This window comes from Dipodomys merriami, unplaced genomic scaffold, assembly GCF_024711535.1.
Source record: "Dipodomys merriami isolate MVZ:Mamm:240054 unplaced genomic scaffold, mDipMer1.0.p SCAF_990, whole genome shotgun sequence".
Classification (NCBI taxonomy): Eukaryota; Metazoa; Chordata; class Mammalia; order Rodentia; family Heteromyidae; genus Dipodomys; species Dipodomys merriami.
In genome coordinates this window covers 92,264-229,743 of record NW_027206613.1, presented here as the reverse complement: position 1 = coordinate 229,743, position 137,480 = coordinate 92,264, and the positions used below count along the sequence as shown (strand labels likewise).

At 49.8% G+C, this 137,480-nt stretch overlaps 4 protein-coding genes and 1 non-coding gene across 10 annotated transcripts; 3 read left to right on the top strand and 2 right to left on the bottom strand.

Moving 5' to 3' along the window:
* The first annotated feature begins 11,009 nt into the window (after positions 1–11,009).
* On the top strand, positions 11,010–18,210 carry LOC138822158 (uroplakin-3a-like). The gene is made up of 6 exons (XM_070014724.1): positions 11,010–11,127; positions 11,691–11,846; positions 12,569–12,848; positions 15,210–15,292; positions 15,937–16,069; positions 17,933–18,210. Exons 1-6 carry the CDS (start codon positions 11,076–11,078, stop codon positions 18,090–18,092), a joined length of 864 nt encoding a protein of 287 aa, XP_069870825.1. The 5' UTR covers positions 11,010–11,075; the 3' UTR covers positions 18,093–18,210.
* A 9,358-nt stretch (positions 18,211–27,568) lies between these two features.
* Positions 27,569–47,704, top strand: LOC138822157 (protein FAM118A). Of its 5 annotated transcripts, none has more exons than XM_070014720.1 (10): positions 27,569–27,676; positions 29,005–29,075; positions 39,225–39,279; positions 39,761–40,013; positions 40,477–40,698; positions 42,400–42,528; positions 43,220–43,505; positions 44,544–44,576; positions 46,345–46,428; positions 46,875–46,980. In XM_070014720.1, exons 2-10 carry the CDS (start codon positions 29,039–29,041, stop codon positions 46,892–46,894), a joined length of 1,119 nt encoding a protein of 372 aa, XP_069870821.1. In that variant the 5' UTR covers positions 27,569–27,676; positions 29,005–29,038; the 3' UTR covers positions 46,895–46,980. The 5 variants fall into 5 exon arrangements, with proteins under 5 accessions (XP_069870821.1, XP_069870819.1, XP_069870824.1 ...); XM_070014718.1 differs by lacking the exon at positions 27,569–27,676 and adding an exon at positions 27,887–28,072; XM_070014719.1 differs by lacking the exon at positions 27,569–27,676 and adding an exon at positions 28,486–28,719.
* Positions 47,705–48,847: 1,143 nt separating this feature from the next.
* LOC138822151 (structural maintenance of chromosomes protein 1B-like) lies at positions 48,848–111,739 on the bottom strand. The gene is made up of 25 exons (XM_070014712.1): positions 111,587–111,739; positions 98,489–98,677; positions 95,796–95,908; positions 95,509–95,712; positions 91,626–91,864; positions 88,688–88,943; positions 87,222–87,362; positions 83,522–83,604; positions 82,604–82,811; positions 79,045–79,230; positions 75,871–76,050; positions 73,658–73,804; positions 70,638–70,775; positions 70,254–70,370; positions 68,797–68,903; positions 67,620–67,761; positions 66,891–67,036; positions 64,124–64,277; positions 60,973–61,071; positions 59,067–59,223; positions 57,699–57,853; positions 56,593–56,744; positions 53,054–53,123; positions 50,732–50,842; positions 48,848–49,461 (listed from the first exon to the last, which is right to left on the bottom strand). Exons 1-25 carry the CDS (start codon positions 111,693–111,695, stop codon positions 49,336–49,338), a joined length of 3,729 nt encoding a protein of 1,242 aa, XP_069870813.1. The 5' UTR covers positions 111,696–111,739; the 3' UTR covers positions 48,848–49,335.
* Positions 50,137–50,242, bottom strand: LOC138822159 (U6 spliceosomal RNA). The gene has a single exon (XR_011370366.1). It is a non-coding gene; the product is annotated as a U6 spliceosomal RNA (small nuclear RNA).
* Positions 111,740–111,834: 95 nt separating the features above from the next.
* Positions 111,835–126,686, top strand: LOC138822155 (RIB43A-like with coiled-coils protein 2). 2 transcript variants are annotated; one of them, XM_070014717.1, is made up of 7 exons: positions 111,835–112,001; positions 113,762–113,843; positions 117,527–117,718; positions 121,044–121,162; positions 123,731–123,958; positions 125,738–125,904; positions 126,554–126,686. In XM_070014717.1, the coding sequence occupies exons 1-7, from the start codon at positions 111,888–111,890 to the stop codon at positions 126,630–126,632; spliced, it is 981 nt and encodes a 326-aa protein (XP_069870818.1). In that variant the 5' UTR covers positions 111,835–111,887; the 3' UTR covers positions 126,633–126,686. The 2 variants fall into 2 exon arrangements, with proteins under 2 accessions (XP_069870818.1, XP_069870817.1); XM_070014716.1 differs by having other exon boundaries at positions 117,527–117,868.
* Positions 126,687–137,480: the final 10,794 nt, after the last annotated feature.

The following is a 137,480-nucleotide window of genomic DNA, read 5'->3' as shown; positions in this document are numbered from 1 at the left end:
CCTCTTTTAGATGTTTTTTTTTGTAAGAGTTTCAAGTTTTTGCCCAGGCCAGCCATAGACAAGATATCTAAACACTCCCCTACTTACGGATGTGTCCTGTGTATCCAGGATGCCAGGTGCATGCTACCACACCCAGCTTTTTGATAGGTTGATACAGGGTCTCACTAAATTTGTGCCTTAAAGTATAACCTCAATCTCTGCTTCCTGACAAGCTGGGGTTACAGAAGTAAGCCACTGCACCCAGCCCTCAAATTTTTGTTTTTAGTGTGTAAAAGATTTAAGTAAACTGGGCACCAGGAAGGCAAAGGAATGGCAAACATATAGAAAGGAACTCAACATCCGCAGTCAGCAGAATGAGCTGGCATCGTGAGATGCCACTACACCCACGCCAGAATGGCCACACCTCAGAATGAGCACACCAAGTGTGGGTGTGTTAGTCAGCTTTCCTGGGGCTGTGACAAAACAAGAGAAGGAAAGGTTTGGGCAGGACACAGCTGGGCATGCCTGCAGTCCTGGCTACTCAGGAAGCAGAGATGAGGAAGTTGGCGGTCAGGCCAGCCCACGCTAAAGAGTTCACAAAACCCCAACTCCACAGAGAAGGCTGGGCGTGACTGCACATAGTTGTTGCTAGCCCAATGCGCTCCCTTCCATAGCTTCGCACGCTCCTTCCCCCTCCACAGCCTGGCACGCTCCCTCCCTAGGCAGCACCAGGCCCACGCAGTAATCACCAGCAGCAAATCACCAGCCTCCAGCCCCCTGACCTTGGGATGGCACTGCTGTGGGCAGCTGCCGCCCTAGAAGGCACAAGAGCCCCTGAGAGTGACCTTCAGGTCTGGGCAGCTGCAGGGCCCTTCTCTACTACTTGGACAGAGCCATCCATCCTAGTCCACCATGATGAAGCCCCTGGCCCACACCTCTACCCCGGGGTCTCCGCCTCCTAGCCCCTCCTAGACCTCAGACAATAGCCAGCGCCGCTTCTCACTTCTCCCTTGTGGAAGGGGTCTGGCTGCCCCTTTCCCAGCAATAAACCTCTCTTTGTTCTCTGTACCTGGATGTCTGCGTGTTTTCTGGCAAAGTCTAATCAACTCTCACACTTGTCATCCTAACTAGGGTGGGAAGCTGAAATAGGAGGACTGTGGTTCAGCCAGAGCAGCAAACCCAACCAGAAAGAACCAGAGCACGGTGCTCTGAGGGTCCCGGTTGGAAGCCTGCTGGATGAGGGAGTCTGTGATGCTAGTCTCTCCAGTGAACCCCCAAAAGCAGACCTCTTCCGAGCCCCCATCTAGCTTAGCTTTTCAGCCTTGATTCAGAGCCAGGCCCAGGCCTGCAGGGTGTCCTCACCTGAACCCCTGCTCCTTCTGGGTTCCCCGCCACCCTGCTCTCGCCCGTGTCTCTAGCACAGTGCCTCCATCACCCCGGCCAGGGGCGCTCCAGCCACCACCCTCCTCGCTCCCTGCCTCAGTTTCCCCGGCCCAGGCAGGCTTGGGGGCACAAGCTGCCTCCCGGCTGGTTCTCCGCTCTGCTCCCGGACCCGGCCGCCTTCCCCGCGCCGGCCACCAGGGGGCGCGCGCAGCACCTGCGCTGGGGTCCCTGCCAGCCCGGCCTCTGCACCCCGCCACCCCGCGCCTCTGCCGGTCCCATCAGGCTCCTGTCTGGTCACTGTCCAGCCGCGGCTGGGAATGGGGCCAGGGGCTCCTCTCTCGGTGAACCTGCTGCTACCTCTGGCTCCAGGAACGAGAGATGCCTGCTCTCAGGACACAAACACCCCTTTCTTTTGTTATTTTATCTCATTTATTACTTTTTCTTTCTGTCTGGTACTGGGGCTTGAACTCAGGGCCTGGGCACTATCCTGGGCGTTATCTATCACTCAAGGCGGGCACGCCACCTCTTGAGCCACACCTCTACTTCCAGGTTTTTTGCTGGTTCATTGGAGATAAGAGCCTCAGGGACTTTCCTACCTGAGCTGGCTTAGAACTGTGATCCTCCGATCAGCCTCCTGAGTAGCTGGGATGACAGGGGGAGCCACCGCGCCCCGCAGTGTGTTCCCCTGAAGTGCGTTATGCAGTCTGTGGGGTAGATCTTGGAAGAACCAACCCCTGCGGAGGGGCAGGGGGCACGCCCACCCTGGGGGGGCTGCATCCAGCGGGCGGGTGTGGAGGACCAGAGCTGCTCATGTTACCAGGCAGGTGCGCTACCATTTGCACCACACCTCCAGCCCCCTTTGGGAGGTTTTTTTTTTGAGGTCCCATGTGGCTGCCATGGCGGGGAATCCACTCTGGGAAGTTCCCAAGGGCTCAGCAGCCCTCGGGCAGAGGCCACAGGCAGGTTTGGGTGACATTGCAAAACCCTGTCCCAGGGAGGAAAGAGCCTGAGCGCTGACATCCAGCCTCCGTCCAGCAGGACAGCCCCGAGGGACAAGGCGGGGCAGAGAAGACGGGGCAGGAGACAGGCAAACCCTGGGTTTAGTGAAGAAAGGCCTTCAGTTCCTTTTCTTTAAGCCTTACACTCCTCATAAGCCACACTGTTTAGTAAAAATGAAAAAAATCATTTCATGAAAAACCTCTGTCTTTGTCTCTGTCTCTCCTCCCTCCCCCCTTCCCTCCCTCCCTCCCTCCCTCCCTCCCCCTCTATCTCCCTCTCCCTCTCTCTCCCTCTCTCTCCCCTCTCTCCACCCCTCTCTCTCTCCCTCTCTCCCTCTCTCTCCCTCTCTCCCTCTCCCTCTCTCTCCCTCTCCCTCTCTCTCTCTCCCTCTCCCTCTCTCTCCCTCTCTCCTTCCCTCCCTCCCTCCCTCCCCCTCTATCTCCCTCTCCCTCTCTCTCCCTCTCTCTCCCTCTTCCTCCCTCTCCCTCTCCCTCTCCCTCTCTCCCTCTCCCTCTCTCTCTCTCTCTCCCTCTCTCTCTCTCCCTCTCTTCCTCTCCCTCTTTCTCCCTCTCTCCCTCTCCCTCTCCCTCTCTCCCTCCCTCCCTCCCTCTCTCCTTTCTCTCTCTCTCTCTCTCTCTCTCTCTCTCTCTCTCTCTCTCTCTCTCTCTCTCTCTCTCTCTCTCTCTCTCTCTCACTCTCTCTGGCCTTGTCCACTTGCCCAAATAATTAGAGAACTCAGGAATGAGCAAAGATAACTTAAAGAATGACACTGATCTTGGGGAAACACACACAAAAGGCAGTGTTGGGAAGGGAGGTGTCTGTGGAGACGAGCGTCCCGAAGGCGTCTGGCAGCGTCCAAGCTTTGCGTGAAGCGCCGTCTAGACACCTGTGTCCTAAGGACCCAAATGTCGTCCGCAGGCCAACCTTGAAATCTGTGGGCCCGACTGATAAAACTGTGTGACAGCATAAGGGACTCAATGTTTAGATGTACCAGAATAAAGATGAACACCCACCCAAGGTCAATGTAAGCCAAACGCATGACCCACTTGTGTGTGTGTGTGTGTGTGTGTGTGTGTGTGTGTGTGTGTGTGTGTGTGTGTGTGTGTGACCACCAGGGCTTGAGCTCAAGACCTAGTGTGCTTTTGCTTGGCTTTTTGCACAAGTCTGGTACTCTGCTGCTTGAGCCACACCTCTCCAGGTTCGGGCTTTCGGGTGGTTAATCAGAGACAAGCTTCTCTCAGGCTTGTCTGTCTGGGCTGGCTTTGAACCTTGATCCTCAGATCCCAGCTTCCTGAGTGACTAGGATGACAGGCATGAGCCGTGGGTCCAGGCTCCTTGCACCTCACCTGTCACCCTGGGTGGGTAGCCGCAGGGGGACTGGACTCCGGCGCCTCCTCCTTCTGTGCACATCCCCAGGGACGGCCAGCTCCAGGAGTCCACGGAGTGGCCGGATTTGCGGATTTGCCTGAGTGATGTCCCATGGGAGCCAAGGTTAAATAAATGGCATGGGAGGGGTGGCGGGGGGGGGCGGCGGGGGCAGTGGGGGGGTGGCGGGGGGCAGCAGGGGCGGTGGGAAGGGTGGCAGGGGGCGGCGGGTGCCATGGGGGGGGCGGCAGGGGCGGTGGGGAGGTGGCGGGGGGGGAGGGCAGGGGGCAGGGGGGGCGGGGGGCGGCGGGGGGGGGGGCGGCAGATTAGTGTCCTGGTTTGAATTCTCTCTGGCTCCATCTCCACCTCATCCTTCCTCTTCCCCACGCAATGAGGGACAGGAGACATCTGTAAATCATAGAGTCCTCACCAGAAAACCAAGTAGGTCACAACCTGAACTTTCCATGAAGGTGTGGTAGCACAGGCCTATAATCCCAGACACTCAGCCCTGGGGGTGGGGGAGGGTAGAAGGATTGCAGCCCTGAGCAACATACTACCAAGACATAAAGAATGGAGGGAGAGAGGGAAAGAGGGAGGGAGGAAGGAGAGAGGGAGGGACGCATGTAGGGAGGGAAGGAGGGAGGAAGGAGGGAGGGAGGAATGCACGGAGGGAAGGAGGGAGGGAGGAGAGAGGGAGGCAGGCAGGCAGGATTTAAGCCAGCCCAGCTGGGTCTCACTGGGGGACCAGGTCGCCTCCCCTCTGGTCTGGATCTTTCCACTCAGACCCTGATGGGGCCCGCAGACCCCGTGTGTGGGACATCCCGTGCAGCCCGCTGGGCAGCGGCCTGGACGGAGGAGATTGGTGTCCAGCGTTGAAAGCAGCTGGAGGCTGGAAGCCAGACTCCCAGGACCTGCCACGCTGGCCTCAACACGCCCCCATCCGGTCCACCCACCCCAGAAACGGCCTTCCGTGGATCACAGCTCACAGAGCCAGGCTCAGGGTGACTTGGGGGGGGGGCGTCACTGTGGCACCGTAACCCCATTTTTCTCCCTAAGGCAGGGGGTGGCTGTGGATCATCTTCTGCAGTTGCTGCAGGACAGAGGGAGGTAGGGGGGGCGGGGGGCTGGGCTGGTTCCAGGCCAGGCTGGTGGGAGTGACCGGACTCCCCGTGCCCCCACGGGACGGCCGTGCTGGGCAGGCAGAGGCTGGAGGCGGGACCGGAGGCGCCCAGACTCCCAGACTCCCAGATAAGGACACACGAATGTCTACGCTGGACTTCATTCCAGACACGCACAAACCAGTTTTGTCTTGCTGCCCCTGCCCCTGGGCCCCGCCCCTCTCCCTTCCCAGGCCCCTTGGCCTGGCGTGCCCCTGATCTGGGAGCCCAGTGCCTGGCATGGAAGGTGGCGGCGGGCAGGGCCAGGAGGCATGGGTGAGGTTCAGGTTGTAAGCCCAGTCACCTGCAGCCGCGTCCACGCAAGCGTGAGTGCGAGCCACGGCTCCTGGAAGGCGGCTCTCGTTCAAGCTCAGCTCAGGAGCTGACTGACACTGTCAGGAGTGGGCACAGCACTGAAATCTGACCATGGGCACCGGCTCGCCTCCCTGGGCGCCAGCCCTTCGCAACACTAAGGGAATGAGGTCCTGCTCCTCTGCGGGCCCTCTACTCCACTGGAAGCCCCTGAGTTCCGACTTCCTGGAGCCTCTGGCCACATGGGGGACCCCGTACCTTGATCTCACACCCAACCCCTCAGCAAAGACCTGTTGGTTCAGCCTTCAAAATCCACCCAAAAGCCCAGCGCTGGAGGCTCACGTCTGTAATCCTAGCCACTCAGGAGGCTGAGATCTGAGGATCAGATGAGTGCTCAAAACCAACCCAGGCAGGAAAGGCCATGAGACTCTTTAACTACCAAAAAGCTGGAAGTGGAGCTGTGGCTCAAGTGGTAGAGCGCCAGCCTTGAGGCATAGAGCTCAGGGACAGCGCCCAGGACTTGAGTTCAAGGCTTAGTGCTGATACACACACACACACACACACACACACACACACACACACACACACACACACACAATTCACCATGAGCCTTCATCCCTGCAGTCCGCCCAGGGATGGCCTGCTCCAGACCACGCCATGGCTCTGTCTACAGTGAACTTGACACCTTGGCAGAGACTTCTGTATTCCTTGTATGCCAATTAAAGTATTCCTTTATCCATTCATGACACAGATGAGCACATGCTCTTTGTGGTAGATGGGTGCCTTGGGGGCAGAAGCCGTCCCTGGCATGATGCCACCCCGGCCTGGCAAGAAGAAAGCCCACCCGCAGAGGGGGCCGGGCAGTGCCCCCGTGAGTCAGATCCGGGGCTCAGTGACTTACAGTCCTGTCAGGATGGCTCAACCCACGGCCCTCGGTCGCGGTGGGGACACTGCCCAGAGGGTGTGCTCTGCAGGAAATGTCAGTGTGGGGTGTGTGTGTGAGAGAGTTGGGGCTGTTTACAATGATGTGGGCATCATAGGCAAGGTGTGTGTACCTTGAAGCTGGAGTTGTGGGTTTCTTTTCTCCCCTGCCCTCCCCTCCCCTCTCCTCTGCCCTCCCCTGCCCTCCCCTCCCCTCTCCTCTGCCCTCCCCTGCCCTCCCCTCCCCTCCCCTCTCCCCTGCCCTCCCCTCCCCTCTCCCCTGCCCTCCCCTCCCCTCTCCTCTCCTGTTTGTTAGTTTCTTTCTTTCTTTCTTTCTTTCTTTCTTTCTTTCTTTCTTTCTTTCTTTCTTTCTTTCTTTCTTTCTTTCTTTCTTTCTTTCTCCTTTGTGTCTCTTTCTTTCCTTTTTTTGTGCGTGCTATCACTAAGGCATGAACTCAAGGTCTCTTGCTCTTGCTTAGTTGTTCTGCTCAAGCCTGGTGCCCTACCACTTGAGCCACAGCTCCAGTTCCAGTGTTTTTGCTATTACATGGAGGTAAGAATCTCTTGGATTTATCTGCCCAAGCTGTTTTGAAGCTCGATCCTCAGATCTCAGCCTCCTGAATAGCTAGGATCACAGGGAAGAGCCACGGCGCTGGCACAGGGGCTATGGGCTCCTTGCTTGGCTTTTGTTCTGCCTCTGAGTGTTTTCAGTGATGGGTCTCAAAGCTTCCAGGGCACCTGCGAGCAGCTCCACCGTGAGAGGATTCCTCACCACGTCGCTGACTTCTAAAGAAAGACTTTTTTTAAATAGAAACTTATGGGGTCAGGCCTCTGTGGTGCTTGAAGAAACATTCCAGGGTCAGGAATTTCCCCCAGTCAGAGGAGGCCCGAGAAGGGCTGAACGCAGCTTAACCTTCCAGCCTTTGACTTCCTGCTCTCCGGGCAGTGCAGGCTCGTTCCATGCAGGCCAGGGTTCAGACAGGAGATCTGATGTCTCCAGTCAGGTGGACGGCTCAAAACCTCGGAAGGTAGCCGGGCGCTGGTGGCTCACGCCTGTAATCCTAGCTACTCAGGAGGCTGAGATCTGAGGATCGCGGTTCAAAGCCAGCCCGGGCAGGAGAGACCGTGAGACTCCTATCTCCAATAAACCACCAGAAAACCGGAAGTGGCGCTGTAACTCAAGTGGTAGAGCGCTCGCCTTGAGCTGAAGAGCTGAGGGACAGCGCCCAGGCCCAGAGTTCAAGCCCCACGGCCGACAAAAAAAAAACAAACCACCTCGGAAGGTGCCTAATCTAAGAGTGAAAACATGTTTTAAAAACCAAAGCCTGTGTGGGATTGATTACAAAGCAGCTTGGCTACGGCAGGAAGCGGCGACGGTAACGAGGGAGCATCCTTTGTTTGAGATGCTGGGGATGGAACCCAGGCCTCCATCTTGCTAGGCCAGTGTTCTGTCAGGAGCCACAGCCCAGCCTGAGGTCCTGACACCGGCCTGCCCCCCCATCCCCCCCCAGTCCTGACACCGGCCTGGCCCGCCCATCCCCCCCCAGTCCTGACACCGGCCTGGCCCGCCCATCCCCCCCCAGTCCTGACACCGGCCTGGTCCCCCCATCCCCCCCCAGTCCTGACACCGGTGGCCTGGCCCCCAAATCCTCCTCCAGCCCTGACACCGGCCTGGCCCCCCCATCCTCCCCCAGCCCTGACACCAGCCTGGCCCCCCATCCCCCCCAGTCCTGACACCGGCCTGGCCCCCCCATCCCCCCCCCAGTCCTGACACCGGCGGCCTGGCCCCCCCATCCTCCTCCAGCCCTGACACCGGCCTGGCCCGCCCATCCCCCCCCAGTCCTGACACCAGCCTGGCCCCCCCATCCCCCCCAGTCCTGACACCGGCCTGGCCCCCCCATCCCCCCAGTCCTGACACCGGCCTGCCCCCCCATCCCCCCCAGTCCTGACACCGGCCTGGTCCCCCCATCCCCCCCCACCCCCCCAGTCCTGACACCGGCCTGCACCCCCCCCCCCAGCACACCGGCCACATACAGTCATGTCTCCTAGATGTCTGTCTCTTGAGGACATGCCAAGCAGGTCCGCCGGCTTTGAAGGGAGTCCTGTTTAGGAAGCCAAGCTTTTGATTTTTTTGAGCTCTTAAAGTTAACACTTCTCCCCCAGCATTCTCTTCATATTTGGGCAAAAGGAGAGATGGGAGGACTTTTTGTTTGTTTTTCTCATAAGAAATAGCAAAAGCCAGCAGGTTTCTGGACCTAGTCTCTCTCACGAGTGATTCTAGTCTGAGGCTAGAGTCCTGATTGCCCGGCTCACCTCTGATAAGGCTCGGCTTTGCCAACAATCATAAAACCAGAAATGTAAGTTCATTAAAACTCTTGGAGGAAAACCCCACCTCTGCTCAGGAGCTCATATTTTGGGGGCATTTTCTGGGCCCAAGATTAACATCTCATCCTCTACTCTGTACATCAGAGCTGCCCAGGGATCAAACTGGGCCCTGTTTTACAGAGGGGAAACTGAGGACCAGAGAGCCCAGAATTCTCCTTCTGACTTTTTTTTTTTTTTGCTCCAGTCGTGGGGTCTGAACTCTGGGCCTGGGCACTGTCCCTCAGCTCTTCAGCTCAAGGCTAGCGCTCTACCACTTGAGCCACAGCACCACTTCCGGCTTTTTTCTTTTTGCTTATGTGGTGCTGAGGAATCGAACCCAGGGCCTCATACATGCAAGGCAAGTGCTGTACCACTGAGCCACCCTCCCAGCCCTCCTCCTGACTTTTTTTAAGTTTTGGGTTGTAGGGTTTGAACTCAGGCCTGGCACTATCCCTAAGCTTCTTTAGCTCAAGGCTAGCAACTCTACCACTCTGGGCCACAGCTCCACTTCTGGTTTTCTGCAGATAAGGGTCTCTCATTGACTTTTCTTCCAGGGCTGGCTTCGAACATGATCTTCAGAGTAGCTAGGATCCTCCTGAGTAGCTAGGATTACAGGCATGAGCCACTGGCGCCCAGCTCCCAACTTTTTTTTTTTTTTTAATAGTGCTGGCAGAGCCTCTTGAATGCTAACCAAGCGCTCTAGTCCTGAGTTTCACACTTAGCCCCAATAAGTCTTAGAAGTTACATGTGTGCCAGGTGTAGCCGCTTGTGCTACAGTTGTAGCTACTGATGGGGATGAACACTTCCTTTCATTCTGGCTCCTTTGGATTTGTCCTATCAGGTCCTCAGGGCCCTGGGGTCAAGTTTACCTGTGCTCTTTGCAACTGTGTGTGGATGTGGTGGAGAGGAGCAAATATTGGCCCTTTTTGTGGTGAAAGGTGTAAAAAAAGTTATTTTTTCCATATGAAATTAATTAAGTAAAAGCTCCAAATCTCCCTTGTTCTACAGTGAGAACCTGGGTCTCAACAACCCCCCGCCCACCGCACGCCAGTTACTCAGAACTGCTGCCATCCCCACTGCCGCCAGTCAGCTTTGGGGGGGGTTGGGGTCTGCCCCTAGGGAGTCAGGCAAACACCATCTGTTCCCTGGGGTAGTTATTTTTATTATTATTTCCTGCAAGTGGCTATGTCAGCCATGGCAGATTTGTTGGGTTTCCCTTTTAGTTTTTGCCCATCTTCATTGACTTATTTCTGTCTTACATGTCAAAAGGATTTAAGGTGTGTCTGAAGATGTGCACAGATCCCGATGCTGGGAAGAGCTACTGAGGACCATCTAGGTCAGCGGAGCACTGCGTCACGTGTGTGTGTGTGTGTGTGTGTGTGTGTGTGTGTGTAACTTAGGGTCTCCTGCTGGATGAGCATGTGTGTGTGCATGTGTGTATGTGTGTGTGCATGTGTGTATAGAACTCAGGGTCTCCTTCCTACCGGATGAGCATGTGTGTGTGCATGTGTGTATGCGTGTGTGCATTTGTGTGCATGGCATGTGTGTATAGAACTCAGGGTCTCTTTCCTACTGAATGAGCATGTGTGTGCGTGTGTGCATGTGTGTGTGTGTGTGTGTGTGCATGCATGTGTGTATAGAACTCAGGGTCTCCTTCCTGCTGGATGAGCATGTGTGTGTGTGCGTGTGTACATGTATGTGTGTGTGTGTGTGCATGTGTGCATGTGGGTGGCTGGAACTCAGGGTCTCCGTCTGCCCTGGGCCGCGCCCCTCCCCCCCTCCGCCTCCCTCCACTCCTCTCCTCCCCCCTCCATCCCCCCCCTCCGCCTCCCTCCACTCCTCTCCTCCCCCCCTCTGCCCCCCCTCCGCCTCCCTCCACTCCTCTCCTCCCCCCTCCGTCCCCCCCTCCGTCCCCCCCTCCGCCTCCCTCCACTCCTCTCCTCCCCCCTCCGTCCCCCCCCTCCGTCCCCCCCTCCGCCTCCCTCCACTCCTCTCCTCCCCCCTCCGTCCCCCCCTCCGCCCCCCCTCCGCCTCCCTCCACTCCTCTCCTCCCCCCCTCCGCCCCCCCTCCGCCTCCCTCCACTCCTCTCCTCCCCCCTCCGTCCCCCCCCTCCGTCCCCCCCTCCGCCCCCCCCTCCGCGCTCTGAGGCCTCGTCCACCCCTGCGAGGCCGGCCAGGCCGGGTCACAGCCCCCGGGGCTCCCGGGGGCCCTGCGGCCGGGGGAGCGCCCCCTCCCCGCACCCCGGCCAGCCCGGGGTCGCCGGGCCCCGGCCCCGCCCGCGCTCAGTGGGCACGCCACCGCCCCCTGCTGTTCCGAGTGGGAACGTTGGTCTCCTCAAGCCGCGCTCAGCCCAGAAGGCGCCTGCGCGGTGGGCGCCGAGGCGGGCGCGGGGAGCACGGGGCGGGACCTGCGGCCGGCCACACGGAGCAGGGGGCGGGGCCTGGGCCCGAGTGGCATGCAAATAGCCCGCGAGAAGGCCGACGATTGGCCGGCGCGGGTAAGGGGCGGGGCCCGCCGAGAGCCCCGGGTGGGCAGGTGCCGGGAGCTGGCTCGCCGGCCGGGCCAGACCGCGCTCCCGCCGATGGTCCCGGGAGATGCCGCTGCTCTGGGCCCTGCTGGCGCTCTGCTGCCTGCGGTGTAGTTCCAGTAAGAGGGGGCGGCGGCCAGGGTGCCCAGGCCGAGCCGCCTGGAGCAGGACCCTCCCGGGAGGCCGTGGCATCGCTGGCCACCCGCGCACCGACCCCTGGGGCCGGGGCCCGGAGGCTGTTGTTGCTATGATTATGATTACTTTTCACGTCCTGTGCCGGTCCTGGGGCTCGAACTCAAGGCCTGGGCGCTGCCCCTGAGCTCTTTTGCTCAAGGCTGGTGCTCTACCATTTGAGCCACAGCGCCACTTCCGACTTTTGGGGTGGTTCGTTGGAGCTCCGAGTCTCACGGACGCCCCTGCCCGGCCGGCTCTGCACGCGACCCTCAGCTCTCAGCCTCCCGAGTCGCTAGGATGACGGGCCTGAGCCCCTGCATCTGGCTCAGATGCTGTCATACCAGCCATAGCCAGCATTTATGAGCTTCCTCTGGTGGGAATGGGGTGGCGAGGAGAAGGCCTGTGTCTAACGATGTGTGTGGGGGGGTGGCCGTGGGCCTGTGTGCGCGTGTGCGTGATAACGTGTGTGTATCGGGGTGCCATGGGTCAGCTCCCCCCCTCCCCTCAGCTGTGAACCTCCAGCCTCAACTGGCCAGTGTGACCTTCGCCACCAACAACCCTACCCTCACCACCGTGGCCTTGGAGAAGCCTCTGTGTGTGTTTGACAGCTTGGAGCCACTCCCCGGGGACTATGAGGTCTACCTCTACGCCATGGCCGACTCAGGTAGGAATGCTTTCTTCTGGAATGGTCTGTGTCCACTGAGAGGAGGCAGGGGGCACGGCGGGTGTGCGCTCACCCTGTAGTGAGCGGAGCACTGCCAACGGGGTGTGTGTGTGTGTGTGTGAAGGGGTGCTGGGGTTCCAGACATCGGGCCTGGCATCTAGGCTAGAGTGGGAAGTAACTGGCAATTGCCAAGCGCTGAGTACTCCGGGGGCCAGGGGCTGGGCACCCAGCAGGAAGCACAGAGTAAGAATGCAAGCTGCGGGTGTGAGGGGCGGGCGTGTGGAGGAATTCTCTAGTGCTCCCAGAGCTGGAGAACAAATCCAGGGCTCTAGAGTCCTCAGGCTCAAGTCCTTCCAGAAGCTTCCAAGATGGTTCAGGATTGGCTGAGGTGAAGCCAAGCATGGGGACCTGCCCCCTCTGGTCCCTCAGCCCTTCACTCGGAGGAAGTGGGGGTTCCAAGGGAAGGAACCCAAGGGCACCCTCTTCTGCCCATTTCCAATCCTTTATTCTTTTGCCTACCTGCGCCCAAATCTGTCGCTTTTTCTGTCATTTCACAGAAAAGTAGTAGGATGAGTTGCCTGGTAGCACCCCACTAGTAAGGAAGAGACCTGGCATGGCTCCAGAGCCCAGAACAGGGCTGAGGCGGAGGGGAGGGCTTGGGGGTGTCTGCTGAGCGACTGTGTGGGCGCCCAGGATCCTGGTCCCCTGCTCTGCCTCCGCAGCCAGCTCCGGCAACGCCTCTGTGCAGGACGACACCAAGGTGCCACTGAGCTCCACGTTTCGGCAAACGCGGGGCGGGAGGACAGGCCCCTACAAAGCTGCGGCCTTTGACCTGACCCCGTGCAGTGACCTGCCCAGTCTGGATGCCATCGGGGATGTGACCCAGGCCTCAGAGATCCTCAGTGCCTATCTGGTCAGGGTGGGCGACAATGGGACCTGTCTGTGGGACCCCAACTTCCGGGGTCTGTGCAACCCACCGCTGTCAGCAGCCACGGCGTACAGGTGGGTGCGGCGCGGGTGTGGAGGGGGCCTGGCCTCGGCCTGGGCCCTGGAAGAGCCGGGGGAGGAGACAGCCAGAGAAACTGTCTTCTCGCAGCTTCGGGGCTGGGACCATCCCAGGGCTCAGGCAGGGCTGGTTTCCTAGGCAACAGTGGTGCCTGGAGCTTGAGCTCAAAGCAGCCCTGCAGTCAGCATCCTGAGATTCGTGATTTTTGGGTCACACTGCTCCTTATAAAGGATGCGCAACTGGAGAAGTCACACACCCGAACCCTCCAGATCTGTTCTTTCTTCAGAGATAAGGTCTCACTACACAGCCAAGGCTAGCCTAGAGCTCCCTATGTAGCCTACACTGGCCTCAAAGTTCCTGTCCTAGCTGAGCAGGCTCACGCCTATAGTCCTGGCTATTCAGGAGGCTGAGATCTGAAGATCAAGGTTCAAAGCCAGCCTATCTCAAATTAACCACCAAAAAAGCTGGAGGTGGAGATGTGGCTCAAAATGGTAGAGCCCTAGTCTTGAGCAATAAAAGCTAAAGGACAGACCCTAGTCCTTGAGTTCAAGTCTCAGGACCGACACTCACACAGTACACACACACACACACACACACACACACGCACACACACACACACAGAGTTCCCATCCTCTTGCCTCAACCCCCTGAGTTCTGGGATCATACCATCATACCTGGTTTATATGTCAGTGTGTGTGTGTGTGTGTGTGTGTGTGTGTGTGTGTGTGTGTGTGTGGTGTGGAAACCCAAGACCAATGTATGCCCTTCCACTGAATTACTTCCCAACCCCCTAGGGTCTTTTAAAATTTTTAAGTCTTAGTAAACTACAAGTTATAGACATCTCAGTCTTCAAACTAACCTTTTTGTTTTTGTGCTAGTACTGGGTTTTATTAGCTCAGGGCCTCAACGTATTACTTAGCATTTTCTTTTTTTTTTTTTAATTTTATTTTATTTTATTTGAGAACATACTGTACAGAGGGGCTACAATTACATGGGCAGGATAATGCGTACATTTCTTACCAAGCATTGCAGCCTCCTCCTTTGTTTACCCTTCACCTCCCTTCCCCGCCTCCCCCCTCCCCCTTACTTAGCATTTTCATTCAAAGCTAGCACTCTACCACTTGAGAGCCAAACCTCCACTTCTGGCTTTTTGGCAGTTAACTAGAGATACGAGTCTCTTGGAGCCAGGTGCTAGTGACTCACGCCTGTAATCCTAGCTACTCAGGAGACTAAGATCTGAGGATTGTGGTTCAAAGTCAGCCTAGGCAAGAAAGTCTGTGAGACTCTGAAGAGCTGAGGGACAGTGTCCAGGCCTTGAGTTCAAGCCCACGACCAGGAAAAAAAAAAAAAAGTCTCTTGGATCTGTCTACTGAAGCTGGCTTCAAACCATGGTTCTCGTCTCAGCCTCCTAAGATGAGCCATTGGCCCATCCATCATTGCAATCTGTTCTTGCAGGAGGTTTTAGGAGCTGTGGCTGATTTTCCTGTCTCACCTACTGCTTTCCTGTTGAACAACACTTGTTTGTTTGTTTTTTTTGGTCAGTCATGGGGCCTGAACTCTGGGCCTGGGCGCTGTCCCTCAGCTCTTCAGCTCAAGGCTAGAGCTCTACCACTTGAACCACAGTGTTACTTCTGGCTTTTTCTGTTTATGTGGTGCTGAGGAATCGAACCCAGGGCCTCATGCATACAAGGCAAGCGCTCTACCACTGAGCCACCTTCCCAGCCCCTGAACAACACTTGTTTGTAGATTCTTGCCCCTAATTGTAGCTTTGACCCGAGACCAGTGGGGCTGGTGATGGCTATGGCTCCCTCGCCACCCCAGGGACCAGGCGTGCGTGGAATAGCGGAAGGCAGAGCTGCCAGGACAGCCTGTGAGTCCACACCCAGAGGTGAGACACGTGTGTCCGTAAGATGAGCAGGGGTCTCCCAGAAGGACCACCTAGAACTGCTGCCCAACCGCGAGGGCTTCCCAGAGGAGGTCCAGCCACGCTGGAGAAGGAGCCAGAGGGTAGAATATGGCCACATCCAGCGTCCTTCTGCTGTCTGGAGGCCACTTAACGGCTGCCTCCTGGAACTCCCCTTTCCTGACCTCTGTGGTCCTTCTGCCCCCTACTGCCTGAGTCAAGGTGGATAGATGGATGCATGAGTACGTGGATGGATGGATGGATTGGTGGATGGATGAATGAGTGGATGGGTGGAGGGATGGATGGATGAATGAATGGATGGATGAGTAGATGGGTGGATGGATGGATTGGTGGATGGATGAATGAGTAGATGGGTGGATGGATGGATGAATGAATGGATGGATGGTTGGATGGATGGATGGGTGGATGGGAGTCTTGTTCTGTCTTCTTCCAGGTTCAAGTATGTCCTGGTCAACATGTCCACAGGCTTGGTAGAGGACCAGACTCTGTGGTCGGATCCCATCTACACCAACAGGCGTAAGTGAGAGCGGTGAGCTCACAGGAGCCCCAGGGGACCCAGGCGGGCCGGGCCAGGCATGGACTAGCTGTTCTTGAGGTTCGGCCACCGGCCCAGGGCGTGCAACGCCTTTTGGAATCGCTTCATTGCCCAGTGCCGGTGGCTCATGCTGCCGTCCCAGCCACTCCGCAGAGCAAGATCCGAGAACTCACAGGCCAAGCCAGCCTAGCAAAAAAGTCCCTCAGACCTTCTATCTAACCACCACAAACCTAGAAGTGGAGCTGTCACTCAAGTGGTAGAGCAAATAAAGGCAAGCAAAAGCAAGTGGCCCTGAGTATGGGCATGCGTGTGCGCGCGCGCATACACATGCACACACACACACACACACACACAGATTCACTTGAATTCTCCGCTCCTGCCTTCCTTCACTGGCCCTGGCTTTGCTTAACTGTTTACAACTTGTAATCATCCATGTCGCAGAAGGCAGGAGCCGGTTTATACCTGAACACTGCCAAAAAGGAAAGAGGCCTGAACACACAGGAGACAGTCCGAGCGAACAAGCCTGAGGGAGAGGAGCTGCGGTTTCACTCCGCGTCTTAGGCAGCCATCTCGGGAGGCGGCGGCAGAGCTGGCTGCGGGGTAACCAGCCCGCCGCCCTCTGCAGCCAGCTCCTGTCTGGGCATCGACACGTGGCCAGGCCGGCGTAGCGGGGGCATGATCGTCATCACGTCCATCCTGGGCTCCCTGCCCTTCTTCCTGCTCGTGGGCTTTGCCGGCGCCATCATCCTCAGCTTCGTGTGAGTGCCGCCCAGCGGGCAGGGCCGGGTACAGGGCTGCGGGGACGGGCGAGCCTGTAGGACAGACTCAGTGTCTGGGTCACTAGGCAGAGCAGGGGTGGGGGCAGGAGCTGGCTCCCCTCGGGGGGTGGATCTGGAGAAAGGAAACTGAGTTGGGGGCCTCGGGCCGTGTCGGTAGGACGGGGCTCAGCTCCCGCCCTGTGGGAAGATGGGCCTTTTGGACCTCGGCTCTTGGGGTGGGGATTCCTCAGTGGCAGAGCGCTTACATCCCACGCAGGAGGCTCTGGGTTTGACGTGAAACATTGTGTGACTTGGGACAGGGCGCCCAGCTGGTCCTCGGCTCCTGGTGCTGGAAAGCAGACAGTACACTCCAAACCTCACAGCGGCCACAGTCCCGGGGACAGTACACTCCAAACCTCACAGCGGTCACGGTCGCAGACAGTACACTCCAAACCTCACAGCGGCCACGGTCGCGGACAGTACACTCTAAACCTCACAGCGGCCACGGTCCCAGGGACAGTACACTCCAAACCTCACAGCGGCCACGGTCACGGACAGTACACTCTAAACCTCACAGCGGCCACGGTCGCAGACAGTACACTCTAAACCTCACAGCGGCCACGGTCCCGGGGACAGTACACTCTAAACCTCACAGCGGCCACGGTCCCGGGGACAGTACACTCTAAACCTCACAGCGGCCACGGTCACGGGGACAGTACACTCTAAACCTCACAGCGGCCACGGTCGCAGACAGTACACTCCAAACCTCACAGTGGCCACGGTCCCGGGGACAGTACACTCTAAACCTCACAGCGGTCACGGTCACGGGGACAGTACACTCCAAACCTCACAGCGGCCACGGTCCCGGGGAGCTTTCTCCATAGAGCCCTCAGCTCCATTTTCCAAGTCTTTTAATGCACCTAGTTGCAGTTCATGTAGGGAAACTGAGGCCGGGTGCCCCCAAAGTCACCGTCTGGAGTCAGAGCCCAGAGCTGGGGCCCAAACCTAGGTCTCCTGGCTCCATGGACCAGGAAAGATGGAGTGGAGCGTGGTGAGAAGGGGGATGGGGGGGAGCCCCAAGGGCTGTGAGGGCTGAGGGGGGCTGTGAGGGCTGAGGGGGGGCTGTGAGGGCTGAGGGGGCCTGGGAGGGCTGAGGGGGGCTGGGAGGGCTGAGCGGGGATGGGAGGGCTGAGGGGGGCTGGGAGGGCTGAGCGGGGATGGGAGGGCTGAGGGGGGCTGTGAGGGCTGAGCGGGGGCTGTGAGGGCTGAGCGGGGGCTGTGAGGGCTGAGGGGGGTGGGCGAGGGGGTACAGTTGCTTCTCCAAGCAGGTGAAATGGACTGCGGGGTAGGGAAAGGTGGGGTCAGCTGGGAGCTGGGGAGCGGGTCCTTTACAGGTGACATCATCGCCACGCCCACTGCCTGAGCCTGTGAGCCGTCAGATGGCCGGGACGTGTCCCCCCTCCCTTCCTGCTTGACCCCATCCTCCTAGGTCTCCCCTTCATCTCCCCACCTTCCCTTCCTGCTTGGCTGGACCCCGGCCCTCCCTCGGGACGGGGCTCGCCACCTCCTCCCCCAGGAAGCCCTCCTGGGACTCGGGACTCGGCTTGGCCTGGAGCAGCCTCAGTGGTGAACGCCGCTCCTGCTCTGTCTCCCAGACTGCCTTGGTGCTTTGGGGACCTGTGGCCACGAGCCGGCCACTCCGCTCACACTGAAAACAGAAGCAAGTGTTCACTCGCGTAGTCCCAGAGGTTGACGTGCTTCATTGCCAGGAATGAACGCTCGGTGCGCCCCTGTGATGCGGTGCTGTTGTACCCGCGCTTGCCCTGCTCTGCCCTAACTGTGGCTCTCTCTACCTTTGGCCAGGGACATGGGCGGTTCTGCTGGGGAGACCGCGCACGACTCTCAGATCACCCAGGAGGCCGTCCCCAAGTCCCTGGGGACCTCGGAGCCTTCCTACACATCTGTGAACCGGGGACCACCTCTGGACAGGGCGGAGGTGTACCCTAGCAAGCTCCCAGACTGAAGCCCGCCTGGCCTCGCCTGGCCTCGCCCCTCCCGGCTGGCCTGGCCCGGCAACCCGCCCGGAAGGCGCCGAGCAGGCCGGGTTGGTCCTACTGCAGGAAAACACTTCATAAAACCTTCCCAAGAAAACCAGTTCAGTTGTAATGTGCATCGTGGATGGTGAATAGGAACGAAGGAGCCGTTCGTGTTCTCGGGGAGGGGTGGACGATCTCTGTGGAGACTCTGGAGGTGAAGCCGGGCACCAGTGGCTCACACCTGTAATCCTAGCTACACAGGAGGCTGCTGGCTGAGGATCATAGTTCAAAGCCAACCAGGGCAGACAACTTCCAAAGTCTCATATGTCCAACTAAGTAGCAAGAAGCTAGAAGTGGAGGTAAGGCTGAAGCGGTAGAGCACCTGCCTTGAGTGGAAAAAGCTAAGGAGAACGCCTAGGCCCTAAGTCCTGGCAGGGGTCGGGCCTCCGGATGAGCCTGGGCCTAAGTCCTGGCAGGGGTCGGGCCTCGGGATGAGCCTGGGCCTAAGTCCTGGCAGGGGTCGGGCCTCGGGATGAGCCTGGCCCTAAGTCCTGGCAGGGGTCGGGCCTCGGGATGAGCCTGGCCCTAAGTCCTGGCAGGGGTCGGGCCTCGGGATGAGCCTGGGCCTAAGTCCTGGCAGGGGTCGGGCCTCGGGATGAGCCTGGCCCTAAGTCCTGGCAGGGGTCGGGCCTCGGGATGAGCCTGGGCCTAAGTCCTGGCAGGGGTCGGGCCTCGGGATGAGCCTGGCCCTAAGTCCTGGCAGGGATCGGGCCTCGGGATGAGCCTGGGCCCTAAGTCCTGGCAGGGATCGGGCCTCGGGATGAGCCTGGGCCTAAGTCCTGGCAGGGATCGGGCCTCGGGATGAGCCTGGGCCTAAGTCCTGGCAGGGGTCGGGCCTCGGGATGAGCCTGGGCCTAAGTCCTGGCAGGGGTCGGGCCTCGGGATGAGCCTGGGCCTAAGTCCTGGCAGGGGTCGGGCCTCGGGATGAGCCTGGCCCTAAGTCCTGGCAGGGGTCGGGCCTCGGGATGAGCCTGGGCCTAAGTCCTGGCAGGGATCGGGCCTCGGGATGAGCCTGGCCCTAAGTCCTGGCAGGGGTCGGGCCTCGGGATGAGCCTGGGCCTAAGTCCTGGCAGGGGTCGGGCCTCGGGATGAGCCTGGCCCTAAGTCCTGGCAGGGGTCGGGCCTCGGGATGAGCCTGGGCCTAAGTCCTGGCAGGGGTCGGGCCTCGGGATGAGCCTGGGCCTAAGTCCTGGCAGGGGTCGGGCCTCGGGATGAGCCTGGGCCTAAGTCCTGGCAGGGGTCGGGCCTCGGGATGAGCCTGGGCCTAAGTCCTGGCAGGGGTCGGGCCTCGGGATGAGCCTGGCCCTAAGTCCTGGCAGGGATCGGGCCTCGGGATGAGCCTGGGCCCTAAGTCCTGGCAGGGATCGGGCCTCGGGATGAGCCTGGGCCTAAGTCCTGGCAGGGGTCGGGCCTCGGGATGAGCCTGGGCCTAAGTCCTGGCAGGGGTCGGGCCTCGGGATGAGCCTGGGCCTAAGTCCTGGCAGGGATCGGGCCTCGGGATGAGCCTGGGCCTAAGTCCTGGCAGGGGTCGGGCCTCGGGATGAGCCTGGGCCTAAGTCCTGGCAGGGGTCGGGCCTCGGGATGAGCCTGGGCCTAAGTCCTGGCAGGGGTCGGGCCTCGGGATGAGCCTGGGCCCTAAGTCCTGGCAGGGATCGGGCCTCGGGATGAGCCTGGGCCTAAGTCCTGGCAGGGGTCGGGCCTCGGGATGAGCCTGGGCCTAAGTCCTGGCAGGGGTCGGGCCTCGGGATGAGCCTGGGCCCTAAGTCCTGGCAGGGATCGGGCCTCGGGATGAGCCTGGGCCTAAGTCCTGGCAGGGATCGGGCCTCGGGATGAGCCTGGGCCCTCAGGGTGACATCATAGCGAATGGGATCCAGTCCTTACAGAAAAGACCGCAGAGGAAGGCAGAGCCCTCCTGGTCTCTCGTGACCTCTGTGACCTCTGCAGCCTCAGAGTGGCAGGGGTGGGGCGGGGTAGGAAGCGGGGGGGCCCTCATCAGAACCCCCCTGTGCTACACTTCCAGTTTCCAGACCCTGGGAGGTAAATCTGGTTTTTGTTTGTTTTGTATGGGGGTTTAAACTCAGGTCTGGCATTTACTGGGCAGGTCCTCTTCCCGTTGAGCCGTGCCTCTGACACGGTTTGCTTCTAGCCTGGGCCTGCTCTGCCTGTGTCAGACTTCCGGTGGTAGTTAGGAGAGTGGGTGTGCACCCTGGTGCCCAGCTCTCTGTTGAGATTAGGTCTTGGTGAGCTCTAATGCCCAGGCTGGCCTCAAATGACCATCCTCCCAACCTCGGCCTCTCAACTGCTAGGATTACAAGCATGAGCCACCAGTGGCTTTCTTTTCTCCGCGCTGGATGCCTGCAGCTCTTTGTTAGGGCATCCTGACGTGGGCAGAGGGTGCTTTGAAGGGAGGCAGAGCAGGAAAGGCACGAGTAAAGCCGTGGGAAGAGCGGCCTAAAGTCAGGCAGCAGGAGGGAGAGCAGGGGCAGCGCGGGCAGGGGCAGCACGTGTCAGCCAGAGGGGCAGCGTCCCTGGGTGGAGAAGAGGGCGCTGGCCCCCAAAGTCCCCTGGGCAGAGATTCCCCTGGCCTCTGTCTCTGTGTTACCACCCCCACCCCCACCCCGCCCCCGAGGGAGAGGACCGCCGCTCAGCTCCCAGCCTTCCCCGGCTGAGGCTCCAGCTGGGCCTGACCAGCTGCTTGGAGTCCTGTCCTTGGTACAGGCCTGTTTCATGACATGCCTGTGTTTACTTTGTATTTGTGGTGAAGTTCACCTCGCACATAATTGCCATTCTTTTCGTTTGATGGAGACAGAATCATGCCTCGTAGCCCACACTGCCCTGGAAGCTCCCACCTCCCAAGGGTTGGTATTAGGTGTATGCGCACCTGTACCCAGGCTTTTCTATGTCTTCTCCGATTCTAGGGCCTGGGCGTGCAGGACGCAGAGGTGGTGGCAAGGGGTCAGCCTGGGCTGCACGGTGAGATCAGATCTGAAAAAGCAAGCAAGCTGGGGACCAGTGGCTCATGCCTGTCACCCCAGCTACTCAGGAGACTGAGAGCTGAGGACCACTGATGAAAGTCAGCCCAGGCAGGAAAGCCTGTGGGACACTTATCTCTAGTGAACCACCAGAAAACTGGAAGTGGTGCTGTGGCTCAAAGTGGTAGAGCGCTAGCCTTGAGTGAAAAAGCTCAGGGACAGTGTCCAGACCCAGAGTTCAAGCCCCAGGACAATTAAAGAAAAGGACACACACAAAAAAAGACCCCAAACAAAAAACCAGCAAACAAAGAAGCAAATCAGTTATGCTGGGGATTAAGCCTAGGGCTCGAGGATAAGAGGCCAGCACCCTACCACTGGGCTATACACTTAGCCCCAGATTAACATTTTTGTGTGAGTGCGTGCAGATCCTGGGGCTTGAAGTCAGGGCCTGCATAGTCCCTGAGCTTTGGTGCTCCAGACTAGTGCTCTACTACTTTAGCCACACCTCCATTTCTAGCTTTTTGGTGGTTAACTGGAGTCTCATGGACTTCCCTGCCCGGGCTGGATTTGAACCATAATTCTCAGCTTGCTGAGTAGTAGGATTGCAGGTATGAGCCACCAGCTCCAGGATCCCAAATCAACCCCTTTTTTTTTTTTTTTTTTGTCGGTCGTGGGGCTTGAACTCTGGGCCTGGGCACTGTCCCTCAGCTCTTCAGCTCAAGGCGAGCGCTCTACCACTTGAGCTACAGCGCCACTTCCGGTTTTCTGGTGGTTTATTGGAGATAGGAGTCTCACAGTCTCTCCTGCCCGGGCTGGCTTTTGAACCGCGATCCTCAGATCTCAGCCTCCTGAGTAGCTAGGATTACAGGCGTGAGCCACCAGCGCCCGGCAACCCTTTTATATGGTACAGTTCGATGGCATTTAGTCCATGCAGCATACATGCAAACACCACTCTATCCAGTTCTGAAATGTTCCGACCACCTCATGCCAGTGAGTCCTTGCCCAGCTCTCCTCTCCTGCCCCTAACAACCACATAGATGTACCTGTCTGCAGTTGCGCATACAGGTCAGACAGCACCTGGTCCACTTAGCATCCTGTCCTCTATTCCCCTCACTTCCTTTGTCTTTTCCCTTCCCTCCCTCCCTCCCTCCCTCCCTCCCTCCCTCCCTCCCTCCCTCCTTACTTGTTTCCTTCCTTCTCCCAGCCAGCCCCAGCCTCATGTTTTCAAGTACAGTCACATTTTATATTGGGATCAGGGCTTCTTTCCTTTTCATAGTAGAGTAATGCCCCATTACATGGATGGACCACATTTTCTCATGTACACCTCCATGTTTTGGCTATTATGAACAGTGCTGCTGTAGACATTTGTGTACACATCTGTCTCTTTAGCTACCGGCCTTCGAGGTGGAGCTTCGAGGTCACAGGGAAATTCTGTTTAATTTCTGAGGGGCCGCCACGCTGCTTCCGCAGTAGCTGCCGCTTTCCGTTGAGCTGTGTTGAGCTCACTTATCCTAGAGCCCAGTGGTTGCTCTGGGGACACCCCAAGCCTGTTCCACGGATTTGTACCCGTGTGTGTGTGTGTGTGTGTGTGTGTGTGTGTGTGTGTGTGTGTATGCATCTTTCCAGACTGAAAAACAAGACCCTTAGCAGGGTTGGAAAAGTTCTGAGATACCGATGTTTCACACAGGAACAGGGACATCAACTGGAAAGGATCGGGCAAGGCAAGGTTTGACTTCTGCAGAAGGGGGTGGTTCTGATAAAACTCTAAATAGCAAGCACAGGAAAACAGGTTACAGTCCTTTCTTTGGGCCGATCAGAACTTAGGTCCACAATCTCGTGTGACTGGCTAGCTTGCCAGGGGTTGAACAGTCCGGGTGACCGACCCAAACCAGGCACCAGGCCAAAGCAGCCGGCGTGACAGAGCAGATTCACGTCCCCACAGCTCACCATCATTTGGGTGCTTGCTGGGCTCCTTTCGGGCTGGCCTGGCTAGTCAAGGCTCCGGGGACCGGCAAGGGCTAGCCGCTCTCAGACCTCGCACACACCCCACAAAGGGACCCAGTTGCTGGAACACCGATGAGCAAACGTGTCAGCACCAGGAGTAAGTGAGCAAAAGCACCATTTCTCCAGCCGTGCACTCAACGGCCCTGGACTCAGGTGGCAAGGGAGTTGAGCCCCCTCTTCCACCCCAGCGAAGGCTGCTGGTCCTGCGACTAACGCGCGCCTCTCGAAAGCCAGGCAGGGCTGATGAAGACCCTGGAGTGAGCGCCTTCACCGACGGCAGCCTCAGTTTCATTTGTAACATGGGGGTCATGAATGGATCCCACCTGCCCTGTGATCAGGAAGGGAAGTGGACCTTTCCCTCCCTCATACCACTCTTTTTTTTTTTTGTGGGTCGTGGGGCTTGAACTCTGGGCCTGGGCACTGTCCCCCAGCTCTTCAGCTCAAGGCTAGCGCTCTACCACTTGAGCCACAGCGCCACTTCCAGTTTGCTGGTGGTTTTGTGGAGATCAGAGTCTCCCAGACTTTCTTGCCTGGGCTGGCTTTGAACCATGAGCCTTAGACCTCAGCCCCCTGAGTAGCTAGGATGACAGGCGTGAGCCACCAGCGTCTTACCCTCATACCCTGTTGATTGGCCTGTCGGCGCTCAAAGCTGGCACTCTACCTCTTGAACCAGAGCTCCATGTCCAGCTTTGTGTTCATGAAATGTAGTCCCATGATCTTTTCTCCTGGGCTGGTTTTGAATTATGATTCTCAGATCTCAACTTCCCGAGTAGTTATGTTTACAGCAGTGAGCCACCAGCTACTGGCTGGGTCATTATTTCAATTCTGCTTCTGGAGAAGGGGAGCGATCTGATCTGACCCCAGATTCCTCCTGTTCTGGGGTGCAGCCTGGTCACTGTAAGTAATCATCCTTCCATCAGTGCAGGCAATCGACCCCAAGGTGACTCTTAGTTTGTTAGGGGTATTTTCTGCCCTTTGATATAAAGATGTGACTGATGAGCCCTGTCTTTCCTGGAACTCAGCGGGATTGCAAAGTGACTGTGGAGAGAATGGCTTAGAGCAAAGACAAATAGAAAAGGAGGCAGAGCGGTCGGGCTCTTCTCTCGGGCTCTTCTCTGGCTTTTAGATAAGTTGTGGCCCAGGAGGGAGTCTGGGCTTTCCCGCAGAAGCTGTTTAAGGACCTGTTACAAACACATTTTCAATAGACTGGAAGTGGGGCGTTTTCAGGGCGAGCCTTTCGGGTTTGGGTCCTTACGAAGATTGCCTGTGAGAAATTGCGACCCGCGGTCCAGCCCCCAGGACTGAGGCCCGTCAGAAGGGAAGTGTTAATTACGGACCCTCTTTCCTCTCAGAGTCTTGTGCCTCCTCCCAGAAGGGTCACCGGCGCTGTCTATTTAACATTTTTCCTTGAAAGGCTGGAGGCCTGGAAGAATGCTCCACTTGAGGTTTGCTTTATGTATCCTCATTCCTTATGGCCGGCGGCTCCTATCACCCGTCAGCTTCTAAAAACAGGGTGTCTAGCTTATTATTCTTGACCTGTGAGAACTCTCTCCATATCTCTAGATTAGCTCTTTGGCAAGTCGTGCTTTGCATTTCTCTTAGGGTAAGCTTTGCTTTTTATCAGCACGGATACTGCCTGCTCCCTGCCCCCCCCCCCCCGCCATTGGTCAGCTCCTCAGGGGCTGGGCTGGTTTCTTGTGGGGGTTCTCAGTGCCCACACAGAGGCCATTCTGCCCACTTGTTCAGTGCCCTACTGTCCTAGCCCCTCCCTCTTCCAGCCAGCAGTAGGGAGGCTGGATGGGCAGAGCTGACAGCAGAGAGATTTTCCCAAGGTGCTATTCACCCCTCCCCTCTACCTCTACCTCCCCTCTCCACCACTGCCCAGCGCTGGCTTCCCAGCCCTGCCAGCCTGCCAGCCTGCCTAGGGGCAGGGAGGAGTTTCTGCAGGAGCTGGACGCGTGTGGGTGTGCTGCTTTTTCGTGGATATTTACAGCCCTACATTAAATGAGCCGAAGTGCCAGGTTTTGGGGTGCTTTAAAGGCCTGCATTCCTCTGCTGTAGTTTTATGGTCTTTCTCCTCCTCCCCCAATTTACTGGATGGTGAAATTTCTAAAACCAGCCTTTTTGTTGTTGTTGTTGTTGGTTGTGGGGCCTGGGCGCTGTCCCTTAGCTCTTCAGTTCAAGGCTAGTGCTCTACAACTAGAGCCACAGTGTCATTTCTGGTTTTCAGGTGGTTAATAGGAGATAAAGAGTTTCAGGGACTTTCCTGCCCCAGGCTGGCTTTGAACTGTGATCCTCAGATCTCAGCCTCCTGAGTAGCTGGGATTACAGGCATGAACCAGCACGCTGGGCTTAAAACCAGCTTAAGGTCCCAAAATGCAGAACTTTGAGTTGGGGAGGATGGGGAGGAGAGGGGACAGGTTTATTCAGGTGGACTGGGGGCGGGGGGGGGTAGGTTTATTGGGAGGGCTGTGGGCAGGTTTATTGGGTAGGCTGGGGGGTGGAGGGGGCTGATTTATTGGGTGGGCTGGTGGGGAGGGGGGACAGGCTTATTGGGTGAGCTGGGGGAGGGCAGGGGGCAGGTATTGGGTGGCTGGGGGAGGGCAGGGGCAGGGTTATTGGGGGGCTGGGTTGCGGGGCAGGTGTATTGGGCGCTGAGGGTGCAGGGCAGGGTTACTGGGTGGCTGGGTGCGGGGCAGTTGTATTGGGGGGCTGGGGTGCGGGGCAGGGTTACTGGGGTGCGGGGCAGGGTTACTGGGGTGCGGGGCAGGGTTACTGGGGGGCTGGGTGCGGCAGGTCCCCTCTCCATCGGAGTCGCCCGCGGAAGGCCGGCCGGCCGAGCGAGGAATCAGCGCTGAGCGCGGCTCTGGCGGGGCCGGGCCGACGCGGGGGGGGGGGGGGGCGGCCTGGGGGCGGCGCGGCGGCTGGGGACCGGGCTCGGAGGGGGGGGAGCCGGCGGGGCGCGGCGGCTGGGACCCGGGCTCGGAGGGAGGGGAGCCGGCGGGGCGGGCCCGGGCTCGGAGGGAGGGGAGCCGGCGGGGCGCGGCGGCTGGGGACCGGGCTCGGAGGGAGGGGAGCCGGCGGGGCGCGGCGGCTGGGGACCGGGCTCGGAGGGGGGGGAGCCGGCGGGGCGGGGCGGGCCCGGGCTCGGAGGGAGGGGAGCCGGCGGGGCGGGGCGCGGCGGGCCCGGGCTCGGAGGGAGGGGAGCCGGCGGGGCGGGGCGCGGCGGGCCCGGGCTCGGAGGGAGGGGAGCCGGCGGGGCGGGCCCGGGCTCGGAGGGAGGGGAGCCGGCGGGGCGGGCCCGGGCTCGGAGGGAGGGGAGCCGGCGGGGCGGGGCGGGCCCGGGCTCGGAGGGAGGGGAGCCGGCGGGGCGGGGCGCGGCGGGCCCGGGCTCGGAGGGAGGGGAGCCGGCGGGGCGGGCCCGGGCTCGGAGGGAGGGGAGCCGGCGGGGCGCGGCGGCTGGGACCCGGGCTCGGAGGGAGGGGAGCCGGCGGGGCGCGGCGGCTGGGACCCGGGCTCGGAGGGAGGGGAGCCGGCGGGGCGGGGCGGGCTCGGAGGGAGGGGAGCCGGCGGGGCGGGGCGGGGCGGGGCGGGGCGGGCCCGGGCTCGGAGGGAGGGGAGCCGGCGGGGCGGGGCGGGGCGGGGCGGGCCCGGGCTCGGAGGGAGGGGAGCCGGCGGGGCGGGGCGGGGCGGGGCGGGCCCGGGCTCGGAGGGAGGGGAGCCGGCGGGGCGGGCTCGGAGGGAGGGGAGCCGGCGGGGCGGGGCGGGGCGGGCCCGGGCTCGGAGGGAGGGGAGCCGGCGGGGCGGGCCCGGGCTCGGAGGGAGGGGAGCCGGCGGGGCGGGGCGGGCTCGGAGGGAGGGGAGCCGGCGGGGCGGGGCGGGCTCGGAGGGGGGGGAGCCGGCGGGGCGGGCTCGGAGGGAGGGGAGCCGGCGGGGCGGGCTCGGAGGGAGGGGAGCCGGCGGGGCGGGGCGGGGCGGGGCGGGGCGGGGCGGGGCGGGGCGGGCCCGGGCTCGGAGGGAGGGGAGCCGGCGGGGCGGGGCGGGCTCGGAGGGAGGGGAGCCGGCGGGGCGGGGCGGGGCGGGGCGGGGCGGGCCCGGGCTCGGAGGGAGGGGAGCCGGCGGGGCGGGGCGGGCCCGGGCTCGGAGGGAGGGGAGCCGGCGGGGCGGGGCGGGCCCGGGCTCGGAGGGAGGGGAGCCGGCGGGGCGGGGCGGGCTCGGAGGGAGGGGAGCCGGCGGGGCGGGGCGGGCTCGGAGGGAGGGGAGCCGGCGGGGCGGGGCGGGGCGGGGCGGGGCGGGCCCGGGCTCGGAGGGAGGGGAGCCGGCGGGGCGGGGCGGGGCGGGGCGGGGCGGGGCGGGGCGGCTGCTTCGCGGTGCTCAGCCCGGGTCTGGACCCGCCCGAGGCCTGAGGCTGGAGGCTGCGCCTGAGTGCGGCCGCGGCGGCTCCCAGCGCCCGCCGCGGGGCCCGCGACTCCGCCAAGCCGCCCCGCACTTCGGCGACCAGAAAACTGGACGGCGAAGCCACTGGAACGCACCGGGTGCGGACCGGAAGTCCGCGCGTCCCACTGCGCACGCGCCCAGGCGCCGCGGGGGCGCGGCCTCAGCGAGGCGGAGCCTCTCCGGGGGCGGGGCCTTCCGCTGGCCCTCCCCCGGGGCGGGGCCTCGCGCTGCCCGCCCGGCCGTTGGTTCCCGGGCGGAACGTTGGCGCGGCGGTGCGCGCTCGCGGCGGAAGGCTTGGCGGAGGCGCGGCCGGCTGGCGTGGAGCGGCGGCCCGGCGGCCCGGCGGCCCCGCGACTCGGCGTCTTCCGCTCGGCCCGGCTCGTCCGGCCCGGCGCACGGTGCCCTCCCGCCGACGGCCCCGAGGCCCCTGGCCGACGCGCGGCGTTGGCGGCGGCGGGAGCGCGGGCTCCTCCCGCGTGTCGGCGGCGCGGCGGGTGAGGAGCGCGGCGGCCCCGGGCCCCGGGCGGGCCGACCCCGAGGCGCCCGGGGCCTCCTGCCTCCCAGCCCCGGGACCCCACCCTCTCCGGGCGCATCCGAGGCCGCTGACCCAGCCCGGGCCCTCGGACCCCGCGAGCGCATCCGGGTCCCCGGCCCGGCCCGGCCCGGCCCGGCCCTCCGCCGCCGTCCCGGGTAGCGGCCCGCCGTGCCGGCGCCTGTTAGCGGCGACCCAGGCAGAGCCGCCCTGCACGGGTCGCCGGAGGACTGGGAGCGCCGGCCCGGGCTCCGGCCCCGCTGTGGGGAGGGGCAGGCCGGGCTCCGGCCCCGCTGTGGGGAGCACCGGCCCGGGCTCCGGCCCCGCTGTGGGGAGCGCCAGGCCGGGCTCCGGCCCCGCTGTGGGGAGCGCCGGCCCCGCTGTGGGGAGCGCCGGCCCCGCTGTGGGGAGCGCCGGGCCGGCCCTTTGTATTTGAGCGTGGCCCGGCCTGGCGCCTGGGCGCTGCCCCTCGGCTCTGCCACTCCCCCACGCCTCCACCTTCAGCTTTGGGGCCTCACAGACTTGTCTGCCTGGGCTTGCTCCAGCTGCGCCGCGCTCCCCCGGTAGCCAGGTTCCGGTGTGAGCCACCGGCGCTCTGCGCCAATCCTGGTGAGACTGGTGTGTGATGCCTCCCTGGGCTCGGGCAGATGAGAGCCAAGGGCCGGCCCCCGGGCGGCCGCCTGGCAGGAGTCTCCTTGAAGGTGGAGATTTGTGGGTAAAAGGTGCTCATGTGATCCTGGTGCCCGGTTCAGTTCTGTAAACCTGAAGAACAGGTGTCATGGCTGTGGTTGGGAGGTCAGAAGGCGCCAAATTCAAATAATGACCATTATTTCCTCAGGCTGTTTTTATCCAGAGTCTGTCCACTTGTAAGTTCCCTTCTGCCCTTTTCCCCAGGCGCTCGTGCTGGTCAGCAAATCCACAGATGTGAATGAAAGAAGACATCCTTCGCCTGTGGAAGAGGCCAGGTCAGGCTCCGTAGGCAGCACGGGACGGGTCCAGTGCTTGGCTTTAGTTCTGGACCACAGCCTTTGATTTCAGGGCTGGGTTGGGTAGAGAATTAGCCAAACTGGAGGTCTTACAGGGTGCTAACTGCCTGGGCCTTGAATGCACCAGGGCTGGGTGGGGTCCTTGGGAAGGGGTGAGGAAGAGCTCTGGAGGGCTTCCTGATTCCAGGGTGATCACTCACGGGGAAGTTGAGAAGTTTGTCAAGGTGAGCAGATGGAAGGCAGACTATGGCTAGGCAGAGCAGGGCTGTGGTATCTTGGTATGATGATGGGGGGGGTATGGAAGTGAAAGTGGGGAGAATCAGCCCCTTCCCCCCACAATGTCCTTGGGCCTTTCTTGAAATACTGCTGCTCAGTGGAGGTGGAAGACCGGAGGAGGAAATGGGTTCCCACTTGAGACCAGGATGGCCTGAGGACAGAGCTTGAGGTGTGGGTGGCTCAGAAGAGGATGTGGTAGCCCAGTGGGGTCTCTGAGTGGAGAAGCGGACACCCTGGGGGATGGGAGGCCATGGAAGAGGCAGAGGGCCCCCAGGGGCTGCCAGCTGTAAGCAGGAGGGTCCTGGCCCAGACAGTACGGGTGTGAGGCTGGAAGGACGGCCCACGGGACCTCCACTTGGCTGGGGGTGCGAGGAGCCCATGCCGTTCTCCTGATGCAGGAGAACTTTGGAAGGCTGTTACAGCGCTGTGTGGTGCCATCCAGGACGCCAGCCACAAGTGGCCCGCGGGGCCCTGAGAACGTCACACTAGTGACGGGGACTGAGTGTTTCTGGTGTGCCTAGTGTGAATGAGTTGTTAGAAGTAAGAAGGCCCTACCTCCCCCCAGGAGGTGTACAGTAGCAGTCTTTTGTAAACTCTTCAGTTATATATTTGTTATATGTATAATTCATTTTTATTTACTTTTTAAAAAATTTTATTACTGGTGTTTGAATCAGGAAGTCATGCTTGTTTGGCAGGTGCTCCGCCGCTTGAACGCCCTCTTCGGCTGTAGTTAAGTTTTTTGGTTTTTTTTTGGTCGGTAGTGGGACTTGAACGCTGTCCCTCAGCTCTTCAGCTCAAGGCGAGCGCTCTACCACTTGAGCTACAGCGCCACTTCCGGTTTTCTGGTGGTTTATTGGAGATAGGAGTCTCACGGTCTCTCCTGCCCGGGCTGGCTTTGAACCGAGATCCTCAGATCTCAGCCTCCTGAGTAGCTAGGATTACAGGCGTGAGCCACCAGCCCGGCTTGTAGTTAAGCTTTTTCTTGTTTTTTTTTTGTTTTTTTTTTTGGTTTTTTTTTTTTTTTTTTGGGTCCGGTCGTGGGGCTTGAACTCTGGGGCTTTTTGCTTATGTGGTGCTGAGGAATCGAACCCAGGGCCTCAGGCATGCAAGGCAAGCGCTCTACCACTGAGCCACCTTCCCAGCCCTGTAGTTAAGTTTTTTAAGTAAGGTCTCAAGGGTTTCTGCCCTAGGGCCAGCCTAGACCTTAGTGCTCTTCCCTGTTTTATTGTCAAGGTGATTAGTGGGTGGTTACGATCCTCCCAGTTTCTGAATAGCTGAGATTGTTGCTGTGAACTGTTGTGCCTGGTCATTTGTTTCTTTTCTTTTTTTTTTTTTTACCTTGGGAGGGAACAGACTTAGTGAGTTGCCTGGTAGTAAATGGTGCAGCTAGTACCTGGCCTTGGCTGGGTGCTTTCTGCTGTGTACTACTTCCTTCCCCTGCAGAACCTGAAGCAAAGTCTTCCTGCCACAAGAGTGAAGTGGCTGCATTGTTTCTAGTTGAGTTCTCCTTATCTGTCCCCTGCTGAGGTGAACGCCAGTAGCTGTGTGGTGAGCCAGCACACGGAAGGGCTGTGTGCCGTGGGCTCTTGGCTGCATGCAGGCTTTCCTAATGGCCACATTTTTCTGGGAAGTGAGTGGCGAGTGATCGATGGGGTGAGGAGGCTGAACTCATCCAGCCCAGGCTTTGCCTTGTGTGCTGAGAGGAGGAAATGGGTGTCCCACACTTAAGTGTGGGGTCCCAGTGGGCCAAGCCGCTCCCAGGACAGCACAATCTGGGCCTTGAGCCAGGACAGAGTTTATAGCTTGTCCCTACCTCTTTGGGAGATGTTAGCCATGTCCCTGCCTTTTAGAGTATTGGGTTTGCCTCAGATGAGTGAGTCTTTGGTACTGCCAAAGGTCTTCCAGCTCTAAGTCCTGTCAGAGGTTTACTTCCTTGCATCCTCTGTGGGTCCTTTTGGGCCGGGTGAATGCTGGAGAAGCATTTGGACCATTTTGCTATTGACCAGGCAGTTGTCACTAGGCGACATGTGTGACATGTCACAACAGTGAATGCTCTAGGGAGAGGCCTCTTCCTGGTAAATAGCAAGCATATTTGTTTGCCATCCTGAGCCTCGCTGGTGTTAGAGCAGGTGTCAGACTGTATGTACTGTTGTCCTTGTCAGAGGGCCCAATGTCAGCCTTCCTTTTTCTGGATGTAAAAGCAGTAGCCACTGCATTGGCTTCTGAGGATTAAGTGAGATAATGCATGTAAAGTCCTCAGTTTTCCCTGACAGTGACGTCATGAATGCCACATCTTGAGTGCATCTGTGGCCTCAGCGTTTGTTACTAATGAGATTTGTGGTTTTCTTGCCTTTTTTTTTTTTTTTTTTTGCCAGTCTTGGGGCTTGAGCTCTAGGCCTGGGCACTGGTCCTCAGCCCCGTTTGCTTTAGCACTCTACCACTTGAGCTACAGTGCCACTTGCGGCTTTTTTTGGGTGATTTAATTGGGCTGGCTTTGAACTATGATCCTAAGATCTCAGCCTCCTGAGTAGCTAGGATGATGGGTGTGCACCACTGGCACCCAGCTGCTGTTTTCTTTTCTTTTCTTTTTTTTTTTTTTTTTTTGGTCCGGTCATGGGTCCTGAACTCTGAGCCTGGGTGCTGTCCCTAAGCTCTTCAGCTCAAGGCTAGCGCTCTACCACTTGAGCCACAGCGCCACTTCCGGCTGTTTTTCTTTGCTTATGTGGTGCTGAGGAATCGAACCCAGGGCCTCAGCATGCAAGGCAAGCGCTCTACCACTGAGCCACCTTCCCAGCCCCCCAGCTGCTGTTTTCTTGCTTAGGGCCCATGTGTGCACACAATTCTGCTGGGGACATTAATTTCCAGAAACTGGTGAGCACATTTGATTGTTACAAGCTAGGCACCTTTTCTGTTGTAATTTATTTTAACAGAATAAAAAGGGATCGGACAAGTAGCATGTGTCAGGTGAAGAAAGCAACTTCATCTTGATAACTGGTGCTGGCTGAAATGACTTTTTCCCAGACCTGTGTTTAAGTTAACACAGTGTGGGGCTGTGCTGGGAAGCCTGTGGGACAGGGCCGTGGCTGCTGCGGCTGCTGAGGGTCAGGGAGGGGGTTAGTAGTTGATATTAGTTCTGGAGAGGGGCTTGCAGGCATTAACTAGTCCTGGCGGAAGCCTTATGAGTGTTAGCAATGACCACTAGTTCTAGAAGGTACCGTATTGCTGGCAACTAGTGAGGGAAGGGTCCTAACAGCTGAGAACTAGTCAAGGAGGGGTCTCAGTGGTAACTAGCTGTCCTGGGTACCTCTTACATTGGTAGGGAGTCAGGGGGAAGGGGTTTGCTCTCGGCTTATAAAAACAAGCTCACTTCCCATAATGTATCATTTCGAGTTGGTCTGTTCGGTGAACACTTACTTAGTGCTGAGTACTAAGGAAGCAGAGTGAGGAAATCTTAGTTATTGGCATAGCTACATTTTTTGTTTTTTTTGGTTAGTCATGGGGCTTGAACTGAGGGCCTGGGCGCTGTCCATGAGCTCTTTTGCTCAAGGCTGCCACTGGAGCCATAGTTCCATATCCAGTTTTCTGGTGGTTCACTGGAGAGAAGAGTCTCACGGACTTTCCTGCCCGGACTGGCTTTGAACTGCGATCCTCATATCTCAGCCTCCTGAGTAGCTAGGATTTCAGGCGTGTGGTTTCAGAGCTACGCAGAGGCATCTCGGCATGCCATTCACGTTGGGCATTGGATAAAAAGGCCAGGACTGCTTTCAAGGACAGGCGGTGCCTTGAGGTTTAGTTTTGCGTTGGGAACGGCCTGGCCTGCCAGCTGCTGACGCCACGGTCGCCACGGAGACCCATCAGGGCACGTCTGTTGTGTGGAGCCCGCTGGCTTGGAGGAGAGGAGTGTGAGATGGGAGCTGATGCGGAGGCTGGCTTGCCGAGAGTCCTGGAGCAGGCTGTGGAAATCCCCCAGTTGGATCTTGGTTTAAAAGCAAGGGGATACTTGGGGTGCTATCCAGGTTATTGTGAATGTTGGCTCTGCTCTGTGCACTGCTGGAAAGCAGGAAATGAGGTCACGTGGTGTTTAAAAAGAACCGTAGATGGCTAAATATGGGCTGCGGCTGGGCTGCTGCTGCTCTGCAGAGCCCCTGTCGGGCCATCTGAAGGCTGAGGGGTGTGGCTCCCCGCGGAGTGCGGCCCGCCCAGTTCTGCTGTGAGTTGTCTCAGGAGTCTGCCCAGTCTTCCTGCCCTGCCAGCAGTGCACGCTCTGACCTATAAGTGCGATGAGTATAAATGTGTGTGTGTGTGTGTGTCCACGCTCACCTGCAGCCCCTTGAACTCATGGCCTGGGTGCTGTCCTTTAGCTTTTTCACTCTACCACTTGAGCAACATCTCTCCTTCCAGCTTTTTGGTGGCTTATTGGAGGTAACGGTCTTATGGACATTCCTACCTGGCCTGGCTTTGAACCATGATCCCATCTCCCTTTCTCCTGAATAGCTAGGATTGCAGGCGTGAGCCGCCAGTGCCCGGCTTCTTGTGGGAACTTCGGAATCATTTGATTTTGGAGTTAGTACATACAGTCCAGGAAAGTTTAATTTGTTCCAGCTTTCTTGTAGATGTGTAAATAAGTGTGGCATTTAGCTTTTAGATGATCTATGCAGATATATGGAGAGCCAAAGCAGTTGACGAGAACAGAAAGAGCTGAGACTTGAAAGTCCTGAGCCAAGGTGACAGCACAGGGCATGTGGCTGAAGTCTGGGCTGTTGGATCTGTCGTGTGGACGAGGCAGGGGGTTATGCCTTTTCTGAAGCCATAGGTTTATGGCAGTGTGTGCGTGTGTGTGTGTGTGGGGGGGGGGGTTGCATCTTTGGAGAGGACAGCGGGGCTCGTCTTGCTCTTGCTCTGTCCTTGAGGGGCATTACTGAGGGAAGGCAGCCTCGGCCCAGGAAGCCCGGCAGGCTGGCAGGCCCAGGCTGTAGTTGGCAAGGCCGGCCGGTGGTTGGTGAAGTCGGGCATGGAAGGCTCATGGCTGGGGACCCACAGTGGCTCCTGAGATGCAGCCGAGAGGTATGGCGGCATACGGTGGAAAATCCCAGCATTTGTTCCGGCTCAGAAAGTTTCTAGATAAAAAATCCAGAGTGGGCTAGACCTTGTCTGCTGGCCGTGGCTGTGGAGGGCGGGAGATGGCGTTGGGGTGACGGCGGCTCGCTCTGGCAGCCTTCCTCCTCGGGCGGGCTTCCTGCACGAGCCTCACTCTCCTGGCCTGAGGATGGGGTTTCTCAGCAGGGGGATGGCCGCTGCCCTGCCCACAGACCCCTCCCACGAGAGTGGCCGCTGCTTTCAGGCTATGGGGGTCCCATTCAGCTCTCTAACCTAGTACAGCCTGTGGCCATAGCCCAGAAAGCGGAGTGTGCCGGTCAGCCAGTGCGGGTTAGAAAGCAGAGTGTGCCGGTCAGCCAGTGCGGGTTAGAAAGCGGAGTGTGCCGGTCAGCCAGTGTGGTTAGGATGGGGCAGGCCCGAGCCAGCGTCCTGCTGCCACCCGCAGGGACGCACGGGGGCGGGGGGGGGTGCTGCGTGCTGACAGGTCTGCCATGCTCCAGGTCGTTTTGCTTTTCTTAGGAAAGAGCCTCTAGCCCAGGCTGGCCTCGCACTCAGGACCCCCTTCCCCAGCCTCCTGAGTGCTGCGATTACAGGTGTGCTTCTGCTGTTCAAAGTGCTTTAAAGTCTTAAAATACTGTGTGTACTGTGCCGCTTGTCCTGCGCCAGGGACACGGGTAAAAGATCTGTGCTAGAGTTCAACCGTGAGTGCAGCCTTGCACGTCGAGTTACGAGTCGTTTTAGTAGCAGAAGGGACTGACTGCTGCATAGTAACACATGGGAACCCTGTGCACTAGACCTTATTTATTTATTTATTTATTTATTTATTTATTTATTTATTTATTTATTTATTTATTTATTTATTTATGTTGGTCGTGGGGCTTGAACTCTGGGCCTGGGCGCTGCCCCTCAGCTCTTCAGCTCAAGGCTTGCATTCTACCACTTGAGCTACAGCGGCACTTCTGACTTTCTGCTTATGTGGTGCTGAGGAATCGAACCCAGAGCCTCATGCATGCAAGGCAAGCGTTCTACCACTGAGCCACCTTCCCAGCCTTACATTAGGTTTTTTTTTTTTTTTTTTTTTTTTTAATTTTTTTTATTGTAGAGATACTATACAGAGGGTTACAGTTACATGAGTGAGGTAATGAGTACACTTCCACTTCCTCTTGAACATTGTTACCCCCTCCATTGTTTTCCCCCTACCATCCCCTCCCTCCCTCCCTTCCCCAAGGTTCTTTTTTTTTTTTTTTTTTTTTTTTGATCGTGATTAAGTGATTACTTAATTTCCGGAAATTCACAGTATTGTGGAATAATGATGCTCATTTAAAGTCACAAGTTCATTCTAACTTTCCTGGAGCAAATTGTCTATCACAGTCTGTAATATATAACGGTGCTCACATGTTATATACCATATATGTGATCAGCAGCATGGGGATATTTAGTAGTGGTTCAACCAGATGAGTGGGAGTTCTTTGTTTCTTAAGTCCTGTTAGTTTTGTCATATCACCTAACATTTTGGATTCATCATCCACTTATCAGGGAGACCATGTACTGTTTGTCTCTTCGTTCTTGGCTTACCTCGCTCAACATGATTCCTTCTAGCTCCATCCATTTCCCTGCAAATGCCATTATTTTGTCATTTCTAATGGCTGCATAATATTCCATTGTGTATAGATACCACAATTTTTGGATCCATTCATCTGTGGTGGGGCATCTAGGTTGTTTCCATATCCTAGCTATTGCGAACAGTGCTGCAATAAACATGGAGGTGCACGTGTCCTTGTATATTGGTTCCTGTTGTTCAGGGTAGATGCCTAGAAGTGGTATGACTGGGTCGTAAGGGAGGTCAATCTTTAGCTTTCTAAGGACCCTCCAGACTGCTTTCCAAAGTGGTTGTATGAGTGTACATTCCCACCAGCAGTGTAATAGCGTTCCTCGTTCTCCACATCCCCTCCAGCATTTGTCGTTGGCTGATTTGTGGATGTGGGACATTCTGACTGGGGTAAGGTGGTATCTCAGGGTTGTCTTTATTTGCATTTCCTTCACCACCAGGGATGATGAACATTTCCTCATGTGTTTCTTTGCCATTTTTATTTCTTCATTTGAGAAGTCCCTCTTTAGTTCCCTTGCCCATTTAGTGATTGGTTTGTTAGGTTTGGGAGGGATTAGTTTCTTGAGTTCCCTGTATATACAGGATGTTAACCCCTTGTCTGATATATTGCTGGTAAATATTTTTTCCCAATTAGTTGGTTGTCTTTCTAGCTTGGTTGCGATAGCTTTATCTGTGCAGAAGCTTTTTATTTTAAGGTAGTCCCATTTGTCGAGTCTCTCTCCAATTTGTTGTGACCCTGGGACTCTGTTCAGGAAGTTCCTTCCTGTGCCTATTAGTTCAAGTGTCTCTCCTACTCTGTCCTGCAGTAGTTTCAGAGATTCAGGTTTAATGTTAAGGTCTTTAATCCATTTTGAGTTGATGTTGGTGCATGGTGATAGGCTGGGGTCCACTTTTAGTTTTCTGCATGTGGCTGCCCAGTTTTCCCAGCACCAGCGGTTGAAGAGGCTGTGTTTCTTCCATTGTATGTCTTTGGCTCCTTTGTCGAATATCAGCTGGCTGTAGGCCTGTGGGTTTATTTCTGGATCTTCTATTCTGTTCCATTGGTCTTCGGGTCTGTTTTTGTGCCAGTACCATGCTGTCTTTGTTATTATAGCTCTGTAGTAGAGTTTGAAGTTCGGCATGGATAGCCCTCCCATATTGTCTTTATCCCCTAGAATTGTTTTGGCTATTCTAGGTCTTTTGTTGTTCCATATGAATTTTTGGACTGTTTTCTGTATTTCAGTGATGTACGTCATTGGGATTTTAATAGGAATTGCGTTGAATTTGTATATTAGTTTTGGAAGTATTACCATCTTTACTATATTAAGTCGGCCTATCCAGGAGCATGGGAGGTCTTTCCATTTCCTAGTGTCTTCTGCAATTTCTTTCTTTAACTTTTTATAGTTCTCATTAAATAGTTCTTTTGCATCTTTGGTTAGGTTAATTCCTAAATATTTTATTTTTCGGGAGGTTATTGTGAATGGGGTTGCTCCCTTTATTTCCCTCTCTTCCTGTACATTATCAGTGTATAGGAAGGCAACTGATTTTTGTGGGTTTATTTTGTATCCTGCTATTTTGCCAAAGTGATTTATGATTTCTAAGAGTTTGGGGATGGAGTTTTTGGGATCGTGGAGGTATAGTATCATGTCGTCTGCAAAAAGGGATAGTTTAACTTCTTCTTTTCCTATGAGGATCCCTTTAATATCTTTTTCTTGCCTTATTGCCCTGGCTAAGGGTTCTAGGACTATATTGAAGAGGAGTGGAGACAGTGGGCATCCTTGCCTTGTTCCTGATTTTAGGAGAATTGGTTGTAGCTTTTCCCCATTAAGTATAATATTGGCTATTGGTCTGTCATAAATGGCTTTTATTGTTTTTAGAAATGTTCCTTCTATTCCTATTTTCTCCAGAGCTTTTAGCATGAATGAATGTTGTACATTAGGTTTTAAATGATATGAAATTTTGGGGCTGGGAAGGTGGCTCAGTGGTAGAACGCTTGCCTTGCATGCATGAGGCCCTGGGTTCGATTCCCCAGCACCACATAAGCAAAAAGAAAAAAGCCGGAAGTGGAGCTATGGCTCAAGTGGTAGAGCGCTAGCCTTGAGCTGAAGAGCTGAGGGACAGCGCCCAGGCCCAGAGTTCAGGCCCCATGACCGGACCCAAAAAAAAAAAAAAAAAAGAATTTAAGTAAAAATTCTAGAGAGACTGTGCAGAAAACACTGCTCAGCAGAGGTAGGCTATAGGCTATGTAAACTTGGCTTTCTGGAAGCTTCTCATTTGCAGTAAGTGGTAGGTGTAGAGTTGGAGGTGGACTGGTGGGTTTGGCACGGACTGTGGAGATGCTTGGCCTGGCCGAACACTTGCTCTCTGAGACATGAGGTTGGATTCCAGCTGGCAGCTGAGGTCTGGCCCTTGCACGGTTGCTGTGGGTGCTGAGAGGTAGCAGGCCTCCTCAGGGAGCCCCCCTTCCTTGGAGCTCTGGCTGGGCGCTGGCTTTCCCTTGCGTGACTCTTGCTGTCCCTCCCTTCCTCCCTCCCTCCCTCCCTCCCTCCCTCCCTCCCTCCCTCCCTCCCTCCCTCTCTCCCTCCCTCCCTCCTGTGCTGTTGGTGTCTGTGTTTGTGGGCACTTCTCTGAGTGGTGTGTTGAGAGCCATTCCCAGAATGTGCCAGGTGCTGTAGCCAAGGCTGAGGAACATGGTTTGAAGCTGGCCTGGGCAAAAAGTTCTTGGGATCTCATCTCAATAAGTAAGCTGGGTGTGACGGTGGGTGTCTGTGATTCCAGGTATGTGTGAAGCCCTAGGTGGGAAGGTCTCGATCTGAGGCCAGCTTCAGACCCAGTCTGAAAAATAACCAAAGTGAAAAAGGGCTAAAGGCACGGCCGCCTGCGTCAAGCCTGAGGCCCTGAGTTCAAACCCAGTACCTCAAAAAAGGAAAGGAAGGAAGAGGACTTTGTGGAATGCTGTGGACACTGGAGCACCCGGCCGCAGCCACGCAAGTGAGCAGCGAGGTGTGCTCACGTGATGCTCACGTGACGCGCGCTCCTGCCGCTGGTGTCCTTCAGGTGTTGTAAAGTTCCTGGGCACGCAGGATCTTTGCTGCTCTTCCTTAGGGGCCCCGATAAAAGCGTACCCGAGCAATGGAGCTGCTTCTGATCATGCTTCTCTTCTTCAGATTCACAGATGGATTCACTGGAAAAGACGACACACAGAAGTGAGCAGAAGTCAAGGTAGGCAGCGCGTGGGCTCAGGAGGGTGCTTGCCGCCAGCGTGCCTCGGGGGGAAGGCCGCAGGACGGCTCACTGTGCTCCGCCGCAGCGCAGGCTCTGCCCTTCCGGAAAGCCGCGTGTGTGCAGCGACTGTCCTTGTCTCGTGTGCATGCAGGAACGGCGGGCTGGTGGCTGTGGGCCTGGCTTGGCTCGGGTGGGCAGGATTGACAGTGGCAGAAACGCCGCGCTGTCAGAGCCAACCGGCATCACTCGCCATCCCGGTTTGTGCTAGCAGCTGCTGGCAGCCTCGGCTGTGAGAGGGCTGTGTGCACGCACGTGCGTGGCCCTGGGGCCGCACGGTGGGCGAGGAGCGGCCTTCAGAGGACCTGGGTGGGCATGCGCGGCAAACGCCCCGAGGACAGTGCGTGGGCCTCACGTGTAAGCATGCCCCAAGGGCACACCCGGCCCCAGCGAGCACTGTCCTCGGCTCTGCTGTACACAGAAAGTTCTTGAAAAGCCTCATCCGGAAGCAGCCCCAGGAGCTGCTCCTGGTCATCGGGACGGGCGTCAGCGCCGCCGTGGCCCCCGGCATCCCCGCGCTCTGCTCCTGGAGGAGCTGCATTGAGGCCGTCATCGAGGCCGCTGAACAGCTGGAGGTGCTGCACCCTGGGGACGTGGCCGAGTTCCGCCGGAAGGTGATGAAGGACCGGGACCTGCTGGTCGTGGCCCACGACCTCATCCGGAAGATGTCGCCCGTGAGTGGCACACTGGGGCTTCTGGTTCGGGGCCGGCTTGGGGGAGCTGAGCTGGGCTGGGCTGGGCTGGGCTGGGCAGGCTGCGGACTCCTCAGCCGGGCCGCCAGGCGCAGTCCGCGCCTCCCCAGCTGGCTCTTGGTAAATGCAGCTGGCTCTGAAGAGTTGAGGGACTGCGCCCAGGCCCAGAGTTCAAGCCCCACGAGGGGCAAAAAAAATGAACTCTGTGGTCCATGGCTGCACCTTCTGTTGGCTCTTGATTGTGGTGGTCTCCTGCCCCCTACTGGTTGGGTAGTTGTAGTAGAGGCTGGGTGACCACAGGCGCCCCTCCTCCCCCCAGCACGGTAGATAGGAAGAGGGGCAAGCTCTCAGCCCCCGATGGCCCTGCTGGGGTGCTGGGTCACTCACCCAGGGCGGTGGGCGGCCCACGTGCTGGTGGGCACTGACTCTCGCGCTCTCTCCCCAGCGCACAGGAGACGCCAAGCCCAACTTCTTCCAAGACTGCCTGATGGAGGTGTTCGACAGCCTGGAGCAGCACATCCAGCACCCCGCGGTGCTGCACTCCATCCTCAGCCTGATGGACAGGGGCACCATGGTGCTGACCACCAACTACGACAACCTGCTGGAGATCTTCGGGCAGCAGCAGAACAAACCCATGGAGTCGCTGGACTTGAAGGACAAGTCAAAGGTAGAGCGGGGTGGTGGGCGCACCCGGAAGACTTTCCACGTGGGCCTGAGCCCACAGCACGAGGCTGAGCCACACTCAGGGCAAAACCGTGCTTGGTCCTATAAACCAGGTGCTGCTCTCGTTTTCCCATCTGTCCTGGACATGGACTCCTGTAGCCACCGTGGGATCGGCGGATATAAATAATACGCACAGCCTCCCACTCATCCTAGCTATTCAGGAGGCTGAGATCTGAGGATCACAGTTCAAAGCCAGCCTGGGCAGGAAAGTCCCTGAGACTCTTACCTCCAGTTAACAACCAGAAAACTGGAAGTGGTGCTGTGGCTCAAGGTGGTAGAGCGTTTGCCTTGAGAGAAAAAGTTCAGTGACAGGGCTGGGAAGGTAGCTCAGTGGTAGAGCGCTTGCCTTGCATGCCTGAGGCCCTGGGTTCAATTCCTCAGCACCACATAAGCAAAAAGAAAAAAGCCGGAAGTGGTGCTGTGGCTCAAGTGGTAGAGCGCTAGCCTTGAGCTGAAGAGCTGAGGGACAGTGCCCAGGCCCAGAGTTCAGGCCACACGACCAGACCCCCCCCAAAAAAAGTTCAGTGACAGTGCCCAGGCCCTGAGTTCAAGCCCTTTGACTGACAAACATAATAATAAATAATAAGGAAAAGCAAGGCGCCACAGTCTTAGTACTGGGTCTCACAGTGCAGCACAGGCTGGCCTCAAATTTGAGAACTTCCGGTCTTATCCTCCCAAGTGCTAGAATTACAGGCATGTACCACCATGTCTGGTTTTCCTTAAATCTGTAAACTGTTTTTCAGTGTGATGATGATTCTTTTCGTTGTACTACACTAGCGCTTGATCTTAGAGTCTGGGCGCTGTCTGTGAGCTTTTTCTTTTTGCTCAAGGCTAGTGGTCTACCACTTGAGCCACAGCTCTACTTCCAGCTTTCTTCGGTAGTTTCTTCTGTAGTTTAGCGGAGATAAGAGTCTCACTGACTTCCCTGCCTGGGCTGACTTTGAACTGTATTCCTCAGATCTCAGCTTACTGTGTAGCTGGGATTACAGGCATGAGCCACTGACGCCTGCAAGTGTGATTCTAAGACTAAGTTATGATTTTTACCTGCTTGTCAGCCTATTTTTACTGTCTTAATGCTGCAGAGAAAACTTGTATGCTTGTCTCTCATTAAGTTCCTGGAGAAGTGTAGGACCTAGATGTGAATATTCCAAGATCCAGGATACATATTACCAGAGAATTACCTATTGCACACCCAGCCAGCTTCGTGGGAAGGCCCACGTCTCATCTTTTGCTGCCATCGGTGTTATTAAAGAAGTAAAATGTCCATTGTGCACTGGATGGGTGACGATCTTACGCTGTATTTCCAAGGTGGAGCATAGTCTGGTTTTATTGGCTGCTTGTGCATTTGTTCCCATGTGCGTTAGGCATCACTCCTGCCGCTGGGCAGCTTCTCCCAGTGGCTGTGTGGAGCGAGGCCCTGTGAGGCGTGCCCGCGGTGCCTGTCAGCGCCGCGCGCCTGCTCTGTGTGGAGCCATAGTGGTGAAAGTGTGACTGCTGCTGAGAGGGGCCCCCGGCCGCCGCGGGAACATGCCAGACAGCAGAGCCCGCGGCCACGCTGCACAGGAGCTTCCTTTCTCCAGGGCTGATGGAGATCAGGGCGCATTTCCTAACCCCGGCCGTTGGCCTCTTGGCGTGCTCTTGGCAGGTTCTTCAGTGGGCAAGAGGCCACATCAAGTATGGGGTTCTGCACATCCACGGCCTCTACACTGACCCCTGCGGCATGGTCCTGGATCCCTCGGGGTACAAAGACGTCACTCAGGACCCGGAAGTCATGGTAGGGCTGCTTTGGTTTCATCCTTTGGGGAGCTTGTGGTTGCAGCTGCGTGGCTGCCGTGTCTGTCCCACCCCTGAGCTTCAGCCCTGGCACCGGGCCGCGTGTGTCAGAACCATGTCTGGTTTTCCATGGTGCCGGGGTGGGTCCCAGGCCACAGTCCAGCCCTTCCTGCGTCCAGCGAGTGGGTGCTCCAGGAGAGAGCACCGAAATCCTGCCCTGCTCCCGCCCCTCCTCACCTCTCTACCATCTCCCCTCTGAGCCCCAGCCTTCCCCACTGAGCTGCTCTTCAGCCTGCCAAACTTGGTGATGCTTCCTGCTGCCCTGGCCGTGCGGGTCTCTGTCCTGGCACTGGGCCGCAGTGTCTGAGGCTCGCTCTCCAGATGCGGGGCAGCTGCGTGTTCCCAGTGACCTGGCACAGGCTGGCCTTCACTATGTCTGACCTTGGTCACTGTGCCTCTCCTCGGCTCCCCCCCGACTCCCCAGGCCCTGTCCACCTGGGTTCCACAGGAACAAGAGCCCAGCTGGGGTCCACTGAGACTGGCAGTGGCTTCGGGGCACTGGGCTGCCCCAGGCCGCAGACGCGTGCTCACCTCCGAGGCTGCTTCTAGGGGAAGTGTCCTTCAGGGAGCCTGGGAGGGGACAGGGCGCCACAGCCCCACCGCCGACCTCGCGTCTGTTCTCGGCTTCTCAGGAGGTCCTGCAGGACTTGTACCGCACCAAGTCCTTCCTCTTTGTGGGCTGCGGGGAGACGCTGCGTGACCAGATATTCCAGGCGCTCTTCCTCTACTCGGTGCCAAATAAGGTGGACCTGGAGCACTTCATGCTGGTGCTCAAGGAGCACGAGGACCACTTCTTCAAGCACCAGGCTGACATGCTTTTGCACGGGATTAAAGTAGTGTCGTATGGGGACCATTTTGACCACTTCCCAGGATACATGCAGGACCTGGCCGCCCAGCTCTGCAAACAGCGGAGTCCTGGTGAGGGGTTTGCTTCCCTTTCTACGAGCAGAACATACCATGATGTTCACCAATCTAGTTATTACCTTAAAAGTGTGTCTTCAGCTGGGTGCCAGTGGCTCACACCTGTAATCCTAGCTACTTAGGAGGCTGAGATCTGAGGATCAGTGTTTGAAGCCAGCCCAGGCTTTAGAAAACCCCGAGACTCTTATCTCCAATAACTATTCAGAAAAAGCTGCAAGTGGCACTGTAGCTCAAATGGCAGAATGCTAGCCTTGAGCACAAAAAGGCTCAGGAACAGCACCCAGGCCCCAGGGCTATTAAAAAAAAAAAAAAAGCCTTCATAGGCTAGGCTTGGTGACTCAGGTCTATAATCCCAGCTACTAAGAGGTGGTTGTTGGGAGGATTGTGGTTGAAGCCAATCCAGGTTCAAAGTCCTTGGGACCTCATCTCAGTCAGTAGGTTATTGGTACACGCCTGTCTGTGAGTCTGTCCACTACCAAGCTGTAACTAGGAGGATTGCTTTCTGAGCCCAGCCCAAGACTACTGAAAAAGGAATAAAGCAAAACAGGGCTAAAGGTGTGACTCATGTGGGTGATTTCTTAGCAAGCACAGGCCAGTTCAGACCCTAAAACCAGGAAAAAAAAAAAAAAGAGAAAAAGCGTCTGTAATGAAAAAGCATACTATTGGGGTAAGTGGTTTGATAGTTGTACTTTATAACTATACACCTAAGTGTTAGATGCATTGTTCATGTTTCTGGTTATCTTAACCAGAAAACACTGCCAGGCCTTTATTTATTTATTTATTTTTTGGTCATGGAGCTTGAACTCTGGGCCTGGGCACTGTCCCTCAGCTCTTCGGCTCAAGGCTAGCGCTCGACCACTTGAGCCACAGTGCCACTTCTGGTTTTCTGGTGGTTCACTGGAGATAAGAGTCTCATGGACTCTTCTGCCCATGCTGGCTTCAAGCCATGATCCTCAGATCTCAGCCTCCTGAGCAGCTAGGATGACAGGCGTGAGCCGCTGATGCCTGGCCCTCACTGCTGTTGTTTTTTTCCAGATGCTGAGCGAGTGGACAGCACTACATTGCTAGGTGAGGCTGATCTGTTGTGTTTGATGGTTTTCCCTGCATCTTCTATTAACTTTATGTAGCTGTTTGTAAAATAGTGTGTATTAAACACTGCAGGAGAGAGCACCAACAGATCGCTTGAGATGACCCCTGCACAGGGAAGGGGGCAGCCCTCCCCTCCACTTCCGGCACTCATTTCTGTTCTAGAACCAAGATCTACAGGGCGTGGAGCAGGGCTCTGTGTGTCAGGCACCATGCCTGGTGCAGTCAGCTAGGGCTGCTGTCCCTTAATTGGAAGGGTCCAGCTTTCATACAGAGTTTTCTCTCTTTTTTTTTTTTAATACTGTTGTTGGGGCTTGAGCCTGGACCCTGGGTGCTGTCCAAGAGCTTTTCTGCTCTGTAGAGCCACAGTTCTACAGCTGGCTTTTATTTTGCTGCTGTGAAGTTCAAGTCTAAAGTCAGAGATTCAAGGCAACTTTTAGCTGTGAGCCTTTATTTAAAAAATAACCTGTTCTTAAGCCGGGCGCTGGTGGCTCACGCCTGTAATCCTAGCTACTCAGGAGGCTGAGATCTGAGGATCGCGGTTCAAAGCCAGCCTGGGCAGGAAAGACCGCCCGGGCAGGAAAGACTGTGAGACTCCTATCTCCAATAAACCACCAGAAAACTGGAAGTGGCGCTGTGGCTCGAGGTAGAGCGCTCGCCTTGAGCTGAAGAGCTGAGGGACAGCGCCCAGGCCCAGAGTTCAAGCCCCACAACCGACAAAAAAAAAATAACCTGTTCTTGACACAGTGGTGGAGAGGAGAGGAGCTGGGGAGCGGGCCTGGCCTCCGGGAGCCCGATGGCCGCAGCCCTGCGCATTGCCTATGGCTTCCTGACGCCCCAAACTTCCGGGTTTCCATTGCTGGGTAGGCTGTGCCTTCACCCCGTCGGGAGCCGCCCTCGGGCGTCCTGAGCGCCCCACATTGCCTGCACTCCCAGGCCTCGTTGACTGTGCGTGTGAATGCCGGCAGGTCAGCCCTGACAAGCAGGGAGCACAGAGCCTTCCTGTGGCTGCTGCGAAGGCCGGCCCTGCCTGGCCGTCTTTCCCATTGAACAAAGCGGGGGTCTTCTTCCATGTGGTCCTGACTTTGTGATCCTTTTCTGGTGAAATGGCAAGTTCTCCAATTCCTGGGTTACTTTCCATTATAAATGGGCCTAAACCAGCGGCCACACAGCTCGTGTTCCAGATGAACTGGTGTCACCCTTCGGCTCAGCCTCCCGGAGGGTCTCAGGCCGGGGCCAGATCTGACGTTGTTGCTGAAATGTGCAGCGAGCGGCGTCTCGTGGAATCCCCATGGAGCCTGGCTGCCTCTGCGCCCGGGGCAGTCCTCAGTCTGCGCGTGGTTACCCAGCAATCCCCGCTTCTCCGGACTCTTCCAGAGGCCTGCAGACCGCTTCAAAGGCTTCTGAGCCACACCACTCCCAGCTCTCTGTGTTAGTCTTCTTTTCAGTACTGTGATAAAATACTGAGAAAAGCAACATAAAGGAAGAAAGATGGATTCTGCCGGGTCCTGGTTCTGTGTCAGTTCTCGGTCACGGGGGGCTGGTGGACTGTCCGGCGCCGAGGCCCCACACAAGTAGGTGCAGAGGAATACAGAGAGAACAGGAGAATGGCGCAGGCCGGGACGGCAGAGCCCTGCGCTGCTGCCCCAGCCGCTCTGCTCCTCCTGTACCTCCTGCTGCTCGGCCTGTCCAGCCTCCACTGTGAGCACACCATAACAAACGCGTCTGTTAATGAGTTTTCACCTTTCAGGTAACGCGTGTCAGGACTGTGCAAAGAGGAAGATGGGAAAGAATGGAATGGAAGTTTCAAAAAAACCCAGATCATCAGATACTGGTACTATGTTGTCTCAGATTTGTCTTGTTGGGGTGTTCCTGACTTATCCCTGCTGCTGGAGGACCCACCCCCCACCCCCTTTTAGAATTTGAGCATGTCCTGGCAGAAAGCACACTCCATGTGCGCACGAGCGTTGTGGGTCAGCTCAGGCCAGCCACAGGGTTGGGGACATTGCCTCACACCAAGGGCAGCCCAGCTGAGGGGTTTCCACACTCTGAGAAGGTGCGCACTGCTGCCGGGCGCCGCCACCATTCACTTGGGCCCTGGCAGCCTCTGCCGCGCAGATCCAGGCAGCAGCCACTGCCGCCTCAGGGGTGGGGGGGGGGGGGGGAGGGAGGGGAGGGAGGGGAGGGAGAGGTGTGCGGTTGATGTTGAGCTCCTAAGAAACATTGTGATGCGGTTTCTCAGCATGTTTTCAGCTGAGCTTTGGTGTTTTGCTTCAACAGATGATGCTGGAGGGTCTTGAAATCTTTAGAACCATGAAGAGCCTGCAACGTGAAGCCGCCTTCTGCAGCCACAGTGCCGTGCCACGCGACAGGAACTCCCGCCCCAGCACTCACCTGGGGCCGCAGGGCTGCACGGCGGCTGTTTGCCACGTCAGGCACACCGCGGGGACCAACTCAGCAGGAGGGGACGCCCCTGCGGTCCCCGTTGCTACCCCGTGTGCTCCCCCGTTCTGGGGTGGCGTTTCCCTTGTATAGGGAGAGAGTGAGGACTGGCCAAGCCAAGACAGAGCTGGACCTTTAACCACCTGTCAAAGTGTGAAGTCCGGGCAGTCAGAGGCCTTTTCAAAGTGGATTTGGTGTGCCAGGCCATAATGACTGACGGTGAGGGGGGTACAAGTGGGGCACGAGACCAGGTAGAAGCTCCCCAAATCTCACTACTGGGTGGAAGGCCCGGCCTTTCTGTCCTCTTACAGCGCTGCCCCACCCCTCCGCTGGTGGCTCGCATGGAGAGGTCTGTAGGGACCTGGCACACCATAAACTAGCCCGGCCGGGCGCTCTGTGCCTGGGGCTGCTTTGATTGTGACAGTGGCATCCCGGTGGCAGAGCCGTCTCTGGACACAAGCCTTGCAGGTTGTAAGTTGTGGTTGCGGTCTTTGATGACATTTGCCTGTGACATGCTCATAGCTGGAGGAAAGTGAAGAACAGGAACGTGAGTTTGGGGCATACAGGGACTGGGAGAAGCCAGAGCCGTGTTGATCCTCCTGCTCCTACTACGCATGGAAAAAAAATCTTTTTTGTCACTCCGGTTATAAATAAAATTTTAACGTTAACCTTGTGTGCTCAAATTTCTTTAGATATGGCAAGATTTTGAATAAGCCTTAGGACTTAATGAGAATTTTTTAGCCAGAGTTGCCACCTACTTCTGAGATAAAGTACCACTTTAAAAAGCAAGCATTAATCCAGAGGCTCACACCTGTAATCCTAGCTACTTAGGAGACAGAGATTTGAAAATCAGGGCTCGAAGCCAGACCTAGCAGAAAAGTCCTAAGACTTATTTCCAGTTAGTCAAGTGCCAGACTAGAGCTGTGGCTCAAGTAATGGAGCCCATCAAAAATGTTGAGAGCAAAAGGCTGTGAGTTGGAGCCCCTGGTACTAGCACATGCATGTACACACACAGCAAGCATGAATTACTTTGTGTGTGAATACTGGGGTTTGGACTTGGGCCAAGAGCCTCTTTAGCTTCCACTTAGGCTGCAGTCCATCACTTGTGCCACAGCTCTACTTCCATCTTTTAGTGGTTAAGTGGAGGCAAATGTCTCAGACTTCCCTGCTAGGCTAGCTTCGAACCAGTCCTCTGATGGATGGATATTTGAATCTGAATGCTGTCCCAACAGTAACTGTAGCAGTTACTAGCACAGAAGGTGCCTAGAAATAGACAAGCTGGACACAAAACTGGGTGAGTAAATCAGCCCGGCAAAGAAAAGCTCCCAGTGTCCTGCTAAAGAATCTGTCATGCTATGATGACTGGCCTTTCCTGTTGTGTTTTGTTCTAATGGTCTGATAGTCCCATGATTAGTATAAATTAGAAGGAAACTGAGCACGAGGTCAGTGAAGAGTCTAGCCTTGTTAAGGCTAGATTGTAAGGTGGTTGCATTTTAAGTAGTTGCTAGAGGCATGAGAAGGTCCTTGCCAGGGTTATCTTGGTCCTTCTTCAAGGTGGGTGCTAACCTGTCCTAGGTGGACTCTGGACGCTACCCAGCTGTCCCCACCGGCCTGGCTCCGTGATCGTGAGCCATCCTGCACCCAGTTCCCACCACCTCTCCGTTAGCTCCCTTGGTGGAGTATCATCTTGGGGTTTGTGTGGCTATTTTGAGGTGGGTGTGAATGATGCCCACAAACACACTGTCCTTTCCTACATGCATCAGGTCTGGCTGAGAAAGCCGCATTCTTAATAGAAATGAGATCTGGAGACATTTGAAATCAAGCCGGCTATTTTTATTGATATTTTCAGTATTAACATAGTTCCTCTGAAACAGTTTCCCATAAAAAATGGTTTCAACTTACTAACCTTTACCCTATCTAAAAACCACGTCTTTCGGCAGTTAAGCACTTTAATATTTGAGTGTGGGAGATGTGGATTTCATCAGCACCACAAAAATCAACCTTCAACAAGAGGCATTTTCTTTCAAAATACTTCAGTGTGCAAGGCAAGACCAGAGTGGAGATGGAAAAACTTCTGACAAACTTATCCAAAGTGGAACCGAACAGTGGCACAGCGGCAGCACTGTCTGTCACACAGCCTTCCCTGTGGCGAGCCCGGACATGCCTCGCCCACGGGCCACAGCTCTCTGGCTAGAATAGTGATGAAAGGCTTTGTTAGTCTCCACACAGACCTGGGCTTGTAACTGGGTACTAATCACTGACCCCACCTCCACTGGCCGGGGATGGCCACCTCTGGTTCCTAACGGGAATGGGAGTCTCTGGACTCTTGAGCATCCTGCTGTTTTTTGTCTTCTTGGCCTGGGAGGTCACATGGATACCGAGAAAGATCCAGAGTCAGAACTCGGCTGAACATGCAGTCATTGTGCTAAAACAGAAAGAACAGTTTAGGGCTGGGAAGGTGGCTCAGCGGTAGAACGCTTGCCTTGCATGCATGAGGCCCTGGGTTCAATTCCCTCAGCACCACATAAGCAGAAAAAGCCGGGAGTGGCGCTGTGGCTCAAGTGGTAGGGCGCTAACCTTGACCTGAAGAGCTGAGGAACAGCGCCCAGGCCCAGAGATGAGGCCCCATGACTGACAAATAAATTACATGAACTAGTTTTAAAAACGAAAACAGTTGCCAGGTGCCGGTGGCTCGCACCTGTAATCCTAGCTACTCAGGAGGCTGAGATCTGAGGATCTCGGTTCAAAGCCAGACCGGGCAGGACAGTCCGTGAGACTTATCTTCAATAAACCAATAAAACCGGATGTGGCGCTGTGGCTCAAGCGGTAGAGCACTGGCCTCGAGCTGAAGAGTGCAGGGATAGGGCCTAAACCCAGAGTTCAAGCCCCACGACCGACCAAAACAAAAAACAAAAAACAAAAAAAACAGCTGAAGTCCTCTGTAATTTAGGGGAAAGGATTAGTGCACACAAATAAGGCCTGAAATGAGGGAGTCTGGATTTTTGTTAATAAAAAGGACTCTCCTTTTACCTAAAAGGTCATGAAGAGATAGATGTTCCCTGTTTATACCAGGATTTTTCTTTTAAAGGAAAGTTGATTTAAAAGTATGGAACACGTCGGGAATTTGTGTGTCGTCCTTGCGCAGGGCCAGGCCAATCTTCTCTGTATTGTTCCAATGTTCGTGTATGTGCTGCGGAAGCGAGCGCTGCACCAGGATTTTTTAATCTGGTATGAGGACTTCTACCCCATGTAGCCTATTTCTGGATGGTCCTCTAACAGCAATGTAAGTTAAATTTGATCTTAGCTTCAAGGAACATTCAGGAAGTAGCACCTGCGCCTGAAAACCCAATGTCTGGAAAGCTGCTCTACCTTGGCAGCTCAGGTAAGTATCTGAATAGCTTAAAAAGGTGTTGCATATTCTAAAAGCTACTGTGCCACCTGGAGCTTCTATGGTTTTTCCTGCTTATAATGCATTTGTTTTGCCTAAGACATTAGAAACATCAGATAATCATATTAAGTTTGTTCTGTATAAGTTAATGTATTATTTTATAAAAAGTCATGGTGCTGTAGAGTTAATTTGTCCTTAAAATACATCTTAAATATTTTTCAACTGCAGAAACCCAGCAATATCTGCAGCTCAGGCTGGCAGGTACAGGGCATGCTGGGATGGATGCCTATGGGGTCTGTGCGCGTACCTCAGGATAGATGCCGATGAGAGCGTCCGCTTTGGAATAGAACTCTTCTTTCAGGGAGATGATGATCATCTGAAACTGTTCTTGAGTCTGCTCTTTGATGTAACTTGACACCTGAGAGGAAATGAGCACAGTTCACCAGCAAGCCAAGGGCTCAGTTGGGGGAAAAGTATGGTCTGTAAGTAAACACTACTTCTACTTGAGCGCTCATTTTAGGCGAGAACATTTAACACTTGCTCTTCTGGCCATTTAGTAAACCCCATGAACTTCTAAAATATGAGGTCAGTCAAAATAAAACTACCATGCAAACATTTTATGAGGGTGAAGAAGGGCTTCTGCTTCCTCCTGAGCCTGAAGGTGGGGGACATGGCAACCGTATAGATATCAAGATACAAGGCGTGCTTTTTTTTTTGTCGGTTTGGGGCTTGAACTCTGGGCTTGTGCGTTGTCCCCGCGCTCTTCAGCTCAAGGCCAGTGCTCTACCGCTTGAGTCACAGCGCCACTTCCGGTTTTCTAGTGGTTTATCGGAGATAAGAGTCTCACGGACTTTCCTGCCTGGGCTGGCTTTGAACCGCAATCCTCAGATCTAAGGTGTGAGCCACCAGTGCCCGGCTTAAGGCGTGAAGTTTTGAAGCAGGAAAGGCAGCTTCAGGGGAGAAATGAGTCACCAGATTTCCTGAGGAGAGATTGTTCCAGGCAATCAGGCCGGAGTCCCGTCAGCTGCCTGCATCCATCAAGGTTTAGATGACAAGCATTTGAGGCAGAAAGGTGGGGAGTGGGTCACCACTGCAGAGAGCGACGAGGGAAGAGGAGAGCTACTCTGGAAGGATAGTGCTCTGCTCCAGACACATCAACACTTTCTTTTGTTTCATATTTTCTCTTCTCCACACTTACTACCACAAGGTCTTTGGCAGACTTTGGGTGGCGTTAGGACCTTCTTGGATCTCCTGTCATGCTGGGAGGGGCTGAGGTGCCATCTCAGGCCTTAGCTACCACGTGCGTTGGATGTGAGCCTCGCCGGAGCCGGTGATCTGGGAGGGTAGCTCCAGAGGTGTGCTCGCTGGGCAGCACCCACTAACCGAGCGCTCAAGATCAGGTCATAAGCCAGGTTGCCAATTTGTTCAAGTTCTGAGAAATGTGCCTCAGCAAAAACAGCAGCCATAAGACAGAATCCAGTCATCTCTGGAAGGAGATGGGTCTAGAATGGAACCCATCTCAAAGCGGGGGAAGCTCTTCCGGCTGGAACTCTCCCCTGGCCAGGAGAAGGGCTGCCCAGGGTGTGCGCCACCCTTTGGTCAGGTGTTATGGCTGACACTCATGTCCACGAATCACTCAAGAGCTGAGGAGCCGGTGCAAAGTGTGGAGGAGGTGGCTGTGTGGATCTGTGTCCTGGCCTTCAGTGCTGATACAACTCTCTAAGGTAAGCGGTGCCCCATGCCTGGCATAACTAATACAATAATAAGAGTTAAATGGTGACCTTGGTTCTGCCTTTATCTCGAATAATGAAGACAGGCTTATGCACAGCACAGCGAATGGATGATAAAACGGGGCCATAGAACTTTGAACTCTTAGGGCTGAGAAGGTAGCTCAGTGGTAGAGCGTTTGCCTTGCATGCATGAGGCCCTGGGTTCGATTCCTCAGCACCACATAAGCAGAAAAAAAAAGCCGGAAGTGGCGCTGTGGCGCAAGTGGTAGAGTGCTAGCCTTGAGCTGAAGAGCTGAGGGACAGCGCCCAGGCCCAGAGTTCAGGCCCCACGACCGGACCAAAAAAAAGAACTTTGAACTCTTAATTCCTTTGGAGCTTATTTGGAGAGGTTATCCTTGGACTTTAATAACTTATTTGGCCCATGGAACCACATCAACTGAAGGAAACAACTAAAACATCTTCTTTTTAGATACTTACACTTTTAAAGGTGCTGATTGTGTGTGTGTGTGCATGTGCTCACGCATGTGTACACACATGCACACACCAATCCTGGGATCTGAACTGGAGTTTCGGTGCTATCCTTGAGCTTTTTTGCTCAAGGCTAGGGCTTTACCACGTGAGCCACACCTCCACCTCTCGATTTTGGTGGTTAATTGGAAATTAAAGCATCTCATGAACTTTCCTGCCCAGACTGCCCAGATCCTCAGATCTCAGACTCCCGAAGAACTAAGATTACAGGTATGAGCCAGCCACTGGCACCTGGCCAAAGGTACTGATTTTAATGAGCTATTAGTGGTGTGCCTATGACCCCATATATTTGGGGTAAACTACTTTTTGACCAGGACATGAACCTAGACGTTCAGTCACGTTACTGAAAATTAAAGTGGAGAAAAACTCACTTTGCCAATGTTAGTATTGTCCAGGGCTGCATCCACTTCATCTAGAACAAAGAATGGGGCAGGCCGGTAACTAGAAAAAAATTAGAATCAAGTTAGCAATGTTCTTGTTTTACACAATACTTGTCATTGTCAGGAAGACGAGCAATAGAATAAGACATCTTTTTGGGAAGTGCAGCTGTGGCTTACGTGGTAGAGTGTCAACCTTGAAGGAAAAAGCTAAGGAAGAGTGCAAAGCCCGGAGAGTTCAAGCCCAGGCCTGGCATGGATACACACACAGAGACACGCTTTTGGAAAGCTGCTTAGGTAACTGGTTACCTCTCAGCTTCTAAATCCTGGACTCCTTCCTAGTCCACAGCGGCGCCCAGCCCCATGAGCCAGGGCTGGCCTTCCCGGGCCTGCACCTCTGCTCTGTTACTTGAAGGAAACCTGCTTAGTCTCAACCTTCTGAGTCTCTTCTGCCAACTTTTCATCGAACTCTGAAATGCCAGTATCTCGGGGCTCAAAGCCTCCTCCCCGCATCTAACTAGCTGCCTTGGTAAGGATGTAGTTCAGTGGGAGTGAGAGCAAGCATGTACCATCCCCAGCCCTGCAAAAGGAAAGAAGACCAGCCCTTTTATTTTTAGGGAGAACATGGCATGGTAGTGCCCGCATGTAACCCCAGGTAGAGGCAAAAGGATCACGAGGCTTGGCTCTGAGTTCTTGTCTCACACCCTGCCCGCCTCCACTGCTTCTGTCAGTCGTGCCAATCGCCTGCCAGTGTCCTACTGCTTTCCCAGCGATGCCCCACCTGCCTGCGCCTGCGCCTGCGGCCTCAAGCGCTCCCTGTGCGGAACCCTCAGCTGCCCCCTCCCCAGCCCTCTTCTTGTCATTCTAGTGTTGGGGCCACGCATGGGCTCATCCCCAGGTCTTCCAGCCCTACTCCCTGTCTGCCAGCTACCACAGTGGCCACCCTCACCGTATTACAATGGCCTCCCAAACCCGTGTGTGCCACCACCTCATCAGGCTCTCTAGGCCTTTGTACATGCTGTCCTCAGATCTAGAACATTCTTCCCTTAGCTGTCCACATGATTTGCTCCTTTAATTACTTCATTTCTTTGCTTAAATGTCACCTTCACAACAGACTCCCATGTTGACTTTTTTTTTTTTTTTGGCCAGGGCTTGAACTCAGGGCCTGGGCACAGTCTCTGAGCTGCTTTTGCTCAAGGCTAGCTCTCTACCATTTTGAGCCATAGCTCCACTTCTAGCTTCTTGGTGGTTAATTTGAGCTAAGAGCTCACAGACTTTCTTGCCTGGACTGGCTTTGAACCACAATGCTCAGATCTCAGCCTCCTGAAGCTAGGAGTACAAGCTTGAGTCATTGGTGCCCAGCTCCCCACCCCTGAGCTTCGGAAGCGCAAGGCTAGCACTCTACCACTTGAACCACAGCGCTACTTCTGGATTATGTGGTACTGAGAAATCGAAACCAGGGCTTCATGCATGCTAGGTAAGCGCTCTACCACTGAGCCACCTTCCCAGCCTCCTCCACCTTTCTTTTTTTTTTTTTTTTTGTTGGTCATGGGGCTTGAACTCTGGGCCTGAGCGCTGTCCCTCAGCTCTTCAGCTCAAGGCCAGCGCTCTACCACTTGAGCTACAGCGCCACTTCCGGTTTTCTGGTGGTTTATTGGAGATAGGAGTCTCACGGTCTCTCCTGCCCGGGCTGGCTTTGAACCGCGATCCTCAGATCTCAGCCTCCTGAGTAGCTAGGATTACAGGCGTGAGCCACCAGCGCCCAGCTCCTCCACCTTTCTTAAATGCTGGTCCTGGGCTTGAACTCAGGGCTCATGTTATCACTTGTGTTTCTTGTTCACAGCTAGCCTCTACCACTTGAAGCATGTCTCCGGTCTGGCACCTTGCTGGTAATTTAGAGACAGAAGTTTTTTGGACTTTTGTGCCTGGGCTGGCTTTGAACCATGATCCTTAGATATCAACCTGTCACAGCACTGGTCCTCAGGAACTATCTGTTGCATACAGGCCTGGACTGCCACCTAGTGGCAGTCTTATTCTACGATGATCCTGGGTTCAGAGACCACCTGGGTTCAGAAACCACCAGATCTCTTGAGCCTCCTGACTATAAAGATCCTCTCTTTGTCTTTCCTGTGGTCAGCAGAATCCCGCTGCCAAACTCCCATGTTCTGATGTTCCTGCCACGGGATGATGTTGACAGACGTCACTCAACTAAAAACACCTGTCACCACTGTCACTGGAAATGAGGTTAAGTACACTTTTTTTTCTTTTTAAAAGAAATACTTAAAACAGGCACTGGTGGCTCACACTGTAATCCTGGCTACTCAGGAGGCTGAGATCTGAGGATTGCAGTTTTTTTTTGTTTTTGTTTTTTTTTTTTTTTGTCGGTCGTGGGGCTTGAACTCTGGGCCTGGGCGCTGTCCCTCAGCTCTTCAGCTCAAGGCGAGTGCTCTACCACTTGAGCTACAGCGCCACTTCCGGTTTTCTGGTGGTTTATTGGAGATAGGAGTCTCGCGGTCTTTCCTGCCCGGGCTGGCTTTGAACCGAGATCCTCAGATCTCAGCCTCCTGAGTAGCTAGGATTACAGGCGTGAGCCACCAGCGCCCGGCTTTTGAGGATTGCAGTTTTAAGCCCCAGACAGAAAAGTCCCTGTGAGACAGTTAACTCCAATTAACCACTCAAAACTGGAAGTGGAGCCTGTGGCTCAAAGTGGTAGAGCTCTAGCCTTGTGCAAAAGACCTAAGGGACATTGCCCAGGCCCTGAGTTGGAGACCCACAACCAGCATATATACAAAAAAAAAAAACTTTTGCATTTGGTATTCTCCTTTTTTTTGGGGGGGGGTCCGGTTGTGGGGCGTGAACTCTGGGCCTGGGCACTGTCCCTCAGCTCTTCAGCTCAAGGCTAGCACTCTATCACTTGAGCCACAGTGCCACTTCTGGCTTTTTTTCTTTTTGCTTATGTGGTGCTGAGGAATCGAACCCAGGGCCTCAGGCATGCAAGGCAAGCGTTCTACCACTGAGCCAACTTCTCAGCCCTGCATTTGGTATTCTTTAGTGAATAGAAGATCTCCAAATATGAATGAGGAAAATAATACACAGTTGACTTCCTGGTTTTGTTCTTTGTGGCCATCCTGATGTCCTTTCTGGACAGTTCAAGCATTTCTTTGCGGGCTGGCCTGTAGCTCAGTGGTAGAATGCTTGCCTAGCATATATGAAGCTCTAGGTTCAGTCCCTGGGACAACAAAACCAAATATTTCTTCTTTTTGATTTTCTAGAAAGCATGAAAGTTCCAAGTTATTGCTTAAAAACATTTGTTGAAGTCTGAACTTTCTGATTTGCTGTCTAATTTGATGAGACCAGTTTGATATACACGTTCTATTGTCTGCAGACACAACCCCTGGTTCTCTGCTGGCATAAGGCCAGTCCCCTGTATAAACTGGTTCCCGGTGTAACATCAGTCTCTGGTAGAGAGCTGGTCCCTGACATAACTCTGGTCTCCAATATAAAGCAGGTCTCTGGGCTAACGCTGGTCTTACCTGTGCACAGCGAACAGGAGAGCCAGGGCTGCCACGCACTTCTCCCCGCCTGACAAGTTGTCCATCGGCATAAACCGTTTTCCCGGAGCCACACAGTTGTAGCTGACTCCCTCCAGGTATGGCTCTTCAGGATTCTCTGGGCTAAGAAATGCCTGGAACACAAATGACTTATTTAGCCATTATCAGAAAACTAGCTAACTAGTTAACTGATTGCAACTGCAGGGAGAAGAACATAAATCACAAATATTTGTTGATAAGGATTTCCTCGGTTTTGATGGAAAAATACCAGTACTTGTGAAAAATGTACTTAGTCTATAGGCTTACTCACAGGCTACAGGGCTGGGGCAGGGAGAGAAAGCATTCTGGCATGCTCACGATTTTGGCCTTTGTGCCAGGCTGCCGGCAAGATCTGAACACATGCCGTTACAAAACAGTTGTGGGATCACTGTCTGCTCACCGGACATTTACTCAGCACTTTCCTGGGCCACACACAGATAGCCCCTATTTCAGGGAGTTAGGGGCATACTTTAGTCTTACTTGACTGAACATAAGCTAAGTTTTAGAACTTAGTTCTAGTTCCAAAACTATCCTAAAAACCCTATCCCAGGATCACTTCAGTCACAAAAGAACATGAACCAAGAGCAGAGCAGGAATGAAGTGCTGACCCACACCTTTACCCCACAATTATTTGCTGTGCACGTTAGTAACAGAATGGACTGGTGACAGCCAAGAGACCTGGACCCTGTACTTGGACGCTGCTTTAGTTCTTTCCCTCTCCTTTGCTTAAAACTCCAGAGGTGAGTCATCTTCCCAAGGCCCTTTACACAGACTATACCTTTACCACAAAAGAAAAAGTACTGTAGTACCAGACAGCAGAATTTCACCATGAAGAGAACCTGAAAACCAGCTACGCTGACCTACTCATTTATCAGGTGGGGAAACAGGCTCAGGGTGTTCTGCCTTGCTGAGTGCGGCTCCAGAATGGGGATGGGATCAAAGCGGGGCTATGCAACAGCAGCGCCCCTGAGCGAGGTACTCCAGCCTGCAGCGGCAGGCAGCGTCCCCACTCCGGAATCCCCACTCCCGCCTGGGATGGGATGCGTTACCTGGGCACTGCTGTTTCTGCAGAGCTTCTTGTAGATCTGGTCAATTGAGATGGAGACGTGCTCAAAGCATTGGCTGAAAAGGTCGAATCTCTTCTTCTTCACCTGCTCAAACTCCTGCCTGCATATTCTGGCTTCCTTTCTGCTGGCCTCAAATGCTAAGACAGAATTTGAGAGGCCACTGAGATACTTAAAGTTTAAAAGAATACAATATTTTGAATTGAAATTTCAGTTACATTGTTTTAAATTTACCTTCAAAACACCTCAGCTGTTACTAATTCTAAGAGCAAATCTCTTATATATCTCTCTTTCTTTCCTTTCTCTCTTTCTCTCTTTCTCTCTTTCTTTCTTTCTTTCTTTCTTTCTTTCTTTCTTTCTTTCTTTCTTTCTTTCTTCCCTTTTCTTTTCTCTTGTCAGTTGTGGGACTTGAACTCTGGGCCTGGGCGCTGTCCCTCAGCTCTTCAGCTCAAGGCTAGCACTCTACCACTTGAGCCACAATGCCACTTCCGGTTTTCTGAGTGGTTTATTGGAGATAAGAGTCTCACGGACTTTCTTGCATGGGCTGGCTTTGAACTGGGACCCTCAGATCTCAGACTCCTGAGTAGCTAGGATTATAGGCACGAGCCACTAATGCCCAGTGGCAGGACTAATTTCTAAATGATGAACAAATTCTGAATATGCCTATTGCTGTTATTAAAAAATTAAATATCTATTCTAAAATAACCAATAAACCTATTTTTAAAATTCATTCAGAGTATTTTATAAAGGGACAAATTAATAATTCAACATTAAAAGTACACACTTATATAAGACAATAGAGGAAAATATACAATAAAAAAACCCCAGGTCAGGCTCTGGTGGCTCACACCTACAATCCTTGCTACTTGGGAGGTTGAAAATGGGAGAATCTTGGTTCAAGGCAAGTCTGGGCAGTGAAGGTAGTGAGACCCTCTCCTAAGCCTATAGCTGGGTGCACTAAAGAGCACTTGTTATCCCCAAGCTACATGAGAGGCCGAGATTGAGGCAATGGCAGTTCCAGACCAACCCAGGCAGTGAGGTCTGAGATTCCATCTCTACAGAAGAAGCTGGATGCATGTACCTGATCACAACACAGGTGTGTGTGTGACTGGTAGGAAGACCGACCCTGCTCTATACATACATAACTAACTAGACAGTGTGAAACAGGAGTGGAGGCATAGCTCGGGAGAATTATGCCAGCCTGATAAGCTGAGGCCCTGATTTCACATTCTCAGTACCAGACAAGCAAAAAGGAAAGTTACAATCCACTGAGATTGTTGGCACGTGGTACAGAAATCAAAGCCACCACGGATATGATCTTGTTAACAACCATAAATATAAATTCAATTTCACCATCTGTGGACTCTTGAAACTTGTCTCTGACATTCTTTAAGTTCTCCAGGGCTCGCAGGTTTGGGGTTGCTGTCTTCAACAGAATGTCTTCTTTGGCTGCTATTTGCTCCCGAAAGAGCGTCAAGTAGACCTGCACTTCTTTGTCTCTTTGCAGGGCCTATTATTAGCAAAGAACAAGAGTGACTTGCATGTGTGTTGTGTTGGGCTGCTAACCTAAGCTGTATACACAGGGCTGTGGCCATCCACCCCACCAGCTCTTCCTATAGGAGCCCTGGCCCTGGAACTGTAGGTACACTGCATGCCTGTAGCTTCCTACTCAGGTGGGCCTTTCAGGCTGTGGTGCTGTATGTACTGCCTTTGAGACATGGTTTACTTTCTTAGTTTTTAAACTGGCTTGTTCAACAAAAATACTGACCATTTATTATGCATCACTGATGAGTGATGACAAAACTACTCCATCTCTTCCTCTGACAAGCTCATAGCAAAGGCAGAGTTACAAACTGGCATTTGCAACAGGATGAGAAAAACCTCTTCTCTGGGGAAACAGGTACTAGACAGCGGGGGGGAGGGGGGGGAGGGGGTAATAATTAGCCAGGAACTTGATGGAAGACTAGGACCAACTGAAATGAAATGAAGAGGGAAGGGGAAGTACAGCCATTCCCTCCTGGGAAAGCCTTGACTTGCAGAGAGGGGTCAATTAGTTCATAATAAAAGTGAGATTAGAAGACAATTTTTGGAACAAAGTAACTCTTATGAAGTAAGTGCTTATAGATCTAAAATACACTGGAGCATGATAAATTATATAGGACTCTAGGCATTCATACATAAACAGTGAGACTAAAGGAGGTTACTCTTAGGGAAGGAACCCAAATGCATACTGCCTCTGAACATTTAAAATACTATGTGTTGAAGCAAATCCCAGGAAATGGAAACATGGGTGTTTTTTTTGTTTGTTTGCTTGTTTTTTTTTTCTTTTGGGAGGGGCTAAAGGACTGGTAGAAATGGAGGAAGGAAGGATGAATAAATGCAGGCATGGTCCTCCGTAGACACTGGAAAACTATGTAACTTGTGGGCAGGGATGGGACGGGGAAAGGAAGAGGTGGCACTTCTAAACAAAATACACTCATTACCTGACTTCTGAAACAGTAACCCTACTGCACACACATTAGTAACAATACAATTATATTCTAAAAAACCCATTGTACTAATGTAAATTTCAGATGAATTAAAAAGACAGATGAAAACAAAAGAAAACCACCAACACAAAAATATAAATGTTTACTAGGTCATGGGTGGTGGTAGGCAAAGTACTCTCTAGACACAAACTCAAAGGGAAGGAGCACTGCATAGAAAACTACTGAGAGGATAAAGGCTGTTTTTGAGTACCAAAGAATGCCACAGATGCAGACAGCCCACACAAATCTCACAAAGTATATGAGCAACTGGAAGTGCAAGATGCCCTCCGTATCCACCTTCCTTTCTTCCAGCACAGTCCCTGCCTTGGCCGGTGGCCATTCCCACCTGTGAAGCCGTGCCCTGAGGGTGATCCTGCTCACTCGGAGGAAAGCTGTCTCCGCGTGCCCCTCCGACCAGTGGCTGGGGTTCAGGAACACACACGTGACTCCGCTCAGATCCCGGTGAAAACAGCTGGGATTTTGCAGGAAAACTTTCTGCTCTTATAACAGCAGCACCCCAAGTGCTCTAGTCACTGTCCCTTTAGAAGCAGCCTCAAGAGGAAGCTGAAGAAACATATGGCTATAGCTGACGGAACCAGAGCCGGTGGCTCCATGGAATCGAATGGCAGTCCAGGCCATGCCCTGCCTCTGTGGAGGGTTCGCCCTCTCCCCTTCCAGATTTAGTATCAATATTGCTCTGAGTGAGTCACAAGCAGAACTCTCTGGATTACCTTTAAGTCACTCCGTAGAGAGCTGTAGTCTATTTCCATGGCCGCCTCCCTTTCATAGATGTCAGTTGTCGCCTGGGTACTTTCTGTTCCAGTCCCCAACTGAAACACAGGAAAATCCTTCCTTGTTATCCCAGTGGGGACCTGTACTGGCTTGTCTCCCCTCGTCTTCAGTTTCTTGTCATCTCATTCAGACTGAGAGCTGGCCACGGCAGGGTCGCATGTGCCAGCGGCCCACGGCCACTCTGGGGCACCATGCGAGCCTTCCTACTCCAGCCGGCGTGCTACTCCAGCCGGCACACTGCCTCTCCATGTGTCTGCTCGCCTGTCTTTCCTCGGGCTACCTGGGCCTCACCATCCACAGCTGTGAGCACAAGCTACCAATACTCTGGGTTTGTCCTTTCTGTTTTCTTTAGCATCTTACTTATCCTTTGTTTGCTTGTCTCCTCCTACTAGACTGAGAAGACTTCTGGCTGCTGTTTTTGTTGCCTAGCACAAAGCCTGACATGGAAGGAACAGGATAAACGCAACAAATAAATGATCACTATTTAGTTAATGCTGATTCAAACTGAGACCTGTAAGGGAAAAAAAAAAAAAACCTCTTTTTAGATGTTCCCAACTAATACAAACTCAAGGGAAATCACTGTGAACTAATAAGTATACCTCTTACAAAATACTCATGATTAACTCAAATAGAAGGTTGAACCCGAATATAAATCTGTAACATAGAAGCTCTAAATCTCATGATTCTGTGTGATTTGTACCACACATCTATCTATGGCTGCGTTTGACATGGTGGTGCTTGCCTGACCCAACGCATGGAGGGCTGAGGCCGGATCTGAGTTCCAGCCAGCCTGGTTCACGTGGTGCGACACTGTCAGACAGCAGGAACAACAGCCACCATGGCTTCCACGCAAGGCAGCTGGGGCCTTGCGACTCCAAGGGTGGCTGCACCCCGGTGGGGGGCAGGCTCAGCATCCCCCAGCGCGCCTCCTCTACACGCTGCGGGTTGGTCAGCAGCGGTCTAGCAAAGGCTCCCCACAACGGAAGAGTCTTCTACAGAAATATAGTGGACACAGGTAACTGGCTTGGCCTCAACGTTTGCCAATGGAAGGGAAGTTTCTGGTGTACCTCACAAGTACAGACTGTTAGTCCTGTAGTAATTGTTGCAAGGCAATCATGTCTGCCCATTAGCACACGCTCAGTCCTTTGCGAAGCATGTCCCTGGGCCTCTCCTATTCTGGGCTTCCAGCGCCGCCAGTACCCAGGCACTATTAGATGTGCTCACACACCACAGAGACCTGCCATCTTCTGACAAGGAAGTGCCCCTGGTGAAAGTGCACAGACTCGGGCTGGGAAGGCGGCTCTGTGGTACAGCGCTTGCCTTGCATGCATGAGGCCCTGGGTTCGATTCGCCAGCACCACATAAGCACAAAAAGCCACAAGTGTCACTGTGGCTCAAGTGGTAGAGCGCTCGCCTTGAGCTGAAGAGCTGAGGGACAGCGCCCAGGCCCAGAGTTCAGACCCCATGACCGAACCCCCCCAAAAAAAGAAAAAGAAAAGAAAAAGAAAGTACGCAGACTCTGTGGCTTTCTGAACACAAGCTAGGATACTCCTGGGACCAGGAGGAGCAAGTGTGGCCCTCAGGACAGACTTGCTTCTGTCTGAAGAGAACCATCCTCCCGTTGACCCTTCCCTTATAGGCCGTGTTCTAGGCCTTCCTTGGGCTTTAAGAAGTACGGTGTAGCTGACGACTAGCACAAGCTGGGGTAGAAGCATCAGTGGAAAGCCTGCCAGCATCCCCCACCAGAGTGCCTCACGACTGCCTGAGTCCATCGAGTGCGTCAGAGCCCTGCTGTGTGCATTCTATGTGGGCTTATTACATCAGAGCCCTGCTGTGTGCATTCTATGTGGGCTTATTACGTCAGAGCCCTGCTGTGTGCATTCTATGTGGGCTTATTACGTCAGAGCCCTGCTGTGTGCATTCTATGTGGGCTTATTACGTCAGAGCCCTGCTGTGTGCATTCTATGTGGGCTATACAAACGCATAAAGACAACATGGAACCACCACCTCACTGTTAGACAGACCCGAAAGCCGCTGCTCTAGGTAAAGACCTAGGCACAGGCAAATGCTATTTACTTCCCATTCCTCTTCAGTCCCTGGAAGTTGCACACTGCATGCTTCCCAGGTTCATGATTCCATATCAGCATGCAGCCGAAATCCTAATATGAGTATAAATCTCTTACATGTCTTTTCATGGCAAGATAGTCGATCACTTTCTAGCACATGGTCTCAATGCACCAACTGCTGTAAGTTATTTTGGTTGCTTCCAGTTTTAGCAATTATGAATAAAGCTGTTATAAACATTTAAGTGCAGGTTATATATGTGTGTATGTTGGTCCTGAGGCTTGAATTCTGGGCTACTGTGCTCTTCCCTTAGCTTTCTTGTTCAAGAATGTCATTCAGCCCTGGAGCCACACTCTATTTTTATTTATTTATTTTTTGGCTGGCTAATTAGACATAAGAGTCTTGCAAACTTTTCTGCCAGGCCTGGCTTTGAACATGATCCTCAGAGTTCAGTCTCCAGAGTAGATAGGATTATAGGTGTGAACCACCAACACCTAGCTCCCAGTGTAGATTTTTCTGTGGGCATGTTTCTGCGGACACTTTTTGGGACAAATACTAGCCATAAAGGGGCTCTAGAGCCAGAGGAAAGGTAGAAATTCAAATAACACTATATTCAGTTCTGCTCAACGTCATGTGTTTTAAAATCATGTTAGATGGGGAGAGAGGGAAGGAAGGGGTGACACTGTCCAAAAGGAAGTGTACTCGTGACCTGACTTAAAAACAATAGTCCTGCTAGGCGCCAGGTGGCTCAGGCCTGTAATCCTAGCACTCAGGAGGCTGAGATCTGAGGATAACACCTCAAAGCTGTGTGACTTTTATCTCCAAATAACCACCAGAAAACCAGAAGTGGTGCTGTGGCTCAAGTGGTAAGAGTGATCACCTTGAGCTGAAGAGCTGAGGGACAGCACCCAGGCCCCATGACCAACAAAAAACAACAACAATAACAACGACAAAAAACAATAATCCCTCTGTATGTTACCTCTATAACTTAATTTAAAAGAAGAAAACTATCGTCTGCTAGAATACCTCCACTTCAATGATGTCATCCAGGGATCCCAACAAGAGAATGATTTCAATGTCTTGAACTTTGCAATCAAGCAGCAAGTTATGCTTCTCTAGTCGTTTCTGTTCCAGAGACGTCTGAATGATTACAATTTCCTTTTGCAATTTGTCTAAATCCCTGTTAAGTACACAGACATGAGATGTGATTTTACATATTATGTATAGGTGCACCAAAGAAGAAATGTGTTAAATTATGAACTTTCATTAAAAAGATTATTTTCAAGTGAAGTATGGGGACATATCTTTAATTCTAGACATATTTTTAATCCTCATAGGTGAGACAGTAGGATTTCAAATTTGAGGCCAGCCTGAGCTACATAGTGAGACCCTATCTAAAAAATATAAGAAAGACTGATTTCCTTGTGCTAGTTTGGGACTTAAGAAATTAACACTCCTGAGAAAGGTATAAAGAATTAACCCAAGGAAATGTGTTTACTTTTTATTTTGTTCCAGTACTAAGTCTGGAACTTGGGAATTTTGCTCAAAGCTGGTACTCTACCACTTGAGCTACAGCTCCACTTCTAGCTTTCTGCTGGCCAATTATAAAAGTCTTCAGCTCTGTCTGCTTAGACTGGTTTCAAAATGAGATTCTTTGCTCTCAACCTTCGAGTCTCTGGGATCACAGATGTAGGCCTCTGGTACCCAGCTCAAGGGAGTATTTCAAAATAACGAGCAGGGCTGGGAAGGTGGCTCAGTAGTAGAGCGCTTGCCTTGCGTGCCTGAGGCCCTGGGTTCGATCCCTCAGCACCACATAAGCAAAAAAAGAAAAAAAAAAGCCGGAAGTGGCGCTGTGGCTCAGGTGGTAGAACGCTAGCCTTGAGCTGAAGAGCTAAGGGATAGTGCCCAGGCCCAGAGTTCAGGCCCCACGACCGGGCCCAAAAACAAAATAACGAGCATTCTGGCTTCAATCAGGGATGGAAAAACACACTACTTTCAGGGTGTCTTTATTATTATCTTTGTAAATAGCCCCACTGGCTATTCAGAAGCTGCCTCGGCTTTCTTTCTTTCTTTTTTTTTTAAATTTAAATTTATTTTATTTGTGAACATACTGTACAGAGGAGTTACAATTACGTGGGCAGGATAATGCGTACATTTCTTACCAAGCATTGCAGCCTCCTCCTTTGTTTACCCTTCACATCCCTTCCCAGCCTCCCCCCTCCCCGCTGCCTCGGCTTTCTAAGTGATGGGGTCATACCCAGCACCCATTAATTCATTTAAAATCTAATTTTTCAACCTAAGCTTCTCCCTCATATAAGCTCTCTGTTTTAGAACTTCAAACCAAGAGTTTCTTAACCAAAAAAACAAAAAAACAAAACCATCAGGCAAGTCACGGCTTTCATGACAGCATGGAGTTTCTTTGCGATCATTACTACTTACTGCTTTAGCTCCTGAGCTGAACATGAGGGGGTGAGTTTGCCAGCTGAGCCAACAGCACCTTTAAACAGGACCCCAAAGAGAGCAAAGAGAGACCAGGAATACAAAGTGAAAGGAGAGAAGGGAGCGAGGGCAAGGAGGAGGAGGTGGATTACAAGGTTTCAAGAATATGAAAAACAGAAGTGGTCCTATTTCAACTAAATATATAGGTTAAAAAAATCAGGAGTCGTGCCCATGGCTCATACTTGTAATCCTAGCTACTCAAGAGGTTGTGGTTTGAAGCCAGCCTCTTCAGGGAAAGGCTGTCTTACATCCAATTAACCACCAGAAACCAGAAGTGGAGCTGAGGTTCAAGTAGTAGAGTGCCAGCCTTGAGTAAAATAAGCCCAGGGACAGCTCCCAGAGTCCCTGAGTTCAAGGCACTCCTCCCCGCCCCCCCAAAAATCAGAAGTAAACATTTTAGTTCCACTTAAAGATCATATACGAAGAACTGAGTCTTAAAGCTCTCAAGGTCTTTGGTCAGTAAGGAAAACTATGATACACCAAGAAAAGAAAACCTTTGTTTCGATCACCGTGTTCATGTCAATCACAAGTAGGGGTATGTCATTTTGGTAATGTTAGCCAACTCAAAGCATCATCATTGTGACGGCAAATTCATATGCTCACCAGATGTCCTAAGTGCTGTTGAGTATTAACTCAATCTCCATAATTATTTGGAAATAGACTTTTTATTATCTTTGTTGGAAAGGAAAAGTAAGTTAAATTCCTTGCAATATGGAACTGAAGGCACAATACATAAGGAGCAGAGCTGCTCTCTGCTCCCAGGCTGTACATGCCTTACAGCACAGACCACAGGGACTCTGGACCTCTGGAAGACACCAGTATCAAGAGCATTTTAAGGTAAGAACACAATACGAGTTCATGTTTCCTCCCACCAAAGAAAACTAGGCACACTAAACAACTTGCTTCTCTTGGGTGTCCCCTAAATTAGAACATTTGGAAGGATTTCTGTGTGACCAAGAGCAACAAAGGGTACCATACTCAACTTCAGATAATAAATTCCAGATCATAATAATAAATTTCAAACTGAGAGTATACATTTATTTAATTTTATTTTATTTTTTTGTCTGTAATGGGGCCTGAACTCTGGGCCCAGGTACTGTCCCTCAGCTCTTCAGCTCAAGGCGAGTGCTCTTATCACTTGAGTCACAGCCCCACTTCTGGCTTTTTCTGCTAATGTGGTGCTAAGGAATCATGCATGCAAGGCAAGCACTCTACCACTGAGGCACCTTCCCAGCCCGAGAGTACACATTTAAAGCATTACAAAGATCTTTCAAACTGTTGAACTTGTAGTTACCTATCAATGGCCAAAATCTTCTTCCGTTCCTCTTCAATCTGAGTTTGAGCTTTCTCAGTGTCAGAGTTCTGAGTGACAAACATGTCCATAAATTGCTGCCGTTTCGCCATAAGGTCATCCACCTCTTGGAGACAGTCATCTTCCATCTAAACACAGAGGATATACATTATAGACTACTCTCTTTTATATGAATGAGGTCAACAGTTCTGGTATTATTGACAAACAAGCCCAGCCATGCTGAGTGAACCCTGCCTTGACCCCTGTTATCATTCTATACTATCTGTGCATTGGCAACCGCTGTCTATCACTGCCTTCCTCTTTATTTTGGATCATGCCAGGCCTTGCTTCATTCCCACGTTCCAGTGAGAAGTACTGTTGACACTACGACCTTCCAGACCGCCTTTTTAACAGCTTTCTTCACTTCCTGGGCTTCTGTACTGCTCCCTCTCCGCCTTTCCCACCAGAATCCCACTGTTGCTCTTACTGTCTGCTTGAGTCTCAACCTTTCTCATACAGTTTCCATTTATTCTCATAAAGGAGCAACTTCTAAATCTGTGGGTCCAGCCTAGACTTCTGCAACAATCCTGAATCATCTGTGGCATCTTCTTGCCCACCCCTCCCTCACGTGACATCCACCACTAACATGCTCCTTTAGGAATTCCAACATGGCTGCTTGATGAGTGTCTAATTTCAACGAAGAGGCACTTTAAGCCACCCATTATGCATTACCTTCTTTAGCTTATCAGTTTCTTCTCTATCTTTCTGGAGTGTTTCTTTTAATGTGTTGATCTTGCTCAGTTTCTTCTTAAGTTGGTTTTGACTATATTCAATCTGAACATTAAGCCGAGTTTTCTGTTTTTCAAATTCCAATCTAGTATAATAAAGTCAAACATCTCAAGTGGTAACCAGAGTGCTTTTTACATACAAAAGTAGAAGGAATACTACCATAAGCCCTATGTGGCCCATTTCCAACTTTTGTAGTGATCACTTCACCAGACATGGGGGTGGAGGGGGGAAGGGGAGTGTCACATGTATAACCTTAGCTACTGAGGAAGCTAAAATCTGAGGATACTGGCTGAGGCAGGAAAGTCCATGACACTAGTCTCCAATAAACTACCAAAAAAGAGCGCATGCGCGCACACACACACACACACACACACACACACACACACACACACACACACACACACACACACACACACACACACACACACACACACACACACACACACACACACACACACACACACACACACACACACACACACACACACACACACACACACACACTAAGGGAATAGGAAATGTGTTCAAGTGGAGAGCAGCCACCTAGCAAGAGCAAGGCCCTTAGTTCAAACCCCAGTACCATCAAAAAAAATTGTGTCAAGCTGGGCACCAGTGGCTCATGCCTGTAATCCTAGCTACTCAGGAGTCTGAGATCTGAGGATCACTGTTCAAAGCCTGCCCGGGCAGGAACATCCATGAGATTCTTATCTCTAATAAACCACTAGAAAACTGGAAGTGGCACTGTGGCTCAAGTGGTAGACCACTAGTCTTGAGCTGAAGAGTTCAGGGACATTGCCCAGGCCCAGAGTTCAACCCCACAACCAACCAAAAAAAAAAAAAATTTGGTCCATATATACAATTAGGTAGACTAATTGTATTTAGGCATTTAAATGACTACTTCTTTGTATAACACTGTGTTTTCCTTATAAGAGAACTAGAACTCATATTTGTTTTTTGTTACAAGTTTTTAGATTTTTTCTAAGAAAATGCATTTGTACTAGTTATTTCTTAATAAACTTAAGTAAAAATTACCCCTCAGGCACAATTCCTCTAAATTAAGAAATAACAGTTACTTCTATATATGTGCAAACTGTTCATTAATGTCTTCTAGTAAACATACCTTTTTTGGTCAACTTCTTGATGCTGTTTAACATGTATATTCTCAAATTCACGAATATTTGCTACGCCAATTTCTTCACAAAACTTTTGGAATATGTCATCTTCAACCTGTTAAATTATTTTTAAAACAACTGTCTCAATAAGGAATTAATAAATACCTAGATAGTGCCATAGATAGTGCTTAAATATAAGTTTTTTTTTACTCCAAGATTTTCCTGGATTAGGCCAAAAACTAATACAATTCAATATTACTGTATGCAACCACTGCTTTTTCTTCTATTATCTCTATAAACTATGCTAAACTATTTTCAAACTGCATGTTCAGATAAACTAAGTAAGAAAGCTCATTAACTGGGTTTATTAAATGTTTTGGCTCTGTGCAGTTTAACACAAAGCTGGCGGACTATTTACCACAGCTACCACAAAATGTTAATAATTTGCACAAATTCTTCTTTATATATGAGAAAAAAAAATCTCATAGATTAAAAAGGAAAGGTTAGCATAGAGTTAAGAATCAAGCCAGAAACCAAGTATGGTGGTTATCATCTATAATCCCGGCTTCTTGGGGAGATCAAGAGATTGAGGCCAACCTGAGCAAAGTTATCGAACGAAAGGGCTGAGACATAGGTCTACTAGCCTGAGCTAAATCCCTCCGCCCCCCAAAATTTAATTTCAACAAGTTTTACAAACATTATGTGCATTTGTAGGAGAGAGATAGGTATTGTTTAAAAAAAATCCATTTTAAGCCAGGTGCTGGTGGCTCACACCTGTAATCATAGCTACTCAGGAGGCTGATTAAGACTGGTTCAAAGCCAGCCTAAGTAGGAAAGTCCATGAGACTCCTATCTCCAATTAACTACCAAAAAAAAAAAAAAAAAGCCAAAAGTGAAGCTTCACTAGCCTTGAGCATAAAAGCTTGGGGATGACTTCCAGTTACAGAGCTCAAGCCCTAGGACCAGTACAAAAAATAAATTAAGATTTTAGTTGACTATGCATTAACTATAAGTGAGGCAGGGCAGAGGCAGGAACATGGCCATGAGCAGGGCAAAGCACAGTGTGTGATACCCAACAGTGTAAGGAACTAAATGAGAAAAGGTAAAAGGTTCCTGCTGTGTTTTAAGCAAAGGCCAGATGACCAATCTTTGTTGCCATAGAGCCAAACTGCCTTATAACAGATGTTTATAAAGTAAGTTAACATTGAAAAGTAACCTGAATGATAGGCTTTCCCGTCAAGGGGTGTCAAGGGCAAGAAAGGAAGGAAGAGACTCTAAGTTTTACACAAGCCAAGGATCTTGTTGAGCAGAAGACAGTACACTCTGGTGACCGTGTCTTGAGATGGCCAACGGTGTGTCCCACAAAGGAAATCGTTCTGATAAGGCACTTGAATATTAGGTGCCCTGGATCTGGTCTGGTCTAGAGCCATATATGTTGCTTAGTAATAAGTATGACATTCATCACCTTGTCTATCTTCTCTTGAAAATCTTTGATTTTCTGCTGCTGTTCTGTGATTCCTTGGCTCAGCATAGTGCACTGAGCCTCTATGTTTAGTAATTCGCTTTGTAGTTGAGATTGTTCCTAATAACCAAAGGAAAACACGGTCATATGGCAAGCTTAGTTTTATGCAGTGAGGTCAAAACATGATAGGTGTCTTTACAATCAAGGAGGAAGATGGGTGTCGTATGCAATAGCTGCTGCTCTGTAACTCTAACCTCCACATTTTTTAATTTTTAGGTCTGAGACTAGAACTCAAATTTGGTAACTCTGCTTTCACTCACTGGCTATCATATTACCAACTGAGCCACACCTCCAATCCCAAACCACATTTTATATATGCCGCATTACCCTGGAAAAATTAGCAAGCTGCTTCTTCTTAATCATCTCCAGTTCACTCTGTGAATATTTGAGTCGTGTCTGAGTTCCTTGTATTTGGGTCTGTATTTGTTTCAAATCTATTTCCTTGCGGAGTGCCTTCATCAAATCCTGAAAAAGAAAGAAATGTGAAACATTTACAACAGAAGAGTCCTTTCACTCTTCAAAGTGCTTTCCTACGTAATACATGATATAATATTGATTTTCCGACACAATCCCTCTTCCCATTCTTCTGGGAAGTCTGGGCATGAAAACACATTGAGCACCTGAGTGTGATGACATACAGCTTCCTCAAAAAGTAAACATACTTCCTAGCAGGAAGAAGGGCTCAGGAGACACTGCGTGAGGACATGCTCCCTGCATGTGCGTGCCCATCAGCACCTGGCTGGGGGTGGGGGGAAAGCAGGACACTGTCTTGCTCTGAGAGCCTCCTGTTCTTTTTGCTTCCCTCCTCCATTCCCTTCTCCCTTCACACACCTATTACTCAACCAAAACAAATCAAAACAAAATTTGATTTCACCACAGGTCTAGCCTGTAGTTCTGAGTACGATAGTCTATATCAAGCACAGTTTCATGTTTACTGGTCATCTGGGCCTCTTTCAGCAATTATACAGTCCTGTTCTTGGCCCTAATGTTTCATCTTAATGTCTTCTACATCATTTTGTAAAGAATGATTTAATAGATGGAACCCAGGTTCTTCATTTAAAATGAATAAAAATTGCTGGGTCACTGGTGGCTCAGGCCTGTAATGTTAGCTACTGAGGAGGCTGCGATCGGAGGATCATGGTTTGAAGCCAGCCCAGGCAGGAAAGTCCATGACTCGTCTCCAATTAACCTCCAGAAAATGGGAAGTGCAACTGTGGCTTCAAGTGGCAGAGCGCTAACCTTGAGCGAAAAAGCTCAGAGATAGCGCCCAGGTCTGAGTTCAATCCCATGACTGACAAAATAAAGAAATAATTATGGACAGGTTAGCCTGGACTAGAACCCATTATCTTCCTATCTCTGCATTCTGATTGCCTTTGGGGATTACAGGTGTGTACTACTATGTCCATCAAATATAGAAGCTCTTAAATACAGTTTTAGCTGCAAATTAGTTTTTCTCTTTTCAAATAATTATGCATACTATTTCATTTTTGTCCCTAATATACTTGTCATTTTAAGGCTATGTTGAATAGTAATGGTGATAGAAAACATCTAGTTCCTGATTTTAACAAAAATTATTTTAGTGTTTCATCATTTAAGTAATTATTCCTTTTTTTTTTTCTAGGGCTAGGGGTTAAACCCAGCACCTCATGCTAGGCTACAACTCCCAGACCTTTTGGTTTTGTTTTTGAGATAGTCTCACTTACCTTTGCCTAAGTTTGCCTCAGACTTGCAATCCTCCTGTCTCTACTTCCAAAGTAGCTGAGATTATAGATTTCTAATACCACTCCTGGTTAATTTTTCTTTTTTTCAATGCTGGAGACTGAACCCATGGACTTGGTTATGCTAGGCAAGCATTCTTACCACTTGAACTATGTGCTTAGTATGTGTTAGTGTTGAGTAAGAGCTGTTTATTGTATGTGAATAATTTCTATAAAACTATTCTTTTGTCGGTATATTAATTGGGATTATCTACTGCATCTTATGAAATGTCTCTTCTAGATAGTGATTTTTCTTCTGCCTTTAATTCATTAATGTCAAGGACTATACTAAGCAATCAGAATATCAAAACATCTACGCATTTACAGAACAAATTTTATCCAGTTGGATATATTCTTTGACCATGCTGATGAAAGCTCCACACTGACATTTTAAAATTTATTTGTGTACTTACTTTGTACTAGTTCTGGGACTTGAACTCAGTGCTTGAGTACAGTCCTTGAGATTTTCTTTTGCGCTTTTTTTCTCAAGGCTAGTGCCCTACATTTGAGGCACAGCTCCACTTCAGCTTTTTGGTAGTTAATTGGAGATAAAAGTCTCACAGACTTTACTGCCCCAGCTGGTTTCAAACCATTATCCTCAGATTTTAGTCTCCTGAGTAGCTAGGGTTACAGGTGTGAGCCACTGGTACCCTGGCTCTATTTGTTTATTAAGTAGTTGTACAAAAGGGGTTCAATTCCAGAAGTCAACTTTTGAGTACTCTGTGATAGTTTAATTTTGAAACTATGCATTATATTCCTTTGTTTTTGTTCGATCTATCTATCTATCTATCTATCTATCTATCTATCTATCTATCTATCTATCTATCTATCTATCTTTGCACTGTGATCCTCAGGTCTCAGCCCCCTGGATAGCTAGGAGTACAAGTGTGAGCTACTAGCACCTGGCTATAATTTTTTATTTTAAAGTTACATAAGCTTTATAAAAAAACCAAAAACTGGGCTGGGAAGGTGGCTCCCTGGTAGAGTGCTTGTCTTGCATGTATGAGGCCCTGTGTTCGGTTCCTCAGCACCACATAAACAAAAAGAAAAAAGCCGGAAGTGGCGTTGTGTCTCAAGTGGTAGAGCGCTAGCCTTGAGCTGAAGAGCTGAGGGATAGTTCCCAGGCCCAGAGTTCAGGCCCCAGGACCGGACTCCCTGCCCCCCCCCCCAAAAAAAATCCCAAAAACTTTCCCCTCTTTTTCTATTATCTAAAGTAACTTAAATAACACTATATTATACAGAACTCAGCTGAAAATTCATTGATTTTTTTTAAGTTGTAGTAATCTACACATATCATAAAATATGCAATCAATTGCCACATTTTTTTTTCCTTTTGTAAAACTGAGACTCTAAATCCATTAAAGAACTCTTTATTTCCCTTTCCAAAGGCCCTGGTAGCACCATTTAACTTTCTATCTCTCTGAATTAATTGCACAATTCAATATTTGTCTTTCGTGACTGTTTTATTTCACTTAGCATAGTTTTCTCAAGGTCTAAACCCCAAAAACAAAAACATGAAGAAAACCCTAAACAATTTTAAACTACAACTGTTGTTCTTGCTACCTTGTAAATTTTATGGCACAAATGTACCTTGAGTTCCTGAACCAGCTGGTTCCTTTTATCTTTGAGATTCTTTATCTCTTTCTCATCCCAGCATCTAGCCTTCTGTCGTAAGTCACTTGATCCTCCAGAGATCACCCCAGACTTTAAAAACAGAGTTCCATCAAGGGCTACTGTCTGTAAAATTAAAAAGTGTTTTACCATTGAGAAATATACGTAAGGTATACAAAAATAAGAACCTAACATGACAATTTCTACAGCTGAGAATTTGTAGATGAGAAAAACACTTATTGAGTTTTACTAATGAAAGATCTAGCTTATGAAGAAACATAAATGACCAAACTACAGATACAAATCCCATTTTATTAACACCCAAAGAAACTCTAGGCAAAAAATTGGCATCAATAACAAAGGCTTCAAACAAGTTATATAACAGTTCCAAACAAATGGAATATTGAGAATTAAAAGTCAATGATACATTTGGTATCAAATAGTTGGTATTACAGAATCTCATAAAAAATCTGACATAGCTGTCAGTGGGATATGATGGAAAGGGCCTTATTAACTGTAGGATACTCAAAATACCACATTCTCCAAATGAATGTTAACACTAATGAGATAAAGAAAAACATTTAAGTGGAGCTGAAGTATAAAACAGCCTAGGGCTTCAACTCATTTAAATATGTCTATGTTTTATACAATAAATGAAATCTATTCTCAACATCTTACAAATCTTTCTAGTTAATTAAAGCAAGGGATCACCTGTGACAGACTAAAATTCTATCAGTGATCTGACAAAAACAAATCCAACAAATATTCTCCTTTCTTCCTCCCTCTTTCCTTTTAATTTTTCTTTTTTTGGGGGGGTCCGGTCATGGGGCCTGAACTCTGGGCCTGGGCTCTGGCCCTCAGCTCTTCAGCTCAAGGCTAGCGCTCTACCACTTGAGCCACAGCACCACTTCCGGCTTTTTTCTTTTTGCTTATGTGGTGCTGAGGAATCGAACCCAGGGCCTCAGGCATGCAAGGCAAGCACTCTTCCACTGAGCCACCTTTCTAGGCCTCCTTTTTAAATTTTTCAACACTGGAGTTTGAATTCAAGGTCCTACACTTGCTAAGTGAGCTTTCTACCACTTGAGGCACTCTGTCAGTTCCTTTTTGTGTTTATTATTTTCAAGATAGGGTCTCCTTTCATGCTCAGAAAATATAAAGGGGCTGGGATCCTATTGTGCTCCCCTTTTTCTCAGGGATGACAGGTGTGAGGGAGTCACAAGAACTTTTATGCCAAGGCTGGCTTCTAACCGCAAGCTTCTAATCTCTGCCTCTCAATTAGCCAAGATTAAACTACTACGGCCTTTTATTTCTTTTATTTCTTCTTTGAAGACATTCTCTACATGCTTCTGTGTACTGAGACATCCTGCCCAAGGGACTGGAGCCAGTAAAATACAGTGCCGGCATACAGGGATGCATGACAAATAATAGATAAACTTGGTCTCACGCTGAGAAATCTGGAAGCAAGAAATTATTTTTAACTGAATACATTTTGGAAATTGCCATAGACTTTACATAATGTGGAGTTTTCTACTGTATGTGCTTTTTATTTTTATTTTGCTAGTCTTACACAAATGCCTAGGTTAGTTCTACTATACCCAATGGCTCAATCTCTAGGCCTTGCACACATATCATTTCATATGATTAAGTTTGCCTATATGCTAAGTCCCCATAGAGTATAACTAGTAAACATGCCCTTCACAGAGCCGGTGAGCATACAATGTCCACACTTTAGATGGTTGCTATTCTGACAAGGAAATATAATACCTAAGAATAGTGTTGACAAGCATTGCTCATATTATGATTAAGGTTGATTTTTTGTGTTTAAGAGCTATTATATTTCTTTGGATAAGAACAAGTTTGTTCATAATCTGTCCAGTTTCTCACCATATTATTATTCTACCTATTGGTTTACAGGAACATTTGCTCTTTACTGTGAGTTGCAAATACTTCCCCCGGTTTGCAATTTGTTTTTATAGGTTTTCGTTGTTTTGCTGTGCAGGACCTCATGCATCCTAGGTAAAACTAACTAAGTTCTAGGTTGGTTTTCCTTATAAAGAGAACATATGAAAACATATATAAATATGAGTGTGTGTATTTATTTAAACAAGAAAGCAGGGGAGGGAAGGGAAGAAGGGAACACCTTGCAAATACTGCTTGGATTTCTCTAAAAAGCCATCCAAATTCTTTCTTACTTTCCGTCTCTCAGGTCCGCCAAATGCAATGTGTCTTGCTTCCTCCACAGTTTCACAGACCAGGCCATTTCCACATACAAACTGAATCACTTTCTTCAGCTGAGGAATGTGAGTCTTTATAACATCAACCATCATTTTGCAGCCTTTAAGTTCTCTTAGTCTTTCATTAATTGGCTTGATCTAAAAGGTTTAAATACTTGGTATATTAGTTATGATAAAAACCAATTGCTGCCAGGTGCTGGTGGCTCACGCCTGTAATCCTAGTTACTCAGGAGGCTGAGATCTGAGGAGTTTCAAAGCCTGTGGGACAGGAAGATCCATGAGACTCTTATCTCCAATTAATTAACAGAAATCCAGAAGTGGAGCTTGGCTTAAAGTGGCAGAGCACTAGCCTTGAGCACAAAAGCCCAGGGACAGTGCCCAAGCCCTGAGGTTCAACCCCCACAACTGATAAAAAGAAAATCCCAAATGCTCAATTGTTTTTTAGTCACAGAACATAGGCATGACAGCCAAGATGAACAGTGTGCATCTATCTGCAACAAGTTTGACAAAAACATGATAAACTATACCCCAGGCTGTCTAAGACACAGAGTATTTTGTTGTTGTTGTTGTTGGTCATGGGGCTTGAACTCTGGGCTTAGGCACTGTCCCTCAGCTCTTCAGCTCAAGGCAAGCGCTCCACCGCGTAAGCCACAGTGCCACTTCCATTTTTCTGGTGGTTTATTGGAGATAAGAGTCTCACGGATGTTCCTGCCATGGCTGGCTTTGAACTGCAATCCTCAGATCTCAGCCTCCTCAGTAGATAGGATTACAGGCGTGAGCCACTGGCGCCTGGCTCAGAGTATTTTTTAAAATACAAAAACTTCATAAAAAAACCAGAGGATACAACCTCCAGATTCAACCCTGTTCCAAGTACATGGGACAGAACAATGCATAAATGCTCCTGTGTTCTCCTGATCATCTCCTATGGCAAAACACAATACCCACCCAGATGTATATATGAAGAACAGTATAACACTACAGAGCCTGAAAACCACTGAAGGCTCAAGTCCTCAGGAAAGCCTTCAGACCTTCAGGCTGACTTTCAGGCCTGGTCTGTTAAGAAAAACAAAAACAAACAAAAAAACCCCTGTGAATCTAGCACTATAGCACAAGCCTTTAATCCTAGCTACTTGGGAGGCAGAGATCAGATCACAGTTTAAGACCAGCCCAAGCACAGAAGTTCACAAGACTATCTCAACCAGTGTTATGTATTTCTTGACCCAGCAATAAGGAGAAACAAATAGGATGATTGTAGCCCAAGTAACCTGGGCATAAAGCAAGACCCTATCTTGAAAATAACCAATGGAAAAAGGGACTGGTAGAGTGGTTCAAATGCTACAGCACCTGCCTACTAAGGCAAGGCTCTGAATTCAAAACTCAGTACTACAAAAAATTATCTACAAGCTGGGCACCAGTGGCTCACACTTGTAATCCTAGCTACTCAGGAGGCTGAGATCTGAGGATGGTGGTTCAAAGCCAGCCCGGGCAGGAAAGTCCATGAGACTCTTAGCTCCAATAAACCACCAGAAAACCAGTAGTGGCGCTGTGGCTCAAGTGGTAGAGTGCTCACCTTGAGCTGAAGAGCTGAGGGACAGTGCCCAGGCCCACAGTTCAAGCCCCATGACCAACCAAAAAAAAATGATCTACAATAAAACTAGCAAAGATGATGTAATATTTGTTAAACCAAACAAAGCAAAAAAATCCCATAAAATGTGCACATACATGTGTACGTAAACTAAGTGCATAGAAAAGCAATCTGAAGTAATTACTATTAAAGAACTGGACACTGAGAAGGGGTACAAGTATTCCTTTTGTATTTAAACATACTGCTGTATAAGATTAAGAAGTGACTTTGAAGCTGGGTGCTGGTGGCCCACACCTGTAGTTCTAGCTACTCAGAAGGCTGAGATCTAAGGACGGAGGTTCAAAGCCAGCCTGGCCAGGAAAGTCTGTGAGACTCTTATCTCTAAGTAAGGCACCGAAAAAAGCTGAAGTGGAGCTGCAACTCAAGTGGTAGAGCTCAGCTGAAATGGAGCTGCAGCTTAAGTGGTAGAGCTCAGAGGCAGCACCCAGGACATGAATCCAAGTTCCAGGACTGCCATACACACACAAAGTAATTTTTAAGTAAGTTTGCCCTGAAAAATCTCATGTGAGGCGTAAGTAAAAGATTTTATAGTCAGGCCAGGCGCTGGTGGCTCACGCTTGTAAATCCTAGCTACTCAGGAGGCTGAGATCTGAGTATCACGGTTCAAAGCCAGCCCGGGCAGGAACATCCGTGAGACTCTTATCTCCAATAAACCACTAGAAAACTGGAAGTGGCGCTGTGGCTCAAGTGGTAGAGCGCCCACCCTGAGCTGAAGAATGAAGGGACAGTGCCCAGGCCCAGAGTTCAAGCCCCACGACCGACCAAAAAGCAACTCAAAAAAAGATTTCACAGTCAGCTAAAGTAAGGCAACAAGTCTTGGTGGGCCCTGCATGGCACAGTGTGGAAGCACAAAGGCAGGACTGGCTTGTGTTTGCCGAGCCGCTCCTCCAGATAGGTGCTGCGCCGTGCTTCTTCCAAACCATCCAATAAGGTGAGGACTTATTCCTTTACTTCACAAAGAACCTAAGGCTAAGATGAAACCCTGACAAATGAAGTGGCACAGCTACTTAGCAGTAGGGCTGATACTCAGTAGCCGAGAGTACCCTTCTTATCATGCCTCCTGCCTGCAGTTCAGAGGTGTGACTGATGAAGGAAAGAGAACATCTGCTTCAGGAGACAATGAAAAGTGTCTGGAGGTTATCATCCATATGACAAAGTTCTTGTGTCAAGAATTTAGGTTCTGGATATACTAAGGGATCTCAAAACAGACCTCAAGCCTTAAAATCTAACCTGTATCAATGAAATCAAAGACATCAGGTAGGATTATAGCAAAATTTGATTATCAAGAAAAGACCTGCTCCAGGAAAGAGCAGCCACTTGTTAATATTCTCCACATGCTAACACATTAACACTAGCCTTAGTTGTAACTTGGCTGTCATCCACACTACATTCCCCCTCTCCCATAGCGACCATAGTTTTAAGCAATAAAGATGCACTTAAACAGACAAGAGTTGATCACTACTGAAGACCAAACATAAATTTCTTACATCAAGGTAATCTAGAGCGAGGAATGTCTCAGGTTCTGCTCTTTCCTCCTTCAGAAATCGAATACAATCCCTTGCTACCTTTTCAGAAGTGACAATTATGGCAACCATGTACCGGCCAAAAACCTTAGTCACTGCCAGCTGGTATTTCTTATGAATAGGATGACACAGGTCAAGCAGTCTTCCAAACTTAGCAGGTTTTTCAAAAAAGAGAGGAAAATCAATATATTAGTAAGGAACAAACAATTCATTGCTATGGTAACAAAGCAGCATAGGCAAAACTAATTTTTAAAAATTACATCTATCATTTAATACAAATTCACTCAAATCTACCTAAATTTCATTATTAAATACCCATTATTAAATACTCATTATAAAAAATAGTATTAGTGGTGGAGGATTGGCACAAGTGGTAGAATGTTTGCCTTGCATGTCCCAGGCCCTGAGTTCAAATCTCAGAAAGGTGAAAAAACCTAAAACGGAAAACATTATTAAATGAATTTTAGTAAAGTATTAAAATATGTTATAAAACTAAAGTAACTCATACTTATTATTTTGCTTATTAATTAGACAACATTTATGAATCCCCTGTTGTGTGCAGGAATTGAGTTAGATACTGCTGAAGTAACCTCCTGGAATCTCAGAGAAAGGGATGCAGAGACTCAATGTTCTTCTGCATATCAAAGCACAGCTGGACACTGGCAAAGTGCAGAGTGCTCTGCAGGGCCAGGCTGGTTAGGAAGCGGTTCCCACAAATGCCATTTGCACAGCTCTAAGAGTGGCCAAGAGATCACTGAAGACACCCATTTTCAGAAGATACCTGATTATCGGCATCCTGAATAAACAGCTCCTAGAATTTGTGATCATGAAATTTCCTATCTTTGGGCTCTTCCTTCCATTTGTTGGTTTTACTTCAGGCATATCAGTTTCATGACAGATTTTTAGTTTTTAATATCTATTCTCTTTACTCTCTGTTTAATTATTATTTCAGCCTCTTAAGCCAGTAATTTGTCTTTCAGCTGTTTGATCCTTTCCTTGATATTGCTAATTTATTTGCTATTTTTAATTAAATGTTAATTTTGTGTGTGTGTGAAGAGAGAGGAGGGAGAGAGGGGGGAGGAGGAGAGAGGGACAGAGAGAGAAGAGAGAAAGAAAAGAGAGAGAGAGCACCTCTGGGGGCTTAATTTGGGGTCCTGGGCACTGTCCCAGAGTTGGTTTTGCTCCAGTCTAGCACTCTAACACTTGAGCCACAACTCTACAACACCACTTTTTTGGTGCTTAATTGGAAATAGTCTCATGGCTTTCCTGCTTGGGATGGCAACTAGATTATGTTCTTTGACTCTGAAATCCCCCCTTGCTCTTTGTTATTATATAATAGCTGCCATAGTGGTTTGCTCCCCCTGGCTTCTATTTGAGGGCTCAGCTCCTTGCAGATGCTTCACTGGTCTGAAATTCCTTCCTCCCACAGGTGATGGAATCTGCATCTCCTGTCCTACACACTGTCTTAACTTAAGCCAGGGGTATGTGAGGGTTAGGTGATGCTTTGCAAGAATATACTTTGCTTGAATATCTAGGCTTTTTTTTTTTTTTGCCAGTTATGGGGCTTAAACTCGGACCTGGGTATTGTCCCTGAGCTTCTTTCTCAAGGCTAGCATTCTGCCACCTGAGCCATAGTGCCACATTTGGCTTTTTCTGTTTATGTGGTACTTAGGAATTGAACCCAGGGCTTCATGCATGCTAGCCATGCGCTCTACCACTGAGCCATATTCCCAACCCTCTCCTGAGTTTTTAACTAGTACTTTATACCAACATTCTCTCTTGCACAGGATCAAATGGCATCTCAACACATTAGGCCTCCTGGAGTCGTCTCTTCCATCAGAGAACATTTGAAGTTTATAGTTCCTGGTTCACTAGTATTTAAATCTAAGACTCTACAATTAGAAAAAGAAAAGGAATGACTAAGTGAGGAAATACTAGATGAAAGGAAATGCTTGGGGCTGGGAAGGAGGCTCAGTGGTAGAGTGCTTGCCTTGCATGCATGAGGCCCTGGTTTCCATTCCTCAGCACCACATAAGCAAAAAGAAAAAAGCCGGAAGTGGTGCTGTGGCTCAAGTGGTAGAGCGCTAGCCTTGAGCTGAAGAGCTGAGGGCCAGCGACCAGGCCCAGAGTTCAGGCCCCATGACCAGACCAAAAAAAAAAAAAAAGGAAATGCTAGGTAAGAACCCTCAGAAGCCGGGAGCCTGTGGCTCATGCTTGTAATCCTAGCTACTCAGGAGGCTGAGATCTGAGGATCACAGTTCAAAGCCAGCCCAGACAGGAAAGTCCGTGAAACTCTTATCTCCAATAAACCACTAGAAAACCGGAAGTGGCGCTGTGGCGCTGTGGCTTAAGCAGTAGAGTGCTCGCCTTGAGCTGAAGAGCTGAGGACAGCGCCCAAGCCTAGAGTTCAAACTCCACGACAAAAAAAAAAAAAAAAAAAAAAAAAAAAAAAGCCCTCAGCAATTGGTTAGGGTTCTGTAGAGTTTAGAACAAGCAATGCTATATTTCAACCTTTTTTCTTTTAATGGACTATTGTCATTTCTGAAGTGTATGGCATTTAGGTTGTTTAACTGTTCAACTAGTTTTCCACAAGTTTTTGTCATTTTGTTAGGAATTAAGGGAATAAGATTCTGTGACCCTGCCTCACCCTCCATCATTATCCAGAAATCAAAGTGACACTAAGAATCAGAAAGCTAGCCAGGAGCCAGAAGACTGCGTTCCAGAGAATCACGTACTTCACGCTGTCACTCTAGCTACTCAGAAGGCTGAGATCCAGAGGATCACAGATCGAAGCCTGGACAGAAAAAGTCTGCAAGACTAAAGCCAGGCTGGAGGTGTGGCTGAAGTGCTAGCTGTGAATAATCAAGGCAAGTTAGCCAAGGCTCTCAGTTCAAACCCTGTTGCAGGCAACAAAACAAAACAAAAACCATCCCAAAGAATCAGAGGTAAAAAAGAACTGTAAAGGAGCTGAAGGTAGGTGTTTGTGAGAGTGTGATACCACAGAGGACAAAGGCAGGTGCTTTCAAACAAGGCAGAGATGAAGAGCTATAAATACTGAAGACAAGCCTTTTGACAGGGAATGCAATGTTGTGAGAAAATACTGCTGTGTAGCAGACACTCCTAGCAACAGGGATGCCAATAACATATGTGTGCAAGGCCAAATTAAAAAACTGAAACCGTGAAAAGCTTGAGGTTTGGGCTGATCTTTCTTGGAGATCTAGATTCCATCACAGATCTTTTGGGGAAACTGGCTGGTATATGTTAATGAGACTATCATATCAATGCTTCTCCCTAATAATTACTTACCTACAGACACAAATGGGAGTTGTTTATATAATCCCATAATTACTTACTGTTCTAGTTTAAATATAAATATGAAAAACATAAAATGAAAGACATAAAAAATTCCTAAAATAAGTCTGTTTCCTAATAATGGTAATACTTCTAATTCCAAGTAAGACTGTTTTTCACCAAGGACTGAGCTTAGCCTTTTTTGTTTCAGTCGATTATTCATTGTAGTTACCACAGAATCTGGGTAAAGCCTTTTGAGGTGATCCAGAATTTCTGCTCTCTTCTGCTGACGTCTCCCTTCATGGTTATCAATTCCAGCATTCTCCAAGTCATTTCTAATAAGGTTCAATTCCTCATTAACTTCAGACATTCTTGATTTTGTTTTTTTTATTTCATCCATCAGGATGTCCTCTTGCTGTTTTTTCTCTTCCAAGCACTCCCTACATAATAATAACAACAATAGATCACATAGCAAAAGAGAATCCATAATTTAGAAATTGCTGGGAACAACATAACACATGTCTGGTCTTATAGGAGAATGGAACAGTGCTCAATCTATTTTAAAGGATTGAAAACACAGATATACCCAACACTAAACACAGAAAAAAAGCTTTTGATCATTCTTTGTTGATTCAAAATATACATGTTTCTGGGGATTGCAAGAATAAATCTAGATCAGGGCTGGGAAGGTGGCTCAGTGGTAGAGCACATGCCTTGCATGCTAGAGGCCCTGGGTTCAATTCCTCAGCACCACATAAGCAAAAAGAAAAAAGCCGGAAGTGGCGCTGTGGCTCAAGTGGTAGAGCGCTAGCCTTGAGCTGAAGAGCTGAGGGACAGAGCCCAGGCCCAGAGTTCAGGCCCCGCGACCGGACCCCCCCCCAAAAAAAAGAATAAGTCTAGATCATCTAATCAGAGCAATTAATCATAAGCTTAGTATTTGGGAAATGCCATGAAAAATTCTTAGGAGTAGAATATCTAGGTTATCAGTATCCCAAGGAAATTTAAGTTCCACTGTAGCAAATCTATGTACTCAAAACTTAACTATTCTATTATGTGGTTAAGAATAATGTTCAACAGTCTAAAGGGAAGTAATAAACAACAGAGTGGGCGCATGCATCGGCTGTACAGAAAGCTGCAGGATTCTACCTACATGCATGACTTTGTATACTCCTCCAATTTCTCTATTCGTTTTTTATGATCTTCTATTTGTTCTTTTATTTGCTTCAGATTTCCCTAAAATAAATAATAAAACCTAAAATCAGTCACATCAATTCTAAACCATAAAATTACATGCTTAGAACTTCTTATATCATAAGCTTTTACAAATTTGAAGTATATATTTTTGAGAACAAACTTGAAAAGATAAACTGGCTAAAATCCTCACTCCTCCAATTGTTAAATATGTGACCTCCAGGGTGTGAATATGGGATCTCTGGTAAATTCAAACTCAAAGTAGATTATTTCCAAATACCTATAACAGTTCTTATCTGTATTCCAAGTTAATTTACTTAATCGATATTCATTCAGTGGCTAGCATATGGCAGGAAGGAGAGACATAATAGAGATTCTAGTCCTTAAGCCTGAGTGCTCCTCTGGACATATTAACTGGGATAATCAGACAACTCAGGCGCCAGGAATTCCAGATTTGAGATACAGGCTGATTATGCTACATGTCTGGGAAAATCAACTGTGGACCATCTCTAGAGGTCACAGGACTGTGAGACAGTCATAAGACTGAGTTTGGACATGACTGTCTTCACCCCTCTTTACCCTGTCTTGTTATTGCTTGTCATATTCAAAAGACAAAAGCAATTCAACAACACTTTTGACTTCTAATAGGTGCAATTATGAATTCTGCCCGGTAGAGCAATATCAATTTATGGCAGTTTTTGTGCAATTTGTTAAGAGCCCTTGGATAGATGCAGATTAAGAACATGGAATAATTTAACAAGTTTTTTTTTTTTGTAAGAACATGGAATAATTGTAAATGGAAGTAAGTACTGTTTTCTGGAGGTTGGGGAGGGAGAAAAGGGAAGGCTTGATGGTATAGAAACTATAGAATTTAATGTATAAAGATAAGTGAACTATTTAAAAAAGGAAACTAGCATTCACAAAGACAAAAACGTAGTATGTATTTTCAGAAATCAATGTATGTTTTGATAATGTGGTACAAATTGCACAATTAAATGCTTTTCATCTCTGCTGTCACACCTTTCTTTATTTTCCCTTTTTATAAGATGCCATTGTCTTCTCAGACAACTCTCATATATTATACCTTTTATATTTATTTGGTTTAACCTGACAGAGCAAAAAGAACAAAATGAAATAGAATATGTTGAAGATTCATTTTGCAAACCAAGTTTGAAAGCAAATCCTAGTTTCTCCGCTTAACAGCTTATTCAAATAACGCAATCTTCTCATGCTTTGCTTAGATCAGTAAAATATGTTAATTCAACATTATGCACTGAGATCCATAAGTGAACAAAGACAAACAATGCTGGTTTTGTGGCATTTACTCTCTAGAAGGTAAGTAAGCTCCGTGTGATGTGAGATGGTAGATAAGCAAGGAAGGAGAACAGAGAGCAGTGGGGGCAGCTTTAAATCACGGGGGCAGGGCAGCTTCACTGAGAAGAAGGTAACGCTTGAGTGCAACTTGCAGGAAGCAAGGGAGTTAAAAATGAAGAAATACAGCAGAGGAACAGCAGTGCAAAGTCCTTCAGACAGAAACATTTCTGCTATGTTCCAAAGATCAGTACAATCAGATCACAGAAAAAAGGAGTTCAGGGGTACATGGGGATTGGAGGGGTGAGCAGGTGAAGTAGCTCATGACAGCCATTTTATAGGCCTTGGCCTAAAGCTTTATGTATACTTTAAAAAGTATGTTAGGGGCTGGGAAGGTGGCTTAGCGGTAGAGTGCTTGCCTAGCAGGCATGAAGCCCTAGGTATGATTCCTCAGTACCACACACACAGAAAAAGCCAGAAGTGATGCTGTGGATCAGGGACAGAGCCCAGGCTCTGAGTTCAAGCCCTAGGATCAGCAAAACAATAAATAAATAATAACTAAAAAGTATCTTAGATAGTGAAGGCATCACTGTGGATACTACATTCAGACTACTAAAAGTCAAGTGTGGAAATAAAGAAACCTGGTAGGCAGCTTGGCACTAATGCCTCACATCTGTAATCCCAGCTACTCAGGAGGCTGAAATCTAAGGACTGTGGTTCAAAGACAGCCTGGCAGACAAACCTGAGAGACTCTTATCTCTAACTAACAATATTAGCACAAAAAGAAAAGAAAAAGAAAAGAGTCACAACGCATTAACAGGGAGTGATTAAGTGGGCTCTAATGGCTCACACCTCTATTTTTAGTTACTCAGGAGGCTGAGATCCAGAGGACTGCAGTTCAAAGCCAGACAAGGTGGAAAAGTACTCAAAACCTCATCTCCAAAATAACCAGCAAAAAGTAAGATTGGACGCTTGGGCATCTGCTCAGAACATTACAAGTCAGGATATGGTAAAAACACTCGAATATCCATGTTAATTGCTGTGCTATTCACAATAGCCAAGCCATAGGATCAGCCTAGATGCCGCAAAACAAATGAGTGGCTCAAGAAAATGTGGTATGTACACACGACGGAATTTGACTCATCCATTAGAAAGAATATCATGTCACTTGCAGGGAAATGGTGGACCTAGAACAAATCATGTTAAGTGAGGTAGTTATAAGACAAAAGTTTTCTCTCATAGGAAGCTAGATCTAAAATACAACTGAACATGGTAGCTTTTTTTGTTTTTTGTTTTTTTTTGGTTGGTCGTGGGGCTTGAACTCTGGGCTTGGGCGCTGTCCTTGTGCTCTTCAGCTCAAGGCGAGCGCTCTACTACTTGAGCCACAAGCACCACTTCCTGAACATGACAACTTACACATGACTCTAGGCATTCGTACACAGTGAGACTAAATAAAGGAGGACACTCTTAGGGGAAGAGCCTGAAGTCATAACTCCTCTAAAAAAAATTTTTTTTTTGGGTCCGGTCGTGGGGCCTGAACTCTGGGCCTGGGCGCTGTCCTTCAGCTCTTCAGCTCAAGGCTAGCACTCTACCACTTGAGCCACAGCGCCACTTCCGGCTTTTTTCTTTTTGCTTATGTGGTACTGAGGAATCGAACCTAGGGCCTCAGGCATGCAAGGCAAGCACTCTACCACTGAGCCACCTTCCCAGCCCCTCCTCTGAACATTTTAAATATCACTTATCAAAATGAGTTCCAGGAAAATGGAAACATGGCTTTTAGTCATTTTTGCTTTTTTAAAAATCTTTTTATGGGGGTGCAGAAATGGAAGGAGGAAGAATGAACTAATGCAGTCATGGTATTCAGTATACAGCATGTTGAAAATAAGCTATGCAACTTGTGGGCAAGTACAGGAGGAGGAAACTGAAAGAAAGTAAAGTAGTAACAATGTCCAAAAGAACTGCATTCATTACCTGACTTATGAAATGGTAACCTCTGTGTACAACATCTTAACAATAATAGTAAAATTATATTTTTAAAAAGTAGGGCTGGAGGCATGCTAAAGTGGTAGAATGCCTGCCTAGCAAACTTTGTGATCTTCTTCCTTTTTTTCTCTTCCAACTATACAGAAACATCTAAGTGAAAACACTAAACAGCTCAAGAGAGATCCAGAATTTTTTCTAGTGCTGGGATCAAACCCAGGGTCTTAGAACTTTACCACTAAGCTATGTCCCTAAACCCTCAGATTTTGAAAAATTACTTATGCTCAATGTAAATCCTTTTATATTGAAAAATAAAAGGAAATAAAATGTCATTGAGAATAATTCTAAATCAATGCAGCCCATATTACCTCAACTTCTCCATGCCGTCTCTTTTCGAATGCCAGTCTTTCTTTTTCTGTCTTCTGTTCCCACTGTAGTTTTTCCAACTGTTGTGTCATGATAGCTACTTTCTTTCTTACTTGCTCCTTTAGTTCTTTGTAACAATCCAGCTGTATAAACAGCATTGAAACATTGCTAACTTACTTAAGCAGGATAAAATATTCTTTGAATGATATTCTGTACTAACAGATACTTATCAAAATCTTATTTTATACAAATGAGATCATAAGTGCCATCTTCTCCAGGTGAAATACAAGAACATACTATGAAAGTCTTCATATTTTATATTTGTGTCAGTACTAGGGCTTGAACTCAGAGCCCAAGCACTGTCCTTTTTCTTTTTTTTTGCTCAAGAATGGTGCTCCACCACTTGAGCCACAGCTCCACTTCTGAAAGCCTTCCTATTAAAACTCCTTAGATAAAATATGAGATATTCAAAACAGACTCTATAACAGGGCCTCCATTAGAAAATCTTAAGAGGGAAAGGGGAAGCTCCAAGTGGTGGCCCACACCGGTAAAGCCCAGTCCTTGGATGCTGAAGTAAAAGGACTGCCGGTCTGAGGCCAGTCTGGATTCCAGTGAGTTCAGTCAGCCAGGGTACACAGCTAGACCCTAACTCAGAAAAACAAAAAACAACTCAAACTTTAATGAGAGATATTTGAAAACTCTCAGTTATCTATTTTTGGATATCTACTATTGATTATAACTAAAATTTGCACATGTTCTAAGCTGTATATTGACTCCTGTTTCTTCAATACTGTGTTTGAACTCAGGGCCTCACGCCTGCTGGAAAGTACTTCACCACTTCCATCAACACCTCTAACCCTTTATGCTTGGAGCTCCTTTTCAGATAAGGTCTCTCAGGACAGCCTCAGATCACCATCCTTCTACCTGTGCCTCTCACCTAAACTGGGATTACAGAGATGAATCAAATCACCACATCCACATTGAACTTTTTGACAGGGCTGGCCTGGAATGGTGATCTTGCTCGCTCCCTCCCAAGCTCTGAGATTACAGATGTTCACTACTATGCTCAAACCCCATCACTCAACATGTTAAATCACTTTAAATAATCAGTTTCTCTACCAATTAAATGACTTTAAAGCCATATATATATGACTTTTAAGTTTTTATAGTATCATGAGAAAAGTTTCACCTTAAAAAATTACTTAAATACCTAAGTTATATTATAATGTTATACCAGGTAATATTGCTTTTAGAACTTGAACTCATAAATTTTAATATGTCACTTACTTATATAAAAATGGTTTAATCTAAACATTAAAGTTAGATTCTGTGTGCACATCAAAACAATCTTAATACCCATAATTTACATTCTGAGGATAATCTCTTAAAGTATCAGAGATACTTCATTTTTTTTTCTAATTAAAAGCTACAAACAGTAGAAAATATTCCCTATCTTCTGCATTTTCACCTGACTAGCTTCCAGCTCAATGTCTTCTTTATGTAAGATTTTTTCTTCAACCTGCTTCTCAAAAAGTTTCCATGTGTTATCTAAATCAATCAGTTCTTTCTCCAGGACTCTTATGTCATCTTCTTGTTTAGAACATTGTTTGTCACCATCCTTTATTGTTTTCTTATATTCTTCCAATTTCTTGAGGTGGTGAGACGTGTTTTCTTTAGCTTTAATAAACTGAGGCCTCTTCACATTTAAAAGTGCGTCAAGAGACCTAGAAAGGAAATAAAGCTTGCTTTAAAGAAAATTATTATTATTATTGTTTTGTTGGTCGTGGGGCTTGAGCTCTAGGTCTGGGCGCTGTCTCTCAGCTCTTCAGCTCAGAGTTAGCACTCTACTTGAGCCACAGCTCCACTTCCCGTTCTCTTGTTGGTTTATTGGAGATGAGAGTTTCACGGACTTTCCTGCCCTGGCTGGCTTTGAACTGCAATCCTCAGATCTCAGCCTCCTGAGTAGCTAGGATTACAGGCATGAGCCACCAGCACTTGGCTTGGGCCTGGCTGAAAATTAATTTCTTTATAAGGGAAGATCTTTTAATCAAATCACATCTCATACTAATTTCTATCTTTTTTCATACTAATTTCTAAAAACTAGCTTTCAGAGGTGGTTAGGCAAGAGTTGGATAGCTGAAGCTTAGGGACATCTTTTTTTCCTGCAACTAAACTTACAAATTTGTCAAAATGGATGATTGTTTAAAGCAAGAAAAATGAATGTAAGCAAATTTAAAAAATTGCAATGGAGGGTAAGGGACAGTAAAGGGACAGTAAACAGAAAGTGAAATATGCTGAAAGACTATTAAAAATATGTGAAAAAACCTCATTAAAGGAGTAGAAGGAAAAAGTGCTGGCTAAGTAATTTTGAAATCCATGACTTTTAAAACAAGAATTATACATAAGCACTGTACTCTGGTTATAAAACTGCTCCCTACAGGGGTGTGGCTTAATGCCCCATATGGTTTCTGGAACTGTTCTCACTGCTGGAACACTTCCCTAAGTAACAGGAGATAAGTAAGAAAGGATAGAGTGCTCCCTGTGGGATGGGTAGCAGTGAGGAGATTTCAGTATAAATTCACGATTATCTGAATACAGTCACAGATCGACATATATAGAAACATAAGAATGCATACAGTAAAAAGTCTATGTACATATGTTTTCTAATTCTGTCAGCTGAGACAATCTAATGGTGACAACCGAGGATCAGTGAGTAAACCTAGCATGCTGGTTCCTAATGTTCATTCCAATAGAAGGAGCCAATATTCCTTGGAGAGATCCTAGACCTTGGGCAAATTCATAAAACTGGACAGGCTAATGTTAAAACTTGCTCTTATAAGAGCATCTTTTAATGACAGAAATTAAGTAGAGGAAAAAAAAAACTTCCACAGTAATGGTGATGTGACAAGGAATATACTAAGCAAAGAACTCATTGGCCCCTGACCCAACCCGTCTAAGCAATAAAAATAAAAAGCGTATAGTAGAGTATAACCCAAATATAAAATACCTCTAATACAGACAACTGAATGAATACAAAACAGAAGACACAAATCCCCTACACAGAATTATAAACACATTATATAGATATTCTGCCCTAATGCCCACTCCTTGTGGCGTTGGTACAATGACTTCCTTCCAAAGGTTATACATTGAAAATGGGCAGGAAACCTGAACAACACTACCTTGATTAAGTGATAAAGGTTATGACAACAATAATATCATTGTTGACACAATGGGACGAGAACGGCATTTTACTTCTGTGGTCTCTTTCCCCAAAACCTGTACCACCAGTGTGATGATGAGTACACCATTAGACAAAACCCAAATGAGACACATTCTACAAAAAAAACCTGGACCAATAGTTCTCAAAGATGCCCAGCTCATCAAACCAAGTCTGAGAAACTGTCTCAGTCCAGAAGGGCCCCACAGAGACAGACCAATGTCATGTGGCATTCTGGGTCAGAAAAGGACAGTAGCAAACACTAAGAAAATATGGACTGAGTGTGGGCTTTGATTAAAAGTGTATCCCTGGGCCCTGGTGACTCATGCCACCTAGCTGCTCAGAAGGCTGAGATCTGAGGAACATGGGTTGAAGCCAGCCTGGGCAGGGAAGTCTATGAGACTCTTATCTCCACTTAAACACCCTAAAAGCTAGAAGCAGAGCTGTGGTTCAAGTGGTAGAGTGGGTGCTAGCCTTGAACAAAGTAAGCTCAGGGATATGCCTTGAGTTTAAGCTCCAGGACCTGGTCACATATATAAGAAGAGATCAATACTCGTTTTTTAATTCTGAGAAATGTAGCAGGAGAAAAGGCATAAGGAATTTCAGAACACTGCACTAGTTTTATAATTTTTCTTTATATCTAAAAAGTATTCCAAAATACAAAGCTTATTTTTAAAAAGTCAATTTTCAGTGTCTCGTGTCAATGCACGTAAGGCCCAGTGTTAACGCTATCTTCACAACTCAGTCCTTCACGTCAGGCCCAGTGTTAACACTATCTTCACAACTCACTTCAGTCCTTCTCGTAAGGCCCTCCGTTAATGCTATCCTCACAACTCACTTCAGTCCTTCAGAGTAAGGCCCAGTGTTAATGCTATCTTCACAACTCACTTCAGTCCTGTCATGTAAGGCCCAGTGTTAATGCTATCTTCACAACTCACTTCAGTCCTTCTCGTAAGGCCCAGTGTTAACACTATCCTCACAACTCACTTCAGTCCTTCAGAGTAAGGCCCAGTGTTAACGCTATCTTCACAACTCACTTCAGTCCTTCAGAGTAAGGCCCAGTGTTAACACTATCTTCACAACTCACTTCAGTCCTTCAGAGTAAGGCCCAGTGTTAATGCTATCTTCACAACTCACTTCAGTCCTTCTCGTAAGGCCCAGTGTTAACACTATCCTCACAACTCACTTCAGTCCTTTCTCTGTTTGTTGCAGTTGTCTCGACAGCACTCCATGCTCCTTTTTCTTGGCTTTCATTATGTTTTCATGATGACAAAAGGACTCTTTTGTAACACTCAAGTCCCTATTCACACGCTCTAACTCGGTGCTCAGATAATCAATTTTTTTCCCATTGTAGTACAGTTGGAAAAGCTGCAGCTCTATCTTGTGTGCTTTCAGTTCTTCAAGGAGACTCTGGTAGCGTTCTGCCTATGAAATAGTACAATTCAACACAAGTTAACAAGGTATCCATTTCAGCTGACCTTTACCACATATTGATTACTAATGAGTTTTTGTGTATGTTATTAAAAATGATATTTTCCCCAAAATAGCATTTGGAGGTTTCCAGATAGACCAAAATAAGACAGTAACTAGTAAATGACTTGTACTCACTCAGTGACATAGTGGTTAAAAGGGTGTCACCTGGGGCCTCATCCATTTCTGTCCTGACCAGCGAATTTGGCAATCCACTGACATTGTACAAGCTTTGTCATTTGTAAATTTAAAGAAGACTCTTTTATAAGTATAACACCCCCAACAACTTTAAATTCAATGACTACAGATAAAATACTGGCTATAGCTAATCATTTTATTTGTGCTATGAATAAAGAAATAGCAGGCCAGGTACCAGTGGCTCACACCTATAATCCTAGCTACTCAGGAGACTGAGATCTGAGGATCATGGTTCAAAGCCAGCCCAGGCAGGAAAGTCCGTGAAATTCTAGAAAACGGGAAGTGGCACTGAGGCTCAAGTGGTAGAGCACTAGTCTTGAGCTGAAGAGTTCAGGGACAGCGCCCAGGCCCAGAGTTCAAGCACCACAACTGCCCCCACCCCCCCAAAAAAAAAGCTGAAGTAAAGCTATGGCTCAAGTGGCAGAATGCCAGCCCTTGAGCAAAAGAAGCTCAGGGACAGTGCCTGGGCCATGAGTTCAAGCCCCAGGACCATCACAGAAAAAGAAAAAAGAAAAGGCAGAAAGAGCAGAAAGGGCCACACAGGAAGAGGTATTTCAGGTAACCTGCAAGCAGCCATCTGCCAAGGGTGCTCTAAAAAGTCCTGAGGAAGCTGGATTACACTAATTACAGGTTTAAAGTTCTACAACCCCATATGATGTTCTCAGTACTCTGGAAATATTACAGTCTGATCCCCACTGCCCCCACTTCCAATAACAAAACCAGGAACATAGATACAAAGCAACAGTACTATTACCAATAACACATTCTTTTTTTTTCTTCAAATATTTACTGAGTGTCTACTACATGTCAGGCCATGTTCTATGTACTGGAATATGGTAAAGAGTAAGACAGACCCATCCCAACTCTTTTATATTTTCTTTCTTTGTTGGTTGTGGGGCTTGATCTCTAGGCTTGGGTGCTGTCCCTGCGCTCTTCAGCTCAAGGCAAGCGCTCTACTGCTTGAGCCACAGTGCCACTTCTGGTTTTCTAGTGGTTTATTGGAGATAAAGAGTTTCATGGACTTTCCTGCCTGGGCTGGCTTTGAACCCCGATCCCCAGCTCTCAGCCTCCTGAGTAGCTAGGATGACAGGCGTGAGCCACCGCTGCCTGGCTCATCCAAACTCTTTATAAAGTTTATATTCCAGTTACTGGATCAAAGAGAAACCAGTGAATAATAAACATCAAACACCCTTAAATGGAATACAGTATGTGGTAGTACAAGGCAGAAGGTGTTCATTTAGATGGGAGTGTGGATAGCAAATGCCTACCAAGGAAACAGTTGTGAAAACTCAAATGAGTATCAGCTGTGTGAAAATAGAAGTGTTTATGAGAATATAGCAATCTTCTCTAAGTCAGACTTTAGAAGATTATTAAAAATACAAAGCAAAGCAGGATGCTGGTGGTTCACACCTGTAATTCTAAATATATGTGAATATCTTTCTCATTAATTTTAAAGAATGAAAATAAATTAGCATGTTCATATGTAATAGTTTGTTATTTTCACATGGTCCATTAAAACATTTATTCAGGGGAGGGGCTGTGAGGGAATATGGAGGATGAAAGGGGTGATATTGATCAAGATGCACTGTATTCACAGACTGCTTTGCTGAATGACAACTACTTTCCTCAACCACTTAAAGATAATAAATAAAATTAATACAAATATAATTATTTGGTGCTGGTACTGGGGCTTGAACTCAGGGCCTCCCCCTTGCCCTTGGTTTCTTATAGCACTCTACCACTTGAGCCACACCTCCACTTCTGGCTTTTTGCTGGTTAACTCCCAGGCTGTCTTTGAACCATGACCCTAAGGACCTTAGCCTTCTGAGTAGCTAGGATTATAGGCATGAGCCATCAGAATCCAGCTAAAGCACATATATATAGATATCTCTCTCTCGGGCTGGGAAGTTGGCTCAGTGGTAGAGCGCTTGCCTTGCATGCCCGAGGCCCTGGGTTCAATTCCTTAGCATCACATAAGCAAAAAGAAAAAAGCCGGAAGTGGTGCTGTGGCTCAAGTGGTAGAGCGCTAGCCTTGAGCTGAAGAGCTGAGGGACAGCGCCCAGGCCCTGAGTTCAGGCCCCATGACTGGACCCCCCCCAAAAAAAAATAAATAAAAAAGATCTCTCTCTCTCTCTCTATTTTTTTATTTTTTATTTTTTATTTTTTTTGCCAGTCCTGGGGCTTGAATTCAGGGCCTGGGTACTGTCCCTGAGCTTCTTTTTGCTCAAGGCTGGCACTCTTACCACTTGAGCCCCAGTGCCACTTCCAGTATTTTCTATTATGTGGTACTGAGGAATTGAACCCAGAGCTTCATGGCAAGCACTCTACCATTAAGCCACATTCCTAGACTACATGTATTTTTTAAAATGTGAATTAAAACTCTAACACAACAAGTATTGGTAATCGCAATCCACATGAACAAAACCTCTCTGGGGTATTTGATAATTTGTATGTATGCCAGTGTTGGGACTTGAACTCCTGCTTAGCTTCCCCTGTCACCCCCTCAAGGATGGCACTCTACCATTTGAGCCACATCTTCACTATGACTTTTTTTGTTGGTTTAATTGGAGATAAAAATATCACATACTAAGCCAGGCGCCAGTGTCACACCTGTAATCCTAGCTACTCAGGAGGCTGAGATCTGAGGATCGAGGTTCAAAGCCAGCCCGGGCAGGAAAGTCTGTGAAACTGTTATCTTCAATAAACCAGTAGAAAACCGGAAGTGGTGCTGTAGCTAAAGTGGCAGAGCGCTCTCCTTGAGCTGAGGGACAGCGCTCAGGCCCAGAGTTCAAGCCTCATGACTGACAAAAAAAAAAATTCACCTACTTTTCTACCCAGGTTGGCTTCACACCGTGCTCCTCAGATCTCAGTTTCCTGAGGAATTTGGATTACAGCTGTGCACCATGCCAGCCCCTGCAACCCTGATTTTTAAATGAATTCAGGATACAAATGCTTGAGTGTATTTGATGTGTAATGCTAGTCATCTGATCTGGGAAGAAAAGCTCAAATGGTAGGAGATAAATCAACAGGCTTATTGTTGTCAGGTGCTGGTAGCCTGGTGTAAGCCTAGCTTACAGGAGACTGAGAGCTGGAGGATCATGGCCCAAAGCAGCAGCGCAGGTAGAACCGTCTGACAGATTACATCTCCAAAGTAACCAGCACAAAAAGCAGGCCTGGAAGTACGGTTTAAGTTGTAATGTGCTAGCTTAGCAATGGCTAGATCTTGAGTTCAAACCCAATTAGCATCCTACCTAAATAAAAGATTATCTTTAAGGAATATCATTTTATTTGTCTTGTTTTTTTTAAAGTGAATCTTTGGTAGCTTGAAGGAAGTATCTAGTAAGTTTAAGAGATGGCTTTTGTGTCTAATACTTACTGGCTACCTCTTTGGGATACTTTACCTCATCTTTCTCTAATTTTGCCTGCTTACGCTCTGCAGCCACACTTTTTTTCTTATTAAAATTAAACTGTGCATCTTCTTCAGCTTTTAGTAACTTCTTTTTCTTTTCTTCATATTCGCCTATAAGTTCTCCTGAAGTGCTGATTTCCTCAAAAAACTGAGTTCTTTCTTTGGGTTTTTTCATGGAAATCAACTCTACAGTTCCCTATTAAAAACAGTAAAGCACAGTAACATGTAAAACACAGTGTGTTGCTCAAAACCATGAATTAAACTGCTACAGTGACTTACCTGAAAAACTAAACAGTTCTGTGCTTTGACTATTATACCTATCTTTTCCAGCTCTGCGACGTAAGCAGAACGACTCACAAGATTATCATTAAAATAAAATTCTGAGCATCCTCCTGAAATTAAAAAATAAAGACTGTTATAGAATATTTTCTTATTGCAATAGCCAGCTATGCAATGATGTGCTTATTAATAAATCTTTAATCAATCAACAAAAGCACCAAGAGCATATTGTATGCCAAAGACTATTTTTGTGGTAGTTTAACAAATGAAAAGTCTCTCATCTCAAAGAGCTTATAAATGAACATGACATATACAAGTAAAATTAAGCATGGGAGAAAGCAATGTGCTAAAGAGTAAACAAACAAGCTGAAGTCAGGTGCTGGTGGCTCACGCCTGTAATCCTAGCTACTCAGGAGGCTGAGATTTAAGGATCTAGGATCAAAGCCAGTCCAGGCAGGGAAGTCCATGAGACTCTTATCTCCAGTTAACTAACAAAAATCCAGAGGTAAAGGTATGGCTTAAGTGGTAGAGCACCAGCCTTGAGTGAAAAAGCCAAGTGCACAAGGCCCCCAGTTTAAGCCTCAGTACTGGCGAGTGTATGCACATGTGCACACACATACACACACAGTTGGAAAGGAGAATGAGAGTGTCTACATGATAAAGGGGAGGCACGATGATTTTAAATAGGGTACTCAAGAGAATTCTTACTGAGATGGATTCTTCTGAGTTAAAAATCTACAGGCTGGGTGCTGTGGTCCAGTGTAGGCCCAACTCCTTGTGAGGCTGAGACAAGTGGGTCACTGGAGCTCAGGGGCTGGAGGGCCAGCCTGAGCCATGCAGGGGACTGCTTCTCAAAACACAAACAAGAACTTCCCCAAAGAAAGAAAATTACCAGTGAATATGTATGGATGGTAACATGGTAAAGTACTTAAGTTACAGATTATGATACAAGTAAGTATATAGTATTTTTCTTTTCTTTCTTTTGGCAGTACTGGGATTTAAACTTAGGGTCTCACATTTGCTTAGCTGGAACTCTACCACCTGACCATGCCTCCAGCCTGGCTCTTTGCTGTTTTTTTTTTTTTTTTTGCCGGTCATGGGGCCTGAGCTCTGGGCCTGGGCGCTGTCCCTCAGCTCTTCAGCTCAAGGCTAGCACTCTACCACTTGAGCCACAGCGCCACTTGCAGCTTTTTCTGCTTTTGTGGTGCTGAGGAATCGAACCCAGGGCCTCATGCATGCAAGGCAAGCACTCTACCACTGAGCCAACTTTCCAGCCCTTTGCTGGTTATTTTGAAGATGGTATTTTGTCTGTTCATACCAGCTTCAAGCCACAATCCTCTAGGTCTCATCCTCCTAGGTAGGATTACAAGCATGAGCCTCCAGCATCCCACTAATAAGAAGTATTTCTAAAACTACCCAGGACTGATTTTGGGGAAGTTAATTCAACAGCATTTGTACATTAGAAATGTTCTCTCAGAGCAGAGTGAAAATAAAAACTAAAAACAATAAAGCACACATCTATTTTTAGAAGTCCTATAAAATCTTAGCATAGAATACAAATGTTATTCTCAATTTTGTTTATTCTGGAAACATTGGAAATTCATGAATAAAAATACAATTTAAAGGCTGGGCACTGATAGCTCATGCCTGTAATCCTAGCTACTCAGGAGGCTGAGATCTGAGCATCATGGTTCAAAGCCAGCCCAGGCAGGAAAGTCTGTGAGACTCTTATCTCCAATAAACCACTAGAAAACTGGAAGTGGCACTGTGGTTCAAGCAGTAGAGTGCTCGCCTTGAGATGAAGAGCGCAAGGACAGCGCCCAAGCCCAGAGTTCAAGCTCCACGACCGACAAAAAAAAGAAAGAAAGGAAGAAAGGAAGAAAGAAAGAAAGAAAGAAGTACAATTTAAAACATTTCACTCAAATTGTTTCTTGATGGTAGAGAAAAAAACATGTAAACCAGAAATATGTACACAATTAGTTCAACACTGAAAAAAAAAAAGATAACCTCAGGAAGAACTTTCATGACTTCTCTTACAGATGGACTTCCTTTTTCATTCTAACTGAATAACCAGGTACAAAAATGCTATCTGAGCCAGGTGCTGATAGCTCATGCCTCTGTAATCCTAGCTACTCAGGAGGCTGGGATCAGAGGATCATGGTTCAAAGCCAGCTGGTCAGGAAAGTCTGTGATTCTCTCTCCAGCCCAGGAACTGGTGGCTCACATCTATAATTCTAGCCATTTAGAGGAGACTGAGATCTGAGGATCAAAGTTCAAAGCCAGGTCAAGCAGTTAAGTCTGTGAGACTCTTATCTCCAATTAACCCCCAGAAAATGGAAAGTGGAGCTGTGGCTTAAAGTGATAGAGTGCTAGCCCAAGCCCCATGACCAATCAAAAGAGAAAAGAAAAACACTGGCAAGTGGAGCTGTGGTCAAGTAGTAGAATGCTAGCCTTGAGCAAAAAAGCTCAGGGACAGTGCCCCTGCTCTGAGTTCAAGCCACAAGACTGACACACACACACAAAAAACAACCAAACAAAAAACTTCCTGAACAAACGAGTGTTTTAGTCTTAGTGAATAGACTGGCATTTGCTTCTAAGAATAAACATATCCTCTCACTATGCTGATAAAACAGTAAGTTATCTTCCCCACCCCACAAAAAGTAGGCAATTAAATGACTCATGATAGTAATTACCTTGAATAATCCTTGAGAATTTCTTCTCTTCTCCATCTTCCTCTACATATACAATTTGTACACTTGCAAAGGAAGAAACAGGTTTTCCAATGTGTGCTCCATGAATAAGTTCCTGAATACTTTTCACTCTTAAATTAACTATTTTCTCTCCCATTACAAAACTAAGTGCATCCATTACATTTGATTTTCCTGGTGAGGAAAGGAGAAAAACATTCATAAAAAGCCATGCCTAGGGCCCAAATTCAGGCCACCAGTCATCTAATCATCCTGTTGGTCAGTGTTCAAAATGTGTAGCTAACAAATTCTGGTGGACCACTGGTCTCTTCTCTGCAGTTCTGGCTTGATGCAATAAAGAGGTCTAAATTTAAGAATCAGACACAGGGATCTAACTTCAAGCTCTTCCATTATTCTAGAGCAAATTATATACGAGGACAAATCACTTCTCTACATTTCAGTGATTCCCATTTCCAAGTATGGGATTTGCAAGTATTACCTAGGGAGTTAATGTGGCACCAGACCTTCACATACCAAAAGATACAAGATTAGGCGAAGATTGCCAGAATCTTCATAGTTGGAGTGGGATGGTGTTAGGAAACTCATACAGCAGACCTGGACTGTGTGCAAGCTCAGCTGGCTTTGGGCATTTAGATTTGGAGTTACGTGTCTAGTTTCCTGGTAAGAAGGGTCCAAAAAATAACTTAGGCTGAACATCTAGTTTCATTCCAGGCATGCGGAATCTTGGCATAGGCAAGGCAGTGGGTGTGCTCATCTCCCAGTACAAATCCCAGGCACTGAATCTTTAGTGAGGGTTCTTTAGTAGACAACAGTTGCATATATTACGCTTGGTTTTCTCAGAGTTGGCCCCAAGTACTCTTTCCCTTTGTACCTTGTCATTGTTAATTACCCTGTTTACAATTATGTGCTGAGACCTGCAAATCCTCCCAGCCAATCTCTAAACCAAAGGGTAGCCTCAGGGATTCTCCACTCCCATGGCAGACCTGTTGTTCAATCATGACCCTGTGATTTGCTCTATCAATACAGATATTCTACAAGCAAATTTGAATTTTTAGCATCTGGGAGAAGCAACACAAAGAGAAAGGAAGGCTGTCAGCCACTAGAAATATGGCCTAAAGAGTTAGGATCGTTTTTTAAAGAACCAGAACTGTTTAAAATGGTGCTAATTCATTTGGCTGAGCTGCAGTTAGATATAAGAAATACATTTTGGGTTGTATACTGATAGTCTACACATTGAGAGTCACTATAAGTATATATAGGATAAACACTCATGGAATTAAAGTATTACATTTGATAATGACAAAGCAAAAACAGAAACTTTTTTGTTCAACCTTTATTTAAAATCTACTTAAAAACCACTACTTTCCCAACAAACTCAATTAATGTTGCCCTTCACTAAAAATTTATGTTTTATTAAGACAGACAATAAGCAAAAAAAGGGGCTGGGAAGGTGGCTCAGTGGTAGAGCGCTTGCCTTGCATGCATGAGGCCCTGGGTTTGATTCCTCAGCACCACATAAGCAAAAAGAAAAAAGTCGGAAGTGGCGCGGTGGCTCAAGTGGTAGAGCGCTCGCCTTGAGCTGAAGAGCTGAGGGACAGCGCCCAGGCCCAGAGTTCAGGACCCACGACCAGACACCCCTCTCCCCCCAAAAAAGCAAAAAAAAGGCAACTGCATATGGTAATGAACGTCAAGAAGAGATCAAGTGGGTGATAAAAAGGAGGGTAATTTGGGAAGGAACTTCAGACAGGACTAGAGAACACTGAGTGCTGACTGCGAGGTAGTTAGCGTAACTATCAACTGTTGAAAAAAAAGAGTGAAACAAATCAAGTTCTATAGTAGACTGGAGGCCTCTGCTGAAATTAAACAGCAACATCAGAGAAACAATTCTAAGGAGTTATGTTGTGTGTGTGTGTGTGTGTGTGTGTGTGTGTGTGTGTGTGTGTGTGTGTGTGTGTGTGTGTGTGTGTGTGTGTGTGTGTGTGTGTGTGTGTGTGTGTGTGTGTGTGTGTGTGTGTGTGTGTGTGTGTGTGTCTCCTGGGGCTTGAATTCAGGGCATAGATGCTGTACCTGAGCTTTTTTGCTCAAGCCATTCTTGAGCCACATCTTCAATTTCATCTCTTTAGTGGCTGATTGGAGGAAAGAGTCTCCTAAAACTTTCCTGTCTAGGCTGGATATGAACCATGATTCTCAGATCTCAGACGCCTGAGTAGCTAGGATTACAGGCACTGAGCCACCAGCACCTGGCAAGTTATATTTTAGGTCACTATCACTTGATAAAGATGGACTAAGTAGTCAAAGATGTAAAAATTGGGTGTGGCTCAAGTGGTAGAGTACCTGACTAGTAAGCATGACACTGAGTTGAAAACCCATTACTGCAAAAAAATAAAAATGATGAAAATTACATTTGTTTTCTAAGTGCCTTTTGATTTCTATACCACAAACTGTACTTCCTTCCTCTACTCTAGGGGTGAAGAACATTCAGCCCCTTGTAACCATTTGGTCTGGCCAGGCCATGGCAATCACAGGTACGACTCAAAATTTATAAGACTTAGAGAATTTTTCATAGCAACCAACAAAATTTTAAGTGAATCATAATATAAAATTTGAGGGACAAACAAGGAAATCCATTAGGGCATGAAGAACACACATATGAGTACATATAAGAACAGACACATATGCTTTTATTGCTTTTATTAGCTGGCTGTAGCCCATCTGCCTATACTGACTCAGAAGACAGTAAGTGCCAGGCAGGCTGGGAGTCTAGATGTTGGGAAGTATAAACACATTGTGGCCAAACTACGACGGTCTGGTGATGAGATGAAGGTGCGTCGGATTCCTCACACGATGACTTTGCTTCCGATGGCTGACCACAATGCTGTCGACTCCTCTGTTGGGACAGAGAACTCCAATTCAACCTCTATCCACAGGTCATGATCAATAATCCTTGAAAAATGAATCCCAGATGAGGAGCAAGGAAATTATAGCACACTGAAAAGAGTTCAGGGGGGCTGGGAAGGTGGTTCAATGGTAGAGCGCTTGCCTTGCATGCATGAGGCCCTGGGTTCGATTCCTCAGCACCACATAAGCAAAAAGAAAAAAGCAAGAAGTGGTGCTGTGGCTCAAGTGGTAGAGCGCTAGCCTTGACTGAAGAGCTGAGGGACAGTGCCCAGGCACAGAGTTCAGGCCCCACAACCGGCCCCCCCCCCAAAAAAAGAAAAGATTTCAGGCTGGGAAGGTAGCTTAGCAGTAAACTGCTTGCCTAGCATGCATGAAGCCCTGGGTTCAATTCTTCAGTAGCACATACACAGAAAACGCTGGAAGTGGCACTGTGGCTCAAGTGATAGAGTTCTATCCTTGAGCAAAAGAGGCTCAGGGATAGTGGAGAGGCCCTGAATTTAAGCCTCAGGACTGGCAAAAAAATTCAGAAGTCGATGATAAACATTCGATATGTTCTAAATCCAAGAAACAATATTTGAAACATAATCAAAGCAAAATAATTGTGATGCTGGTGACACACACTGGATAGTTGCTCAGAATTAAGTGGTATGACATCCTACAAATGACTACAAAGGAAAGCTGATTCAGAGTATTCATCTTTCCAAGAAAAATGGACAAATGGTCTTTTCTCTGAGGAAGTTAAAGGCAAACCTGTGTGACTCACTTGTAGTAGTGTTTGCAGCAGCAAAAAAAGCCCAACTCAAGTATTATAGTTCAAAACAGCCCAAACTCAATGCACTGGGAGGTCAAGTGCATTTGGATAAAATCAGTGTTCTTCTATGAAGTCTGAATCATGGGATAAGTTCTCTAGGCTTGTGAAAAAACAGTATTACTCAGATGAATCATGTAGTAAGTGAGCTGGGCCTCGAGTAGAGTGAGAGTTTGTAAGAGTACCTGCTGCAGAATTGTTAGCACCAAAGTAAAATGGTTTCAGTTAGAGAACCATCTTAGATCAGATTACTGACCTACTACATGATACTGAAACACTGCAGGATGATGCAGATCTCCAATTTTTCTGACTTGTGATGAGATGGCAGATATCACAAATACCATCCAACTGGCCATTTTCATCCACGGGATAACTGCAGAGTTTGAGATGCGTAAACCATGCATGGCACTACAAGGTGAGGCCTTGGAGAGACTTTTTTTTATCAAAAAAAAAAAAAAACTTGAGCTGTCATTTGAAAAATTAAGTGGTGTTACTACAGATGGAACTTCAATCATTGCTGGCTGGGCACTAGGGGCTCATACTTGTAATCCTAGCTACTCAGGAATCTGAGAGCTGAGGATTGTTTGAAGCCAGTATGCATATACAAATCCAAGAGATTATCTCCAATTTACCAGTAAAAAGCTGGAAGTGGAGGTATGAATCAAATGGTAGAGTGCCAGTTAACAACAAAAAAGGCAAATGAATGTAGGGCTTCTTTTCCAGCATTGCCAACAAAAAGGGGTTTATTCATCTGTGAGGAGACAACTGAATTGTCTGTCTTGATACAAGTGATTTAATGATATGCCACCACTGCACCATACTCCAAGAAGGTCCTGTGCATAGTCACTGTTGCTCAACAATGTGATATCAATGACGGTAACATATGCAAGCATTGTCAAGAGTAGAGTTTAACAGCTGCCAGACTGCCAGTTTAAGGAGTTACTGATCTGGGCTGAGTATGGTGATCTTGTTCATCATTCTAAAATGTTATGGCTGAGAGGCAGGAACATGTTCATGAGGTTTCCCAAACTCCAGGATGAAATCAAGCAGTTCATGAGGATGAAGGGAAAACCTGTCAAATAACAATTGGCTGTGTGATCTAGCGTTTACAGTGGACAAAACCGTAATGTCAAGTAGCAGGGTCCCAACCAGCTTCTCAGCTCCCTGCTTTCAAACATGAAATCATCTGAAGCTATATTAAGGCTCGGAAAGTGCAACTGGAAAGGAATAACACAGAACATTCCCCCACATTTGAATATGTCGGTGAATGTGTGAAACTAATGTGACCTTTAAAAGTTATGTTATCAAACAAGCTCTACCATAAGTTGTGGAACTAGTTGATGTGGCTGATAACCCACAATATGACAGCACTTAGCTGCCAACTGATGATGAGCTGAATGCCAAGTGCAACAACCCTCACCATGCTGCTTGAGTTCTTATGTTATAAAGCAATGATGCATTTCCTACTTTGAGGAAGTAGGAATATACATCCATGTTTGGAACAATTTACTATCCCAAAGTTTCCAAAACCTAGCATTGCAAAGATTTGACTGACCAACACAAACCTGGGAAAGCAGTGTGAGGGTCAAAATCACCAACATTAGCTAACATTATACACCTCACCAAAGAGAGTCTGGTCTAGCCATCACATGAGAGGTTAAATGTTTTACCAAATATAGAAGACTATTTTTTTTTTTTTTGCCAGTCATGGGACTTGAACTCTGGGTCTGGGCGCTGTCCCTCAGCTCTTCAGCTCAAGGCGAGTGCTCTACCACTGGAGCCACAGCGCTACTTCCGGCCTTTTCTGTTTATGTGGTGCTGAGGAATCGAACCCAGGGCCTCATGCTTGCAAGGCATGCACTCTACTGCTGAGCTACCTTCCCAGCCCCTAGAAGACTAATTTTAAGTGAATAATTTGAGATAACCTACAAATGATGTTATAAACATCCAAACAGCCCCTGGCAGAATAAAAAAGTTCCCTAATCCTGTTTCAGAAGTTCAGTTTCTTACTTAAGAGCCTCTTTTCCTGGGCTCAAATTCATTTATACATCCTACAAACATTTTCTGAACACCTACTTATCAGGCACTGGGTTAGAAAACAAGTATAAATTTTTTTTACTCTTAAAATTAATGGGAGCCACAGCTCTGGACTAGCTTCCTATACTCTATGCACAGCAGATGAGACCAAACTCAAATACAGACACATGCTAAGTGCTACATAATCACACGGAAACTTTAAAGGACCAAGTAAATCTCTACATCAGACCATCTCTTCCTGACAACAGGAGGCTCAGTGAGTAATCAGGAAGAGCCCAGTCTATATCTACATGTAACCCTTACCAGAAATGGCCTGATGTTAGTCAACCCATTTTGTTTTCATTATTCTTTTCCCTGTTCCTACCTTACAACTATTAATTCTATCTTGTAGAATGAGGGGTTTTACCTGAGTTTAGAATCACAAATAAACACCAATTAGAAGCCAGGGGCCTATGGCTCATAACTGTAATCCTAGCTACTCAGGAGGCTGAGATCTGAGATTGCAGTTCAAATGCCACCCCAAGAAGGGAAGTGGAAGTCTGTGAGACTCTATCTCCAAATAACCACCAAAAAAGCTGGAAATGGAGCTGTGGCTCGAGTGTTACAATACTAGTCTTGAGCAAAAAATCTCAGGGACAGCATCCAGGCCCTGAATTCAAGCCTCAGGACCAGAATGAAGAAAAAAAAGCCAACAGTATATACTTTAAATGTAAATTTATATAGCTGTGCAACTTATTGCCACAATCTAATATTAGAAAAGCATTTTCATCACCTCAAGATTCTCACTCCCAGCTGCAATCAATTCCTATTACCATCCCTAGTCACAGGTAACCACAGATCTGCTATACATCTCTATAGATTTGTCTTTCCTGGACATTTCATATGAATGAAATAATATGGTATGTAGTCTTTTGCATCTGGCTTTTTATATGTAGGAAACTATAAGCAGTATGTTCATGCATACAACAAATTATAGTACTAAACACATTATAATTTTGTCTTTTGACTTCCCCAGGTGCTTGCAGTGGGTTGTGACCTATTTCTATTGAATCTCATTTTTTGCCAGACACCCTTCCTCTATTATTTGCCTTTGCAAACTATCTGTGAAATAAGTATTTAATTTGCATTTGACAAATAAAGAAGAGGTCCAAAATGATCTATTTTCTTTCAATAAATATAGAAAATTATACTATAATAAATTAAAAGTGAAGACTAAATACAAAGTGCCACAGGAACACTTTTAGAAGAAGCCTAGATGGCTGGATGCTCTGAGTAATTTTTGCAGGAGATAATTCTGGGCTGTTTTAAAGAATGAATATAAAGGTTTAGAGACAAAGGTTGAGATGAAAAATGTACCATCCCAGGAAAAGAGAATAAATTGGTCATAGGCACAAATGAGTTGGAGAGCAAGGTCATTAAGAAAGCAAGTAAGAGTTGGTGCCAGTAACTCACACCTGTAATCCTAGCTACTAAGAAGACTGAGATATGAGTTCAAAGCCATCTGCAGGAAAATCTGTGAGACTCTTATCTCCACACACAAAACTGGAAGTAGAGCTGTGGCTCAAGTGTAAGAGCACCAGGCAATGAATGAAAGTGTCAGATACTAAGTTCTAGTCCCAATCCTGGACCACCTCCACCCTCCAAAAAAGACTATGTGTAAAAAGAGGCTCAAGCTGGGCACTGGTGGCTCACGCCTATAATCCTAGCTACTCAGGAGGCCGAGATCTGAGGATCAAGGTTCAAAGCCAGCCGGAGAAGGAAAGTCCTTGAGACACTTATCTCCAATAAACCACTGGAAAACCGGAAGTGGCGCTGTGGCTCAAGCGGTAGAGAGCTTGCCTTGAGCTGAAGAGCGCAGGGACAGCGCCCAGGCCCAGAGTTCAAGCCCCACGACTGACCAAAAAAAAAAAAAAAAAAAGAGGCTCAAGGTGAGGCTCATCAGTACCACACCTGGCTTAACAAACGAGCCTTTGACATCAGAATCCTAGTATAAAAAAAAAAGTAAAACTGTACTTCTGTACTTCACATTATTTTCTAGTCTTGTCCACTGAATGCACCAAGTATCTCTTGTTATTAGAAATGAGTCTCTAACGACTTTCCTACTAAAAGAAGCAGAAGTCATTGGAGAAGTAGCTAATTTCAAGTCTGAGGCAGGACAGAATGAAGATGAACCAGGACATCTTAAGTGAGAAACCAAGAAGTTTTCCAATAGGAGAAAGCCAAGGGGAGTGCCCAATGACTAAGGTTGTAACTTTAGCTGAGCATCAAAAATAATGATTTTGGTGGATCAAGATGCACTGCATCAATAAAAATCCATGGGTCCATATAAATACAAAAGTCAGCTATTAAAAATATCCTTTCGGACCCCCCCCCAAAAATAAATAAATAAAAATATCCTTTCTTTGAAAATACTAATGCTTACTTAAGGAGGGATTATTCACTGTCAATCAGGCAGCTGACATGGTTATACCAACCTGCAATCCCAACTACTTGGGAGGCAGAGACAGGAGGATTGTGGCTTCAGGCCAGCCTCAGACCCTATCTCGAAAAAAGCCAGGCATGGTGGTTCATGCTTATAAATTCAGCTACTCAGGGGACAGAGGTAAGAGAACCTCACTCCAAACCAAGGCAAAAGCATGAGACCTTATCTAAAGAACAAACTAAAAATAATAAGGACTAGAGACACAGCTTGGGTAGAGTGTACAAAGCACACAAGATCCTGAGTTCAATCTCCAATACTGTCAACAAAACAAAAACAAACTACCTGGAAACTGATTAATAGAGAAATTTGTATAATGCCAAAGTAATAAGGGACTTTATAGTTATAAGTTTATATATGTAGGGGATTAACAGATGAAGAAATTGCTATCATTACCCTAATTTAGGGGTCACTCTTACCAACAGGAAAAATAAAATCAGACCAGGCACTGGCGGGTCATTTCTGTAGTCCTAGCTACTTAGGAGGCTAGTATCTGAGCTTTGTGGTTTGGCAAAGTCCACAAGACTCTTATTTCCAATTAACCAGTAAAAAGCCAGAAGTGGGGCTGGGGCACAAGTGGTAGAGTGCAAGCCTTGTGCACAAAAGGATAGCACCCTTGCCATGAGTTCAAGTGCTAAGTCTCTCTCTTACACACACAAAAGAATGGATGAAAGAAATTATATGATATGGTACAACACAAAGTTTATAGTAACACGATACTTTATCCTAATTTTTACTTCACCAACACTTTAGATATATTTTCCACTTTACAAAAATAAAGGGAGAGAAGAACAAACTAAATGACACCATAAGAAAGCAACTGGATAAATCTAAACTTCCTTTTTTTTTTTTTTTTTTTTTGGTCGGCCATGGGGCTTGAACTCTGGGCCTGGGCACTGACCCTCAGCTCTTCAGCTCAAGGCTAGCACTCTACCACTTGAGGCATAGTGCCACTTCTGGTTTTCTGGTGGTTTATTGGAGGTAAGAGTCTCAGGGACTTTGCTGCCTGGCTTTGAACCATGATCCTCAGATCTCAGCCTCCTGAGTAGCTAGGATTATAGGTGTTAGCCACAATAGCCACAAGCTAAATCTAAACTTTCTAAGATAACTTTTCTAATCTCTTCAATATGTCAAAATTACAAATAAAAGCTTTGGGGTAGAGAAACTGAAGATGGAACAATCCGATGCAATATGTGGTTCTGAGTAAAGAACACTGGAGTCACTGAGGAAATGTGAGCTATGTATCAAATGAAACTAACATTTACTGAAAAAGTAAGATAATCTTTTGAATACAAATAAGATAGAAAATAATACACACTATGAGGTCTAATTTTCACTTTTTAAAGGTCTGCATAGAAAAAAAATTATATAGATATGCCCCAAGAAAATAGGGCATATTAAATTGTGGTAATGTATTTAAATTTTTTATTTTCCAATTTTTTTTTTTTTTTTGTCGGCCGTGGGGCTTGAACTCTGGGCCTGGGCACTGTCCCTCAGCTCTTCAGCTCAAGGCGAGTGCTCTACCACTTGAGCTATAGCGCCACTTCCGGTTTTCTGGTGGTTTATTGGAGATAGGAGTCTCAGGGTCTCTCCTGCCCGGGCTGGCTTTGAACCGTGATCCTCAGATCTCAGCCTCCTGAGTAGCTAGGATTACAGGCGTGAGCCACCAGCGCCCGGCTTTATTTTCCAATTTTTATAATATACCTGTACTGCTTTTATTACAATGAAAGATTTTAGAATTCAGCATTAGTATGGACTATCTAAAATGGAGAGATAACCAGGTGATGAACAAGAAGGAAATTAGTGGAGGCAACTTGGAACTTTAAATAGGATGGCAAGGAAATGTTAGATGTTGGCCTGCTGGCTAGTGTTAGCTTAATAACTATTTGTTGCAGAAAGAAAAAATTAGCAGGGGCTGGGAAGGTGGCTCAGTGGTAGAGCACTTGCCTTGCATGCTCAAGGCCCTGGGTTCGATTCCTCAGCACCACATAAGAAAAAAGCCGGAAGTGGCGCTGTGGCGCAAGTGGTAGAGTGCTCGCCTTGAGCTGAAGAGCTGAGGGACAGCGCCCAGGCCCAGAGTTCAGGCCCCACGACCGGACCCCCCCCCCCAAAAAAGAAAAAATTAGCAAATCAAGTATGTAAATTCTGTAAAGGTCAGATTAAGGACCTGTGCTATGAATGACATAAAGGCAACATGAGGGAAATGATGGTTCTAGAAGGGTTACTTTTAGTTCTAACATTCTCTTCCCCTCTATTCATTATGTTTGGGTCAAGATTTTTTGGGGCATGGAATAGTGGAGTGGGATGTAAGGGTTTACAAAGGCCACATTCATTTCCATTTCAGAGTCTTAGCATCTGTTAGTCTTTTGACTTAAGAATGCCTTTTCTCGCCGGGCGCTGGTGGCTCACGCCTGTAATCCTAGCTACTCAGGAGGCTGAGATCTGAGGATCGCGGTTCAAAGCCAGCCCGGGCAGGAGAGACCATGAGACTCCTATCTCCAATAAAACCACCAGAAAACCGGAAGTGACGCTGTAGCTCAAGTGGTAGAGCGCTCGCCTTGAGCTGAAGAGCTAAGGGACAACGCCCAGGCCCAGAGTTCAAGCCCCACGACCGACAAAAAAAAAAAAAAAAAAAAAAGAATGCCTTTTCTCTAGGACTTCATGGAGGCCACCTTAATTCCCCCTATCATAGCACTCATGGTAACTGAACCTTCCTAATCCCTGTTCCCACTGCTAACTATATTTCACACTCTGACCATTTCTGAGTTCCCCATTTCTCATCTTAATTTTAAACCCTTTTCACACTACCGGAACCTCTATTTGTTACTATAAGAAAGATGACTTTCATTTTCTTGATAGTTTGAGAGAATCAACATTCATTCCCAACAAGTGCAATAGTGGGGATTTTCAATGACTTCTTTTCTACATTTTCTCAGTTCTCTGTATTGAATAGTTTACTTTTTTAGTCAGGAACAACGACAACACTTCTTTTTTTTTTTGGTCGTGGAGCTTGACCTATGGGCCTGGGTGCTGTCCCTCACTCTTCAGCTCAAGGCTAGCGCTCTACCACTTGAGCCACAGCACCACTTCCGGTTTTCTAATGGTTTATTGGAGATAAGAGTCCCATGGACTTTCCTGCCTGGGCTGGTTTTGAACCATGAACCTCAGATCTCAGCCTTCTGATAGCTAGGATTACAGGCGTGAGCCACTGGCGCCCCGCCAACTTCTCTCATTTTAAAAGCCTGTTTTAGGTAAATTAAGCAAAAATGGAGTGCCAAAAGCTTAGGAAAATATGCATAAAGGAAGTCACTATCACCATCCCCTCTGGGTCAAAGGTCGGTCACACACCCTAGAACCAATAGCCTCTGTGAGCCCCCCACCTGTGTTCATGAAAAGGGGTGACTACTGCGAGGGCACACGTGTGTAGATCTGGGGGAAAACAGCAGTAACGGACAAGAGGAGCTACTCGTGGGGACAGAAGTCCCTGGGGTTGGAGGGTGTGGGGGCCAGAATATGTGAGTGTGGAAGGCCTGCAAAGGAGGATGAGGGTGGAAGCAAGGATGGGCCAGAAGGGAGGAAGGACCAAGAGGGGAGAAGTGAGCAGCAGGGAGAGGAGAGCTGCGGGAGGGTCACCACTAGAGCAGGGAAGAGGGGAGCTGAGGAAGGAGAGGAGAGCCACAGGGGAAGGGAGCTGAGGAAGAGTGGGGTCAGCCATAAGAAGGGTGGACCACGAGCAGTGGGGGAGCCAAGGGGGAGGGGAGCCAAGGAGGGTCAGCCCTGGAGGGGGAGAGGAGGGGGGGCAGACCATGAGAAGGAGGAAGGAAACAGAGCAGAGGGAGGTTAGGTGACAAGAGGGGTTTTGTGAGCTGGGGGCAGGCCACGAGAGGGGGAGGGGGGCTGGGGCAGGCCAGGAGAGGGGGAGTGGACTGGGGGGGCAGGCCAGGAGAGGGGGAGGGGAGCTGAGGACAGACCACGAGAGGGGGAGTGGACTGGGGGGACAGGCCACGAGGGGGGGAGGGGGCTGGGGTGGGCCATGAGGGGGGGAGGGGGCTGGGGTGGGCCACGAGGGGGAGGGGGCTGAGGGGGCCACGAGGGGGAGGGGGCTGAGGGGGCCACGAGGGGGAGGGGGCTGAGGGGGCCACGAGGGGGGGCAGGCCACGAGGGGGAGGGGGCTGAGGGAGCCACGAGGAGGAGGGGGCTGAGGGGGCCACGAGGGGGAGGGGGCTGAGGGAGCCACAAGGGGGGAGGGGGCCACGAGGGGGAGGGGGCTGATGGGGCCACGAGGAGGAGGGGGCTGAGGGGGCCACGAGGAGGAGGGGGCTGAGGGGGGACAGGCCCGAGGGGGAGGGGGCAGGCCACGAGGGGGGAGAGGCCCGAGGGGGCTAAGGGGGCTGGCCATGAGGGGGAGGGGGCCACGAGGGGGGAGGGGGCTGAGGGAGCCACGAGGAGGAGGGGGCTGAGGGGGCCACGAGGGGGAGGGGGCTGAGGGGGCCACAAGGGGGGGAGGGGGCTGAGGGGGCCACGAGGGGGAGGGGGCTGATGGGGCCACGAGGAGGAGGGGGCTGAGGGGGCCACGAGGAGGGGGCTGAGGGGGCCACGAGGAGGAGGGGGCTGAGGGGGGACAGGCCCGAGGGGGAGGGGGCTGAGGGGGCTGGGGGGGGCAGGGAGCCGACGGCCGGCCCGAGGGGAGAAGGTTAGTCAGGAGGAGGGTCAGCCTGGAGAGGAGGGGACGGACGGACACGGAGCCCAGGAGGGCCCTGGCGGGTGGCGCGGGCCGGCGGCGCCCGCCGTCCGTCCGTCCGTCCGTCCGTCCGTCCGTCCCGCGGCCCGGGGCGGAGGCCCGGCCTCCCTGCGGGGTTACCGGAGCCGTTGGGGCCGATGATGCAGGAGAACCTCTTGAAGGGGCCGATGACGTGGCGGCCCCGCCAGGACTTGAAGTTCTCCATGAGCAGCAGCCGCAGGTGTCCCATGGCGGCGCGCCGCACCTCCGCCGCCGCTCCGCGCTCGCCTTCGAGGAAAGCGCGGGAAGCGCTTCGCCAAGTCTCGCGAGACGAGAGCGCGCCGCGCGCCGCCGTTCCTTAGCGACCGGGCGCGCGGCGCGTCGGGCCGGCGGAGAGCAGCCGCGGGGTTGGCCGGCTTTGACCCCTCGGCTCGCGTCCGTCATGAGCGTGGCGCTGCCCAGGGACCTGCAGCGGGAGGCCGCGCTGGCCAGGAGGAGGCACACGGAGCAGCTCCGCCAGAAACGCGTCTTCAACGCCCGGGACAGGATCACCGGGGTGAGGGCGAGGGGGGACGGGGGACGGGGGAGAGGGGGGACGGGGACGAGGGAGAGGGGGACGGGGACGGGGGGACGGGGACGGGGACGAGGGAGGGGGGGATGGGGACGGGGGAGAGGGGGGACGGGGGAGAGGGAGAGGGGGGATGAGGACGAGGGAAAGGGGGGACGAGGACGAGGGAGAGGGGGGACGGGGACGGGGGAGAGGGGGACGGGGACGGGGGAGAGGGGGACGGGGACGGGGGGACGGGGACGGGGACGAGGGAGGGGGGGATGGGGACGGGGGAGAGGGGGGACGGGGGAGAGGGGGGACGGGGACGAGGGAGAGGGGGGACGGGGACGGGGGAGAGGGGGACGGGGACGGGGGGACGGGGACGGGGACGAGGGAGGGGGGGATGGGGACGGGGGAGAGGGGGGACGGGGGAGAGGGGGGACGGGGGAGAGGGGGGACGGGGACGGGGGAGAGGGGGGACGGGGACGAGGGAGAGGGGGGACGAGGGAGAAGGGGGACGGGGACGAGGGAGAGAGGGGGGACAGGGACGAGGGAGAGGGGGGACGAAGGAGCGGGGACGGGGACGAGGGAGGGGGGGACGGGGACGAGGGAGAGGGGGGACGGGGACGAGGGAGAGGGGGGACGGGGACGGGGGAGAGGGGGGACGAGGGAGAGGGGGGACGGGGACGAGGGAGAGGGGGGACGAGGGAGAAGGGGGACGGGGACGAGGGAGAGAGGGGGGACAGGGACGAGGGAGAGGGGGGACGAAGGAGCGGGGACGGGGACGAGGGAGGGGGGGACGGGGACGAGGGAGAGGGGGGACGGGGACGAGGGAGGGGGGGACGGGGACGAGGGAGAGGGGGGACGAGGACAAGGGAGGGGGGGACGAGGACGAAGGAGAGGGTGGACGAGGACGAGGGAGGGGGGGATGGGGACGGGGGAGAGGAGGGACAAGGATGAGGGAGAGGGGGGACGAGGGAGGGGGGATGAGGACGAGGGGGGGACGGGGACAAGGGAGAGGGGGGACGAGGGAGGGGGGACGGGGACGGGATCATCGGGGTGAGGGCCGGAGGGGGGGGACGGGGACGAGGGGGGGGGACAGGGACGAGGGAGGGGGGACGAGGGAGAGGGGGGACGGGGACGGAGTCACTCAGTTTAGGTGCAGCTGAAAGGCTGCTGGAGGAATGGTCTGGCACCAGCAGGGTTCCCTGGCAGCCGGGAGGGAGGCCCAGCTGGTGGGATCCGCACCTAGCCTCAGTGAAGGGAGGCTAGGACCTGACTCGCTTTCCCTCTGAGCCACCTTTTCTGCCCGGGGTGGGCTCCTTCCCACCCACTTATTACACAAACGCCGGTGGAGTGGCCATTGGTGGCCAGCCTGGACAGGGTCCAGCAGGTGAGGACAGTGTAGTCCCTGGCCTTCTTTGCGGGAAGTCTGCCCTGAAGGAGACAGATTTTCAAAAGGCGTTGACCACAGGGTAGAGTGAGGGAGGGCAGGGCCCAGCTGGCTGCCTGCATACCCTGGAGTCTGGGGGGAAATCAGAAAGACTTCCTGGAGGAGGTGATGCTAAGCAGTGCTCTGAGGAGGAATGCCTGTTAGTTAAGAAAGGGAAACAGGAAGCTCTAGGGAAAGTTGAGTGCACAGGCCCAAGACCCAAAGTCAGGCTTCCAACCGTGGAAGGGCCAGTGGGCACCCAAGCTGACAACTGGTTGGCACTAGCAGTAGAGATGATTATGTGGCTTTCATGCTGTTCCCGGTTTTCCATGTCCAGGGAGACACACAGGCCTGGAATGCTCAGGTGCAAGAGCAGATGATGAGAGAAGCAGCTGAAAAAACACGAGAGGAAGCGTTTGGTGAGCGTTCCCCATGCCTAACAGGGCCGTCTGCCTTTGTGTCCTCATGATGTGTAGGAAGTTGTTGGGCTTGGGGGTTTCGCTCAGGAGTAGATTACCTGCTTAGCTTGTGCACTCCCATACATGGGAGTGCCCACCTGCGCTCGCTCTCTCACACACACACAATCATTTCACATTTTCACCATTTCACATTTACCCTCCTTTTAAAATTTCACACTCGAACCTGGGGATTTAGCCAGTGCAAGCGGGCTTGCCTAGTCAGTGTCAGGCCCTAAGTCTGCTCCTCAGCACTGGCAAAAGCAAAACCAAACAAAAAACCCAGCTGCTTGTGCTCAGTGAATGAGCTAGTTCTCCTTCCTTGAAATCAACGCACTCCAGGCACTCATGGCTCTTGCCTACAATCCTAGCCACTCACAAGGCTGAGATTTAGGATTGTGATTCAAAGCCAACTCCAGCTGGGCGCCGGTGGCTCACGACTGTAATCCCAGCTACTCAGGAGTGCCTGTAATCCCAGCTACTCAGGAGTGCCGCGCTGACCAGGACGATGGAGGACACCTAAGGGAGGAACCTGGAATAGGATGGGGAGATGGCAGACAGACAACTCACACACATTAGGAGTGGATGCTGAATGCTGAGTGCAGAGGATAACAAACTTTTATAACAGAAGTCTTCATAAGAAAGGGCAAAAGGTTACACAATCTTGCTGCAGGGCTTCATTCTTGGGTGGTCACCAGATGGTCGCCTGATAGGCACTTGTTTCTGGCTTATCTCTAAGAAATATAATGGGTTTCGACGTTTGTCACCATCTAACCATTACCTTATTTCTATAGAGGCCTTAATTGTCCCATAAGATCTTTCCTGTTCCTTCTTTAATAGTAAGGTCATGGAGGCCTAGATCTAGCAAGTCTCTTAGGAAGTGAAAGAGAGTAACAGGAAGTTCTTTCTCCTAAGTAGTTATCTCCGCAATTGCCATACATTCCTTCTGTTCTAGCCGCGCCTATAGCTTCTTGCAACTCTTTTACAAACAATTCCTTCTGCTGAAATGACTTCATGAAACCCCCAATACTTTTATATTTACTTATGGCTTGTCTACTAGCCTCCATAAGAGGGGCTTCCAGGGTAGCACTTAACTCTGGTGAGTTAGTCATATTTTTAAGACACTCATCAGATATTGGAGTCGTCAACACTCTTAAGAAAGAGCTTTGAATAAGGGAACGTTGACAATGAGTAAGTACAATGAACAGCAGAAACAGTAAAAGATTAATAGGCACTCTTATGAGGAGAAGAAAGACAGAAACACATCTTTCCCAGGGGTTTGCCAGCCTTTTTCCAGGAGTAGGCCTCTTAGAAGCCCTATTCTCCGAGGTAGACTTCGGTGAAGTCCCAAAACTTGGAGATAGGTTTCTGTAAAGCCCCATTCTCTGAGGTAGACTTCGGTGAAGTCCCAAAACTCAGAGATAGGTCTCTGAAGCCCCTATCTTGGTCTGATAGATGGTTTCCCATGCTAAGCAGACTCCACTGGAGTCGGTGTGGCACAGGAGACTGAGATCTGGATCACAATTCAAAGCCAGCCGGGGCAGGAAAGTCCGTGAGACTCATCTCCAAAATCACTAGAAAACCGGAAGTGGCGTGGTGGCTCAAGTGGTAGAGCTTCGGCCTTGAACTGAAGAGTGCAGGGACAGGGCCTAAGCCCAGAGTTCAAGCCCCACAAAAAAAAAAAAAAAAAAAAAAGCCAACTCCACAGAAAAAGCACAAGAGATGCTTCTGTTAACCAGCAAAAAGTTGAAATTGAGCCACAGCTCAATTTCACACACACTCAAATGGTGTGCCCTGGCCCTGAGTTCAAGCCCCAGTACCAGCACTAAATAAATAAATATTTTAGTTTTAACATAGATCAGAGGAAATAAATTTTAAGGATGAATGTATGTTCTTCTGTATGTTCTTTTAAAAAACCTAGAAAAGCCTTAAACACACATATGTATACATTCTCACCCCAAAAAAGTCCAAGATCTTAATCTGTGGGGGTGCTGTTTACCCTAAGTAACACCAATGCACAGAACTCACTTCCTGAGATAGGAGTCACATAAAGTGCCATCGGAGTTTTAGATAAAATTTCAGTTAAGGGTTCATTCAGTTATAGCCAACAAACTCAACAGTGATTGAAACTTCAGGTTTTTAAAGTCTCATAAGGATTTTTAAAATAGAAAAAAAATAAGTTTTAAAAATAGTTTAGACTCTAAACAAGATGGAAAATGTTGCAGCAAGACTTATGTTGGAGTAAAGAACTATGAATAAAGTTTATTTTCTTCTTTGTAAATGTTTATATTATCCAAACCTTACTGTTTTTTTGTTTTGTTTTGTTTTTTTGGGTCCGGTCGTGGGGCCTGAACTCTGGGCCTGGGCGCTGTCCCTCAGCTCTTCAGCTCATGGCTAGCACTCTACCACTGGAGCCACAGCTCCACTTCCGGCTTTTTTTTTTTCTTTTTGCTTATGTGGTGCTGAGGAATCGAACCCAGGGCCTCAGGCATGCAAGGCAAGCGCTCTACCACTGAGCCACCTTCCCAGCCCCTGTTTTTATTTTTAGATATAAACTAATTCGAACTTGTAAAGCAAGTGTGACAGAGATTTGTGTGTCCACCCATTCCCCCCACCCAAACTAGGTATTAACATTTTCCCAACTTGGCTTCATATAGTTGTAGTAGTATTAATTATTTTGTTCAGATTCTGGGGCGTGAACTCAGATCCTGAATGCTGTGCCTTAGCTTTTTTTTTTTTCTCCCTGTTTATGTTCATCCTGGGGTTTAGACTCAGGGCCTGGGTGCTATCCCTGAGCTGCTTTTTGCTCAAGGCTAGAGCTCTACCTCCACTTCTGTCTGTTTGTTTGGGTGTGTAATTAGAGATAAGACAAGCTCTCAGCATCCTGAGTAGCTAGAATGACAGGTGTGAGCCACCACCACCTGGCTTATGGGTGCTTATGCTGTGTGTCCCTAGGTAGATCTGATCTTGTATTGATGGATGTTCATAGTGCCAAACTTCTTGGTTAGCAGTGAACCAAGATCTCCTTCTGCAAGCGAAGCAGTGTGGGAGAGATCTTGTATCCTATAGCCTTACTAACCTTTCATGCAGCTGGTAGCATTTTGAGTGCTTTACCTCCAATTCATTGGGGCTTCCATCTTGCAAAATTAACCATCCTTTTGCAAGTTTATTAACCACTCAGGTTTCTTTTCTCTTTCTTTTTTTAAAAGCAATTTTGTTGTTGTGCCAGGGGTCTTGAACCGCAGGATCTTACATTCTCCATTAACTTTTTTACCTAATGCTGGCACTCTACCTCGTGAGCCACAGCTCCACTTTTGGCCTTTTGGTGTTTCATTAGAGATAAGAATCTCACAGATTCTTTTCCTGCCCAGGCTGGCTTCCAATCCCAATCCTCAGACCTCTGCCTCTTGAGTAGCAAGCATGACAGGTGAACCTCCAGTGCCCGGCCAGCTCAGGTTTCTTGATAGAGATTTGCCTGTTCCTAGCCTTTGCCCATTTTATTGGTTGGGTTATTTTTCTAAAATCAATTTGTTAGGTGCTCTTTATATATTCAAGATACTAATCCTTTAATGGTCAGGTTGAAGGATGTATTTAACAAATGCTGAAGGTTTCATTTTGATGTGGGTTTTTGTTTTTTTATTTCCTAGCTGCTGAAATTAAGCAGAATGACAAAATCACATGCATATTAGAAGGCCGGGAAAGGAGAGACAGGAAAAGTCTCTGCAGAGCTATCAATGACTTCCAGCAGACCTTTCAAAAGCCAGAAACTCGCCGTGAATTTGACCTGTCTGACCCCCAAGCCCTTAAGAAAGCGCTTCCGGCTGGGATTTCAGATGATGGTGAGAATGCAGTCATAGGAATGCATAAGTTCATGGGAGAAGATTTAAAGTTCCGGGAGAGGAAGAAGTTCCAACAGGAACAGAACAGGGAGTGGTCCTTACAGCAGCAGCAGGAATGGGAGAAAGCCCGGGCTGACCACAAAATGGCAGGTAAGGACAGGCCAGAGGTGACTTGGCAAATCAAACCCCTAGGTTTTGTGGGTGATTTTTTTGGGGGGGATGGTACTGAAGTTTTGAACTCAGAACCTGTTCTTTGCTAGGCAGATGCTCTACCACTTGAGCCATGCCTCCAGCCATGTAGGATGGCTTTTTTAAGTCTTAGGGTCGCAAACCTGCAGACGCGGTTCAGTAGCACAGGCAGTGTCCTCCCAGAATGACTCTGGATCAGGCCCGGAACTGGTTCCTGGCCTGCGTGTGGTCTCAGTCTGCTTGGAAAAGGAATGGTGTTAGTGTGTGGGAGCCCGCCACATCTTCCAGGAACACTGTGGGGCCCGCTCGTGGGCCTGATACCCACAATGCCCAGGGCTTTCCAGGCCAGCTAAGCCCTCGGCCGAGGCTCTGAGACCCAGGGGAGCCTCTCTGCCTCCCTAGAGAGACCGTCCTGCCGTCCTTGAGGACAGCAGCGCCCTTCTGCCACCTCTGCACGGTTCCTGGGGGTGGGGTCAGGCTCAGATTGAGGATCAGTTCTGCCTCAGGGCCTTGGCACCTGCTGCTTCTGCGGCTTGGAAATGCCTCTTCCTGGCTATCTATTTGGCTTACCACTTTCTTCCAGGTCTTTGCTGCAGTGTCATCGGGGGCCTTCCCACCCAGGCCCTTCTGTTTTAAATCCTATATCTTCACCCCCACATTCTCACCCCTTTCCTTTACGCTTCTCCATGACCTTGAACACTGACGTCACATCTGGCTTTTGTCGTTGCCGCCCCTCTTCCCAATGTCACAGGTCTAAGCTCAGTGAAGGCAGAGGACTTTTGTGTTCACTACTACATCCTGTTTCTAGCATTTGGATAAATATTAGCTGAAATAATCCACCTTTAGGACTTCTATGTTTGTGCCAATACTGGGATGTGAACTCGGTGCCTATTCTCGCTTGGGAGTTTTGCTCAAGGCTGGTGCTCTGCCACTTGAGCCGCACCTCCACTTTTGGCTTTTTACTAGTTAATTTGAGATGAGTCTCATAGACTTTCCTGCCTGGGCTGGCTTTTGAACCTTGATCTTCAGGTCTCAGCCTTCTGAGTAGCTGGAATTACAGGCATGAGCTACCGGTGCCCATTTTGCCTACCTTTTTGGAGTGTAATCCATCTCCTTGGTGCTCTGAATTTCCATGTTGGGCGAGAGCCTTTGTGTAGTCTTTATCCTGGCTTCTGCCCGGTTTTCGTATCTCCCCGGGCTTCTCACTCCACATCTGCCTGCTCTCACATCTCTCCTGCTTCTTTTTTTTTTTTTTTTGGGTCCGGTCGTGGGGCCTGAACTCTGGGCCTGGGCGCTGTCCCTCAGCTCTTCAGCTCAAGGCTTCCGCTCTACCACTTGAGACACAGCGCCACTTCTGGCTTTTTTCTTTTTGCTTATGTGGTGCTGAGGAATCGAACCCAGGGCCTCAGGCATGCAAGGCAAGCGCTCTACCACTGAGCCACCTTCCCAGCCCCTTTCCTGCTTCTTTTCATCAAATACAAACCTGGGGGTCATTGAGTTCACCTTGTCTCCAGACTCTTCTATTTCCTGCATGTATTCTGAACGGTCCCTTCCTTCTCTTCTCTTTTGTTGATGCTGTGATAGAAGCCATTGCCTCTTGCACCTCGGTGGGCCAATGTCTTCCTGCTTCCTTTCCCCTCTCTGGTACATCTTAACATACTGAGCAGGGTGACGCTAGTTAAATGGTGTCAGGCTGAACAGTGCTACGCCCACATCCCCCATCCCAATCCAAACTCTAAAGGCTTCGTGGTGTGCAGACTCCAATCTAAAGCCCTCCCTCAGCCCATGCGGCTCTGCTGGCTGGGCCCCTCACATCCTCCATGGCCTCCATGCCTCTCCCGCAGTGCTCCAGACTTTTGGCTCTTCCACTGAGCATCCTGTCCAACGTTCACACCTGTCCTGACCCATCTTGTTGAGTCCTTGTCTCGCCTTCCCGCCCTGCTCCCAGCTACCTAAGTCAGGCTCGCTCAGCCTCTTGTGCTTTTCCCCTATGGACTGTCTGTCTGGGGTTTGTGTGATCTACACAGCAAGTTCAGGAAGGACAGGAAGGGACTTTGTTTCACCACTGTATCTGTGCGCCCAGCAAAGCAGGGCCCAAGCTGGGCTTTTGATGGCCCCTGTCACGTAGATGAATGAACCAGGAAAGGTGAGATGAGGCTGAATGGGATCCAGGGCCAAAAAGTCAAGGTTGAAGAGTCAGTGGTAGATCACTGAAGCAGTGTGTGCAAAAGCCTGGTTCCATCTCCAGCACCATACAGAAAAAGAGAGTCTGCTCTTTCGGTTCACATCTTTTAGCAACAAGAAAGAGACCCATAAGACACAAATTCAGAATCAGAAACTGCTAGTTAATGAAGCAAGTTGGGTGCTGGTGGCTCATTCCTGTAATCCTAGCTGCTCAGGAGGCTGAGATCTGAGAATCGCTTTGTGGTTCAGAGACATCCCAGGTAGGAAAGCCAGCGAGACTCTTATCTCCAATTAACCACCAGAAAACTGGAAGTGGAACTGTTGCTCAAGTGGTAGGATGCTAGCCTTGAGCAAAAGAGCTCAGGGACAGCACCCAGGCTCTGAGTTCAAGTCCCACAACCGACAAAAAATCTGAACCATGGTGTTGCCCTGTCTCACAGACTGTGACCCAGAGGCATAGAGAGGCAAAGATAAGAGCTAACAGAGCTAGGGAATATCTGTGCTCTGACTCCAGATCCTACATTTTGCTGTTTGGTCCCTTCACTTTGACCTGGCCAAGAGTCCTAGTGCCATATCATCATACCTGTCACCCTTTCCTCTCCACATTCTGATTCCGACACCCCATAATGACCAAGGATAGCTAGACGCACACATTTAGTCTGCCCCTGCAGACATCACTAATCCATAGCAGACTCTACATAGCAATGATTGTTAGCACTCCCTGAGTGCTAAGAACCTCCACCTTGAATTAAATGGTCTAATTCTGCCAGAGCCTTCGGAGGCAGGTCCTATCGTTATTGTCCCTCTCTCCCCACCCCCGTGGACGAGGAGGACGTGAAGGACGCGAGGGGTGACTGACCGTGCCACAGGTGCCCTGCACACCCGAGGAGGCGCTCTCGGGAAGCCGCTCCCGGGGGCATGCGCAGTCTGATTGCATCTTGCCTCCTCACAGAGGACTTGTATACGCAGGCAAGGCTGCAGGCTGATGAGGTGGCCCTGCACCTGCAGAAGCTGCAGCTCGCCACCCAGAAGGCAGTCAATGCAGCTGTGAAAGAATTCAACAAGAACCAGGTACGTGAACCCTGGGCTCATGTCTGGAGGGAAGGGCGAGCGCAAGGGAGCTTCCTGGGCCCTCCCCATCTCTCTCGCAAGGCCTGGAGAAGGGCTGCCCTGTGACTCGCAGGAGCTGCTCCCCAAGCCAGAATCTGGGAACAGAGGGCTGCACAATTCACTTCGTAAACTGGAGGGGCCCGCTGACCTTCCCAAACCTCAGGTTTTCTTCCTGAACATGAAGATGGCAGCACAGAGTGCCTGTCTTGAGTGAAAAAGCCAACTGAGAGCACAAGGTCCTGAGTTCAGAGTGTGCATGTACGTGAGAGTGAATATACACATACACACAGACAGACGTCTACACTAAAGGTCATTCATAGCGCATCTACCTGGACCATAGCACCAGCCTTGGTCTGCTGCCCAGTCTGGACTCACTTAACAAGAACAGGTGGATGGACACCTCCCCTCCAGCTCTGTGCTGAGGGTGCTTTGGATTCATTAATCCCATTGGCAGTCAGACTTCTTCCAGGCTTTCTTCTCACACACAGTTGGTTGCCTGGCATCTGGATTAGTTCATCAGCTTAGATCATTGACTAGACCTGTGGTTACCAAAGAACCCCACCCCCCCATCCCTTGGGAAGCAGGAAGACAACATGACACCTACTCATCTGTTTTTAATTCTCAGGTGTCTGTGTTTTGCGTAGCACGTGCTATGTTTATGCACTTCCTGCTTTGTGGGCCAAATACATTGGAGAGCAGGCTCAAAGATGTCTCACAAGGCAGTGGATAGTCAAAAATCCCCAAGGAGTGGTGGGTTTCTGTGGTGGGGAGGATGGAGGAGGGCACACTGCTGGCCGCGAGCAGCCAGGGAAGAAGCGGTCCAGAGGCGCGGCTGGCCGCAAAGGTGCCCTCGCCCGGCCTTTCCAAAGAGCATCCTGCGGGAGGAGCCAGCCCGGCCCCACCGCAAGCTGATGGCCTGGGGCTTGAACTCAGCATAAGCACTGTCCCTTAGCTTTTTTTTTTTTTTTTTTTTTTTGTCATGGGGCTTGAACTTAGGGCCTGGGTGCTGTCTCTTAAGCTTTTTCACTCAAGGCGAGTGCTCTAATACTTTGAGCCACAGCAACACTTCCGGTTTTCTGCGGGTTCATTGGAGATTAGAGTCTCACAGACTTTCCTGCCCAGGCTGGCTTTGAACCACAGTCCTTAGATCTCAACCTGCTGAGTAGCTAGGATTACAGGTGTAAACTACCTGCACCTGGCTCTCTTAGTGTTTTCACTCAAGACTGGAACTCTACTACTTGAGCCACAATTCCACTTCCAGCTTTTTGGTGGTTATTTGGAGATGAGAGTCTCATAGAATTTCCATCCTGGTCTGACTTTGAATTGCGATCCTTAGATCTCCACCTCCCTAGTAGCTAGGATTTCAGGCCTGAGCTACTGGAATGGGGCTTTTTGATAGTGAATTCACTATTCCATCCATCCACCCATTCATCTATCAATCAAATCAACAGCTGCTTTTGAGGTCTTCCTACCAGGCACTAATAGGGCTCTTGCTAAACCATGTCACCACACTCATAGCTTTGTTCATTCCTTCCTGTTCTCAGTGAGCACCCATTGGTGGTCGATACTTTGAGTTACTCCCGTGGCAGCACCATCACAAACCGCTCTGCTCTAGCGAGACCTGTGCTTTGGCTTTTATCCTTCTGTCCTTGACTAGAATTAGACTTAGTCTGGGATGCTGATAGAAGGTTCGAGAAAACCATCCTCAAAAGAAAATTCCAGGCCAGGCAAACTTTGATCCTCAGATCACAGCCTTCCTGAGTAACTTGGATGCAGGTGCGAGCACCAGCGGCCAGCTGATAGCTATGGCTGTGGCCGTAGCCGCAATTAGCTTCTGTGTGAGCGGTGGTGCCAGGCGGCCGTGGCATAGAAATGCAACCAGGGCAGTCCAGTTGATAAGAGACAGGCTCGGGGAGAGCCAAACACTAAATGGTGGGCATCTGGTCCTGTCTGGAGGCAAAGCACGTGCTATGTGACGTGATGCCGCCTGGCGCTGTCGCCCCACCCTCACCACCAGAGGCGCTGTGAGCAGTGTTCATCATCCCTTGATTTTACCAAGAAGTGACTGCAGCCCAGAGAGGGCAGGTAACTCACCACAGGTCACGCCCCACGCTCCCCTCTCCGCCCTCTCCCCACAGCCCTGTGGGGAGTGGAGAGCAGCGTGACTGCGAATTTGTTTTGGGGCACTGAAGCTGTCAGGACCGCTAGGTGGCGGCACATCTTCCACCTTTTCGGAGCCACCACTAGTAGGAGGCAATAGAGAATACTCCATTGAGGGGTCTTTGTAGCCCAGTGAGGTCCAAATGGCCTGGGGCCAAAGACCCTAGACCTGTGGCTCCTGGCACAGCTGCAGGGCGTGAGCGCTCAGGAGGCCAGGGCTCCAGCCTTCCACATGGCCATGCCGGCAGGTCTGGCCCCTGCACTGCCTTCCTGGCCCCTTCTCCATCCAGGGCCCTGGTGGGCTTGGCAGACCTGGATCAGAGGCCCGCTGGGCCCTCAGAGCGTCCTCTCCAATGTCCTCTGCGTTAGGCTATGGAGTCAGCCAAGAGGAAAAGGCAGGAGAAGAAACAAGAGCAAGAGGACAACTTGTATGAGATCTCCACCCTGCTGCACAGGGACCCGTTCTCCGAGAGCCCGGAGCAGATGTCCGGCTCCTTGGGGCCCTGCCACGTCATCCCCAGCTGCTGGAGGGGCATGACCCAGGAGCAGCTGCAGGAGGCCCGCCTCACTCAGAAACAGCAGATCCAGGAGAAGCAGGTGCCCGTCCGTCCTCTGCCCCCTGTCCCCCCCCCCCCCCGTGCCCAGCTCCTTTGCTTAGTCTCAGCCAGCGTCACACCAGTCCTGGGGCGCGTCCATTCTGGAACAGAGTCACATGACGTGGATAGGGCACGTGAAAGAAAGGGGGAGGGGGGAAGGGGGTTCCAGGCCTTTTGGCCTGAGCCCCTGGGAAAGCTGGTGGTAAGATGGGCGGAGGAGCAGGCTGGTGGAAATCACGAGCAGTCTTGAGCACATCAGTTGTGCAGTAGATAGCTGATCTCTTGGGATTTAATATGGCAAAGAAGGAAAAAAAAAAACCCACAAAGAGAACTTTCGGCTAAAAACCTTAGCAAAATCGGGGTTTGTGTGGCAGTCCTGTGAGCACTAACTGTCTGGACACCTGGCTGCACCTCCTGGCACAAACTGGCTGCTTGAATACCAGTCCTTTCTAATGCATCTTCAGGCTGTGGAGGAAGAGGAATTTTTAAAAAAATCTGAGGAGATTGAGTAGACAGTGCATAAGCATAAGATTGCTGCTAACTGCAAAGAACCAGGGGCATGGAATGCTTGTAGGCTGGTGGTGGTTTATTAAGGAAGAAGCAGTGGAGGACAAGAAGCATTCTGCCCACACCTCCAAGTAGAGCCTGGGGGAGAGCAGCCTGGTAGGCGGCTGGAAAGCATCTGTGGTTTAGCTAAAGATCTGGGCTGGGGATGTAAATGTTGGAGTCAACACTGATAGAGTAGTAGTGATTCTGATAAACAGTGTTGTAGATGGACTCCGAGGCCTGGTGTCTGGGACCCCCACCTACCAGCAGGAAGGGCTTGTGGTGAGGAGTTTGAGGTGAACCGGTGGGGTGCTCCCTGGCCTCAGTACAGTGGGAGGAAGGGGGTTCAGCCTGGCAGTGTGACCATGTGAGGCTGGGGTGCTGCGTGTTGAGAGCCGCTGAGTTTGGCAGGGAGGGAGGAGGAAGAGGAGACGGAAGAAAAGCAGGAGTAGATAGAGGAAAAACTGAGGTGAGCTGTCTCGGGTGTGTGTGACCGCTGGGCTCAGGTCAGGGTCCTAGAGAAGCGGTGGCCCTTGGAGGTGACACCAGGGACAAGGCATTGTGGGTAATGCTGAGATGAGCCCCGAGGATCCCAAAGTGGAGGTCCGGAGTGGCCTGGGGTCACGGCCCTGTGATCCGGCGACATGGGCAGCTGGAGCAACCGTGGGGAGCTGAGGGCTCTGGAAAGGAGGTGGGGGCAGAGGATGGGGCCCTCCCTGCAAGCCTGGCCCCCAGTGCCAGGAGTCCTGACCGCAGCAGGCGCGGTTTACAGATAACAAGGCGCTGCCAGGCCCAGGGCGGCCGCAGGCTGGCGGCTCTCGGGGCTCTGTCCTCACAGCCCCGACTCCCCTCTGTGCATGGAGGCAGTTGGGACCGGTGAACTTGAGCTGAGCGCCTCGGGCCTTTGTGCTCACGCTTGGCCCTGGGCGTGGCCTGGGTGCCTGTGAACTGCCCTGGACAGCCGGGGCCTCGGGTGGGTGCGTGGCAGCCAGCCAGCACCCCCGTGGGGCGGAGCCAGACCCGGAGGGCCCCGGCACGCCTGTACCTGCTCACTGGCAGGGCTGTGCAGGGTGCCAGGGCCTCAGAGGCGGGGAAGCAGCAGGGCCACACAGGGGGAGGCTGCCCCTTCTCCCAGCCTCAGTTTCCCCATCTGTGAGATGAGAGGCCAAGCCCCCCGGGGTGTGGGGCTTGGAGCGCCTGGGCTGTGGTGGTGAGTCACCGCAGTTCCCTGCAGAGGCTCCAGGAGGAAGAACACCAGCGCAACATGGACTGGGACCAGCGGAGGGTCCAGAGGGCCCGCGCCACCCTGCTGCAGGAGCGGCAGCAGCAGCGCCTGCAGCGGGACCTGCGCCGGGCGCTGGACAGCAGCAACCTCGGCCTCGCCAAGGAGCAGAGCTCGCAGTGAGTGCCGGGGACACGGCCCTCCCCGCCCCGGCAGTCCTCCCGGGACACTACTGCCTACACTGGCTGCCTGGAGCCCAGGGGCCCGGGGTTAGTCTGGGAGGTCAGGAGGGCTTCCTGGAGGAGGCTCATTGCTGAGCCCTGGGAAGGCAGTGGTGGCTTTGACTGCGAGGGAGGGAGGAGCTCCAGGTGGTCCTGAGCAGGGAGGATCCCCGATTCAGCAGTCCATAGACCTAGCTCCTTGACCTCTGCACCAGTCAGCTGAGTGCATAACTGCAGTGGGTTTATTTACTTCCCTGCGTAGCTCGGGGGGGTCGAACTGAATTCTGTATCATGAATAACACACTAATCACAAGCAAGTACAGGATTTTTTTCCCTGAAAAAACTATTTAGGAAAAATATATGTTTACTAACTTTTTTTTTTTGCCAGTCCTTGGGTTTGAACTCAGGGCCTGGGCGCTGTCCCTGAGCTTCTTTTTGCTCAAGGCTAGCGCTCTCCCACTTGAACCACAGCACCACTTCTAGCTTTTTCTGTGTATGTGTTACTGAGGAATCGAACCCAGGGCTTCATGCGTGCTAGCCAAGCACTCTACCACTGTGCCATATTCCCAGCCTACTAACCTTTTTTCCCCTTTTCTTTCATCATTAGGAAAAAACACAATGAAGAAGTCTATAAAAATCAACCCACAGGAGACTATTTTGCACAGTTTAATACAAGAAGCCGATAATGGAAAAAAAAGCCCCCCTCACCCCACTTGTTTATGAATAAAGTGCAGCCTCCACTCAGTCTCGTTCACTGAAAGCAGGCCCAGAGTTCCCTCGGTACCCTGCTTGTGATGGACAAGTGTGTTCCTCACGCTCTGGGATTTGCATCCTTCGGCCCAGATCTCCTGCCCGAGGTCCCCGCTGAGGCTGCAGTGCTGCGGACGCCTGGGCGGCAGCTGTGGACGGAGGCAGTGCTCAGGTGCCACGGGGACAGGGGTCTGGCCTGTGGGCAGGAGTGCTGCTGCTGCGTCCAGCAGCCTTCCACCCCACCAGGAAGCAAGGTAGGGTAAGTGGGTTCTCACCACAGCTGCTGGCTAGCGTTTTGTTTCGCTTTGTTTTATTTTTCTATTTTTTGTCGGTCGTGGGTCTTGAACTCTGGGCCTGGGCACTGTCCCTGTGCTCTTCAGCTCAAGGCGAGCACTCTACCACGAGCCACAGCGCCACTTCGTTTTCCTAGTGGTTTATTGGAATAAGAGTCTCACGGACTTTCCTGCCGGGCTGGCTTTGAACCTCGATCCTCAGATCTCAGCCTCCTGAGTACCTAGGATTACAGGCGTGAGCCACCAGCGCCCGGCTTTTGTTTTTATTTTTGAAAGAGTGCTCTGTATGACTATTCATGAAAACCCTCACATTGCTAAAAAGCCTATTCTGCATAGCTTTTTTCTTTTTGTGCTGTCGTGGGGTTTGGATGCAGAACCGTCCAGTGACCTCTCACTCATGGCAGCTCTAACACTTGAACCACAGCTCCACTTCTGGCTTTTTGCTGGTTAATTGGAGGTAAGTCTCACAGAATTTTCTTCCTGGGCTAGTTTCAAATGGATCCTGAGAACTCAGCCTCCGGAGTAGCTAGGGTTACAGGGGTGAGCCACTGGCACCTGGCTCACCTCCTAATCTTTTTTAGACAACAGTTTGAATGGGTAAGATGAGGCCCACCCAAAACACAGGCAACTTACAGGACTTTCTTCTGTGAAACACATTCTCCCTGTATTATTAAGAGTTCCAAGAATTTCACAATTCCAAAGGGATAAGGCAGGTTTAGCCCTTTCTAAGTCTCTTGATCTTAAAACTTAACATTAAGAAGGAAGTATGTGTGCTGTTTCCGCGGCGGGGGATCTGGTACAGGCAGGAGGGGACCACGCCCTGCGGGTATAGACAGTTTATTGAAACACCACGTGCTTATATACAGCACACAAGCAGAAGTGAATCTTCAGTCAGGGGCAGAGTTAATTTTAAACAGTTTTATGAGAGCGCAGACAATTAGAGTTAAAGTCAGCAGGAAAAACTAATCTTTGTCCACAAAGGTGGAGCAGTTCCAGTAATCAAGGTTGTAAAAGGAGGTAAAGCACAGGTGTATACAAAGCGGGTCTGGAGGCATTGTTCTACAGGGTTAACTAGGAGAAGCGGGAATGGCACTTTAAACCATCACCTGAGTCTGGCGCCGGGCGCAGAACCTTTGCCCCGCATGGAGGAAAGGGCGTCCCTTCCTCCCCCAGAGGAATGCATGCCTGCACGCACCCGCCCATCCCCTCCCCCCCAGGAGCTCAGACGGGGTTACGCAGGTCGATGCCTCCAACAGGATGATGGAAGGGAAGCTTTTCTGTTTGTCCGTTTACTTCCTGATTTTAACTTCTGGGTCTGGCTCTTTTGGTAAAATCATAATAAAAATGATGATAAAATAATAATAATATAATTTCCCTGTCTCCTCCTGACTCAGCAACCACTTGCTACCAGCTATGAGGAGACCAGGCAGGCCAGGCCGTTCTGGACACTGAGGTCACAGTGACCAGAAAATCAGCGTAGTTAATCAACCTCAGTCCTTGCGGCGAGCAAGACAAGACTTTGGGCATGATGTAAATGTAGAGAAAGTGATTGGAAAGGAATGCGGTAGAGGAGGTGACGTGCACGATGCCACAGAAGATGACACCCAATTGTCTTCAGCCGCCTTCTGGGTGTTAGGTGGGAACAATTGGGAGCAGGGGATAAAGGTGTCCGGGGTTTGAGTCCTGTTCACAGGTGTGTGCTGGCTGGCCACGGTCTCAGGCAAGTTGTTTTTTTTTTGTTTTTTTTTTTTTTTTTTTGTCGGCCGTGGGGCTTGAACTCTGGGCCTGGGCGCTGTTCCTCAGCTCTTCAGCTCAAGGCGAGCACTCTACCACTTGAGCTACAGCACCACTTCCGGTTTTCTGGTGGTTTATTGGAGATCAGAGTCTCACGGTCTCTCCTGCCCGGGCTGGCTTTGAACCGCGATCCTCAGATCTCAGCCTCCTGAGTAGCTAGGATTACAGGCGTGAGCCACCAGCGCCCGGCTTCAGGCAAGTTGTTAAAGCCGTTATCACTTGAAAGTTTCTCCTGCTCCAGGTGCAGCCTGATCTTAAGATAGTTGTCTTCATTTGGGAGCGATCTGTCCTCTGTGAGGCTTTGCTGATACTCAGGTGGTCTCAACTTGTTACAAAGACGTCATGCAGCAGGCCTGTCTTTCCTGGAACCCAGGGTGATTACCAAGTTGAAACCCGAAGTCTACGTGTTGGCTCTCACACTAGCCCCTCTGTGCCTGACGGGACAGGTAGCTAGTCAGACTTTCTCACCTAACTTCTGGGGCTTTGGACCTTTCATCTCCCAGGGAGTGTTTATGATTCAGCTGGTTCAGCATATCCTCGCAAACAAGTTATGTACACATGCACTACCATAGGTAGCCTTGAGCCACATTTCATCGAGAAGCCTCTTTCATCTGGTGGGATAGGAAACAGGACACCACTGCTGGACAGTGTGCTGCTAGTGATCGGAAGGCGAGCCTATGGGCAGCGTGCCGTTATGCCTGCCGGCTGCCGTTGCTAATGGTGAATATCGACAGAATCGGAATAAAGCATAAACACCATTCCCACTGTCTGTCTGCCCAATCTCACCTCAGTCTACCTCGAGCTGAGAACCTGTACAACAATGCCAAATGAAGAGATGTGGCGAAGGGCAGAAAAAGATGGATTTCATGGCAGCCACAGGAGGAGACGAGGGGAGAATTAATGGGTCTGAGTGAAGAGATAAGCATAGTTTTCATCGCTTCCTGGGTTCATGCCTACCTATTTTTGAGATGATTGTGAATGGAATTTTCTTGGTTCTGTTCTTGGCCTAGCCGTTGTTCATATATAGAAAAGTTGCTGATTTTTTAGTTGATTTTATAACCTGCTACATTCCTGAAAGTATGAGCTCTAGAACTTTCTACTCTAACTTTTACTATTTCTTTGTGTCTGCTAATCTGGGGTTTGGCTTGTTCCTATCTTTATAGAAGTTTGAGGTGGAACATTAGGATGTTATTTGAGAGCTCACTGTTCTTTTTCTTGTCAGTCGTGGGGCCTGAACTCTGGGCCTGGGCGCTGTCCCTCAGCTCCTCAGCTCAAGGCTAGCGCTCTACCACTTGAGCTATAGCACCACTTCCGGCTTCTTCTGCTTATGTGGTGCTGAGGAATCGAACCCAGGGCCTCATGCATGCAGGGCGAGGCTCTACCACTGAGCCCCCTTCCCAGCCCCACACTGTTCCTTTGATGTAGGCACTCATCAAAGATTCTAGATTGTGTTTTCATTTTCATGAGATCCTAGGAACTTCCACATTTCTCCTTTCCTTCACATGTTTAGTAATGTGTGGTTCAGCATTTTCTGTAGTATCGTTTGCTGTTGAATTCTAGTGTAATCCCATTATGATCTGATAGATACAGGTAATTATTTCAATCTTCTTGAATTTGGTAAGACTTGCTGTATGTCCTGGGATATGATCTATTTTGAAGAAAGTCTAATGAGCTGTACTGAGCAGCTACTGGATGACACACTCTGTAGGTGTCTATTTCGTCAATTTGCTGCGATATTTAATTGTGAGGTGTCTTTGTTGATTTCTTTTTGTTTGGATGCTCTAGCTATTGCTAATAGTGGGATATTGAAGTCTATTACTATTATTGTGCTGGAGCCTTGTAAATCCAGAAATGTGTAACAAACCTCGGAGTACTGCCATTTAGTTGAATCTTGCTTTTTAACCTAAATTGCCATCCTATGTCGTTTATTTGCAGAGTTCAGACCAAGAATACTCAACGTGCATATTGAGTGATATCTTATTTTTTAAACAATTTGTTGATTTTATGAGAGTGGCTTCTCTCCTATTCCTGCTTTTCTAATTGGGTCTCATCAATAGTTTCTTTTGTCTTGGATTTTCCTGGTTTTGATTTTCTTCTTTTGTGGTAGCATCCCCTTAAGTATCTTTTTCAGTGCTGGCTTACTAGTCATGAATTTGTTCAGTTTTTAGAAAGGCTTCTATTTCTCGCTCGTAAGTTATCTTAAGAAAGTTAGCTTTGCTGGTTGTAGGAATCTATGATGGGAGGTTATTCTCTCAGGGCTTCAGTTATGTCCTTCCACACCCTCCTTGGTTTTAGAGTTTGTGTTGAGAAGTGTCCTTTTGATGGTCTTGCCACTGTAAATTTCCTGTGTCCTCTTTTGCCGCTTTCAGTAGTCCTCATTCTATATATTTAGTGTATTAACTATAGTTATGTGTCTAAGAGATGTTTCTTCTTGGATATTGCCTGCTTGGAGTTCTGTAAGCCTCTGCCACACAGATAACCCTCTCTTTCTTTGGGGAAGTTTTCTGCTATTTTATTGAGTAGGCTCTTGATGATTTAGTTTATCTTTTTTCTCCCTTGTCTATGCCCATGACTCATAAATTGGATCTTTTGACAGAATCCAGGAGGGTCTGTGTTTCATTTATATCTTAAGTGATTTTTAATGTCTTCAACTTTTTAAAAATTGAATTCCTATGCTTTATCCTTAATCCCTGTTTGCAACTTCTCTCAAAACAAATACGCCCCACCCACAAAACACACCATCCATTTCCCTACAGGGAATGTTCTTGCCCTGCTAGTCGTTCTGGAAACAGGCAGCTGAGTTCCGGAGACTGTGCTTTGGGTCCGTCAGCGTGAGGTCACCCAAGGAGGTGTGCAGCTACTACCGCACTTGGGCAGGCAGCTCCTGCATACCATCTACAAGTGTCTCCCCACAATGCCCTGGCTCCTCATGGTCACGGGTCCCTGCTATGTTTGCTCTGGTCTCCTGCAGTGCTTTAGTGTTGGATCCATATCAAATGCCGTGTGTTAGCACGTTCAGGATTCTCCTGTGGTATCAGGTCACTTCTGGCCTCCCCACTGTTCAAGTTGGGTAGCGTTTCTAACTCATGGTTCTTTAGCTTGTGTACATTCACAGTGCTGAGTGATGAGCCTGCAGAATCAGGTGAGTTCAGTGATTTAGGAGGAACATCCTGGAGCTGATTGTCCCTGTCTCTACCCTCTTTCCGCTAAGTTCTACCCTGCACAAGGTCTGGCGTTCACCTGCTGTGTTGTTACAAAGACCTCTCACAGGGCATCATTGGGTCCTTGCAGTAATCTAGTGGGGTGAGCAGGTGCTTATTTATTGGCTTCTTTTAGGAAGACTAAGGTTTGGAGGGACAACATGGTGTTACAGACTATAGAAGGCTGAGCAAGGTGTCAGGCGCAGATCATTCTGACTTGCATTTCAGTGATCAGGCCACCTGCTCACTATGAGGGGTCAGCTCAAGACATAGACTTTCCCCTCCAAGACCAGGGTGAGGCCCTTGCCCTGGGCACGTGGCCTAATGTCGCCAGATGTGCTTGTCAGAGGGACAGCATGTTCACTGCAATCCGTGCTTCTGTATTGCGTTCTACATCATGAAGGACATCGTCATGCTGGTGGTGCTGGTGATGCTGATGATGCTGGTGGTGATGATGATAATGGTGGTGGCGTGATGATGATAGTAAAGACAGTGGTGGTGATGGGGATGATGATGATGATGGTGGTGTGGTTATGAATGATTATTGTGTTAGTGATGATCATTGCGGTGATGATGATAGTAAGGACAGCGGTGGTGATGCTGATGACAATGCTGGTGGTGGAGGTGTGGTGGTGGTTATCATGTTAGTGATAATTGCAGTGATTGGTGATGATGACGATGATAAACGGTGGTGTGGTATGATTATGTTGGTGATGATGATAGTAAGGACAGTGGTGGTGGTAATGGTCATCATAGTGATCATGGCGATGGTGGCGGTGGTGGTGGTGGTAGTAATGGTAGACATGATGACAACACCATGTTGATGGTAGTGATGGTGTTGGTGGTCTTTGAGACTCATATCCAAATGCCCACTTTCTATTGTTCAAATTTACTCAAAGACATGAAGAAAGACCCCAGCAGGAAAAAGAATGAACTTAATTGTTCTCACATTCTGTAGGGTCTTCGTCCGTCCCAAGAAAGACGGACGGGGTCAAGGCAAGGTAAGTGCGCCTCTGGCTCGCCCGTTCCCCAGCCTGCCTCAGCCCGGAGACAGTCTGAGTCAAGTCAAGCAGGAACTCGTTTATTACCACACAGCAAGCACTTTTTAAAGCAAAAGACCTGGGGCATGGGGAGGAAGAGGAACCAACCAATCACTGTCAAGGTCACACCCTATCATGCGCCTAAGCTTCCACGAGCGTTCACGCACTGAACGTAAACAAATTGGGCTCTGCCCACTCAACTCCCTCTCAGCGCCATCTTTGCTGCCCACGTGCTCTGCAAGATTCATTTTGTCAAAGCAATAAGAGACCAGCTGCAGCGGGGCATGACAGTATGGAATAGAAGCCAACATGGATCATCTCTGGAAGAAACAGGCTCAGCTCAGGCCTCTCGGGATTCTCCAGGTTAAATCCAACCCCAAACAGGCACATAAACACACTGAACCTGCAGGGAAGCAAGCCACTCTGAGTAAAGATCCGTGGAAACAGCCATCCAGATGTGGATCCTCCAGCAGCTTCGATACAGCTGTTCAAAGTGCAAGGGCCTTCTGCATTTAGAATCAACAAAGTGACCGCTCTGGACTCTCTCCTGCTTTCAAAAACATAAGACTGGGTGGGATAAGCAGAGCTACTGTTGTGGGCACTGCGCGACAGCTCAGAATTGATCTCAGAGAAGGGAGGGGGGGGGGGCTGTGCCGGGTCCTGAGACACCGTATTCACCAATGGGAGGGGCCAGGCAAAATGCACTGGTCTCATCAAGTTGAGAAGGGGCTGCTCCATGGGGGCAGAGTCATTGACCCAGCAATCCTACCCCTGTGTAAATACCCAAGAGAACTGAAAACGTATGCGCACACGGACACCGGTACAAGAAGGTTCAGAGAGGGTCACCCAAACAAAGCCCAAGAAGACAAATGTCCATCAGCTGATGAGTGGAGAAGCCTGGTGTGGGCCGTGTACAGCGTGAAATACTGATCTGTACTGGGAGAATGAGGACACAAGCCACAGCACAAAGACCCTTGGGAGTTTACCACACAGGACAGGACTCCATTTCCTGAAATGTCCATAATTGGCAAATCTGCAGAGGTAGGGAGCAGACTGGCATTATGGAGGAGCAGGGAGGTAAGGATATCAGCTAAAGTGTACAGGTTTCAGGTGATGCAAACATTCCGAAATCAGATACCAGGAAAGGCTTACAACTATGGGAATATACTAGAACGCTCAGAAACACACACTTAAAACTGTGGATTTAGCTGGAGGCACACCTGTAACCCTAGCTAATCAGGAGGCTGATCAGGCAGGTTCTAAGCCAGCACAGGAAGGAAAGGCTGTGAGACTTATCTACAATGAACTGCCAGAAAACCAAAAGTGGAGCAGGGCCTGGGCACTGTCCCTGAGCTTTTTTGCTCAAGGCTAGCTCTCTCCCACTTGAACCATAGCCTTACTTCTGGCTTCTCAGTGGTTAATTGGAAACAGCCTCATGGAGTTTCCTGCCCAGGCTAGCTTTGAAACACGATCCTCAGATCTCAGCCGCCTGAGTAGCTAGGATCCCAGGTATGAACTACCAGTGCCCAGCAAATCGTATTTTTTAAGTCCATGAGAAATCATTACACAGGGACTAACGTGCCAAAATGAGAAAGACTGTCCCTATCAAATAACGACCAAGCTACAACAAAATGAAGTATACGTTTTATCCTGTGACTTAATTATGCCGCGAGAAATGAGAATATAGGCCAACAGGAATGTTCCTAGCATGTTTGTTCATAATAGTCCAACCTGGGTCATACACAAGAAAGAGTACACAACATAAAACACTATACAAAGCTCCGGAATCGGCAAAGCTCTCCTATCTGGGTGAGCGACGGGGCTGACTGTAAAGGGGTGTGAAGATACTCGTTGGGTGATGGAAATGTACTGAAAAGAACAATCACACACGTACCTTACCAGTACTGCAAAGAGAGGTCCCTGGCAGGCAAACCTGGTACCAGCCATGTTCGGAACCAGCTCCTCCCTGCCTGCTGTCAGTCACACTGCCGGCCAGCAGGGGGCGTGTGTGCCTCACTTGCTCTCAGCCTCCACAGAGGTGGGTAGAGGCTCGGGCCATCTTGTTTTCCCACGTGCTTCTGCTCATTCTCTGCAGAGAGGAGGCAGCTGCTGTGGCCTCATGACAGCCTGTGCGAACACCTCTTTGGAAGGTGTTGCACTGAGACAAGGTCCCAAGCTGCTCAGCCACGCGCAGCCCCTGGGCCTGGACACAGGCAGGGAGCGTGGGGCGGGGCCGGTGTGTGCACCGCGTCCACAGGATGTTAAGACAACAATGAAAACAAGCTAGAGAAAGGTCAGAGGCGGCCCAGAGGGCCGCTGCGGGGCGGGGCCTTGCTCTTCCCCTCCCCCGCCCCAGGAGAGCACCGCCCGCCACGCCACGAGCCCTCTGTCCAGCCGAGCAAAGTCCATTTTGCCATGCAGGGGTCTGTAGAACTGCCGTCTTTCCCTTCGTGCACGAAGGCAGAAGCTAACGCTTTTAGAGCCGCCCTCAGCATGGCCTCGGAGCAGAGGCTGGGCGGGTGGGATTGACGAGCAACAGACCGCCGCGGCTGGTGAGGTCTTTGTTTTTTCAAACAGGCATTCTAGAAAGCTTTTCAAAAGCACTTGTTCTACAGTACTGACTCTATTGTCCATGGTTTTTGAGGACAACGTAGCCAAGCTGTTGAAGAAAGAGCATACCAAGCCAGGGCCGTTTCCTTCACACCAGGCCCGGCTCCGGCTCCGGGAATCACCCGAAAGGTCCCCGTGGAGCACTTGCGCCCACCGTGTGGCTTTGTTGACCCCAGTGACCAATAGGACTTGGCAGAGCTAGAGGACAAGACTCACAGCCCTCCGGGGCTGCTGGGTGAAAACAAGCTAAGTGTCTTGTCCAAGGTCATTCTGTGTCCTTGGCTTTCTCATCTGGTAAGTGGTCTAGAGGGGCCTTTAACTTCAGGTCCACCAGCAACTGGCCCAGACTCCTCATTGTCAGTCCAAGTGTGTGACTGAGGGACTAGAGGCCTGGGTCCTGTAGTGGAGCTTGCCTAGTAAATTCAGGACTCAGTTCTGAAAGAAAAAATTAGTGGCCACTATCTGTGTAGTGGGTTATCTGTTTAGATGGACAGTGCATAAGTCTAGTGTCCACCCCCAGCCCTATCCTTTAGCCCTGGATGTAATCACAGGGGAAAAGGGCACAGGCTTGGAATAATAACAGCTGTGTCTTACAGACACACTGCAAGGGTTGCTAGCTGCTGATTGGTAAGCCCATGGAAGCATGGCTTATCTTATGCATTGCTACTGGCCTCATGTTCCGGAAGAGGAGCTGGGGGTTAGAAAGACCAACAAACTTTTTAGGTTCCCAGGACCAGTTGAAAGCAGAGCCAAGCTTGCATCCAGCTCTGATTCCGAAGTCCTGCCTACTTCTGACAGGGCGCTCAGCAGAACCCACACAGTGTTACAGAAAGTGTTAAAGACAAATCCAGGGTGAGTTCAATTGAGGTAGGTTTATTTGAGCAAGGAAAGGACTCTCACTTGGGTAGCATTATGGGTTGGTTCATTCTATAAATGTGCCGGTTCCATTTGCAGCCAAAGGAAAGGCATGGCGTGTGAAAACAACCTGATTGGTTGCAGCTGACATTTCCAATCAGTTACTGGATTATGATTGGCTGAAGTACAAGTAATGTGATTGATTGGGTTGCTTAGTGACAGGAGTAAACTCATACGATATGTTCACAAGTCAAGATGCAACTCACTATCTTCGCACTACATTTTATCACCCAGGCAGGGAGAGAAGCTCAGGCCAAACTTCATTTGAACCGAAGAAAAAACTTCATCTGCAGGTGGTGCTAGGTGCCAGAGGATGACGCCTCTCCCTAGCAGTTGTCAGGGAGACTAGTCCTCTCTCCTGCAGAGAGGTCTGGGTCATGTGTCCACTATCCAAAGCCGGACGCTTCTGCAGAAAGGAGGCATTTCAATCGCGATGCTGACGGTGTGACAGCAAACTCCTTTCCAGGCCGAGACATGCAGCCCTGGGCGCGGGAAGAAGACTCCTGTGGCTGGAGGGGTGCTGGTGCAGGGAGGTGGGGGGAGGGAGGTATCTGGGCGGTTTAAGGACTTGGGCTTTGCCTGGAGTCACCCCTGGATGTCTTTGAGCAAGGAACCATTTGTCTCTCATACTGAAATAACCCTGCGGCCTACGTGTAGTGGGGAAGGGTAAGACAGAGCGGAAAGGTGCGGCCGCAGCCGTTATCCCGGGAGGAGGGAAGGGTGGCCTGGGCCCAGAGGACGCGGCAACAGTGGCGAGAAGGGAGCCATGGCCAGACTGCACTACAAATGGAGCGCGCACACGTGGCGTCTGGGGGGGGGGGTCAGGGATTGGGGACTGAGGTGGGCGCCAGCGACTCACACCTGGAATCCCAGCTACTCAGGAGGCTGAGATCTGAGGATCGCGATTCCAAGCCAGCTTGAGCAGGGAAGTC

Excerpts from the sequence above, each read along its gene's own strand:
- LOC138822158 (XM_070014724.1), top strand. The coding sequence starts at position 11,076 with ATGCCGCTGCTCTGGGCCCTGCTGGCGCTCTGCTGCCTGCGGTGTAGT. Across the intron at positions 15,293-15,936 it reads TCCCATCTACACCAACAGGC|CCAGCTCCTGTCTGGGCATC; the intron begins GTAAGTGAGAGC and ends CGCCCTCTGCAG. Across the intron at positions 16,070-17,932 it reads GCCATCATCCTCAGCTTCGT|GGACATGGGCGGTTCTGCTG; the intron begins GTGAGTGCCGCC and ends ACCTTTGGCCAG.
- LOC138822157 (XM_070014720.1), top strand. The coding sequence starts at position 29,039 with ATGAAAGAAGACATCCTTCGCCTGTGGAAGAGGCCAG. Across the intron at positions 39,280-39,760 it reads AGAAGTGAGCAGAAGTCAAG|AAAGTTCTTGAAAAGCCTCA; the intron begins GTAGGCAGCGCG and ends TGCTGTACACAG. Across the intron at positions 44,577-46,344 it reads GGACAGCACTACATTGCTAG|GTAACGCGTGTCAGGACTGT; the intron begins GTGAGGCTGATC and ends TTCACCTTTCAG.
- LOC138822151 (XM_070014712.1), bottom strand. The coding sequence starts at position 111,695 with ATGGGACACCTGCGGCTGCTGCTCATGGAGAACTTCAAGTCCTGGCGG. Across the intron at positions 56,745-57,698 it reads GCAGAAACAGCAGTGCCCAG|GCATTTCTTAGCCCAGAGAA; the intron begins GTAACGCATCCC and ends TTTGTGTTCCAG. Across the intron at positions 49,462-50,731 it reads TCATCGGCATCTATCCTGAG|CACAATGACTGCATGTTCAG; the intron begins GTACGCGCACAG and ends TTTCTGTTTTAG.
- LOC138822155 (XM_070014716.1), top strand. The coding sequence starts at position 111,888 with ATGAGCGTGGCGCTGCCCAGGGACCTGCAGCGGGAGGCCGCGCTGGCC. Across the intron at positions 112,002-113,761 it reads CCCGGGACAGGATCACCGGG|GGAGACACACAGGCCTGGAA; the intron begins GTGAGGGCGAGG and ends TTCCATGTCCAG. Across the intron at positions 113,844-117,526 it reads AACACGAGAGGAAGCGTTTG|CTGCTGAAATTAAGCAGAAT; the intron begins GTGAGCGTTCCC and ends TTTATTTCCTAG.